At 41.5% G+C, this 144179-nt stretch overlaps 1 long non-coding RNA gene across 1 annotated transcript; it reads right to left on the bottom strand.

Moving 5' to 3' along the window:
* Positions 1-75094: 75094 nt before the first annotated feature.
* On the bottom strand, positions 75095-76634 carry LOC307223453. The gene is made up of 2 exons (XR_013842092.1): positions 76463-76634; positions 75095-75311 (listed from the first exon to the last, which is right to left on the bottom strand). It is a non-coding gene; the product is annotated as an uncharacterized lncRNA (long non-coding RNA).
* Between the last annotated feature and the right edge of the window lie 67545 nt (positions 76635-144179).

The raw sequence follows: 144179 nt of genomic DNA, 5'->3' as shown, positions 1-144179 counted from the left end.
CCATTCATTTTCAGCCAGGCCTCAATTTCCTTGAAATAATTGCTTTGGGAGTTTTTTGGGTATTGATTCCAAACAGGCATTCTTGTTGCCTGAAAAAGTGACATTGCAGTGGTATTCAATGGAAATCAATTAAATACAATAATAAATTATTATGTAGTGCGTCTTGGGACACAGAAAACTAATGCATTCCAATTGCAGGAAGAACATTCATTTGCCTGTCTGTTATGTGTGCTCTATGATTATTTCCCACATTCTTGCCCAAGTAATTACTTTGGTGATCTGTTTTGCTTTCTTCTTTTTTAAAAAATATAATTTGGACTATGGTCAAAGATGCTGCTTCTGTTGCTGCTTTTGTTATTCAAAGATGTGCATTTGCTTTCCACTGAGTATACAGAAGCTTGTCTCAAATTATCTCTGGCTATTCTTTTTGTATCTACAGTTCATACTGACTGAATGTTTTGAGCTTGCTATCATGGGCAGCTGATCACACAGCATGTAATCAGTGCGTGGCTCCTTAGCGAACATACATCATTAAATAGATTTGTAACCTCCAGGAATCAAAGTCTTTGTCTTTCCTGTGCTTATTTTTTTATATAGATGAGCTCATCATTTTGGTGATACTTTTGTACTGTTTCATGGTGTTTTACATTGTGCACCACCTTAATATTTTGTTTGAGTGGACAATATACAAATAATTTAAAAAAAAATTTTTTTAAGTGTATTGAGCTTAGCTTTATAAACCTGTTTTTTAAAAGAATGCTGACTAATTTGATTTATCATCTTGACACTTCCATGTTCCAACACAGTCCCAAATTCCAGTTTCTATCTGTAACAGAAAACATTGGAAACAATGTCAGAGAATTGTGTCGGAAACAGAAATGAGAGTGGGAATTGCCACAATTTGCATGTTTGCTGAAAGCCAGGAATGGAAATCAGGCAAGCAAATAGGAACAGTACAGTATTCACTATTGATGGTTTTATTTACTTTTTAGTCCACTAATCTTACATAACTAAATACATTATTTTCTGCATTGCTTTTGGTGTTTCCCTTTCACTGAAATGCATCTAATTTAAATACATAACTGATTACATAATGAATGATGTTAAGTCTTGGCCATAGCAAATAGTGCAATTGTTTCAGTGGAAGCCAAACTGTAGCTGAACAGAAGCAGTGCTCATTGCAAACCAACAGAGGGTCACAAACTATTGCAGTGGTCTCTGTTGGCTTTTTACAGCTCTGTAGGCATAACTGTTAGGTGGTGCTGATTGGGGTCATGGGATTCCAGTCCCAAACATTAGTCCTGTAGGAAATTTCCAGATGATTAATTTTATTTTATGAGAAATTTATACCCTAATTCTTGAAGATTAACTGCTCTTACTGATCTCCTCTTGAATGTGTAAAATTGTACTTCTGGGCTGGTAGCAGAGCAGAATTTCTCACTATGAAATACCGGTAAATACCCTAACCCAGGCAGGGAGAACCTTTGGTCTCCATATGCTGCTGAACTGCAACTCCTATCAGCCCTATCAAGCAAAGCATGGTGGGACTTGTAGTTCAGCAACATCTGAATCCCCCTGTTACAACACCTGCCATAACCAGTCTGTTTTTTCATTTATGGAGGAAGCAGGCAGAGGGCCTTCTCAGTGGTGGCGCCCACCCTGTGGAACGCCCTCCCATCACATCTCAAGGAAATAAACAACTATCTGACTTTTAGAAGACATCTGAAGACAGCCCTGTTTAGGGAAGTTTTTAATGTTTGATGTTTTATTCTGTTTTTAATCTGTTGGGAGCTGCCCAGAGTAGCTGGGGAAACCCAGACGGATGGGTGGGGTATGTATGTATGTACGTATGAATAAATATTACTATTTTCTTGAACCCTGGAGTAGCTGGGAATAAACCTAAACTTATTTAACTTGAATATGGCCACGAGGAAGGGAAATTGGACAGCTATTTATTTATTGCAGAAGAACTGTCTCATCTGTTGCGAGGGTAACATCTGCTTGAGGTCAGTACCCAGGTCTTCTTGGAAAGTGACTAAGCACAGGAATGCCCAATTGCTGTCACTAGATTGTCAAGAAGATTTTGCTCTCTGAAAGAACATACCCTGCAGAGTTTCTCGAAGCAATTAAACACTATTGCTTTGCTTCTCCTGCATGCATTTCTCTACCCTCCCCATAATCCCAGTAGTGCTCACTAATGTTGGTCGGTGTTGGAGGATTAAGCCTTTTTGATTCCATTGACTCTCCAATCTGTCTCCTGAGTGGCACTTGCATACTGATTAGGCCTGGTTTGGCTCATCCTTAGAAACAAATGTAATCAGTATTCAGATAGCCACATGCAGGCTGCAGATTTCCATGGTCTATCCTTGGGCCTAATTGAATATGTAAATTCCCATTAAAGATACAAAAAGATATGGGATTCTAAATGTTACAAAGTAAAGCTTGAATGCTAACATATCAGTTGAAAGGTAGGGGAATGTCCTACATATTAGATGAGACTTTGTCCCACACACTTTGAAGTTGGCAAGTCTCACTTTTAATCTCAAGAATCTGTATTTAAAATGCAAGCATATTCAGGCTTGATTTGTGCATTAATGATGCAGCAACATGTGAATTGGACCCAAATTAGGACCAGATCACACATTCAAATTCCTCACTTGATGCATTCAACATCCCAAAGCCCCCTTCAGATTGTGTAGGGCAATAGAATGTGTAGTGTGTTCTAACCTTGACTTATGCCAATTAATTTCAAGCAGTGGTGTAGCGTGGGTTGTCAGCACCCGGGACAAGGCAAGTAATTGGCGCCCCCTAACCCGTGGATTTGCGCCCCCTAACCCTACCCCTAACCCTAACCCCCAGATGTGGCGCCCGGTGCGGCCGGCCCCCCTGCACCCCCCACGCTACGCCACTGATTTCAAGGTTTGTTCATGCAACTGGATCTCCCTCTCCTCAGTCAGGAACGATGCTTTTCCAGAGTATCCATCATTATTGAGAGAAATATGAAGCATGGATGGACTGCATACATTCAAACTCCATGCATTCAATATTAAGATCGGAAAAGAGACTTTGAGTGCACCCCTCTCCACACAATTTGAAATCCTGCTTTTTTCAGGTTTCCCAGTGGTATTATGGAAAAGCCCTACATATGTACTGTTGTATTAGCAGAGGCCCTTTTCATTAAGGATCAGGTCTGTGCGATTCCTCTGACCCATTTGCACGCATGGCCCTGCTAGCTAGAGATGAAGGTAGCTGTAGTCCAACAGCAACTGGAGACCCAAGTTTGGGAAACCCTGGTCTGCATTGACTAGCAGTGATTCCTCAGGAATTTAGGCATGGATATTATGAAGACTGAACCAGGGGATTTTTTGTATGAAAAGCAGGTGCTCGGCCACTGAGCTATGACCCTTCCCTAAAAGGTCTACTTGTGCAAGATGACCCACTAGCAGAACAACGCTTGAATTTAGTGCTATGTTGGACATGTCCTCAGATATTTATACTGGATTGAAATTCATTCATTTTTATGTTGAATGGATGGATTCCTTTCACAACTGATTGTCACATGCCATTTCATAAGTCTGTTATTTTTTAAACTGCCATAAGAAGCATGTTTTAAAAATCAAGGGTAATCATGAGGTGACCCCTGTAAAAAACAAACAAAAAAAGAAACAGCCACAAAGTTAGTGATAGTCCTCTTGCAGTTTGGCATTATTTCCACATAAGTAGAAGACCTGAGCACAATTTACTGTAAAATAGAAAATGTGCTAGGAAGGAAGTTATTGGGTTTTTTTTTTTTAAAAAAAACCCAACAACAGGTCTTGCTACTTTCCCCAGAACATAAAAGACCTACAAATATTTCCAGAAAATAAATATCTTTTCATCTTATGTTTACAATGTGCGGCTCACTAGAAATGTGGATATGTAGGGACATAATACATGAAAAGTAGATTCATCCATCATTTACTTTTGAGATGTAGATAGGTTTTTGGTACATATTTGTGATGACATTAAAGTGAGAAAATGCATGCTTAGGGGGAAATATATTTTGGTGAGAAGGCACTAAGTTAAAACAATGGTATCACAATCTTGGACCTTCAAAGATAAAGCAATCCCAAATAATAATCATCCCAAACCTCACTTAAAACTCCCTGATACCCTCCAGACTACAAGCTTCTCTGCTATTATGTGATAAGGCAATGACATATGCGGTCAGATGTAAGAAACCTAATGCAACACAAGGAATAGCTCATCTTCACACTTTGACAATGATGCCTCATCTTGTGTCGAATAACGTAGAAAGGCTGTATACAAATTAAAAGTGAAATGACACATTTCCATTGCTTTGGTAGTCTATGATTGTGTTACCGCTGTTAAAAGCAAACCACTTCAGTAGGTGAAATCATTGACCCCCAGCAAGTGAAGTCTTTTCCTGTTTTCCATCTGGAAAATTAAATGTTTATTTAGCATTTTTATGCTAAATACACATTGCCTCAGTGTTGAAACTAGCACCTCTCAGGTGGCTGCCTTTGCCATTAAAAGAGAACAAGGGAGATGTTCGTGGTGAGTTTCGGCACCTCTTTTTCTAGAAAAATAGCACTAAATGTAGCTGATGAGAGGGAGCAAGTCAAGTCTATACAGTGCAAAGACAATTTATGCTTAATGTTTGTCCAGAATCTTCTGGTAATAGAGTTGCCATACATGTCTGGGATTTAACAGGTGAAAATATAGCTCAACAACTTTTGTGCCCTGAATTTTACTTCTAGAAATATGGCAACCCTATCAATTAATAGCTTAGAATTGGTTAGATTCCAAAGGCACTGAGTGATGATGTCGTCAGTAAATGCTTTCTGCAGCATGTGACCCACACCCACCTTGTTTCCCCTCTAGTGGCAGTGGGCTGCAATTGTGCAAGCTCTTTCCCCCTTCTTTGTCAGCACTTCCCACTTCCATGCCAGTTGCAACTGGAAACACCTGGAAAATATTAGAGAAGCAGATTCAAATGAACTGTGAACATTTATAACCAAAGTTGCGTGAGACAGAGACAAAATAAATTGCAATGCAAACAAGCCCTTTGTTTGCCCTCAGTTAGCCAGCTGAGGTTATTATTTTTTAATTTATACAGTGCGGGCTACATGCATAGTGCTTTAAAGAGTTTAATAGGAAAAGACTGGAGCCCACGATCTAAATTTTGACAGAGCAGAAAACAAAAGAAGAAATGCTATTTATCTACAGTGGAATGCAGTTCATAACAACAGCCTCTCTTTCCAGTCTTATTGCCCTAGAAGAAATCCGATATAAATCTTTTAAAGTAGCATCACATATATTGATGGGTCTGTATTTGTCCCAAAGCAAGCCTCCATATCTCACCTTTATCAAAGAATCAGACAGCAATAGCCATACTCTGGCTGTTGGGGAACTTTACTGCATCATTAACACATGTACATCATTTAGCAAGAATTAGCCGGTCAATCTATATTATCCTTAAATACCTCACTAGATATAAAACCCTTAACAGGGGCTTATTAATCTGAAGGTGATTAATTAAGGATTTCTCTTTACTCACTGAAGCTTGGAGTCAATTTTGAAGAGAATTAAGACTCCAGTTTCTAATAAGACCTGAAGCGTCTTCCCCTTCCTTCCTTCCTTTCCTTTTTTATTGAAACTCAGGGAGCAAGTCCATCGGTATTTAGCCCTTTTCACTTGGTGTATCTCCTTTGAAAACCTGCTGGTTTCTTTTTCTTTTTTTCATACAATTAGATTCTGATTTTTTACCATTAGAACTAATCTCCTGGTATTGCTAGTTACGCACACTCACCATCCCTGCTCAGTGATCATGCTGGTTGGAGTTTGAGTCCAACAACATCTGGAGAGCCACAACAGGTTCCTAAACCCTGGCCCCTCAAAAGAACAGTGACGATCCAGAGCTCCAATCCAGCTAAGTCTTACCTTAGCTGCCAAAGGGTCGTAGATGCAAAGATACAGGTTGTCACATGCCTGTTCCTGGCTGGCTGAAGAACTGAACCCACTGTGATGTAGCAGGATGCCTCTCTTTAGTCAAGCTGCTGAGTCTGCATTTGTGAGGCCTTCTTTAAATAAATAATAATATTAATAACAAATGAGTAACTGAACTTATAAGACAAGGGTAGCCAACTTGGTGTCCTCATGTTGTTTGACAGCTCCAATAATCCAATCTCTGATCAATAACCATAAACTGTACAATAAACTAGGGCAACACCTCATCTCTTCCTCCTTCTCCTTCCTTCTGAACAGGTGATTGGTGCATTTATTATTTTTAAAAGTGATACATTCAAGTTTGTAACCTATAAAGCTATCCAATTTGGAGCAATTGCAACAAATATGATATCTGATTTTGTTAAATGAAGTGCACTATGTTGTTATGGTGACCGTTAGACAGAGTTAGATGTGTTCTCTGGGTAACAGCAAGTGCTCTCTTATGCAGTTTTGTCTCTCCTTTTTTTGTATTTTGCCTGTGTAAAATGTATTAAGGCAGGTTGTTAAACAATAGACCAAATTTATTCATACATTTTAAAGAAGGCTCAATGCATACAAACTGGGATTGGGCCTAGAAGGAAGAACTGTGTGCAAATAAAGTCAGGTTTCTTATGGGGAAAGAAACACTGCTTCCTCACCGACACCTTTGAGGAGTGGAGAGTGAGGCATAGCCATGCTGAACTTTCAGTATGTTGAATATTTCTCATCAGATGGCTCCAAAGTCTTGAAGTGAATTAGAAGAACATAAGAAAAAGTCCTGCTGGATTAACCAAACTCTAAAGTAGTCACATGAGTAATGTGTAATGGGAGCTGAAAGAACCAGCGTTGAATTCATTCAGATGCAGCAGAAGCCTATGTGCGTACAGCAGTACCTCGGTTTATGAACTTAATCTGTTCCGGACGTCCGTTTTTAAACCAAGGCATGCTTCCCCTAATGAGGCCTCCCGCCACCAGTGCCCCGTTCTTAGACTGAGGTGAAGTTCGCAAACCGGGACACTACTTCCGGTTTTGCAGAGTTTGTAAACCGAATCATTCGTAAACAGGGCTGTTCTTAAACCAAGGTACAACTATATATATATATCTCTACTCAGAAGTACGTAAGTCCCATTAAGTTCTATGATACTTGCTTAGAGGTAGGTTTGCAAAGGGTTAGTCCAATAAAAATCAGTGGTGCTCAAGATGACCTCAAGTATTTCTGAAATAATGCAACCAGGAAATCTGATTTCTTTCCGTCATTTTATTTATTTATTTACCTATTCATTTATTGTGTTTAAATACCAGCATTCCTTGTAAAGGAGCTCATCAGAAGAATAATGCAATGGACCAGGCTCATACCTTTTTTATCTCTTGCCTGCTTTATCTTCTTTCTCACTTCTTGCAATATATGGGAAATATATCCTGTTCTCCTCGTCATCCCCTTCTGGGTCTGTATGGCACGATGGGATATGCAGATGGACCATGCACTGCTTCATGGTTGAGTCTTGAATGTCTAGGCCCTCTTGGTACACTGCAACAAACTTCACAACAGTATTATAATCTTCTGTCCTAGTTGACTTTTCATTTTCTATTTTTTTTTAGCTCTCTGAAGAAATGATAACAAAAAGCCTCAGAAGTCTGTGTTAATTAAAACGATTCATCTAAGGCACAGTACTGACACATACAAGGAAACTGACATCACTAAGATGCTTAGCTTTAATCCTCTTCTAAATACTTCTAACCTTTCAGATCATGTTTTCTTTTGTCCTGATCACCTTTCATCTGCATCATATTCACAACTGGCCTGCAAAAGACACGTTTTTCTCTATCTCTTTTAGACCTTTGCTTCCAGCTTTGCTCTTTATTTCTTCCTCTAATCATCTCCCACTCTCTGCAGTGACCTTTGCTCTGAATTTGCTGCTTCCTCTTATTGCCTGTTCTCAGTACCTCTTTCATGACCACTGCTATGATCTCAGTATCCTCTCATAACCTATGATTATATGCAATTCTTCCATAAAGAATGCCCCCAGTTTTGCAGTTCTTTCAATGGCCATTATGGCTCCTAGTCATATTTTTGATCCAATAGATAAATTTTAAAAAAATTAGCATTTCCTCTTCATTCTGCAATCATACTCAGATCCACCTCAGCTTGAGCACCTCTTCAGATTAATCCACTTGTGTCATCTTCTTCAAAATCTTTTTATCTATTTTCTAGAGAGGATGCTTACTAATAAATGCTCCTGTGTTCCAAAACTTTGACAGTCAAAACAATATTGTTGCTTTCTTGGTACATCTCCATGATCTATCTTATAATGAAAAACTGTTCCGCTCTTTTTCAAGCTGGTCTAAACACTGCCTCTTCTACTCTAAGCAGCATTTCCACAAAACCTTATTGTTTCCTTTTCAGTATTGCTGCCATGCTTGCTTGGGCTACATATCTCTTTACACATTGGAAAACTACTTTTTTGTGACCAGGGAACAGGCCCTTCCAGAACATGCATGACTGGAGGAATTTAGCTCAAATGCAGCCCTATTCTGCTGGAGGACAGGCCTTGAGGAGATTTCACCCCTCCCATATCCAAGAATCTCCTGATGAGTCTGGTGATTTTCCAGAGAGGAGGGGTGGTGTTCTGCTCTCTACTTATTCTGCTCCAGCACCACATCAAAGAGTCAGTCAGTGACGGAGAGAGAGAAAGACTGCGTGTTAGAGATCGTGTGTATAGATAAGTTACAGATAGGTAGCCGTGTTGGTCTGCCATAGTCAAAACAAAATAAAAGAAAAAAATTCCTTCCAGTAGCACCTTAAAGACCAACTAAGTTAGTTCTAGGTATGAGCTTTCGTGTGCATGCACACTTGGTATCTGAAGAAGTGTGCATGCACATGAAAGCTCATACCTAGAACTAACTTAGTTGGTCTTAAGGTGCTACTGGAAGGAATTTTTTTCTTTTATTTTGTTTTGTATAGATAAGGTTGCTGCTAAGAGCAGCTGCAGACACTCAGTGCAGTGCAACATTCATTTATGCTTAGACTTCATTTAGCTCTGTATATAGTTGTGTATAATAGTTGTAGATAGAATAAAGAAGATATTCTACAGAGCTGCTCTCCGAGTAGTTTATGCTCTGCTATACTCTGCTATACTCTGCTGTGCAATGACTGTCTTCTTGTGGAAGTGAATCCGGTGCTCACAACTCTAAGCTGTGAGTCCACAGCACTTTGACCTGTTCTTGTGCAGAAGGTGGTCTCTGGAAGTGCTACCCCAGCTCACCTAGCCCAGTCGGGGCTGAAGTGGATGAGTCCAGTCCGTGGCACTGGCTCAAGGCCGATGCTGACAGGCCTGTCAGCCTCATAGAGATAGCATAGAAATTAGCATGTTTACCAAATTATACATGAGCACGAGATGTGTAGCTTTATGCACTTTAGTTTAGATAATAGGGTGCCCTTGTAAGGTATTCTAGGTGGAGAAATAGAGATGGAATCAGGGGTTATCCAGAAAATGAGTTTTTACAGAGAAAGGTCAACAAAAGGCAATTGAAAACTAAGTAGACGGATTGAAATTAATTAGCATGACTACGTTAGGTCCATTAATTTCAGTGAGTAAAAGTTAGTTGAATACCACTTAGTGGGACCAGGTAAAAACTTATTTATTTGCCCAAACATTTTGAAGCTGGCTATGTTAGTCTGCTCTGCTTGTTTTTAATTGTTTTATGGCAGGGTTCATGAATCATTGGCCTGCAAGCTAGGACCAGCTTATTGGTATATGACGCAGCATAATTTTTATGCTCTATTTTGATGTGAGCTATGGTGAGAGGGTCTACTCTGAAAGGTGACATACAAATTCTGAAACAAATAAATAAATGACATAAACACATATGTATGTATAGGCAATTATGTGACAAATTTAAAGTGCAAATTTACCTGGAAGTACCGTAAGCTCCATTAAATGCAGTGAATATTCAGAGGATTGTACTGTACAGTGCAGTCTATACATGTCTCCTCAGCAGGAAAACACACTGAGTTAAAGATCACTAACTCCCAGGTAAATATAGCTAGAATTGCAGAGTTAAGATGCAATCCTAACTCCACTTACCTGGGAGTATTTATTGAATTCAGTAGGACTTCTGAGTATGTATGGTTAGGATTTCTGTTTTTTCAAGAGCTGTTTTCTCACAGATCCCCATTTTTTCCTTCCAGATTTTCCTTGCAATCAGCATGACTGTAGCTTCAAAGAGAAGAATGTTTTTAAAATAATTTTGTCACCATTTGAGGGGCTTAGCAATATAATTACTCACATTATCTGTTCAGTGGGGGATTTATCGTTTCATCTATGTTTGAGCAATTAATGTGGCTCTAGCTGCAAGGCAAGCAGCTTTTTTTAAAGAAATAAATTGAGGGGCTCATCCATCAAGGCCAGTTTCTCTTCTTGAAAGTGCTTGGTGATCTCTGTGAGCAAAGCTGCTCTGTGAAGGAAGCAGTCAGGTTTTGCTTTTCGTGTTACTATCAGCTATTCTTGCAGCACTTAACCAGCTTTGAAGAAACAACTTTTTGCTACACAGGAAGTCCCCCCGGATTCCAAATGTACCCGGACCCAGACTTAGAACACACTCCAGCAGATTTAAAGATGATAGTTTCTGCAATCACTCAAACGCCCGATTAAGCAAAGCAAATCTACCCAGACTCAGTCCCAGAATACACTCCAGCTGATTTAAAACGGAAATCTACCCACACTCAGTCACAGAACACACTCGAACTGATTTAAAACGCAAATCTACCCACACACAGCCTCAGAACACACTCCAGCTGATTCAAAACAATCGTTTCCGCAATCACTCAGACACTCCAATAAGCAAAGCAAATTAAGCAAGGCAAGCATGAAAAACACCCAAACAAAGGGTTAAGCTCAAATCAATTTTAAGGGAAGTGACGATGTAGAAGGAGATCAGAGAAAGCAAATCAACCCCAAGCACTCCTCCAAAGGAAGCTAAGGAAAGCAAGCCCCAAATTACGCAAATAGCCCTAATAGCTGAAACGTATCCCTCGCAGATGCAACGATCGTAGAGGGGGAAAACAGCAGAAAGCAGCCGAAAAGGCAGAAGAGGAAAGGTAAAAACTTCTCTGTTAAAGTTCCTCTTCTAAGCTGGATCCACGTGGTCATCGCTGCTAGGCACAGATGGGAGACTATCCTGACTCGTGGTGGGCATCGAATTAGATACAATGGCCCAGTCATCCCGCCTACCCGTTGAAAAGATTGATGCCCTTAAAGACACAATTCGAGATACCCTGAGGCTGAAGAAAATCACGCTTAGACAAATCCAATCCCTATTGGGCCATTTTAACTTCGCGTGCAGGGTAGTTTCCCCTGGTCGCCCCTTCTGCGCCCGTCTAGCCAGGCTGTCAGTTGGTCTCAGACACCCGCATCACAGGGTACGTCTTCCCAAGTCGGTTAAGGCCGATCTGGAGGTGTGGATGACATTTTTGGAGAGGTATAATGGGGTATCTCTATGGCAGGATGTTTTAAATTTGTATTCAGACTTCCAGGTACAATCAGACGCAGCAGGGTCTTTAGGCTTCGGCTTGTACTTCAGGGGTTGTTGGTGCGCACAACGTTGGCCATCGGGATGGCAGGGGCAGGCCATCACACGGGATCTCACCTTTCTTGAGTTTTTTCCCATAGTCGTGGCCGTTCACATCTGGACAGAGGAGTTCTGTAATCGCCGCGTATGCTTCAGGACCGACAACTTGGCAGTGGTGAACATACTAGCCAGGCAGTCATCTCGGTCTGAGAGGGTCTCCTCCCTTCTGCGGGCCTTCGTTCTCCGGTGCCTTGAGTACAACATAATATTCTCAGCCAAATTTATTCCTGGGGCCAGTAATGATATAGCCGACGCCTTGTCTCGCTTTCAGATGTCTCGCTTCCGGTCACTAGCTCCTGGTGCACAACCGTTGCCCGAACCCTTTCCGGAGCACCTGTGGAACGTTGGAGACGCAAAGTGATTCAGGGAGTATTAACGTCTCTCGCTCCATCAACTCTCAGGTCTTACAAGAAGGCCTGGTGCGATTTCCTGGGTTTCAGGTTTGGGATATCTGGGCTTTCACATAATGTTCCACCCACCACCGACAATGTCCTTCAGTACCTTTCCCACCTTGATGATTTGGGACGCGCTCCCAAAACCTTAAAGATACATGTAGCAGCAATCAGCTTCTTTTCTAAAGCCACCTTTTCTTCCGACCCGTGTAGTGACTTTCTTATCTGTAGAGCTATTGAAGGTTGGAGCAGGTCACAACCCCCTAGGACCGAGGGCCGCAAGCCAATTTCTTATGGGTTGCTATCTCAAATACGCTTGAAGCTTAGGTCAATTTGCTGGAGCAAGTTTGAGGCCCGCCTCTTTTCCGCGGCGTACGCCATTGCCTTTTTTGGCGCTTTGAGGGTTGGCGAGGTTGTAGTGGAAGCTAGCGCGAGGGGTTCTACGCGCGGCCTTCTTATGGAGGACGTGCAGTTGTCTGAGTCGGCTTTGATGGTCAGGATACGCCAGTCCAAAACAGATCAGGCTGGGAAAGGGGTTCTGGTTAAGCTGACAGCATCAGCGCAACAGGGCCCATGCCCGGTAAAGGACACTAGGCGGTACCTTTACCTTAGACCACCCGGCCCCGGTCCGCTCCTGTTGCACGAGGATGGGTCTCCATTGTTGAGGCACCAGTTCACCAGGGTACTCCGCAAAGCTATTGAGGAGTGTGGCCTATCTCCCCGAGAATATGCGGCGCATTCATTCAGGATCGGTGCCGCAACAACAGCTGCCCACTTGGGCCTGCCCACGGATAGGATAAAGGAAATGGGCCGGTGGAAATCCAATGCATACAAAAGCTATATACGTTAGAGTGCTCCCCCTGTTGTCCTCTTACTTACCGGTTTTCTCTCTCCTTTCACCCTCAGCTGTGTTCAGGCGACACGTGTGGTTTTGCGGCCACAGTATAGTCCATTGGGCCCGCGTTCGGGCGGCCAGCCGCGGCCTTGCGCCTAACCTTGGTTTACCACCTGGAGTTCGAGTTTCCTGGTTCTCGAGAAGAGGCATGCGCTGGGTCGAGCTTAAGCCGTTGTTGTGGGAGAAAGTAGCCGCGTTCGGCCCTCCCGATATCCTGGTCATCCAATTAGGAGAGAATGACTTGACTAGTAGGAGAAGTGTGGACTTGCTAGCGAGCATGAAAAGTGACTTGGATGCGTTCGCTACTTTATGTCCCAGAACGACAGTGTTCTGGTCTTCTATGCTGAAGAGGACTTTTTGGCGCGGAGCGCGTAGCTGTATGGCCATTGAAAAAACCAGGAAACTCGTAAATCGGGCAGTTGCCCGTTGGGTGCGCTTCATGTATGGCCGAGTCATTTATCACGACCGTATCCGTATCGGCGAGCACGCCTTATATCGGAATGACGGGGTGCATCTATCAGACCTGGGGAACGACATCTGGTTAGATAGCGTCATTTATAGCATCCGGGATTGGTTACAGCTGTGAGGGTATTGGCGGCGAGCCTTGCGGCTCGGGTGGCGGTTAGGCATTGGAATAATGTGTTGTGCTGTGTCGAAGAGCTAGGTGTGGCCATCGCCTATGCCTTCAATCTTTAGGGGTATTCCGTTAAAGGAATCTGGCGGTCGTGTATTCTGTCCGATGCCTGCTTGGCGGGAGGCCATGGCACGACCCTCGGTGACATTAGGGGTGAGCCTATAGTTGGATCGGCATCAACTGGCTCCACCTTCTGGTGAATAAACCCACTTGTTCAAATCCAATGCCTAAGCCAATACCTTTTCACTGCTGTAATCAATAAAGTTGTGGCCTTTCCTTGCCCATTAACCTTATATCACGTGTCCGTGTGTATTCTTTCCACATTGCGGGGGTCGGGTCCTCGAACCACAAAGACTCTCCTCCCTGCAAGAGAGGGGAGTGGTTGTGGGCGGGAGCCCGAGCACCGCCCCTAGCAGGGGGCATTAGCCCCCTGCCATCACCTCACCTGGCTGTCGCCCACGCCCCCCAGCAGGCATCCAACCAGGTGCCTCAGGGGGGCGTGTTCAGCAGCCTTTTGCTGTGGCGGCAGCCTTCGCCCGGCCTCATTCTTCGTCCTCTCACCACGAGTCACCCACCCTCCACTCCCTTTTAGTTAGGGCTTGGGTCACTGGCCTTGCTATGGACCTTAGGTTGGTCGCCCTGGTTGACTAGGGGGCCTGGTAGGAGTTTTTCCATTTGGCATTAGGCCTTTTTGGTTTTTTCGCCTACCTCGTAGCAATCGTCACAACTTTTTGTGGTATTGGTGGGTAGGTTAGGCATTGGAATAATGTGTTGTGCTGTGTCGAAGAGCTAGGTGTGGCCATCGCCTATGCCTTCAATCTTTAGGGGTATTCCGTTAAAGGAATCTGGCGGTCGTGTATTCTGTCCGATGCCTGCTTGGCGGGAGGCCATGGCACGACCCTCGGTGACATTAGGGGTGAGCCTATAGTTGGATCGGCATCAACTGGCTCCACCTTCTGGTGAATAAACCCACTTGTTCAAATCCAATGCCTAAGCCAATACCTTTTCACTGCTGTAATCAATAAAGTTGTGGCCTTTCCTTGCCCATTAACCTTATATCACGTGTCCGTGTGTATTCTTTCCACATTGCGGGGGTCGGGTCCTCGAACCACAATTTCCTTTTACTGTTTTCAATACCTGGGTGTGTTTGTGTGGAAATAAGACATCTCTTCTCTTGCCTAGTTGAGAAGAAAGGATCTCTGTCCTTCATACACTATAACTTCTAAAGAAGTCTGTACATTGCTTTATACAACATTTTTGACACAAGAAATTCTCTGTGGCATGATTTCTTAGCCTCCATTCTTTCTGAACATTGGAGATGTCATCTGTATGAAGCCTTCTCTATTACAATTGCATATTGTGTTTAGATATGCTATTGTAAGCTGCACATGGAAACCTCATTGATGGGTGACAATATAATTCTAACAAAGAACAATATACACCACCTTCAAACATTTTGTCCATGTGAACTAGTTCTGACCCCAATGCCATTGTCTTCTTTGGCTCCACTCTTACAGATATCCATGGAAGATCTGAAGGTGAAAGATCTGAATGGAGAGACTCCACCACATGATCAGGACCTCTACATGTTTGGGTCACGGGGCAAGGCAATAGGGGGCAGTAGGAATGGTAACAATGGGAGTGGTGATAGCGTGTGTTTCCCCTTCTACATGTTCTTTTAATGTGTGGAGTAAATAACTGAGGAAGCTTAAAGTGAAATGAGATTGATATTTTTCAATTTCATTGATATCAAAACACAGCATTTTCCTGCCAGTACTTGTTGTGTCAATTTTATTCCTTTACATCAGGGATGGGAAACCTTTGGTCCTACAGAGGCAACGATAGCCAACTTGGATGGCTTTAAGAGACCATAAGACAAATTCATGAAGGATGTTAATGGCTATCAACCCTGATGCATATGTTGGAGGCTGTATGCTTCTGAGTACTAGCGGCTGATAAGTGCAGGAGGGAAGAGTGTTGTTGTGTTCAAGTGCTGCTTGCAGGCTTTCCATAGGCACCTGGCTGGCAACTGTGAGAACAGGATGTTGGACTAGAAGGGTCGCTGGCCTGATCCCGAAGGCTCTTCTTATGTTCTTTTGTTGGACTCCAATTCCCATGAGCTTCAACCAGCAAGGCCAAAGGTCAGAGATGATGGATGTTTTGGTCCAACAAAATTTGGAAGGTCAAATATTCTCCATCTCTGCTGTGGAGGAAAATTTGGAAGTCATCAACACTTGAAAATCATTGTGTGTAGTGGGATGGCGGAAAGCATGGATTTGTGACTTTCCCCAAAATTTGATGCAATCAATTTTGAATCTACCCCTACATGGTGAAGTCAGCAATAGCTTTGTATGACTTTTGGTGTGAACTCCCTTTCAGATCTTCCTTCCTAGTTCAGGAAGATCAGGAGTGAAGGGGGCGAAGTCAGCAATTGCAAACTTGCAGCATCTACACAGATTGACTTTCAGAACTTGTGAAGAGGATTTATATTAACTAGTCAAATAGGTACAGCCAGTTCCAGTGTTCTGAGGCTAGAACAGGCCTCAGGTCTGCTGTGATTCCAGAAAATAGATTGACCTCTCACCAGCCAGTCCCTTGTTCCAAACACGCTGAAAGATGGCACAATCAAATGTGTTTTTCTGAGCTTCCTTTCGAAATTGTTTTGGCACTGTTTTTGATGGAATCAGCAGGTGTTGTTTGTGCAAATTAAACTGTTCAAAGGTTACAAACACCACTGAGAGGCAGAGATGTTACAATATTTCATTCAGACCTTTTGGCATAGAAGATTATTTCCCTGCGTCAGTCAGAAATGTCAATCAACAGGTTAATTACATGATGATAAATCTGCAACAGAGATGGGTGAAGATAATAACCCACAAGCAAACTACTGACAACATGTAAGGGAACAAGACCAATGGGTCCTTATTTATCTATATGTACCTTGTTTAAAGAGACCAAATTGCAAACATGCGCTGGATTATGGAGAAAGCTAGAGAGTTCCAGAAAGACATCTACTTCTGCTTCATTGACTATGCAAAAGCCTTTGACTGTGTCGACCACAGCAAACTATGGCAAGTTTTTAAAGAAATGGGAGTGCCTGATCACCTCATCTGTCTCCTGAGAAATCTATATGTGGGACAAGAAGCTACAGTTAGAACTGGATATGGAACAACTGATTGGTTCAAAATTGGGAAAGGAGTACGGCAAGGCTGTATATTGTCTCCCTGCTTATTTAACTTATATTCAGAATTCATCATGCGAAAGGCTGGGCTGGATGAATCCCAAGCCGGAATTAAGATTGCCGGAAGAAATATCAACAACCTCAGATATGCAGATGACACAACCTTGATGGCAGAAAGTGAGGAGGAATTAAAGAACCTTTTAATGAGGGTGAAAGAGGAGAGTGCAAAATATGGTCTGAAGCTCAACATCAAAAAAATGAAGATCATGGACACTGGGCCCTTCACCTCCTGGCAAATAGAAGGGGAAGAAATGGAGGCAGTGAGAGATTTTACTTTCTTGGGCTCCATGATCACTGCAGATGGTGACAGTCTTGGGAGAAAAGCAATGACAAACCTAGACAGCATCTTAAAAAGCAGAGACATCACCTTGCCAACAAAGGTCTGTATCGTTAAAGCCATGGTTTTCCCAGTAGTGATGTATGGAAGTGAGAGCTGGACCATAAAGAAGGCTAATCGCTGAAGAATTGATGCTTTTGAATTATGGTGCTGGAGGAGACTCTTGAGAGTCCCATGGACTGCAATAAGATCAAACACATCCATTCTTAAGGAAATTAGCCCTGAGTGCTCACTGGAAGGACAGATCGTGAAGCTGAGGCTCCAATACTTTGGCCACCTCATGAGAAGAGAAGACTCCCTGGAAAAGACCCTGATGTTGGGAAACATTGAGGGCACAAGGAGAAGGGGACGACAGAGGACGAGATGGTTGGACAGTGTTCTCGAAGCTACAAACATGAGTCTGACCAAACTGCGGGAGACAGTGGAAGACAGAAGTGCCTGGCGTGCTCTGGTCCATGGGGTCACGAAGAGTCGGACACGACTAAACAACTAAACAACAACAACACCTTGTTTAAAACAGAAACAGGACATTTTTTCAGCCTGAGGGCCAAATTCCACCATAGTCAGCCTTCTAGGTAGGTGTGACCAGTTGCAAAAGTGAGACAGAGACAGAGAGGGATTCAGGGGGTAAGTACTCTCTTTTTTTAAGCACTTTTTTTAAAGGGTAGGATATGCTACCATTTTGTTTGGATAAATGCTGCTACTATGTGTGTACACACAGAGAGAAAGCTGAACCCTTTCCCAATTTGATTTTCCTGGTGCATCTCATGAAGTTACTATTAGCTCCACTGACGAGGGGGCATACCACTTCGAAGGTTTTTTTTCTTTCTTTTAACAATCAAAGCAGTGCATAATTTTTATGAAATAAATAATAAATACATTTTTTGATCCCCTTGTTTTTATTTAAAGATTTTTGGCTTTAGCATCCTACTTCAAGTTTGTTCCTGGTCCCAACTCAAGGGGACCAGTGTTTAAAGTCCTAAACTACATATATTCCAGATACTTGAAATACTGCCTCCTTTCCTACAGGACTGCTCTAGTGTTGACTGGCTGCTGGGGGGGGGCAGCATCTTGGTAGTTTTCCCCACCCTCAGAAATTTGGAGAGTGGCAGTCCCAGAGAGGGCATTCTTTGTGACTGCTCCTAAATTGTGGAATTCCCTCCAGATGAAAGTGCATCTGATACCCTCATTATGTTGTTTCTGTGGTATGCTGGCCTTTGACACCCTAGACAAATATTGTTAGGCCTTATCTTATTTTCTTGACTGTAATTTGTTTTATATTGGTTTTAATGCTGTATTTTTAAATTTGCCCTGGAAACCTATGGTGAAGGGTGAGTAGGTAAGAAATTAATCAATCAAACAACAACAATTCCAGTCCTAACCTTCCTGAGCACTGGATCTTGCCCATAGACAGCAACAAGTGAGAGTGCTATTGCAGTGATCTGGCATACAGTCTAATTCTTGTTAACTATACAGTTATTACTTCTTCCCTTTTTTAACTTGCTACTGTCTGCTGAGCCTAACAAATCCTTTTGAATAGGCACAGAATGGTCTGATGCCTTCTGTTATTGTTCTAGCACATTTTGGTAAATTTGACAAGTGGAAGCAGTGAACTAACAAAGATGGCAACAGTCTGATAAACCCGCTTCTCTTCAGAATTCTCTTGTTTCATTTCTTCTTTCATTACCGATTCGTCTGTGTTGCTTGCTACAATTGCCTTCAATTTTCTGGCTGCTTCTTCCTCCTTTAATGTTACTTGATTCCACTTTTCTCTCTTTACTTACAAAGGTATCTGCACTATCATCAGGGAATAGTACTCTTCAGAAAGACAGAATACACACAATCCTGAGGTCAACCCTCCAGAGCAATAAAAACCTCGTGTGTTGCACCCAAAATGTTACATCATCTTCACTAAAGATACAAACACAAATAATGTTGGGAGACAACCAGGAGGAAAATCACTTAGCAACCCAGCACTCCCATGCAGTTCAGTCCTAGGATGTCTACTTAGAAAAAACCCATTGATTTTGGTGTGGCTGCCTTTCTCCCAATTACATGTGTATAGGATTGCAGGCTTGGAGAGACCCTGCAGATGATTTCAGAACCAAGGAACAAGGGCCTCAATGTTTTCCCACATAGCAAACAGCCTGAAAAAGTTACAGGTAGGTAGCTGTGTTGGTTTGCTGTAGTCGAAACAAAATAATAAAAAATCCTTCCAGTAGCAGCTTAGAGACCAACAAAGTTTGTTATTGGTATGAGCTTTCGTGTGCATGCACACTTCTTTAGATACCAGCCTGAAATGCACAGCCCATCTTGTGTGAAGACTAAGCTAAAGTGTTTGCTTTGTTGTAAGTGGCTTACCAATGACGTGTGTAACTCTCCCCCCCCATGGAATTGTTTTCTGCACAGGAAAAATGCAGGGTGTAGATCAGCACTCAGATGTTCTGCAGAGCCCTAATTTCAGGTTGGATATAGTTTACCACTCTCTCCCCACCCTCACAATGTGGATTTCTTCACTTTTGTATGCATAGCTGAAATGTAGAACAGTGACCTTATCTGAAACAGAATTACGTGTTTGAGTAATGCTTGAGGAAAGTGCCAGAGCTCACAAAAACAAAATACAAACAGTTCTGCTGATGGCTGTGTTAGGATATTTCCGTTCCACCTTAAAAAGGGGACAGGCTGTTGTGAGTCACAGCCTACGCATTTCCTGCTCACAGGAAGTTTCTGTTTGTTATTGCTTTCGTTTCTCTCTGTGTGCCTGAGACATCGTAGCGGGCAGTCATGTTTTCTCTTTGTTCTGACCAACGCTGAATAAACTTGTAAATATGCTCTCCTGAGTGCATCTTTCGCTGTGCGAAGTCTGCTGATAGAGCATGCACCAGCTCTGGAATGTGGCAAGCTATTTCTGAAGCTCGTGTCGCTAATTGACTGATACTGTATCTACGGGAGATCGATGGACGTCCGGAGGCGACGTGGAGGCAGTGATGGCCTTTGTCTCCCTGGCAGTATCCCAACAGGCTGGTGGACTAATCTGTGTGGCGGTTTCTGCCTATATCTTTCCTCGTCTTGTAAATGCCGCAGATACATGTGCTCCACAATCAACTCCACAAAGTCCTGATGAAAGGGAAATTTTGTAATTAGGGCTATTGTTCATATCGTGATAAAATGCTGGAGAAAACACATTTTAATTGCCGTTAATGCTATTCCCTCAGATCAGTTCATTCATGCATTCCATCTACCTCTACGTTTCTGCCCCTAGAAACAAAACAAACTGATACAACACTCACCATTTGTTTCTTTTAACAAGGACAGTCTTGAAAATAAAATATAAATCATGTGTCACAAGCCTTGAAAGGTAGCAGAAGTATACGCAGCTGTGGAATTAAGAATCTGAAAGGTCCGTTGTGTCTTTTTAAGAAAGAAGGAATTATTGTTGCTAAGAAGCTGGGGATGGTTTCAGTAAGAAAGTATGTGATATGGAGCTAGAGCTCAGAATGGGAAAATATAGGAATGGAAGGCAGAGATAAAACAAGTGGAATAACCTTTCTGGATCAGATCAAAGGCCTATCTAGTCTAACATTCTGTTCTCACATTGGCCAGCCAGATGGGAAGCCAGCAAGTGGTGATCGGCAAATCTCTCAGTTTCTCATCTTTCCAACCTTTTGTTTAGTTCTGCCCATATCTACCTGAACTTTGTGTCCCCATAAAAATGTATACACATTTTTGGACACACTTCTCCTAATATGTGCATTTTTGCATAATAGGATGCAATTTTGTACATGATTTTCTCTCTAAAAATTACATTGCAAAATTCAGAGATGTTTGCATATAGGTTCAGGAGGTGCAGATTAGGTAGATTTACATTAAAATGTGAACTGAACAAATTTCTTTCCCCCTCTATACCTACAAACAGAACATGAACTCAATAGCATTTTCTCACATATTATCTCAAGAAACAGGTATGGAGAAGCTTATTGCCTCTGATACTGGAGGTGATATAGCCATCATGACATAAGAGGTGCACAATGATGCATCTTCAGCATCTAACCCAGAATAGTGCAGTATTAGGCGACTAAAGCAGGAGCCAAAGAAATCCTGAAGATACAGTTGCTGTTTGAGTTGGTCCAGGCAGAGGCAGTGATGGGGATGGAGTGTGAGAAGTTTAGGTGCATCCTCTGAAAAGTAGCACCCCCCCCCACTTACTGACCTTATGTATGTAGTAAAGTAAGTTTTCTGTTATCATTCACTAGTCAGAAGCACACACACACACACACACACACACACACCTCTGCTGGGACTTGGAAATTACAACTGAATCATAAACTGGAGATTTAAAACTGTGCTGTAATCCTTCCTTGAAAGTTATCTCTGTCTGCCAAAATCAATAGGACTTCAGATAAAATAGGTTTAGAATGGGGGCATTTTTGTGAAATACATTGTTCTTTCTCTTTCAGAACTCTAACTTGAAAGACAAAACTTGCCTCTTCCACATACCCCAAAAGGAACTTTTCCCCTTCCTTTCAAGCAATTTAATTTTTGGTGATGCCATCATATTTTCTTTGACAGTATGACAAAACCTTCCCATTCACTGTACTTTCCCAGTGCTGAACTAGTAGTAAGCAATACCCCCCTAGAAATAGATACTATAATAATATAATTTAATAATAATTTATTATTTATACCCCGCCCATCTGGCTGGGCCTCCCCAGCCACTCTGGGCGGCTTACATAAAAACCAAAAATACAGTAATGTAGTTAGAATGTTCTTATGCCTACAGTCCTACACACAATTACTACAGAATAAGCCCCACTGAACACTGTGGGATGTATTTCTCAGTAAACATGCATATGATTGCACTGCACATTCTATGAAATGGCACAGGTGGTGAACTAATTTCTAGGGAAACCAAGATCCCAAACTAAATTAGTATATTAAACTTGTCTGGAAATTGCCTCTGAGAAACAGTCAGGAAGCTGATCAAGATTATTTATCTGCTTATTTCATAAAACTTATATGCCACTTGATTGTAGAAGAAAACTCAAAGCAGGTTTGCGAAAAAGCTAACAATAAAAAATATCACAATTTTTTTTTACAGCCATAATTGAAAACATACATGTAATGGTTCTAGGGGTTGCTTGTGCGTAAATTGGCGCCACGCTTGGCTGGGTTACCTGGGTGAACCCTTTCTGTCCGGACAGCCACTCATCCGTGGCTGTCTCAATCGCTGGCAGAATCCGTCGGTGGGCGTTTCTTGAACTTCTTCCAGCAAAGAAGCTCTTTGACGCCTAGTCTCCGCCTACTCTCCCTGTGCAGAAGCCTTCTGCGCAGGGAGGGTATGGGCAGCGGAGGACCCGTGCTCTCCCCGCTGGTCTCCGGCGAGGAGTCATGGAGCCCCCTCGCCGATTCCCCCATTTGCCCCCCTTCTCCACTGGTGCTACGCTGATTTCCTTCCCCAGAAGATGGGCTGCCTCTCTCCTTCCTGGGACGCTCTCCGGAATCCCTCTGGAGCCCTCCCTCCTCCTCTGGCTCCGATGGCAGTTCCCTGACAATACAGAAGGATAAATCCGTATTATGGTGCAATAGCTTAGTGTTACGTGTAGCTGATACACAACAAACAGAAGAATTGCCAGTGTGGGTGAGGCCAACAGTTTTCTAGCTCAGCATCTTGTCATCTAACATCTTGCTGCAACAGTGCAAATATTAATAATCCTCACTGAGTTGAATGAGGCTTACACCTGTATGTATAGGATTCCAGCCTGTTCTTTACTCTTAAAATGCAATTATACAAGCTGCTTTTTAAATTGCTCTCTAAAATAATGTTGAAAAGGAAGCTTTGTTTGTCCTTCCTGGGTTGTCCTAGGTTTACATTTTTGAGGTTTGCATGCAAATACAGAGGGCCATGGGCACATATATACAATCTTACCAGTAAATCTTTGTATCAGCATGGCTCACTTGCACTCCTGCCTATAGCATTGCTGACCTATACTTGCCATAGGCTGATTCTCAGTGTGCTGTTTCCACCAAATATATATCACTTTGAGTGTGCAGGATAGTTGTTCCACACACGTATAAAGCAAAGGGCTGAATTGGAATACATGGCCACAGCTTGGCATGCATTTCTTCATAAAGCAAGTCCAAAGGAAAGCAATTTGATTTTCCTCTGTGATAATGCACACAGCCCAGCAACCTGCAGCCTTTATGAACATTTAATCATTGCACATTAAATTACACAGAAAATTCTCCATGCCCACCTCGCTTGCTCAATGTATGGAGGAGATGAAGGCTTAATCAAGTTTACAATCCCCACACTTCCTTTGCTATAGTATCCTTCCATTAACAGTTTGATCAAATCACATCTAACACCCTAGTGCGATGAAAGTCTATTTTGAGTCAAGGATGCTCCAGTAAGCAACCTTCCAAGGCAAGATAGATATTCATCAGTGATGCACCATGACACACTGCCAAAATCTGAGAACATTACAAGCCAGAAACTGCCAGGAGAGCCGTATGTTAGTCTTCGAGATCGTTTTATACAAAACAGCGTGCTGCACCATCCCCATAGCCAACGAATTGGAAATATCTTTTAAAGTTTTGCAGTCCTAGAAATGAAAAGAACCCTTCTTTGGACGCACAACATTCAATGCTAAATGCCTTAGAGATTTTGCAATAAACTCTCGCAGAGATACGAAGCTGAAAAAGACATATTTTTCCTTTATTGTTAGAACAGCTGATCTATTTTTTAACATCCATGAATATGAAATGTGTACTAGAATGGCCTTTTCCTACACCCCCCACCCCACCCCAACAAAGCAAAGCGTTGAAACCCTCAGGGCATGTTGCATTTAAACCATAGGAACACTGCAGAAGTACTTATTTTCTGCCACATTAACAGGACACATTGCTTTTTCATTCTTAAATTGAATAAAAAAACCCTGCTGTTAACATGTTTTGAAAAATGTTATGGATGAGAAACTTTGTGTGGTATAATTATATTCCAGTTGAGCTAAACACTGTATTTCTTGAATAAAATGAGTTACTTGTTTCTTTTTTGCTTAACTAATTTCTGTTGCCTGCCTGGTTTTACATTTAACTTTTCATTTTTTAAAATTGTAAAATTGCAGTAGTACATTACAAGGGACAATTTTTTCTCTCTGAGCTGCTCATGTGCAAAACTCCATCTGCACAAAGCAGGACTTTGAATTCTATGACATGTTCATTGTAGTAATAATATGATTATGAAGGCCACTGGATCTAGTGAATGGAAAGATGGGACTTGACAGGGGATATCTAATTTTCAATCTGCCTGCAAGCGGGATATGATAGGCATTTCCCCCCCCCCCTTAAAATGAAACAAACAAGGTGACACGATCATGTCATCAAACAGCAAAGGAGACTATTCCATCTTCTTGCAGCAAACCTTGTGAGTCTTTTTCTTTTGTTTTAAAGAATCATTGTGTCTTTTGTTTATGCGCAGAAAGGTCCATCATGTACATCAGAACAATATGCCAACTGCTAGAGGTGACAATTTTGACCTTACAGTTTATTAGTTTTATCTTTGCTGTCCTGTTGGTAGAAAACCTATAATATCTGCTGCCTAGACATGCAGTTAGATAGACATCAAGACAACCAAGTCTTCTGTAAGCCTTGAGATTTGTTTATTTGAATCCAGACAGAAGAGCAAACCATATATTCCTATAGCAGGTCCACCAGGCACGGCTAATTAAAAACTGTCACCTGTGGTAGCAAGCATTTCCTACATTTTTCTTAAAGGAAAAATACACCACAAACCAAATTCAAACACACTTGTGATGTGCCTCACACCTTGCAGCCAAATTGCATTTTGAAAATAGGAGGGGTTTTTTTTCTGGACTGGAAAATCTTAGAACCGATTAAATAATTGGTAGATTAATTTGGTTCAACAATAGGTGGTGGGCAATTTTAATCAGCGAGGCACACATTTATATATATTTAGCCTATTCTGATGCTGCTGTGTTACTCTAACAAGAATTGGGAAAGTGTGTGTATATGTATTTTGCCTTTCTTTTTAGCAATGAGTGGTGACTTTGGATTAAATTTGTAAGTTTTCTTAAAACTCCTATCATATGTTCAATATTTCGAAAAGGCCCCCAGCTAATAATGGAAAGTGCCTTGGCCACAAGCAGAAGGGACAACATCCCAGCAGAGATTTGATATGCACTTCTTAACCCTAACTTTTGAGATTTCAGATACAGTGGTACCTCAGGTTACATACTCTTCAGGTTACAGACTCCGCTAACCCAGAAATAGTGCTTCAGGTTAAGAACTTTGCTTCAGTATGAGAACAGAAATCATGCTCCAGCGGCGCGGCGGCAGCAGGAGGCCCCATTAGCTAAAGTGGTGCTTCAGGTTAATAACAGTTTCAGGTTAAGTACAGACTTCCGGAACAAATTAAGTACTTAACCTGAGGTACCACTGTATGTATTTTTAGGATCCACCCAATTATTATTATTTGCTATTGAACCAATAAAATGCAATGATTAAGCTCAAACAGGGTTATCCCAAGACATGTCTGAAGCAAAGGACAAGATGGTACTCTTCACCTTCCACAAGTTGACTGGGCTGAGTATTAAATCTCATTTCAGCATTTGTGTCAGGGTAGAATTATCCACTGCACCTGAGGGCAGCAAACTAGCTTATGGGATGCAGGGCAGGTTCTGGTGCATGAGCAATCTTGTCCCCCTCCAGCACTTCAGTGCCACTGCACACACTGCTTCCAGCATCTGATGTCTGAGGCAGCCACCTCACTCATAAAACCACCTTGAAAAATCATTGGAACATTGCTGCATATTTTCCTTTGCTACAGCATCTATATTGCACTGGGTTAGACTATGCAGCCCTTTGAGTCCTTTAATTGTTTGAACCCTGGTGTAAATAAAACATTTTCCTTCACTGAGTGCCAACTTTCTGATGCTCAATCTGATCTTTTAGCATTTTTACCATACAAGGCAGATAACATATAACACAGAGCCACATCTTTTTCTTCTTTTTTCTTTTAAATATACATTTTTATTAGTTTTTACATATATTTTCCAAACATCTTATACAACATTTTGGCTATTTTAGCCTGAGACTTCCATCAACCACGTCTAATAATTTTCAGACCTCATCTCTTAATCTTACATTTGTTATCCTAACTATTACTTTTAATAATCCATAACTTAAAATCCATCCCCATAAATCTTTTCTGCAAATAGTTCTCCTAACAAAACTTCTTGTAGTCCTACAAGCGTAGTCAGTTGGTTACAATTGTCTTTCAGATAACTCGTATATTTTCTCCAGTCTTTCAAGAATTTCTGGTCCTGCTGGTTTCAAATTCTCCCTGTCATCTTATTCAATTCTGCGTAGTTCATCAATTTCATCTGCCATTCCTCTTTCGTCAGTAGTTATTCCTGCTTCCATTTCTGTGCCAGTAATACTCTTGCTGCAGTCGTCGCATATAAAAACAGTTTTTTAATCTTGTCTTTTAATGTCAGTGCCTACAATACCAAGAAAAATGTTTCTGGTTTTTTAATAAATGTATATGTCAACATTTTTTTCATCTCATTATAAATCATTTCCCAGAAGCCTTTCACTTTCTTACATTCCCACCACAGATGATAAAAAGTGCCTTCCTTTTCCTTACATTTCCAACATTTATTACTTATTTTATTTTATACATTTTAGCTAATTTCACTGGTATAATATACCACCTATACATCATTTTCATTACATTTTCTTTCAAAGCATTACATGCAGTAAATTTTGTTCCTTCTTTCCATAATTTCTCCAGTCTTTTAGCTGTATATTATAACCAAAGTCTTTGGCCCAATTTATCATAACCGACTTAACCTCTTCATCTTTCAAATGCCATTCCAACAGCAATTTATACATTTTTGACAATGTTTTAAATTTGTTATTTAATATTTCCATTTCGAATTTCGACTTAGTATAACCAAATCCATCTTTTCTTTCCTGGCAGGACCCCACTTTTAAGAGCTAAATGGAAGGTAAAAAAAAATTGAACTTGGCATAGCTTTTCCCTTCACTGACTTTTTGTGGTGTGGAAAGCTGCTTTTGTCAAGTTTCTCCATGTCATAGGTAAAGGTAAAGGAATCCCTGACCATTAGGTCCAGTCATGACTGACTCTGGGGCTGCGGCACTCATCTCACTTTATTGGCTGAGGGAGCTGGTGTACAGCTTCCGGGTTATGTGGCCAGCATGACTAAGCTGCTTCTGGTGAACCAGAGCAGCACACGGAAATGCTGTTTACCTTCCCGCCAGAGTGGTACCTATTTATCTACTTGCACTTTGATGTGCTTTTGAACTGCTAGGTTGGCAGGAGCTAGGGCTGAGCAATGGGAGCTCACCCCATCATGGGGATTCGAACCGCCAACCTTCTGATCGGCAAGTCCTAGGCTCTGTGGTTGAACCCACAGCGCCACTTCCATGTCATAGGAAGTGCCTGTTGCTAAGTGGCTGACCATGTGCAATATTCCAGGTTTGATCTCTGGAATTTCCACCTACAAGGATGGTAAGAGCTGGTACCCATCACCCTGGTGGGGTGCTACCTGCCAGAATGGACTCATTATGGGTACTTGATGCAATAGACATTACTTGTGACAGGACTTCATGGAGTAATTTAGGAAGGGGGGCATTTGAAGGATCGTTTCTATTCCTCTTATGAACCATATGACAACTAATAGAGCTGGTTCACTTACATGCTCCATTTTTGTGTTTGCTGTGAAATCCTACATACGATTAAAAACATGCAAGTTTTGAAACAATGCAACATTTTAAGCACCAAAAGATCATTTGCCCTCTTCTGTGTCTCTTTCTTCAGTTTCAGCACCAATGAAGCTGCTACTCGGTGCTGCCATCTAGTGAACAACAGTACTCATAAAGAACCAAAACGAAAGCAAGTTACAGGCAATACAGGCAGTTACAGGCAGTTACAGATCGTGAAGCTGAGGCTCCAATACTTTGGCCACCTCATGAGAAGAGAAGACTCCCTGGAAAAGACCCTGATGTTGGGAAAGATGGAGGGCACAAGGAGAAGGGGATGACAGAGGACGAGATGGTTGGATAGTGTCTTTGAAGCTACAAACATGAGTCTGACCAAACTGCGGGAGGCAGTGTAAGACAGGAGTGCCTGGCGTGCTCTAGTCCATGGGGTCACAAAGAGTCGGACACGACTAAACGACTAAACAACAACAACAACACAGGCAATACAGTTGCTTTGGTATTGCTCATAAGCTCAAAGGGGCTCCCTCTGCACTGCTTTGCTGTTAGCTTCTGTGACTCCAAAAAGAAGATGGAGCACAATGTCAGATGACACCAAAGGAAGGGTGGACGTCGGTGAGCAAACGGAGACAATTAATCTCTTTGCATATTGATTGAGATCGCCCAGAACACAATCTCATGCAATCTGTCAGACCTCTCTGGAGGAAGGAAAACCAAAATCCACCCCTGTATCAAGGGGAACATAGGTTTGCCCCATCCCCTGCTCAGTTTTTCATAGAATGAGCGCTCACACTTTACATTGTGGGTGCCCTTTCAGAATCGCAAATATATGCAATGGATTATTACAGCTAATGAAGAAGGCGAAGTATAAAGCATGCTCATGAGATGCTTATTGGGTCATGAAGAACTAATAGAGCACTAACTAGTAAAACTAATCTTTCTGCTTTCACCTTATTCTGGTAGGTTAAGGATGAATTTTCCAAGCTCATCAAATATCATTTGATTCTGTATAATTCCATACATTGCAGCTTTGACAACATAAAAACAAGCAAGGGTAGTAATCTTTCAGTAATTCTCCTGTTACAGATATAGCCACATTGCTTCCGGCACATATAAAATCCACTGACTGTGCATATGCATGCCTACTCAGAAGTAAGTCCCATTGCATTCAATGGGGCTTACTCTGAAATAAGTGCACACAGGATTGTGGATTGCAGATCCACAACAGTATCTATGGTTGTAATCCAAAGCACACTTAGTCCCACTGAATATGATGCAATTTACTTCTGAGAACAGTGGTGCCTCTGGTTACATACGCTTCAGGTTACATAGGCTTCAGGTTACATACGCTTCAGGTTACAGACTCCACTAACCCAGAAATATTACCTCAGGTTAAAAACTTTGCTTCAGGATGAGAACAGAAATTGTGCTCCAGCGGCGCGGCAGCAGCAAGAGGAAGAGAACAGAACAAGAGCAAGAGAACAGTTTCAGGTTAAGAACAGACCTCTGGAACGAATTAAGTACTTAACCCGAGGTACCACAGTAAACTTGTTCTGCCTATGTCTTAGTTATAGCTAGGTCATTCAACAACTGCACATATAGCACCCTGGTGCATTTAAAAAAAATAATGAGGGCCAATGACAGGCACTATGCTACTGCTGACACTGCTACCACCTCAAGAACCTGTTGAGAACTTCTCCTCTCTCCCCGGAGGAGAAAATGACCTTCCGGAAATGATCAGGCCTCAAATAGGGTGGAGAATTTTGAGAGGCTATTTGCACACAGCTCTTTCTTTCCCCCCTTTTTCCCCATAGAATGTGTTCCTCCTCTGTTAGTGCATATCTGAGAAAGTCTGTACTTGTCTGCAAATGAGAACATATGAGAACTGGTGGTGGCACAGTGTTACTACTGCCTGGGACATTTTTCATAGCTCGATGAAAAGCGAAGCTTCTGTTTGCTGTACACAGTCAAGAATGAGTGGGAAATGAAAGCGCATAAATCAGACATCATGACTATCGCCTGTGGGAAGAGCTGAAACATGTCCTTGTGCTGCCCCCTGTTTTCTCTGGAAGTGTGTGTGTGTTGCTGTGTTGCTAGGCCACTGCATTACTTGTTTGTTTGTTTGTTTGTTTGTTTGTGTGTGTGTGTGGTGCTTCGGCTGCTGCAAGCAAAGGAAGTGCAAAATATGTTGGTGCCCAAGGGAGAAAACCCAACTAAAACCCACCACAGTGGCAATATATAACAGTAAACAAAATAGCAGGAGTTTCCCTGCTGTCTTGGAGAGAGCTGGGACTGCAATACCTAACAGTAATTTAAAATAATTTTAAATTCGGCATCCCGATTCCCCACCCTCCACCCCAGCAATTCAGTCTCTATAGAGTGCTATTTTACTTGAAAAAGAGGTGCAGGAACTCACCACAAATGTCTCCCTTGTTCTCTTAGAATGGCAATGGCACCCAACTGAGAGGTGATGGAACTGAGTTCCAGTTGAAAAAAAGGCTGTGATTATACCTTCTCTGTTGCAGAAAGGACATGCTGTTTTGCTTGACTGACCACAGTTTTGTCTTTGTGAGGTATCCTAAAGGAAGTCAGGCCATTGTACCAATATTGCAGGCAGGTTTCTCAAAAACAATTTATTTATTCCAAATATAAATGGAAGCCCATCGAGTCCAGCATGCTGTTCTCAAGCAGCCAAACAGATAGTTAAAGGTCAAAGTCCTGGTTATACAGGAACGTTTTTGCCTGGTGCCTAAAGATATATAATGATGGTGCTGGGGAAAGCTATCCAAACATGGGGAGCCACTGCAGAACATGCTCGTTCTATTGTTGGAGCCCTCTGGATCTCCTGCGTAGAAGGATCACAAAGAAAGGCCTCAGATGATGACTGCAGGGTCCGGGCCAGTTCATATGAGAAGAAAGACAGTCCTTGAAGTATTCCAGTCCTGATCCATTTTCCTTGGCTTTGATTGTTTCTAGCTGACTCTGTTTTTTATAAAGAAGGCTTGTTCTGTTCATCATACTGTGGGAGATTTTTGTAGCATGATTCTATTTATACACACCTGTTGGCATCCACAGGGGTTGAAGAGCAGGCTAGCAAAGCTTTTGAAAAAGAAATAAAATCAAAATAACAAAAACCTAGAAACAAAAACAAGGAGCTAGCAGTGCAGGCATGATCATAAAAAACATAGCAACAGCAGTAGACTAAGACACATATCAGTGACCCAACACTGTGTGACATGTATAACCCAAACTTGTGTTAAGTGTCCAGCTGTTCCTTGCCTATATACCCAGGACATCATGCTAGATCATCTGCTACAGTAAATGAGAGGAGGGCTGGATTTCCAGGCATTCAGTGCTGTAGGTATTATTGAATTATTTGACCCCAAGGTGTCAAGCATTGGTGCCACTGCCTCACCTTCTGGCCATCCAGGTAGCAAAAAGACAATCACCAAGTGGTCACTCACACAGGTATACCTTGGCTGATGGTACTGAAAACTACTGAGAGCTCCAAGAAAATCAGCAGGGTTGTACACCCCCTGTTTCTCTTGGTAGAGGTCACCCCAAAGGCAGCACAATGTCCCAAAGGCATCAAGGAAGTTTCTGTCAACAAACAATGCCAGAAGCCCAGCTGAAATGGTTCTAGTAAATCAGTTTCATTCAAGAGTGAAGTTGGTCAACCACAACTCTCTCAAGCACCTTGCCCAGAAAGAGAATGACTTCCGCTGGCCTGCAATAGTTGACATCTTCTGGGATCAGACTAGGTTTCTTCTCAAGAAGCTAGATTGTGGTTTCAGAAGCTGGAATTGCTCCCTCTTTCAAGACATTTACAGCCTCCTGGACCCAGCTGGATATCTGCCCCCCGCTCATAGATTTAATAAGCCACAAAGGATAAGAGTTCAGCTATAATGCAATGCCAAGTGAATATGAACTCTAATTTCTGTCCAAGATTATTGCAATGTTTATAGAATAGCTGTTCTTGGGAGCTGAATCTCTGCCACATTATGAGCTGCAAAGAAAGGAATCAATCCCATGAAGGCTAACAATGTGTCCTCATCGGGGATTTTGCTGCCTTGGGGATAATCATTGGTGACACAGCTATGTATAATACTCTGTGCTCATACAGTTATTGCATGTAAACTTGCTGGAAAAAATGCTAGCCCTATTGCTTGCTAATTATAGCAGCAATATACTTGTGCATTCATAGCACTTCATGTTGCTTATTAAACACTATTATTTTCTGGACCTCTCTAGAGACAAATCCAATGGCCTAGACCATTCACTATGCATTTTTAATACCATCAATATCCCCTATGGCAACAAAACAGATTCTTTAAAAAAAAGCAAAGAGATTTGCCTTCCAGGCATCAAGATTTCTGGTTTAAATAAAGCTAAATTGATTTTGCAGAGACATCTGGGTTTTTTATTTTATTTATTTGTGTGTGTGTGCAAGAGCTATGCTAAGTTACTTTTAAAATTAAATGTCAAGGTAGCTTGGCACTTGAAACACAGTGTGTGCCCCATGTTTTGAGGAAAAGCTGTCAGCTCACCATCTCTCTTTCTGTCAAATTGCCATCTGCCTCAGACTGATTAGTTTAAGCTAATGGAGCACTGTTTGGCAAGGGACCGGATGACAAATGTGGTTCAATACAATGTAATTTGGGGCAGGGGAAAAAAACCACACAAGGCCACTCATTTGTCTTTGTAAGACAGGAGCTTATTCATATTAAACTATTCAAGGATTTTGGTAACTCATCCTAAAAATAGGATTCTTCATAGACATCAAGCACAGATTTAATCCAAGCTCTTGCCACATGAGGATCTCATGTGTGCCACATATTTACCACATGAAACTAAAATAGTATGATTGCCTAACGGTAGCTTTTACGATATCCAAAAATGCCATTTGGTACTAGGCAGAAAGGATACATTGAGGCTCCAGTCATCATTTTAAAAAGAAGATTAAAGGAATGGAAAAAGTACTAAACATGAGATAGCTCTTCTCTCAGTTCCAAGTGAAGTAATTCTACAATGCTGGGCTTATCTTCCTCTTGGCCCAGGAAGAAAAAGAAAGGAGGTGAAAGCAGCATCAAAAAAATATTGGTGGATCACCCTGTTCTAGGACCTTTGACCAAGCCAAACTGATTTACACTATATCTTTGGGTCTCACCAAAAGTTTGTGGCATGCACAATAATTTCTTGTTCTACTTTAAATAAAGTTAGCTCCCCCCACCCCCAAGATGCATAATGTTACTCGCATGTTGAATTTCCATATAAGACATTTTTTCATGGTGGAAAGGAAACGTGTTCTTTACATTACAATTTGTCCAGAATCCAAATCTTGATTGCATATTTAATGTGTATCCTGGTGGTGGACCTTTTAATTCTGAAACACTTCGCTGAATTGATTGTGTCAGTTTATGTGCACTTATAGAAGAAAAGGCTTGAAAACAATGCATGACCTCCAGATTGCATAAAACTAGTGCCGTATGCAAACGGTGGCCATGCTAGCTTGGGCTGATGTGTGCTGTAGTCCAACAATATCTACAGCCAACACCACATTGCTACCTGTGACCTGAGGTGTTTTTGAATCACCCCACAGCCAGCAGAATTTCCTAGATTCTGTTAAATCTGATGACACAACATTACTTCAGATCATTTTCTGGAAGTTTGGCAGATTTTCTTTCAAAAACTGGCTAGGTCTGCAAGTTTAATCAATGAACGTTTTAGTTAAAATTTATTTCCCACCATTAACCTGTAGGACTCAGACACTTATAGATAGCTTGTTATTATGGGAGCCAACATTTTTTGTCAGATCTTCCCCCCACTATGTGATATTTTATGGGGGGAAAGGGCAGAAGCCGTCAGGAAGGCAATCTTATGCATTTCACAGAAACAAACTATTGAGTGTAAACTTTAGAGAGTAAAAACAGTGAGTCTTAATCCGAGAAAGACCCACAGTGAATCCCAGCTGCATTATTTTGTTGATGTACATTATGTGTATAATTTAAAACTTGTAGGGTGAGATGCAACATAGCATGAGCAGTGTGTGCATCCACAACGGGATTCCTCCTGGAGCCTTGCTTTCCCCAAAATGTGATTTTGGGGTAGCTGAAGGGAGAAAAAAGAGAGGCAGGAGATCTTGATACCCAAATGGAATTCCATTGCCAGGCATGTGGAAATCATTTTATGTCACTTTAAAGAACATACATACAATGCCATCCTATGCATGTTTATTCAGATGTGAGTCCCATTCATTTTACTGGGACTTACTGTATGTAAGTATGAATAAAATTGCAGCCTCAAACTATGCAATATGTGTATAGTGCATATTTTTTAAAATAAACTTATATTTATTGCTTCATTCTAGTTTATGAAAGAAAGCAATCAGAATTTTTCAAATTCTAAATTATTTTATACTAAAGGAAAGCTGTCCTTTTCTTTTAGTTTTTCTGTGGAATATCTTAAAAGAAAACAGCACATTTCCTTTAAGGCATTGTGGTGTGTACATTTGTTTGAACCTGATTAAGTTGAGCAATTAACCTTTTAAATGGTTTAAAACCATTTAAAAACCAGACAGTTAATTGATTAAAAGTCTTCTTTAATTGGTCGAGAGCCCTTAGTGAAGCACAAAGAATAAGGAACAATAACAAAATATGGATTCCTAATCAAACTCAGAGGCCTTGAGATTCAAGCAAATTTTTTCTTTATTATAATAATATTTTATTCATATTAAAAATAAAGTACATACTGGTAATAGGAATAAAAAGCAAAGTAATAGTAGTAATTATAATGAGAAAGATAGTTATTTTTAACAGATCATGGGGTCTACTGATTGCTGCTCAACAACCTTTGGAAGATATTGCACACAGACCTAGTGGTGGGAGGAAAAAATCCTTAAATAAGAGACACGGGGGAATGATTAATGGACTTCAATGTCTGTACACTAATGCGCAAAGCATGGGTAATAAACAAGATGAGCTTGAGCTCTTGGTACAGCAAACTAAATATGACATAATAGGCATCACTGAAACCTGGTGGGATAAGTCCCACGACTGGAATGTAATAATGGAGGGATACAATCTATTTCAGAGAAACAGACCAGACAAGAAAGGAGGAGGAGTGGCGTTATATGTCAGGGATGTGTATACCTGTGAAGAGATCCAAGATTTAGAACCTCAAAGCCAAAGTGAGAGCATTTGGGTCAAAATTAAGGGAGAGAAGAATATCAGGGACCTCATTGTGGGAGTTTACTATAGATCCCCAAGCCAAACGGAGGACATAGATGATGCCTTCCTGGAACAGATGGCCAAGCATGCAAATGGAAGGGAGATAGTAGTAATGGGGGACTTCAATTACCCGGATATTTGCTGGATGTCAAACTCAGCCAAGAGCATAAGGTCAAACAGATTCCTCACTGGCCTTGCAGACAACTTCGTTGTCCAGAAAGTGGGAGAAGCAACAAGAGGAACAGCCATTTTAGATCTGGTCCTAACCAATGTTGATGACCTGGTTAGTGGGGTAGAAGTGGAAGGATCATTAGGCGCGAGTGATCATGCTCTTCTGAAGTTTACTATACAGCGGAAAGGAGCAGCCAAGCATACTAAGACTCAATTTCTTGACTTTAAGAAAGCCGACTTCATAAAACTTAGGAAAGTGCTGGGTGAGATCCCATGGACAGTAATACTAAAAGGAAAGGGAGTTCATGATGGCTGGGAGTTTGTTAAGAGGGAGATAGTAAAAGCACAACTTCAGGCAATACCAATGAGACGGAAACATGGAAGGTGCCTAAAGAAGCTAGGGTGGCTATCTAAAGAACTTTTAACTGAGTTAACATTAAAAAAGGATGTGTACAAAAAATGGAAAAGGGGGGAAACCACCAAAGAGGAATTCAAACAAATAGCCAGCACGTGTAGACACAAAGTCAGAAAGGATAAAGCACAGAATGAATTCAGGCTTGCTAGAGAGGTTAAAAGCAACAAAAATGGCTTTTATGGGTATGTTCGTAGCAAAAGGAAGAAGAAAGAAACAGTGGTGTCACTCAGAGGAGAAGATGGTGAAATGCAAACAGGGGACACAGAAAGGGCTGAACTCCTCAATGCCTTCTTTGCCTCAGTCTTCTCCAGTAAAGAAAACAATGCCCGACCTGAAGAATTTGGAGCAAATGATTCAGCAGAGGAAACACAGCCCAGAATAACTAAGGAGATAGTACAAAGAATACTTGGCTAGTTTAGATGTATTCAAGTCTCCAGGGCCAGATGAACTGCATCCAAGAGTATTAAAAGAACTGGCAGATGTGATCTCAGAATCACTGGCAGTCATCTTTGAGAATTCCTGGAGAACAGGCGAAGTCCCGGCAGACTGGAGGAGGGCAAATGTTGTCCCTATTTTCAAAAAGGGGAAAAGAGAGGACCCAAATAATTACCGCCCAGTCAGTCTGACATCAATACCAGGGAAGATTCTGGAGCAGATCATTAAGCAAACAGTCTGTGAGCACCTAGAAAGGAATGCTGTGATCACCAATAGTCAGTATGGATTTCTGAAAAATAAGCCATGTCAGACTAACCTGATCTCGTTTTTTGACAGAATTACAAGCCTGGTAGATGAAGGGAACGCAGTGGATGTAGCCTACCTTGATTTCAGCAAGGCATTTGACAAGGTGCCCCATGATATTCTTGTAAAGAAGCTGGTAAAATGCGGACTTGACTATGCTACCACTCAGTGGATTTGTAACTGGCTGTCTGACCGAACCCAAAGGGTGCTCATCAATGGTTCCTCTTCATCCTGGAGAAGAGTGACTAGTGGGGTGCCACAGGGTTCTGTCTTGGGCCCCGTCTTATTCAACATCTTTATCAACGACTTGGATGATGGACTCAAGGGCATCCTGATCAAATTTGCAGATGACACCAAACTGGGAGGGGTGGCTAACACCCCAGAGGACAGGATCACACTTCAAAACGACCTTGACAGATTAGAGAACTGGGACAAAACAAACAAGATGAATTGTAACAGGGGGAAATGTAAAGTATTGCACTTGGGCAAAAAAAATGAGAGGCACAAATACATGATGGGTGACACCTGGCTTGAGAGCAGTATATGTGAAAAGGATCTAGGAGTCTTGGTTGACCACAAACTTGACATGAGCCAACAGTGTGATGCGGCAGCTAAAAAAGCCAATGCAATTCTGGGCTGCATCAATAGGAGTATTGCATCTAGATCAAGGGAAGTAATAGTGCCACTGTATTCTGCTCTGGTCAGACCTCACCTGGAGTACTGTGTCCAGTTCTGGGCACCACAGTTCAAGAAGGACACTGACAAACTGGAACGTGTCCAGAGGAGGGCAACCAAAATGGTCAAAGGCCTGGAAACGATGCCTTATGAAGAACGGCTAAGGGAGCTGGGCATGTTTAGCCTGGAGAAGAGGAGGTTAAGGGATGATATGATAGCCATGTTCAAATATATAAAAGGATGTCACATAGAGGAGGGAGAAAGGTTGTTTTCTGCTGCTCCAGAGAAGCGGACACGGACCAATGGATCCAAACTACAAGAAAGAAGATTCCACCTAAACATTAGGAAGAACTTCCTGACAGTAAGAGCTGTCCAACAGTGGAATTTGCTGCCAAGGAGTGTGGTGGAGTCTCCTTCTTTGGAGGTCTTTAAGCAGAGGCTTGACAACCATATGTCAGGAGTGCTCTGATGGTGTTTCCTGCTTGGCAGGGGGTTGGACTCGATGGCCCTTGTGGTCTCTTCCAACTCTATGATTCTATATTGTGTCTAAGTCAGCTTGGCGTTCCACATGCTTGCTACCATGCTGAGATCAAGTGAACATAAGAGCCAATTTCTTAATACTACCTAGTGTATGTGCCAATGGTAGACAGATTGGACGTGTATCCTATTTTACAGAAGCTGAATGGTTGTCCTCCATTGGTAGGACTGTCTGATCCTAGTCTGGTTTAAAGAAAAGGACCAAAAAAAAGGAAGAGCAGGAGCTGTTGCCCATCTGGATAGCAGACTGAGCAGGCACACAAGTCAACTGGTCATAATCTTCCCTGCTAGGGTGAGAAGAGTTCATTGCTACTGACCTTATAGTAATGATTTCTAAATTTGCATCTGTACATATAGGGCAGTAATCAATGAAATTTGACTCAGACTTAACCTATAGAAATTAATGAACATTGACTACATTAGTTCCATTAATTTCAATGAGTGTGCTCTTAGTTGAATATCCCCCATAAATATGCATGTGAGATTTTACACAGATGTGTCCCCCTTTGTCCTGTTTTTCTTGGTGATGCGTAAGTGGCCACCTTAGTGACAGAGGTTGGACTGACCCCTTCGATTGTGGGGAGTGTCCTTCTGCAGATTCTGCCTTGCTGCTTCCCCAAATCAGGAGCAAAGGGGGAAAGACAGTCACTGGGGAATCACCAAGGACAGCTGGGCAGGGCTGAGAACCCTATCTGAGACACTAGAGAGCAGCTGCTATCAGTGTAGACAATACTGAGATAGCTGGACCAGATGTTTGACTCAATATAAGGCTGTCATTATCTTATGTTCATAGAGAAGTCAGACATCAGTTACTTGGCTTTGAGGGCAGCTCTGTGTCCAGTGGAGAAAATAGATACCAGCAATAAAGAATGGAGACTGGATAAAGGTGAAACAAAGCACACTGTTGTTTGTGGTGAGGGAATCAAACCCAGCAAATGCACGTGGGCTCATCTGCTTCAGCCAGTTGCTGCTTTTCCTTCTTCTTCAATTGAAAGGGGGAAATGATGCCACTTTGACTTCTGCTGCAAATGATCATGCAAAGTGATCTCCCCAGAGTCCCGGAAAAGTGTCACCAGTTCATTAGTCCTGGCTGTAGCGCACAGTGAGTAATATATAGATTGTGCACAAACTGAGGCTAAATCTAATAAGGGTTTAGGCAGGACTGCCTGTTCATAACCTGTAACTAGCTGGCACGCATCTTTTTTAATCTTTGCAACCTTAATCAAAAAGACGCAGGCTTTTAAGTAGGTCTTGCTTTGAGCGTGTTAGAAAATCTCAGTGCATACAAGAATTAATAGGACTGTATTAAGGCACTTTCTTTCTGAGTGGCTGTAATGAAACCAAGTGCCTACATCTTCCCTGAGAAGGCTGTTGGAACAAAATTACTGTCCTACTGTTAAATGCATTCAAAATTCTATTTCATCTTTATTGTTCTTATTCAGATAGTCAGAAAAACTTGTGCAAAATTCACGTAGGTAGCTGTGTTGGTCTGATGCAGTTGAAATAAATAAAAATAGCTAATCTTTGGGCTGGTGCAATTATGCACCTGTCATTGTAGTGTTGCCCCATTTTGTTGTGCAGATATAAAGTCAAGGATCAAATTGAAGGGGCAGCTAACCTGAGGCTTTCTTAACAAATTAAAAAAATATATTCACTGATGGCATACAGTTTCAGAAAAGAGTCCCAGGACATTCAATACAGGATCTCAAAGCAGCTGTCTTAATACAAAAGAATTTCAGGAATAGGCTTGAAAGAGAAATTGCTGAGTTGGGAAAAACTGTGGAAAGCGGATATAAAATTTACAGATTGCATATTATTAAGAGAGAATTACATGAAAATGATGTACAGATGGTATATTACACCAGCAAAGATGTTTAAGAAAGAAAATAACAGATGCTGGAGAGGTAAAGAAATGGAAGGTACATTTTATCATATGTGGTGGGAATGCAGATGTATTAAAAAAATACTGGGAAATGATATATAATGAATTGAAAAAAATGTTTAAAATGAACTTTGGTAAACATCCTGAAGCCTGTCTACTAGGTATCTCTAATCAAGAACTGTCAAAAGAAAAAATGGGCATTATTTATGTATGCTACAAAAGCGGCAAGAATCTTGATTGCACACTACTGGAAGATGGTAGAAATACCGTCAAAAGAACAATGGCAAGAAAAACTGATGAACTAAGCAGAATTGGCTAAGCTAACAGATAAATTAAGAGAGAAGGACAAAAAGGGCTTTAAAAGAGTTTGGGAACCATTTACAGTTTATTTGCAGAAACAACAAAATGGACTGGACTCACTGGCAGGGTTTGAATAAACGTCCACAACTTTATTATAGTAACAGACATTTTAGAAAATGACAAAGGAATTTACTTTGATACAAAGCAGGATACAATAAACAAAACCAAATAACTCAGTAGAGGGGGAGTTGAGGGAAATCTGAAAGAGGAGAGGGAGAACATTTGTATATATTTTAATGAATGAGATTTGCATTTATTTGTTATAAAACACAATAAATATTTATAAAATAAAAAGAAAGAAAGAAAGAAAGAGAAGTTGCTGAATTACAACTTATTACTAAACTGAAAACTATGGAGAGACCTGGTCTGAATAGAGATACAATATTGGATTCTTGTCTCATTATACATGCTAAAGCTATTTTTGGTCATCTGCATACTATCCCTTGCTTTTTCCTGTAGGACTAATTGGAGTTGTTAACAGTTGTCAACAGGTTTACCATGCCCATTGAGCCAATCACCCATCTCCTACTACTCTTCTGAGAAAAGCCCCACCCCACCCTTCCACTATATATAAGGGTCTGGTGACTTCTGTTTCAGTGTATCTGAAGAAGTGTGCACACACACGAAAGCTTATACCCAGAACAAAATTAGTTGGTCTCTAAGGTGCTACTGGACAATTTTTATTTATTTATTTTGCCTAAAACCAAAATCACATATAGTCAAAACACATTGGGTTCAATGGTGGGTAGTATTGCCAAAGTCATTTTTCCTGGACACTCACCCTCTTTCTGATCCCTTATTATTATTATTATTATTATTATTATTTAAATTGCCAAGCACAAAGGTGAAGGTACATGGGTTAAATGCATGTAATTTGCAGGCTCACTGTATTACATATCCTGAGGCATTGAAATCAAGCAGTGTTTTCTTTCCATTATATAACACAAACCTTTACAGCATGGCTATGATTTGGGAAGCTAATTTAATTTTGCAGGGCACAGCAATACATTATTTTAATGGAATCCATCCTAAATATATTATTGAAATAATTGGATGCAGTATCAATACCAATGCACCTGGTAGAGCTCCCTTGCACTTTGGTATAGATCTTTCTGCCAGAATCTATTAAGACTTAACATCTCTCTTTGATCCACTGCTTCTTCCTTCTCCCCAAAGACCAGAAACTAGGATCAAGTGAAGTTCTGTTAATAATCTCATATCACAGCTTGTGGCTCAGGGAAAGCAACTTTGAAGACTTTAACGTGATTAAGGGACAACCGTCGGGGAACCTGCATGTGATGGAAAATGGTCTCTAAGCTAACTGGTAGTCTGACCACTTATTAGGAATTTATTACAGATGAATACATTCATAAGATTACTGGTATATATGTCATATTATTTGTCATTCTCATACACACACACACACACACACACACATATTACACACACACATACACATGCATGTGTACTCATATATGCATATGTATATAAAACATTATTTTTATTGTGATCACTACTATGATTACTTGGAACTGGGTTGTTTTTGTATAGTATAGCAATGAAAATGAACATTTTTGTCATTTAAAATTATATATATATATTGGCTGTTGTTCCTATTGATTTATAGACTAACGTTTGAGCTTCTATTTCACTGATGTAATGACTTTGTGATGGATATGGTACTGAAATGTTCCTTTGCCCCATCCCCCCAGTTAATATGATGACTCTAATGTAAAATTCACCTGCACAGCATGATTCTAATGACAAGGGCAAGGCATACCCACCCTGATTATTAAGATATGTGGAAGGCTATGTAACTTATTAAGCATTCATTTACATTTCCAATTATATTGAGTAAGATTGGAGGAGGGAAGAGAGAGAGACAGAGAAAGCCGGCAACTCTGGGTAGTATGTTCCACATCCTGGAGATGAAATCATTCCAAATATTCAGCTAGTCTCTAATATTAATATAAATACAAATCGGTTAACTTCGCATTCTAGCCTTCTAGGCATTAGCGGGTTTTAGAGCACACAGTGCAAAAGAAGAGTTGTCAGCATTGATGGCAGACATGAGCAGTCATTGTTTCATTCACTCTGCAAGCATGTCTTTGCCTTTAATTCATAAATTTTGACGTGGACATATTTCTTGGTGGCTCCTGGAGGCTTTAAAAATCCTCACAATAAAATCACAATAATCACATTAAATTGTAGTATAGGAACAAAAGCAATTATGGAGCAATTCTTTAAGGAGGCTGAGGAGCCTTAGGAATCAGCGGAAGCCCTGATCTGCCAGAGCAGAGGGTGGTAAGTTGGCCGCCAAAGGTCCTTGCAGTGCAGTGGAGTTCAGTTCTGCTACCATTTACTGCTGGTGGTGGACAAAATGAGGCACTGGAAGAACATGTTAGGGGGAGGGTGTTGGGACAGGACATGGATCCTCAACACCACCAAGTTGCCGATGTGCATTATTGCTCATTTTAATATGCTCTAACAGGATACATTTGTGAGTCATTCTGTACCTGCTTCTGTAGTGATAGTATCAGCTGCTGCCACAGTTAGCTGATTTTATTCGGGGGGGGGGGGCAGAAAGCTTGACAGGTTCTGCTTAGCTGGCTGCCTGAGACAGATAACTGTTTCTCCTTACCTTCTGGGAAATGTGCAGTCTTTGTCAGTGCAATGCCTAAGGAGAATATGAGGCACTAGCCTGCGCAGTTCAGTGTACTTGGCTCTCCTCCCAGCTGATAAATCATTTCTTAGAAAATTATATTTGAAATCATGAATGGTAACAGCATAATAAATAAATACTTTAAAAAACCCAATAATATGAAATGCTCCCAAACAATTTAATCTTTCTTTCTTTCTTTCTTTCTTTCTTTCTTTCTTTCTCTTAAGAAGCCCTTAGCTAGTAAATAATATCAATGGCCTTCCCACTTTGCTTCAAATGGGGGGTTGTCATCATCACATGTGTCTGTTGGCATGCATGAATTGGTCAAAACAGAAGGGGAAATGTGGAAATTAGTGTGCAGCTGAAAACATTCAGACAAACATGCTTTCAATGTGTGCCTATGTTACATTAAGGTACAGTTAACTATGCATTGTCCTTCTTCATCCCTTCTTTTTGTCTTCCCTTAGCTCACCAAAAATCCAGTTGCAGGCTTGTGCTTAGAACCATACAAAGGAGCTGCATATAACCCTGTTAAAGGAACCTGTTTTCTGCCAGTACCTATGTGAAGTCTGAACCATGTATTCAAGATGTGACAGACAATGCAAGGTGCATGCAAATAATTCTTAGTTAATGCATGCTTTATATGAATATGTTACATGGACTCCCATGTTGGTCAATTAACGTAATTGTTTCCTCAAACCCAATTCACTATTTGTCCTTAGGTTCCGCCATGTCTGTTAGAAGGGGCTTTAATCATATGGACAAATGGCAGAAAATATTTTTGCCATGATTGAAAGCTCTGACAAAGGCAAGACAGAAATTGTATATGGAAGGAATATACGGTATGTGAATCTCTACCATGTTTGCAGAATATTGCATAACACTGAAGAGAATGAATGACTGCTCTGGAGCACCATCTGCACATTGGGTTCTCTTGGTTTCTCATTTTTCCAAACCTAAATTCAGTTCTCTGTATTTCATCAGCAAATATTTACTTAAGATACACATGGTTGTATGCAATTTTGTCCAATAAACACATTTCTGCAGAGCCTTTCCCCAATGTAATGCATTTATTAATGTTATTATCATGAAGAGATGCGATTTTATGGAAACTCTACGTTTTTTTTTTTTGTTTACATTATTTGGCTAGAGAACTTCATTGCAACATTTGGTGCAGAGGATTTTGGTTCATGCATTGTTCCTGAAAATGCAGATTAGGTACATTCACATTACGTGTGAACTAAACTGAATTTCTCTCCCCAACCATAGATTGCCAGAGCTACTGGACTAGGAGTTCATTGTGAGCTGTGGCAGTATTTTTGAAAAATGTACTACTGTACTAACAAGTGCAACATTTTAAATTCTCACTCGTCAAAATGTACTGTTAAGTACTCCACACTTCCCCAAGCAATGAGACACCCAAGGATAGCATGCTAAGTCAGGAGAAGCACGAAAGAATGGACCTTCCTTTGGGTGAGAACAACAGAGCCAGCCAGAGACTTGTGATGTGTTTGTTAAATGTTTTATTTACAAGGACAAAAGTAGAACCTATTGAAAGTGAGCATAGCCTAAAAACAGCCAAAGGGCTGCTCCTGCATTAGAATCCCAAACAATGATACTATGGTCTCTCTTACAGCTTCCCAGACTGTTCCCATTTGGCCTAGCTACAGCTAAAGGCTCTCAACTCTGCCTGTCCCCTGTCTCTGGAATACAGCAGATAAATAAATTTGAATTAACACTGGAAGATGTTAATCAGAAACAATAACAAAGTCAGGGGTTCATCTTCAAGGTTCTTTTTGATGTAATTTTCAGTGTTATTGAAAAACCAATAACGTTAATTGTAAATCCACATCTTCCCCCATTGATTCCCAATATACACATAGGAGCATTTTTCATTGTTGAGATATTAATGGATTTCTACAAGGCTACAGTTTTAAAATGAAAGTCTTGGAGAAACATGATGGGCAATGTGTGTTTAACCATCATGTTTCTCCAAGACTCTCATTTTAAAACTGTGCCTAGATGTTTGTTATGGTAATTCAGTACGGAGCATAGGAGCATAAGAAGAGCCTACTGGATCAGGCCATTGGCTCATCTGGTCCAGCATCCTGTTCTCAGAGTAGCTGACCAGGTGCCTGTGGGAAATGCACCAGCAGAATTTGCACACAAAGTCAGAAATGTTGCAAACTTTCCTCAGAGGGGAGTTGCTCCATCTCCTTGATCATTTTAATTTTAGCCCGTTTCTGAACTTTCCCCAACTCTACAATATCCTTTTGAAGTGACTAGAACTGTACACAGGTAGATGTATAAATATTAAACACAGTCTTCCAGTAGTTCTGGAAGTTGGGCAATAGGGGCAGTTCCTTTTGGTGTATCGACCTCCCCACTGCACCAAGGATTCCCGGCCCGAGCTGCTTCAGGTTGTGGCGGATGTGCTCCTGGAGACACCTAGTTTGGTTGTCCTGGGGGATTTTAACATCCATGCCCACACGAACTTACAAGGGGCTGCTTGGGACTTCATGGAAAGTATGGCCTCCATGGGGCTGTCCCTGAATAATTTTGACCCAACTCATAGCCGTGGATGTGCCTTAGACCTGGTGTTTACCTCTACGGATGTAGGTGATCCGACATTAAGTAAAAGCAAAACAAAAGAAGTGCCATGGTCAGATCACTTCCTGGTGCAACTGTACTTCTCCGCGACCCATCCCTTCTGCAGGGAGGTAGGACCAATTCAGACAGTCCGCCCCCGCCACTTAATGGATCCAATTGGCTTCCAGAGAGTGGTAGGGGATGTTTTATTCCATGTTGATGGCCTTTCAGCTGATTCCCTGGTGGCCAGCTGAAATGCGGCGTTAACCTGGGCTATTGACTGTCTGGCTTCGAAGCGGCCTTTCCAATTGCATGGAGCCCGGACAGCCCCGTGGTTTTTCCTGGAGCTGAGAGCAATGAAACAATTGTTGAAATAGCTAGAGCGCAGGTGGTGGAAAACTCATTCTGAATCAGACCGGACACGGGCTAGAGCTCAACTTTGAGCCTACCAAGTGGCAATGGCAACGGCGAAGAGGACCTTCTTCACCACCTCTATTGCATCTGCAGAAAACAGCAGCAGGAGACTCTTTCAGGTAGTTCACAATCTATTGAAACCACCTTCATCACCAGGGCCTGGTAGGGACCCCAGGATCTCCTGCAATGCTTTTGCAAAGTTTTTTGCAGATAAAGTCGCTCAAATTCAGAAGGAGATAGACTCTACCATGGGAGCAGGGCTGGGGTGGGAGAGTGCTAGAGTCCTGTCTAGTCATGTTACATGAGATCAGTTCCAATCTGTTACCTCCGAGGATGTGGACAGGCTGCTTGGACGAGTGTAACCGACCACCTTGATCCTTGCCCATCCTGGCTAATAAAAGCAAGCTGGGAAGGGCTGGACGATGGGCTCTGCGGGGTGGTGAATGCTTCCCTCTGTGAGGGAGCCTTCCTAGACTCGCTGAAAGAGGCGATCATTAAACTGCTTCTTAAAAAAACATCTTTAGACACAGCCAATATGGCCAACTATTGCCTAGTCTCAAACCTACCATTCTTGGGCAAGGTGATCGAGCGGGTGGTTGCTGAACAACTCCAAGCACGCCTGGAGGATGCGGACCATTTGGAACCATTCTAGTCAGGATTCAGGCCTCACCATGGGACTAAAACTGCCTTGGTCATGCTGGTCAATGATCTCCGGCAGGCTAGGGACAAAGGTGAGAGCTGTTTCCTAGTTCTGCTGGATTTCTCAGCGGCCTTTGACACCATTGACCATAACATCCTTCTGGACCATCTAGAGGGGCTGGGAGCTGGGGGCACTGTTATACAGTGGTTCTGCTCCTTTCTCCTGGGCCGTGTCCAGAGAGTGGTGTTCAGACCCCTGGGCTCTTACTTGTGGGGTGCCTCAGGCTTCCATCCTCTTCCCCATGCTTTTCAACATTTACATGCAGCCACTGGGAGAGATCATCAGGAGGTTTGGGCTGCGTGTTCATCAGTATGCAGATGACACCCAGCTCTACCTCTCTTTTAATTCAGAACCAGTGAAAGTGGTGAATGTTCTGTGTGAGTGCCTGGAGGCGGCTGGAGGATGGATGGCAGCTAATGGATAAACGGGCGGGTGTGGGGGACTCCCTGGTGCTGAATGGGGTAACTGTGCCCCTGAAGGACCAGGTGCACAGCCTGGGAGTCATTTTGGACTCACAGCTGTCCATGGAGGTGCAGGTAAATTCTGTGTCCAGGGCGGCTGTCTACCAGCTCCATCTGGTATGCAGGCTGATCCCCTACCTGCCTGCAGACTGTCTCACCAGAGTGGTGCATGCTCTAGTTATCTCCCGCTTGGACTACTGCAATGCACTCTATGTGGGGCTACCTTTGAAGGTGACCTGGGAACAGCAATTAATCCAGAATGCGGCAGCTAGACTGGTGACTGGGAGTGGCCGCCGGGACCACATAACACTGATCCTGAGAGATCTGCATTGGCTCCCAGTATGTTTCCAAGCACAATTCAAAGTGTTGGTGCTGACCTCTAAAGCCTTAAGGTCTGCCCGGACACTGAGATCCAGCACTGAGGGCCTTCTGACGGTTCCCTCATTGCGAGAAGTGAGGTTACAGGGAACTAGACAGAGGGCCTTCTCGCTAGTGGAGCCTGCCCTGTGAAACGCCCTCCTATCAGATGTCAAGGAAATAAGACACCTGAAGGCAGCCCTGTTTAGGGAAGTTTTTAATATTTAATGCTGTATTGTTTTTAACATTTGATTGGGAGCCGCCCAGAATGGCTGGGTAAACTTAGCCAGATGGGCGGGCTATAAATAATAAATTATTATTGTTGTTGTTGTTGTTGTTGTTCCTCAAAATTGCAATGCACTTTTGTACTAGGATCTGTATAAGTCGAACATTCCCCAATATGAGATTAAGCTGAATGGGTCTATTGGACACATTGGATTGACTGGATTATGTTTGTTTGTTTTTTAAAAAAATGATATTTATTAGAAGTTTCAAAAATTACAAAAAAGGCACAAAAGAGAACCACAAAAAATTAACAAAACATACATAACTGTACATCAAAAAAAGAAAAAAAAGAAAAAACACATAAAAACCAATACACCAATAACAATAATAAACACACACACACACACATCCAATATTCCATGTCTCCCTCCTTCATTTACTTGTTTCATCGACCTCCTCACACCTTCCTTTTTGTATTCTAGTTTAGTTATTTGTTTCAGCAAATTCTTTCCATCTTTCTCAATTTTTTTGAGTAATTTGTCTTAACATTCTAACCTATTAGTTAACTCAGCAAATCCTTTCCATCTTTCACTATATTCTGTCATTCAATTTACCTTAATTTATTTTAACCTTATCTTTCTATAAAATACCTTAAAGCTTAAAACTTAATATTTATTTGTACATAATTCCTTATATCATTTCTACTGAAGCCAAATATTTGCAGTCCAACATTTTCCTAATGCTCGTTAATTTTACACTAATTCCCAATATAAGTAAGAAAAAATTCTTCCAATCTTCCTTCCGCGTCTCTTCTTCCTGGTCTCGGGTTATGTCAGTCCTTACTGTCCGTTCCATCTAGTCCATCAACCTGGTAATCTTATGTCCGAGGCTCTTAAGTTTTTTCCATGTCCCTTCTGCAGATCTTCTTCTTGTTTGTACTTGCACTTTACCTTATCTTTTGTTGATCTCTTTCTTAATTCCTTTCCTTTCTCATTGAGGGGTAGGTCTCGGGGATGTTCCAACTCAAAAATATCTCCGTCTGTCCTCAGCAGGTTGGCCCATTCCCCACAGTCCCATTCCCCACAATCAACAGTGTAATCCAGAAAATATTTAAAGGCATGTTTCAAAGTCCCTCCAAACTTAAGGGCCCCCACAACTCCAGACCCCCCCCTGGCCCACTCCAGATTCAACCTTCAACAACAACGGCTTATGCTCCTGTAGGGCCTCGGGCTTCTCCATTTGTATTTCTTGAGGTTCAACAGCAGCCTCCTCCATTATCTTCTGCGTTTGCACTTGCTCTGTCAAAGCAGGTTCCTGAGTTGGCTCCTGGATGGTTTCTGCATAAGTATTCACTGTTTGTCCAAAATTTTTGATTGCAACAGTCATCAAGTCCATCTTCTCATGCATCTGCTCCAACAAAGCGCTTGTCTTGCAAAAGGCAAGCACCAAAACTTCTTCCAAACACATTTTTGTTCAAGGTCACAGTCTGATCCCACGATCCTTATCACCGCAGCTGTAGAGTCCCCAGATCGACTCCAGCAACAATTTAACAAGCTCCCTCTAGAGGAGACAATTTCTATTTGTATCCATCTTTTGAAAGCAGATCCAACAAAAAAAAAGTTACTTTCATTTTTCAGATTTCTTGTTTCTTTTAAATGCAAAAGGCAACATTGGAGACAATTAGTTTCTCTTCTTTAACTATCTGTCAAAGGATGCTCCTTTCACAGTCAATGAACTTCACCAAAAATCTCTGTCTCTGACACCCCGTTCCCAGGTTTGAGATGGTGGAAATTTATCTTTCTTTACTCTCTCTCCTGCAGGCTTAAACAGTCAAAATTCCCCCTCTTTACTCCTGCTCCAAGAGGGGTTTAGATGGTTAAAACAGGAGGAATTTTAAACCTTTATGTACAACTTTCCAGACTTTAGCTTGCACAATTTTTGCTTCAGGCTATTTACAAAAGCGGAAGGCGGACTTCCTGTTTAGAACCTTCCCGCTTGAGTGCCAAATTAAAATGTTTCTTAGCCCAATTTTCCGTTCTACTCATGGGTACTTGTTTAGAGTCCAATTGTCCACAGGAAAAAGTCAGCGCTCTCCGGCAACGGCTGTGCGGCTTCACTCCACAAAAATAGCAGTCGATTCAAAACACCATGCCGCTCACCCCATGTCGCTTTGGATCCCCGAAAGAGGGGTTTCCTTGCGTGTAGGGGGGGCGCTCCTGGTGTCAGCCAAATCCCACGTTCCCAGACTTCCTCTGCCTGGGATTTTTAAAGGGTCTCCGCCTTCGACATGGCGGCAAGACCCGATTTTTGAGGAGCGGGTTCCTCTAGATCAGAGGAATTCCGCCATTGCCGATGGCGCTAACCCGGAAGTCCGGATTGACTGGATTATGGCAAAGACCACATTTGCTTGTAGCATTGCAGGCTACAGGGGAGAAGGCCGCTGGCAAAGTGGCACAGCTTTACTGGTGCCACCCCCCCCCTTTGTTTTGACAGCTCAGGGGAGGCTTGGGAGTCATGGGCAGGCAGTGTGCTTGGGGGAAGGGGGGAGCTGTGGCACTCTGTCTTCATTTTGACAGCTCGGGGGAGGCTTGGGAGTCGTGGACGGGCAGCGTGCCGAATGTCACCCCCGGCCGATGGGGGGGGGTGACAAAATTTTTTTCACACCGGGTACCACCTGACCTTGCTATGGCTCTGATTGCAGGTGAACTGGGGGGCTGACTTCCCTCCCTAGTGTTGTTACACATCAGTGCTGCTTACCAAGATGAGAAGGAGCCGCAAGGCAGCGGGAGTTCAGCTTGGTGTGGGCACAGAAGTATCAGAGCCAATACGACATTCCCATCACTGCAGCCACACCATGTTTAGCACCCTATGACTTGCCCCTTCCCCTCTCCTTCTCAGTAAGTGACAGCAAAGTGCAGCATTTGTAAGGCAGGGCAGCAATCTAGCCCTACGTATGCCACGCCAATAGCTGCTATTGCTGTTAGTTTACTATATAGTCAACATTTTTTTTTGCATTGATAGCATTTGCTGTAACAATTGTGCATCAGTGAACACTTGTATTCAGAAGGGAAGGCAGTAGAAAGAACTATTGGTGAAAAAACATCCAAACAGAGAGTGATCCGTATGGAAATAAAGCAATACAAATTAGCATATTTAATAAATTGTAACTGTTTTCAATTGTGGCATCATTTGCTCATGTAATACTGCAATGTTTTGGGGATTTTTCTAATATTAACCATTTTAAGTTAGAAAAATATGGAAAATCAATCTTTCTAAATGTTCTAAAGTTTCCTGGGAATCTTTATTTAATTTCTTTCTTGCTTCAGAGCAAACTGTACTGACTGACTGATATAAACCAATTTCTGCCTTCGGTTCCAGGAAAATGAGATATGTTTTGATGCTGTTAAACTGCATGATTGTCTGTCTGTCTGCCTCACATTGCCCACAAACTTGGTTGTCAATTTAGAAGCGATTTAGAAACCACTTAGCAAAAAGGCTCCTACCTCCTTTGAAAAGCAACAACACAGTGACTTAGTTAGATTAGTAGTTGCACTAAAATATGACCAAGGAAAGACAATACTATTCCTGCAATATTTGTAAGATTCTTAACAGAAAATATACACAGTTTAGTTTTTCGGCAGTGGGACACTGGTGGCACTGTGGTCTAAACCACAGAGCCTAGGACTCGCTAATCAGAAGGTCGGTGGTTCGAATCCCCGCGATGGGGTGAGCTCCTGTTGCTCGGTCCCTGCTTCTGCCAACCTAGCAGTTCGCAAGCATGTCAAAGTGTAAGTAGATATATAGGAACCGCTTCGGCAGGAAGGTAAATGGTGTTTCCATGCTCTGCTCTGGTTCGCCAGAAGCGGCTTAGTCATGTTGGCCACATCTCGGCCAGTAAAGCAAGATGAGTGCTGCAACCCCAGAGTCATTCGTGACTGGACCTAATGGTCAGGGGTCCCTTTACCTTTTACCTAGTTTTCGGCAATCTGAACTTTCTACTTTGCTTTAATAAAAACATGAGCAGAGCTATCCTGTAATTCCATTGCACCTAGATTGCAGATATGCTGCTCCTGTACCATTAGAACAACCTTTGTATTCCATTACATGCTTTGTCTTGGAGGAGAAAACACACAAACAGAAAAAAACCCCAACGATGGTGTAAAAAAGGCAAGACCCATCCATAGTAGCCATGGAAACGCTATTAACCAATCAGGGACTGTGCTGCCATGGCCAATATTTTACCCAATGAACCCACTATAAAAGATTAAGGAAAGGAAAAAAAAAATGCTTGCTTAGTCTTAAGTGCAGAAAACAAGCAATTAATAACTTCAATAACTGTACAGTACTGTAAAATTTGGTACTAGTATAGCAGATGCTTTGCAAGCATTATTAGTCTCAGACTCCAGGGTATATTTTCTGCCACCTCCAGTTTAAGGGGATTGCGATGCTTAAGGAATCTGCTTCCACTGGATTCTGCTCCAGATTTTGCAGTTCAATATTTCCTGCATGGTTTTTGGAACCCATTCTGGAGTTGCATTCTCTTAGGATATTTTCAGAGTTTTTCATGGGTGAACTGCACTGGTAAAATGCTGGGGCGGGGGGAGGCTAATGTGCAAATAGACCAGTGGTGAATTTTTCACATTTTTAAAGGTTTTTATTTTATTTTTTAAAAAGCTTTTTTAAGAGCGGGAATGGTGCCTGCACAAAATTTGTCCTGCTCTGACACTATGAAATTCAGATATCTGACTGGAATGCAGCTGAAGAAGAATCAGCCACATATTGGAGTCCCATAATAATTTTTCTCTGCATTTGCTGGCACTCTCATCAAAGGACTTGGAAATCTGCTGCTAATCAGAATATTGATTACTGGGAAGCGGGACACTGGTATAAGATAACTACTTAGGGAACACTATGTACATACATACATACATACATACATACATACATACATGTGTGTGTGTGTTCAAGATTGTCACAAGGAAAAAGAACTGCAGTGAGAAGCAACTGCATGCCTACAAAAGGCTAGTACTCTGTGTAATTTAATCGTTCCCTCTCCTGATCCATATAGCCCATTAAAGTGCTTTTTCACATAACTAAAATTTAATCCGATAACTGCAGTCCATTTAATCCATGGACTGCAGTTTTGATCTTACCTATGCAATTACAAAGTGACCTTTTGATAGGGATGAGAATATGACTTGGTTGTTCAGCGTAACTGCTTTTGAGAAGACAGATGGCACTAGCAACAGGAATCTTCATTGTTTTTGAATCCTCAAAGCTTGTGATTCATATACACTAAACAGGGGAATATCTGTTCTTTCAACAGTTCAGAGAGATGATGGGTCTGATGGGTCCACAAACAGCTAGATTCAAATTTTCTATCACCATTAATCTCTTGCAAAAGAAAATAGATTAATACCAGATTTCAGGCCTAGGAAAGCTTACGGGGGAAAATATAGATAAGTGCTTCTGTGAGTTTGGGAATTGAATGGAGTCCAAAAGTGTTAGCGAGGTTGGTAGGATGTCTGTTGTGGCCAGGTGATTTTCTTGCCCACATTGAAGAGGCTAACATAATGACTTACTCTCAAAAATGTTATCTTTCTGTGTTAAGAATTGAATGGTTTTTGAAGTAATAAATCACTAAGAGTCAGCAAAGTATAATAAACACTTATGGCTCCAAATGAAAATCAGGATATGTATTAGCAATGGCTTAAAAATACACAATTCAATATGCAAAAATACACAATTCTGATGTACCTAATTTGGAAAATGAATTTGTCCAGATCATACATTTAACTATATTATGAACAGAGTGCTGTTTCCTTCAGAAATTCTTCTATGGTTCAGAATGTTAAATGTTAAGCATTCAGCAGACAAGTGTCCTAAAGCAGCTGGTTTGGAGAAGGACGTGTCAATGTCTTTTTTTTTTATATAAAAAAAATGTTAGTTCCGTTCTCTCAAAGAAACTGCAATTGATTCCTCTGTGACCAGACCACCCACACTCTTGTTTGGTGAGTATCTTCCAGATTTGTGAATTTTTTCTCATTTCTTTAACGCATCTGTGTGCTATTTGTCCTTCAAGAACACAAGAGGCCTGCTGTATCAGGTCCATCTAGTCCATCTAGTCCAGCATCTTGTTCTTACAGCAGCCAACCAGATGCCCTTGGAAAGCCTTCAAGCAGAATCCAAGCAAAGAACATTCCCTCCCTGCCCCAGCTGTTCTGCAGTGGCATAAAGCAGCATACTGCCTCTGTTTGTGGAGGCAAAGTATAGCCATCATGGGTAGTGGCCACTGATTGCTTCTACCTCCATGAATTTGCCTAATTCTCTTTTAAAGTTGATGGCCATTGCTGCCTCCTGTGGGAGCCATTCCATAGTTGAACTATGTACTGTGTGAATATGTGCTTCCTTTTGCTGGTCCTAATACTTTCTTGATGGCAGAAAGTGAGGAGGAATTAAAGAACCTTTTAATGAGGGTGAAAGAGGAGAGCGCAAAATATGGTCTGAAGCTCAACATTAAAAAAACTAAGATCATGGCCACTGGTCCCATCACCTCCTGGCAAATAGAAGGGGAAGAAATGGAGGCAGTGAGAGATTTTACTTTCTTGGGCTCCATGATCACTGCAGATGGCGACAGCAGTCACAAAATTAAAAGACACCTGCTTCTTGGGAGAAAAGGAATGATAAACCTAGACAGCATCTTAAAAAGAAGACATCACCTTGCCAACAAAGGTCCGTATTGTTAAAGCTATGGTTTTCCCAGTGTGATGTATGGAAGAGAGAATTGGACCATAAAGAAGGCTGATCACCGAAGAATTGATGCTTTTGAATTATGGTGCTGGAGGAGACTCTTGTGAGAGTCAGTGTGGTGTAGTAGTTAAGAGCGATAGTCTCATAATCTGGGGAACCGGGTTCGCCTCTCCGCTCCTCCACATGCAGCTGCTGGGTGACCTTGGGCTGAAGTCTCTCAGCCCCACTCACCTCACAGAGTGTTTGTTGTGGGGGAGGAAGGGAAAGGAGAATGTTAGCTACTTTGAGACTCCTTAAAGGGAGTGAAAGGCGGGATACCAAATCCAAACTACTACTACTACTCTTCTTCTTCTTCTTCTTCTTCTTCTTCTTCTTCTTCTTCTTCGTCACCTGGACTGCATGAAGATCAAACCTATCCATTATTAAGGAAATCAGCCCTGAGTGCTCACTGGAGGGACAGATCCTGAAGCTGAGGCTCCAATATTTTGGCTACCTCATAAGAAGAGAAAACTCCCTGGAAAAACCCTGATGTTGGGAAAGATGGAGGGCACAAGGAGAAGGGGTCGACAGAAGACAAGATGGTTGGACAGTGTTCTTGAAGCTACAAACATGAGTTTGACCAAACTGTGGGAGGCAGTGGAAGACAGGAGTGCCTGGCGTGCTCTGGTCCATGGGGTCACGAAGAGTCGGACACGACTAAGCGACAACAACAATACTTTCTTCCCTTTTGTCTGTCCTGGGTGGAAGCAGGGCAGGTGAAACCCAAATGCAATTCCCAGGGGAATGCACAGTATGCACGCATGCAGCATGATCAGGACATGCACACCAACATTAAAAGCAGGAAGAGTAAACTCTTGAAAGCAATGAGCTTCTTCCAAGCACTTGCCAAAAAAAGCTCGTAAATTTTGAGCCTATTTCAAATAGAGCTGTGAAGGGTTTGTCCATCACTCCTTCCAGTTATGTATCTCCTGCATTCTCAAAATCATTCTCTTTTTATCTGACTATAAATAACTTGTTTGGTTTCCCTTCCTAATCTTTGAAGTCATCTAGTGTGCATTTAGCTAAATGATGTTTTTCTCTCTCTCTTGTATCCTCTGAGAGCCCAGGACTTTATAAAGAATTAAAAATGCCTGAAGCATTATCAGAATTTTCTTATATTGTGAATGGAATGGAAATACCCTTTTCCTGTTGTTTGAGAAATGTCCTTCCATTTAACTGGGCTGAAGGGAGAAACCCCACAGCTTTGAAGGCAATGAGGACACCCTCTCATGGCTGTTGCAAAGGGCTTTTCCTGGCTGACCTCTGGACCACGCTTCCAACCCACTCTCCTGGCCCATCAGCTCTTTGGATCACACGCCAAGGACATTGTGTCCATCTCAGTGCTGCAACTATAATGGTTACTTCCTGCCTTTATGCAAATTCAGCAAAGGTAGGAGAATGGAGAAAGACATGAACTGGAAAGGGGCTATAGATCAGTGGTGGAGCACAAAGTTTTCATAGAGACAGGCTCAGATCCAATCCCTGGCACATCTCAGTAGGGCTGGGAAATACCCTGATCACAACATGGGAGTGTCACTGCCAGTCAATGTAGACTGTCAAAAGTGGGGAAATATTAAACATGCAGTTGGGTGGTGAGGAAGATGGAGATGATGCAGGAAAAGGGTCCCACCTGCATTTTCTCCTGAACTCCAAACCCTCCAAATGTCCCTATTTTCCAGGAACAGTCCTGGATTTACAGAAGCTGCCCTGGTTTCTGATTTGATCCACTTTTCCTTAGGATGTCCCCATTTTTATCAGATGAAATGTTGGAGGGTATGGAGTTATCCATCTCAAGGCAGCCCTGTATAGAGAAGTTCTTTAATGTTTAATTATGTTTTTATATATGTTGGGGGCCACCCTTAGTGGCCAGGGCAGCCCAGTCAGATGGGCGGGGTATTATTATTATGGAATAGGATGACCCTATTTTCCTCAGAGAAATGTTGGAGGGTATACAACCCCTCACTGGCCAACCACATGTTCAAGCAGAGTTTTAAGCCCTAATTAAACATGTGGCTTGGGCAGTGGGCATAGAAGGGGAGAAGGAGCCAATGCAGGCCAGACTCTCTGGCTGCAATATCTCCTTCTGGCCCCCCACTCACTGAATCCGGCCCCTAACTGAATTGGGGTGGCTTGCACAGCCTTACTGAACAGATTTATTTTGTGCAGTGAAATGGTATTCAAATGTATGAAAGGGAATGTGAAAAATGCTCACCTCCTCCTTTGTACCGTCTCATATAAACACAAGCGCAAAGGGTCACCCCATGAAATAGAGTAGCAGTTAATTTATTACCAGTATAAAGGAAATATTTCTTCACGTAGCACAAAAAAGCCAACCTGTGTAATTTACTGCAGAAGGAGGTCACTGCAGTAATTCTCTGGCAAGGTTTTAAAATAGGCTGAATAATTTTATGACCATTAATAAATGCTTTGGGCTATGCGGGCTGAAACATGGTTACGGATTAGCCGGCCTCTTGTTTCTGAATTTAAATTCTTGGTGATAGGAAGAAGGACTTGCTTGAGCCATGCAACACCCAGCTTTCATATAATTAGATTTTAATTCTCCTTGTACTTGCTTAATAGACACCTTTTGCCTTAGAGCAAGGGCAGGGAACCTGTGGCTTTACAGCTGTTGTGGCAGAACTACTCCCATCGCCCCTGGCCACTGGCCAAGCTGGCTGGGTCTGATTCTGCTGAAAGGTCACATGATCCCCATCCCTGCCTTAGAGTATTGCAGGGCAAGATGGATAAACAGCAAAATCCATAATGGCAATATTTGCATAATGTAAGAAAAACATGGATTTGTTTAACAAAGAGACTGCACTCTTTATTTGTAAGGAATTCAGTTAGTATATTTCATTTCATTTCATTTCACTTATAATTTGTATACTGCCTTTCTATATTACACAAAGAAGGTTACAAACTGAAGAAACAACAAAACAGACAACAAAGATCACACATCTAATAACAATCTGGTCCAATACAAAAAAAGTCATAATAAAAACATAACTTTAAAATAAACAACTTGTATCAAATAAAGCAATATTCACGAATCCATTAGAATATAATAGTAAACAGTAAAATTATGTATCAGCAAATAATAATGAAACAGTTTACACTTGATAATTACAATAAAGAATTAGTAAACTATAATCAATGAATATAATGGCAAGTCGCAAGGCAAAAAATATCTCTTGTGGTTTGTTGCAGTTGTCTCAAGGGTATCTGGCTGCTTTTATGGGGTGGGGAGGAAATTTTTACAAGAGCCCTGTTGTGTCATGCCAATGGGCCATTTAGTCCAGCATTGTGTTCTCACTGTGATTAACCAGATGCTTATGGGAAGTCCACTTGCAGGCCCTGGGTGAAGCAGAACACATCCCACTTGGGATTTGGAGGCATAGCACCTGTGCCAATGTAGATAGAACTTAGTCACTGTGTCTAGAAGGCCCTGATAGTCTTATCTTCCATGCACACATTGCAAGAGTGGCCTATGTGAGTGGCCTTTTCCCAAAGCATGGGAAGGGGGCACAAGTTGAACCTGAGTTAGGCCGATTGGTTTCCTTTCCTTTGCCACAACTTGGGCAGTGGGACAGTGATCAAGGAGAAACCATTCATGTAGGTAAGACACCTTACAATGTAACATATCGGCTAGAGGATAGTGGGAGGTCAGAACTGTTCTAGTAACTGTCATGGTCTTATGGTGAGGTGGGGTACTGCCTGGGCAGCAGTGCCTGGACAGCTGGTATTTGGGCTGGCAACCTGCTTGTCATGATGGGGCAGATCACGCCCTGGAGGTCATTGGCTGGACAACTATTTCTGATTCTGCTCATCACTGGTTTTAGTACATGTTTAAAATGTTACTTTATGGAATAGAGCAACAGCCTATTTAATTCCTCTCATGCATCCACCTCTTTATTGCCATCCACAAGTACAGATGGCCTAGATTGTTATGACTAACTTGGCTTTCCTTCGCTGACTACTGAAAATGCAGCACTTTTTTCTGGCCTATTTGACCTGCATAACTATTAGGTGCTGAATTTGCATGTGATATTACTGTGGGGGAAATTCCCCATATTTTGATTTTGTGCAGATGCAAATCTAGAGGCCCTGTGTGCTAATTAATGCATATCAGACAGAGCCGTAAAGATGATGTTGACTATTAATTATTATGTCCTATATTCATCATCAGACTTCAAAAGGTTTAAGTGACTTACATCAACTGTAGTGATAAAACATACCAACTGTCAAGTACAATGATTTTTTGATTTCCTCAGTGGGAAATTATCTGTGACATGGATGCTGTTAACACTGATCTCAAGCTGGACGTAGACCATCTTAAGGAGAAACTTGTGGGGGCTGGTGAGTGTACAAAAAATCTTAAACCAAGCTTCCATTGCATTTTGGTGATGAAGGTTTCCCATTTTATGGAATGACCGCTCTCCACTTAAAACGGGGGGGGGGGGCGCCTTTTGCGTGGACGCGTGCAGCCCTGGATCTGGAGTGGCCCCATCAGCATAGGCTTTGCCTTCCCTCAGGTGGGATACCTGGAGGTCCCCGCCTACCCCAGTGAGTTGTCCAATCCCACCTGGGGGAAGCGTTGCCAGGGAAACCAGGCCAGGTAAGGGGAGGGATTACCTGCCCACACAATAGAGGGTGGATCTTAATTGTTAATCCTCACTTGGCTCCAGAGCTTCTCCCACCCTACCCACCCTCAGTTAATGTCTTCTTTTGCAGGTTAACTTTTCTTCATAGGTTTTTCAGGTTAACCTGTCTTCACAGGTATGCGGGCGCTGCTACGATAAGGTCGCTGTTAAAGGGCCGGAAAGGAATTTCCCTGCATTGGCAGGTTTCGCCTTTCCCGTAGCAAAACGTCACAACTTTGGCGGTATCAGGCCTTGGGCGGAATCCTTTAGTCCATCTTCCTCTTTGCGGCGGCGATACCAGGGTTCCCCGTTAAAGGGGTTTTTGAAGGGAGGCTTTGGCCGTACGCCGAAAGGTCGTCATTGCTCTCCCCTGCGGCGGCGTAATGGGGGCGGCTATCTCTGCTTGAACATATGTTCTCCAGAGCCGGCCCATCCCCCCCCCCACACTGGATAACCCTGATGCTCCCTAGGTCCCCGGCTGGGGACTAGGGAGGGAGAACGCCCAATGCCTGAGCCAAGGTCTACCCACATTTGAAATTTAATAAAGTTGTGGCCAATTTAATCCCATAGCACGTTGTCTAGAGTCGTTATTCCACATGACGGGGGGGACCACTCGGGATCTGGGGACTCCGCCTGTCCACGCAATAAACAATGGCATATTCACAGTATTCTGGGCAGCTTAATTAACCGAGTGGACCAGTGTGACTGATGAAAAAGGAAAGGAGTCCCAGCCTTTTCAGAAACACAATTGTTTTGGGTTCTGCTATGCATCACACCACTTTCAAAAGCATTGTAGGTTGGGGTGTAGAACATAACCTTTTCTACTGAGCACCCAATTTGTGGAAACGCAAGAGATTTTGTTGGCACCATCTTTTAAAGCTTTACGTTAGTTGCAAAGCCCCTTCATGAGCTTTTAGCCTGTGTTAAACTTTTGTTTCCCTTTCTTTTATGTCTATGGATGTGATTGCATGCCACCATAAGGACATTGTATAAAGAAAAGTGGGCTTTATCTATCTGTCTATCTAAAAATACATAGCTAGATAATAACTCATGACTTATATGGACCATTCTGAGCTGTGAATCAGAATGAGTCAACTGGGAACTGTATTATATTTGATAAGGCATATGATCATAGTACTTTGCCCTCCCCATGGCTGGTTGACGTACAATTATAAACTTGCCATCAAGCCTTTCTTAAAAGCTGAGGCTCCAAGCCATTTTCTTCCTCCCTACTTTTTGCTTAGGTAATCTAGAAGTAGTCCTGTTTCCCCAGAGCAAATGGCATGGTTCAGCTTTTCATAAGATTTAAGCAGTGCCAGCCTAACTCTGTTCCCATTAAAATGGCTTAGGAGGCTTCCAAGGCGATGAAGTTTAATTCGCTCAGTTAGATCGAAGCAAAATGAAGGTCTGGTTGCCTGTCTTTTGAAAATGTCAAATATCAAAGGGACTGGAGAGCATGCTAAGAAAGCAAGAACCTATGCTGGAGGATTAGGCTCACACCTTAAGTACAGTGCATCCAGACAGCTGGGACAGGAAATTAATGAGGTTTAAGGGGGATTATTTAAACTAGAAGTTAAGGGAAAGCTGACTGATGATGAAAAGCCCTCGGGTCATGAGCTATTGATATTGCCTACATAAATGATTAGGTAAAGATGATCACCCTCTTAAAATATCATCTGAGCAGATGGACAAGTGTACTTCGCAATATGTATACAGGGCTGTCTTTGCACAAAACAAATGGTTTTTCATAATTGGGAAGTACGCTTGGAAAAATTGAATTGACTTCCCAGTTCTCAGAATGTAAATATTAGAATGCATTTTAATCTGGCCTAAAAGGCTTTTTCACAGTTTTTTTGTCCTGGACATTTTCATTTTTAACTCTGTTAAAATAGATTCAAGTGGGAGGGGGAGATGTAGAATATTCAAGATAAAAGTGGGGATACAGAAGTCCCTTTCAGATATATGTACAACAAAGAATACAAGGAGTATAGGGAACTGGGAGCTCCTGACTTCTGCACATTCACTGAAATAAAATTGCATGTTACTTGTATACAGCTAAATGTGCTTACATGTATGCAGCTGAATGTATAGGATCCGGATGCATAATTGTGACCCTGTTTTTGTATAATTAAATATAAGCAGGTATACATATTTGAAGATGTAAAACCCAAGTTAAATATTCTGTTTACATCTACCCAGTATTTGATCATATTTACCTGAAGATATTGAACAGCAAAATATGAGATAAATGGAAATGTGATGGTTAACACACAAACAGTGTGAGGCAAGAGCATGCTGTGCATATGCCATGTGTAGGTTTAAAAAATATACATATTTGAACACTTCAAAAGGCTGAAACACTGTCAGGAGACAGAGTCAGGGGCACAACACCCATCAGTGAAGTTAACTCTTTATTAAAAGAAACTCAGGCCTAGTAATTACAGCAACTTTCCCCAGTAGGTCTTGCCCCAATGATACGGTTGTGAGGATTGAAGGTCCCTGCCTTCCAACAGCTCTCTAAGACTCCTCCCCTGGTTCCTACCCAGAAACTTGAGGCTCTTTCATCTTGTTTCTCTTTGCCTCACCCTCTTAATTTCTTTGCATGTTCTGAGAGACCAATGGGGAGTGAAGCTGGTCTACAGCAGGATGGAGATAAGCTGGCTTCTTCAGCAACCTGCCTCCACTCTGCGTCTTGATCCCTCTCTGCTTCTGCCTCCGATTCTGGACTGCTCTCTGTCACAGCCTCTTTCTGCTCACTAAACCCTGTTACTTCTTCAGCGTTTGACTCCTCCTCCTCCTAGTCTGCTCCTTTGCCTCCCTCTGACCACTTACCATTGTCTCACCACGAATCCCCTGGCTCCAAGCCTTCTTCCCCTGGCAGTGCCCTTGCAGGCTCCCTAACTTGTACCTCCACCGCTCTATGACATACACTGAATTTGTGCTTGGATTCGTTCAGCTCATGTGAAACCACACACACACACACACACACAGTATCTCAGCTTTCTTCCATGATGGGAACTTACGGCATTGAACATACGATTTCAGGAAAGTTTTTCAGCCAGGATTGCCTTCATCGCATGCCTTTTAGATCAGCCTTCTCCAGCCTTCAATCCCCAGACCCACCCAGATTTTCAGTTCTTCATTTTACAAAATTTACATACTACTTGATTAGAAAACACTTTGCACAAAATATTAAAATTATCAATAAAAACAGTTGAAAACAGGTAATCAAAAATGTTTACAAAACAATTAGAATCAGCAGTAAACTAAAAAGAGATCAAAACAGCAACATTTATGTGGCTTAAACAGGCACTAAAAAGAAGGCAAGTTCTTGATGTCATCAGGCAGGGAGATCCAAAGTGTAGGTGCTGCCACACTAAAATAATTATTTCTTACAAGAATACAGTACTATTGTGTGGCACCTGTAACATTCTCAGTTCTACAAATCGAAATTCAATGATCTGGCAAATAAACTGGTTCCAAACTGAAAAGGGCTTTATATACCAATAGAACTTGGTCTGGCAACAAATCAGCAAATGGTGTAGGTGTCTGAGCATCTACGCTGCAGCATTCTGCACTAACTGCAGTTTGTGGATCAAGCACAAGGGAAGCTCCACATAGAGTGCTTTGCAGTAATTCAGTCTTGAAGTCACCAATATCTGGTTCAAGAAAGGTCATAGCAGACGCACCAGTTGCAGCTGGGGAAAGATGTTTCTAGTGTACCTGGGCCTCCAGTGACAGAGCTGGGTCCAGAAGCATCCCAGTTGGTGTGCACTCCAGGAGAATGGAACTCCACCCAGGAAAGGCAATTGACCAATTTCTTTGATATGGGAACTGCTTTCCCACAGTGCCTCCATCTTGCCAGGACTCAAACTCAGCTTCCTTTCCCCTCGTCCACCCCACCACTGCGTCCAGGCACTGGCTCATGGCCTGCATGGTCTCTCCTATGGAGAAACACAACAGAACAGAAACAGAATATAATCAGTGTCCCCAGTTTCCATTCCATGAAGCTGGTACAGCAGGATACCACTGTCAATTGTATTTAAAGCTACGTAGATGTTTGACTGCAACTTCCATCATCCCCAGACAGCATAGCCAAGGGTCACGGGAGGAAACCTAGGGAAGAAGAAAGGTTGCTTTAGACCCTAAAGCCTACCTTAATAGAGTCCCTTGGGAAATGGAAAGATGGTGCATAAATATTCTTCTTTTAGTTACTATGAACACTGAAGGTGTTGGTTACTTCCATAGCTAGAGTGAAAATGGTCTTTAAGTTATATTATTACTTGGACTTTTGTCCCAGTGTATCCTTTCAACTGCATATAGCAGTTTCCCCAAATGCAAATACTTCAGTCCCCAAGAGGACTGCAGTCTAAATAATTGAAGGATTTGGGGGATAAAAGGGTCCACATGAATTAACAATGACATTTTAAAAGACATAAAAAATTAGAAGTGAATAACCATCTGCTTATTGATGTCTTTTGTTGAACTAAATGAGGTAAGCAATGCACGGCAAGCTATGAAGTCTAGTACCTCAAAAGCTCTCAGGAATTGTATTTCATTAAAAACAACAATACTATACTTTAAGATTTGCAGTCTTTGAATAATTATAACCTTCTTTTTCTTTCACAACCTGAAAGAAGTTAAGTTTTGTCTTCAAACTGTAGGAGAGGAAAATTCCAGGCCAGGGAACTCTTGCCATCAGCTCCTGAAGAGACCACTAATATTTTCTGTTACAACTTTTGTAAAAAAAATAGTAATAAGAATAATTGTACTTTAAATGTAAATGACTTTGGATGCCTAAACATGAAGACAATAAGTACATCCAGGGTGCAGACCATGTGGCCCTCCAGATGTTGTTGGATTACAGCTTCCATCATCACTGACTGGTAGCCATGTTGGTTCAGTCTAACGGGAGTTGGAGCCACACCAAATCTGGAAGGCCACAAGCTCCCCCTTCTGGGTATAAATAAATACATTTGCAACTGGAGCCCCACTAAAGTCAACAAAATAAAGTCCAGAGTAAGCATTTTGAAAAGCAAAAGCCTGTGATATTCTATTGTCCCAGCATGCTTCTGTGATCATCAATGGGTGAAGTATCAAACTTATAAAAATGTGAATAAAAGCACATCCAGTTACAAAGCCTGTATATGAGCCTCTAACAGAGACCATCACTGTCAAATCTTCTGCCTACACAGATGATCATGTCGTCAAAGTGGACGGTGTGACCATCTGTTCAGAGGATACACAAATGCAGAACCTCATGCTTCTGTATACAAGGATTTTTGGATTTGCTTTAATTTTAAAGTCACCATTCAGGGACCTAGCTTCAATGACAGTCTTTCTCTTTAATATTTAATTATATTTTAGTATATGCCTAACAAATCCTCGCCCATTGTACACAAAGCAGCTAAATATGTGAAGAAAACAATCTGAAAAACATTTTCCTGAAATCACAGTACTGGTAAAAATTCTCACCCTGTTTTTGAGCGGCATCATTTCTCTTCCTAAGCACTAACAAAATGGAATAAATTGCTCCTGTCTGCATTTAGGGCCAGAATTTTACCCTGTGAGTGAATAAGCTATGTACATATTAGTAGTTTGAAAATTACCAAGGTCATTTTCTTCCTGCTGCATTTCAAGTTGCATTGTCATGGGTCAGGAGTCAGCTTTGCCCGCTGAACAACAGCCTGAAGAGAGAGAAGGCAGAGTGACTGCAGCTGATCAGCCTTCAAGGACTCAGAGGAGAAGGTGCTGATGAAAACCACCCTCAGTCTCTGCTTCTCATTTTGTATTGTATTCTGTTGTGCACTGTGGTTTGCTGTGTTTTATTGATTGGAGTTTAGAAATTCCTTATTGTAACTGTTACGATTGGTTTTTTGTTTAATTTTGAAATGCTGATATTTAATATTATTCTATCTTATTTTAATGAATATTGAATATTGAATATTATTTTATTTGCATATTGTATATTGTATTATGCATATTGTCTTATTTATAGGATGTCAGCCACTCTAAGCCTGGCTTTGGCCAGGGAGGGGAGGGTACAAATAAATTATATTATTATTATTATTATTATTATTATTATTATTATTATTATTAACCTTCTTAAGTAGAGCTTCCAGCAGCATTCAGATGCTGGTGATAATGCTTGTAGTTCCTGGCCCTACCTCGCTGCCTCCTGCTCATCTTGACTCTTGACTCTTGGTTTCCCTGAGCCCTAGACCATGGGTAGGCAAACTAAGGCCCGGGAGCCGGATCTGGCCCAATCGCCTTCTCAATCCGGCCAGCGGACGGTCCGGGAATCAGTGTGTTTTTACATGAGTAGGGTGTTTTCTTTTATTTAAAATGCATCTCTGGGTTATTTGTGGGGCATAGGAATTCGTTCATTCCCCCCCCCCAAAAAAAAATAGTCTGATCCCCCGCAAGGTCTGAGGGACAGTGGACCAGCCCCTGCTGAAAAAGTTTGCTGACCCCTGCCCTAGTCCATCTAACCATGTGGATTGCTGTTTGCCCAACCCTAGAACGGAACCTGACTTTGAATACGGAATCTGCCTCCAGGCAAGTACACCTTAGAGACTCTTCTGTTTGGCTGGCCTCCCACTCCACTGAGCAATGCTCATTGTTGCTCAGCACTAGACTATTGACATGCATGTTGCTGTACCCACCAGAAAAGTGGTGGGATTGTCTTCACTTTGCCTATTTGGTTTCCCCACACCTGCAACCCCCAACTCATGAAGCTGTCCTCTTCACTTGCATAATGCCTTTCTCAAATGTATACATCTCAGTTTAACTTAAACATGAATGTGGCTTGTGTTATCAAATTGGATGGAAGCCAGTTGTGAGGGAGAACACACCAAACATTTCTCAAGCAGCTGCAGGATGGATGTGGATTGTGGCTAACATCATGTGTACATGGCTTCAACCATCAGCAGTAGGAGCTCATGGAGCTAGAGTGAGTGGTAATGTGTACACAGCTATAGATTTTTAAAAGCTTATGGTTTGTACTAAGTCTTGGAAAAGTTAATAACTGTAGGAGGGAAATCTGCCTTTGAGGCAACATGGATGGGAAAAAGAAGCCCATCTTGTTTGTGTTATTGCCTGTAGTTAAGTCAAGTGGGTTTTATATAGAAAAAAAATCAGTTTCATTACTAAATAGCAGTGTCTGTCCTTACTAAAAGTTTGAGGACACCTCTCACTCTCTGCCACAGCATGTTTCTTCAGAGAGACAACTCTTACTGCATTTGAAATAGGTTTTCGTAAACAAGCTTGGGCACTGTTCAACTTATTAAAATATTAGGCTTCATTTAGCTTCTTAATGTTCCGTGGCCCTAATATTCCTGAAATACAAAACATCCAGCAGAATTACAGCCCTTCTGGTGATGACACTGAGTTGCCCTCAGTACAATGAAATGTTTACTTCTGATGCATTGACATCTGTCAGAGCAAGTAGCTTTGTGGGCCCACTGTTCAAGCTTTTTTGGGAACCATTGTGTGTGCAAAGAGGAGGGCTAATAAACATTTTGTTCTTCAACGTCTGCAAGGCAGAATTTGGTCGAGAACTGAGGAGGACAGAGTTTTTAAAAGTACTGAGATCAAATTTGGGGTTTGGGGTTTGACCTAATAGTAACAGTTTGTAATTTTAAATTATATTAAGGCTACTGAATGTTTCATAACATTGAGTGTCTCTGCATACCTCTGCAGTAAATATCCATACTGAGCAATTTTCACAGATGAATAAACCGGGTCTCAGAGAGGTAATTTGAAAACAAATTAGAACAGCAAGCAGGAACAACACCCAGGAGTCCCTGACATCTGGCCTGCTGTGCTGATCAATGAATGTACTCGACCTCTCTGTAAACCATTTTACTTTTTGTGCAAAATAATTGTCCAAACACTTGCAGGTGAGGTTGACGTGAAAATCCATATTGACTTTACTCTACCCCTTTGTTATTGCTAATTGTTCGTAACAATTGGTATGTAATAAGCAGAGGTGCTGCAAAACTACCCCAAGAGATCTGAAGAGTATTTTATGTTCCATAGACACCTGTTCTCAGATTCAGAAATATTCTATACCATCCATAATATTTTATGGGATACAGAGAGCCATAGCTGTCAACTTTTCTTGCGAGGAATCCTATTCGGAATAAGGGAATTTCCCTTTAAAAACGGGAAACGTTGACAGCTATGCAGAGAGCTAGTGGAGAACAAGCTCTGTGTAGATCAACCTGTGTCCTTCCTCAAGTAGTTCACAGCTTGGCTGAAATTTTACTAGGGTCACTTCGAGCCAACCTGTTTATTCATCCTGTCGGTCAAGTCCATGGAATATGAAAATGTTGACACCTCCAACATTTATCCTATTTTATTAAATATATGCATCTCACCTTAACTGGTGCCTTCTACCACCTGTGTATAAAGTAATTTTTCCTTAAATTGGTTTATATGGAAATTTTTTTTTTTGTGTGTAAATATTTATTACTGGCTCTTCAAGTACTGGGAAGGCTGGGTTACACCTGGTGCATGGAAGTGAGTGGAAAGGAGAGATGTTTTGAAAGCAGTCTGTCTAGGGCGGTCATCTGATCGTGATGTGGCCTAGGTCCCACCTTAGGAACCAGTTGGCTGTGTTCGTTGGTCTCCAGAGAGCAGACCAGAGAGAGCTCTTCCTTCAGATCCACTCCTGAGCCATACATAGAGATCTTAGCCTGGCTTTGAAGTCATCATGAATGATTTCCTTCTCACCTGCTCTTGTCTTCTGGCGAGCATCACCTTGCTGTGGACAGAAGTTAGCTGCCGGTTCATGGGGCTACAAATGAATTTTTACTGACAACAACGGTTGGCTTAAGTGTTGTGGGGTTTTGTTTACCTAGTGGGATTTTGCCTTCCTCATGGAAATTTTCTTTGTGATGTCTTTAATTACATCTCGTGATAATATTGCCTCAACTTTTTGACTCGTCCTGGAGGCATTGGGTAGGATCTGTAGTTGGATTTAGCAGGGATGGGCTCCTTGCTCCTTACTACCCAATTAGACAAAGATGCTAGGAAGTGCATATTCCTGTACTTTAAAAAACTTTTTGTCATTTTTGATGGTATTTCCACCCCCGCACCTTTGTAACACTGATTCCAAGCCATCTCTTTCCCATTTACCATTCATAAAGGGGAAAAATAATAAGCCATAATTTCTACAGGCTAAAAACCAGTATGCCTTCAGCAGTATATCCGAGTTTTAAACTTCTTGTGAAAGCATTGCTGTTTCTAATCTAGTTTCCTTCTGATGTTCCAGGCAGAATACTCTTCATGCCACATGTTGGGGGAAAGGAGATTAACGCCACTTTATGTGAAAAGTCTATAATGTGATTACTTAGGAAAGCAGGCAGTTGTGATAAGGCAATAATTCCTTGTGAAACTGCAGTCAATGAGCACAGTATATCAAATCTAAGACCATTAGAAAAACAGTAGCTGCTTAAATTTTTATTTAATGTATCAACCATGTTTGCACAATTAACTCACATATACATATGGTGCGTATACATAACTTGCAGTACAATTTGGTATTGCACATATAAGATTGCTTCAATATAATATGAAATAACCCTTCTGGTGCATGGCAATCTCTTATTTGACTACTGATGATGACTATTAAGAAATTCAGTAAACAATGCCCTGTTACTTTCTATCCACGCTTGCTGATATCTCAATAGATTTTTTTAAAAAAACCATGAGATGCCACCTTCAAGATAATTTCCAGCAATATGATGCAATCACATGTTACAGTTCCATAAGGCTTCATGCATAATAATAATAATAATAATAATAATAATAATAATAATAATTTTTATTTATACCCCACCCTCCCCAGCCAAGGCCGGGCTCAGGGCGGCTAACAAGCAATAATAAAAACAAGTTGAATGAATACAACATTAAAATATTAAAATGCAGTCTCATCACAGGAGGAGAAAGGAAAAAGGACTTATTGTTAAACAGTGCAAGAAGCATTCAGAGACAAATGAAGACCTTGCAAAGAATCTTCTGCTATTTCCAAAAATTCATCATTTTAAAGAATCTGCTGTAAGAATCATTCCTACTCCTTGTTTCCCACCATTATGTGATCACCATTACAGACCTTTGCTGAAAACCTTTAATCTGCACAGCAGTGTCAGTGCAATGCCAACTTCAAAAAGTAAGTGTGTCATCCTTCCTACCCTTGGGGTTGGCCCAAGGTATTGTACTGACTGAAATGAAGGACAAGATGGAACCCGCAATCCATATAGAAGAGGCCTTGCTGGTGCTGCTGCCACTAGGTGCTGCCCTGCCAGTGCTGCCCCATGACAGGTCCTTCTTGGTAGTGGCTCCCCACTTATGGAATGCCCTCCCTTGTGAGATCTTCTTCCCTCCTCCCTTAACATTGTGAAATTTATTAACATTCCTGTTCATCCAGGCATTTGAAAGCTGAAACATATTGTTCCAGACAACCTTGAAATTACAGTGGTACCTCGGGTTACATACGCTTCAGGTTACATGCTCTTCAGGTTACAGACTCCGCTAACCCAGAAAGAGTGCTTCAGGTTAAGAACTTTGCTTCAGGATAAGAACAGAAATTGGGCTCTGGTGGCGCGGCGGCAGTAGGAGGCCCCATTAGCTAAAGTGGTGCTTCAGGTTAAGAACAGACCTCTGGAACGAATTAAGTACTTAACCCGAGGTACCACTGTAATTAGGTGTGAATATATCTTATTGTTTTTAAAGGTTTTTGACATTTTAAAATTGTTTTTGCTGTTTGGTTGGTGGGATAGCAATGTAATAAATGATAATGATATATAGAAGCTGTCAATATTCACAGTATTTCTCCAATATCAATGACATCTGGTAATACACAGATGCTTATGTGCCACAAGAGTGAACAGTGGCAGCAGCAGAAAAGAAAAAGCGTACAGTCAAACCTTGGTTGTCAAACGTAATCCGTTCCGGAAACCTGTTTGGCTTCCGAAATGTTTGACAACTGAGGCGCGGATTCTGATTGGTTGCAGGAGCTTCCTGCACTCAAGCGGAAGCCGCGCTGGACGTTCAGCTTCTGAAGACCGGAGCATTTACTTCTGGGTTTTCGGAATTCAGGATCCAAAACAGAGGCATTCGGAATCTGAGGTTTGACTGTAGTGGGAAACCTTTTCTGGCCTGAGGGCGACATTAATTATTGGCCACATGCCAGCACTAGGTATAGCCAACCCACTCTCACATGCACACACACACATGCATACATTCACACACACACACACACACACACACACACACACACACACAGCACTCTCTCTTCATGCAGATCAGCTGAGTGGGTTATTGTTCTGTTCCTGCTCACCAAATGATGAATATGATTGATTTGCACGCCCTTTAGTGCACTGGGCTGGGTGGAGAGGTCTAAACCTCTTTGTCCTTCGCCGTTATTTGTCTACTTTGATACCTTCTTTGTTTTTGCTTCTGGTGTGAGAACAGATGAGGTCTTGTAAGCCTGATCAGACGCCCAAACTAAGTTAGCCACTCCTGCATTGCATTTCCATTTCATATCCCCTATGCATGATATCCCCCCTACTTAATATCAAAATCCACTCTGTTTCTGATCTGTACAACTGGCAAAATAATAACTGAACTCACAAACTAAATGAGGTTTATTTATCCTGCTTTATCCTTTCGTTGAAAGTAAATCATAACAATGTTGCAATATATAAACCACAGGCATATAAAAAGATGAACCCATATGTGATACTTCTGTTGCCTTGAATTCCATATTTTATTGTAAGTAATAGTCAGAACAACACTTTCTGTGAAGAAATGGCCCGTTGGCTGTGGTAGATTATGCTGCCTTGAGAGTTCTACTCTGGAAATGTTCTCATAACAAAATAGCTCAAGACTCCTATCCAAAAAAAGAACAAAAATCCAGTTTCCCTTCCCACTTCTGTTGTTTTATTGAGGAAAGAGGAAATTAAAAGTTCTGTTACACTACTATTGGAAATATGGTACTGGCCAAAGACTTGAAATGTGAAAATACAGTATGCTATGTGAAGGGCAATGTAAATGTCTTGATTATAAGACCTTAACATTACAAATAAGTACCTGAAGAACGTGTAATATTTATTTCCAACCATCAAATCTGAATTACTAAAGTCTCTTACGTCTTTCAAACTACTTGCTACTTTTCATGCTCAAAGCAGTCAAAGTAACCAAGCTTAGTTATTTAAGGCTTTTCTGGGTGACGTATTTATTAAGCATTTATTTTGAATTGCATACCCTCCAACATTTCTCTGATGAAAATAGGGATGTCCCATTCCATAACGATGATTTTACTATTTATACCCCATACATCTTACTTGGCTGCCCCAGCCACTCTGGGCAGCTTCCAAGATATATAAAAGCATAATAAAACATTAAACATTTTTTTTTACAAAACCTTCCCTATACAGGATTGCCTTCAGACAGCTTGGGGGTCAGATAACCCACCAACATTTTACCAATGAAGATAGGGACATCCTAAGGAAAAGTGGGACATTCCCAGATCAAATCAGAAACTGGGACGGCTTCTCTAAATCAGGGATGACCCTGGAAAATAGACACTTGGAAGTCCTGGAATTGTTTGCAAAAAATAGTATGAAAGTTATACAATGTTCCTGTGCATTGATGTTTGGGTTTTCATGTCTGTGCGGTGGTTATCTAATGTCATCATTATCCCACACTTTCCAGTGCTTTTTCCTGTCATTTTTCTTATCACAAAATCTCCACCTTGACCTGCTGCAAAAGATGTGGGTTTCCTGCACAAAAGCACCAAATCTACTTCAGTTTCTCAACCTAAATTTGCTGGTATACAGTTGAATCATACCTGCACAATAGTGACAGTCTGGGAAGTTACCTGATTGGTCGACAGTACCAGCAAAAGCTGGAGTTAATGACTATGACAATTTCTGAGCTCCCTTAGGATTCATAGTTCATGGGATTCCTTTCAGCTCTGGTTCCAGATACTTGGCTACCTCAGGCAAAGGACAAGATGGTGGCCCCTCCATTCTACATACAGAATCCAACTGGACTGACACTTGAATCTCTTCTCAAAACTGCTGATGCGTCAGCATCCTCCACTGTCTCTGAGGGCAGTAGGACAAGGTCATGGGCAAAAGAATTATGCATTGCAGGGGGTTGGACTAGATGACCCTCATAGTCCCTTCCAACTCTACTATTCTATTTCATAGCTCTGTCCTTCAACACATCTCTGCCAATCCCTGCCCCCCAGTATCTGCCTTTGCCAAATGATAGGGCCAGGCCTATTCTACTGCACATTTCTGCATTTTCCACCTTGTCCATCCTTTCTGACACCAGCATATTTGGACAGACAGTAGACTGGGACTGCACAATGCATGAAGTTCATTTCTAGTTCTTGAAGGTTCACTACTTGAAAGAATCCCACTGGGTGCACCTCCATGCAGCAGCTAAGAAAAGTACTCCAGCAAAAAAGAATGTTGAACCTGTGGAAACATTTACAAAAGAAAATTCTCTTATGTCCAAAAGGGAAATAGTAATAAATGGCCCAGTTGCTGTAAGAACAAAGACTGAATGCAGGATCAGAGAGCAGCTGGAAATGAGAAGATCTGAGAGCAGCAAAAAGCATGGAAGAAAATACAATGAAGTTTAATGAAGAAGGTGGAGGGATGGAAACCACATATGAATCTCTGAGTGGCTGAAGTATAAAAATAAGTAATAATCTTATAGAATGGATTTGGGCCAGTGTGGTGGAAAATGGCCTGTCAGCAAGGGCAAGGAACTTTTTGCAGCACTTAAGTTCATTGTGTATATAGTGAAATTAATGAAAAGTAGTGAGTTGAACATATACATACCGTATTACAAGAGTGAGAGCACTTTTGGACTTGCAGGCATTGGCTCAGAGCAAGCAGACTATATATCTTTCTTGGCCAGGGCTGAGATAAATATGTTGATAAATGGATATTCAAGCAATTTCCCAGTCTGCTGGATTTGACTGAGAATGTTGCAAAAACAGTTTCAAATCCTGTGACATTCACTTTCATGTAGCAACACTAATGTGCTTCCTCACCAAATTCACTAGAAAAATGAAGCTATTATGTTCAAGATAAAATTCTGTGAAGAAAGTCTCATGGCAAGGTGTGGTATTCTATTATTTTTTAAAGACGTTATTCTTGCCAAACTTTCACATTAGCTCAAGATCTTAATATGTGTATGTGGATGTTTCAATTATATTGCCCTAACGCCTCATCCAGACCCGATTTAGGTAAGTAAATACAAATCAGTTAGCAACAACAATACTATAAACACATATTTCTAATTGAAGAGTATGATAGTTTAAATATTGTCGTAAGAAGACACATGTTGAAAAACTTCACTGCCCAATGTTTGGTAAAGACACACCAGGTTTTATTTCTCCCCCTGCTCTGTTTCGTTGCTGCTCCATGATTTGTGATCAAGGAGACAAGAAACATGTAGCTTCCCCTGCCTTGATATTTTAGATGATCCGCATATGATTCTCACGCCTTTTCAGAAGGCATGCATGGCCCTTTAGTTTTTAAACAGTTGTATCATGACGTGCAAATATTCCATCCCTGTCCTTTTCATTAAGCTAAGTATTTTTTTTATCCCCCATCAAAGCATGTCCATTGTGGTTTCCATATGTCACAGAACCTACGGCTGTCAAGGAAGGATGCATACAAATAACCCATCTGTCAGGTCTCTGGGGCTTTTGCTGTTATCCACCGCTTCCTTCCGAGTGTAAGGGCACCCCTATAACAAGGTGCATCTTGCTCAATATGCACTGTGCAGATCAATGGCTTGAAAGTTAGAGCTACCAGCTGTCAACACAATTTGTGACAAAAAAAAGAATGCTGAAACAGGCGACTGGGGATTGCCTGGCCATTTGGGAATTGATTTCCTGAGGGTTTATCCGGGCAGAGCTTTTTATTTGCAGAAAAGTTTGTTTGAAGGAAAGTGCTGTTTGCCTGCTGTTCTTGGCATGTGTTTGTACATCTGAATTTGAAATACACACTACACTGGTGGTTTAAATATATATGAAGAAGCTGCCTTATCCTGAATAAGACCGTTGTTCAGTCTAGTTTAGTCATGTCTGATTTGGCCAGCTACAGTTCCCAAGGTCTAAAGCAGATGCCTTTTCTTGCTGACATCCTTAGAGATGCCAGGAACTGGACCAAGAACCTTTTTCAGGTAAAGCACTGAGCTAGGGCCTCATTCCCTTGTAATTTAAAATTGCAGTTGCTGTTGAAAATGCAGCATTAACTGAAATACAGTGTTTCTGAGTGCATGAGCATCACATTAGTTTCAGCAGACTGCATTGACCTTAGGCTTTTTTTGTGTCCTTATCAACACATTAGAATAATATATCATCATACTGAGCACAGTATCAGAACCTTCTGTTCTGTCTAGGCCAGCATTCTGGCTGGATGACTCTTGGGAGGTAACAATCCTATCCCTGCACCCTGCTGTTGTCTGCCCCCAGTTATACCTGATAGGAGCAACAGATAATATGCTTTATCCATCTTCTCCCTTCATATATTTGTTTCCCACTCTCTTTTTCATGGTCAACATACACAACACTCTCAACAGTTGTTCAAAGGATGTGGTTTCCAAACTCACATAATCTTGGTTGCTCTCCTCCGGGCATGCTGCAGTTGGTGTATATGCTTCTTAAAAATGGCACCCAGAACTGGACATAGCATTCCAGATGCTGTCTGGCCAGAGAAGAACAGAATGGAACTATTACTTCTGATGATGTGGGCACTCTGCTCCTGTTAATGCAATCTACATTGCATTGAATGACTGGCTCATGTCCAGCTTTAAGGTAAAGGTACCCCTGACCATTAGGTCCAGTCGTGGCCGACTCTGGGGTTGCGGTGCTCATCTCGCTTTATTGGCCGAGGGAGCCAGTGTACAGTTTCCAGGTCATGTGGCCAGCATGACTAAGCCGCTTCTGGCGAACCAGAGCAGTGCATGGAAACGCCGTTTACCTTCCTGCCAGAGCGGTACCTATTTATCTACTTGCACTCTGACGTGCTTTCGAACTGCTAGGTTGGCAGGAGTAGGGATCGAGCAACGGAAGCTCACCCCATCACGGGGATTCGAACCGCCAACCTTCTGATCGGCAAGTCCTAGGCTCTGTGGTATAACCCACAGCGCCAACCACGTCCCTCTCCAGCTTAAGATCATCTAAAACACCTAGATCCTTTTCACCATGCATTGCTGCCAATCCAGGTCTCCATCTTCCTATATATATGCCTAAAAGCAGGAATTTAGATTTATCTTTGCTGAATTTCATCTTGTTTGCTTTGGCCCTGTGTTCCAACCCATCACAATCAATTTGAATCTTGGTTCTGTTTGTACCAATTATTATTATTTATTTACTTATGAGTAGGGATGGGCTTGCACTTCTCCCTCCTTGCTCATTGTTGTGTCTCCGGCAATGTGGTTGGCAGCATTAGTCGTGTCTCATTCTCCACCTTCCCCTTCCTTCTGTTTCGCTCTGAGGAACAGCCAGAGTCCTTCAGAGCAAGGCATTCTGGGGAAGGTGGGTGCAGCTAGAAGTTACCTATTAAATTTTGCAAAAAGTTACTAAAGCAGTTTCACATTTTAAAGTATTTATATAAGGCAATATCTAGCCATTGCTGTGAGCTTGCAACATTTCCCAGAATGCCTTACTTTGAAGGACCCGCCATCAGAGAAAGGCAAATGGGTGACCAAAGCACAGAAAGAGCTGCTACTGTGTTAGCAATTAGCAATAATTATCTTTAGGTGCCTGATTCTAGACTAGTCAAACGGGGTGTGAACACTATCATAAATAAATATTTTGTTGCAATTGACATTTCCAAGGTTAGGTAGCAGATAGTGCTACTCCTTTTCATCATATAATAAAATTATATCAAGTACATAAGTCATCTTACAATGCACAAATCCTTGGCTCTCTTCTGCTTTTAGAGATTGAGAATTCAGATCAGATTGCTGTGGAGCAGATGCTTTTTGTTACTTATTTCTTCTGCCAGAGCTACAAATAATCCTTCCAATGCCACATTGGGAGATAATTGGAAAAAGTGTAAATCTGAAAAGCAGGCGCTGAATAAAAAATAATTTGTGCCTTCACCTGTCTAGCCAAATTTGACTGGTATTGATTATGTTCAGCAGACGTGAGAAGTAGGGTGTTATTTTTCTAATGCTCTTTTGGCTTTTTCTTTTCCACCTCATTTCTTGTCGACCGAATGTGCACTGTGCCAACTATAATTCCATTACAGCACTGATCTGCTGTCATTAGTAGAGAGTTGGAAAGCAACAGATAGAGTGTCTTCTGGTAGTTAAGGCAGGCATATATCCCAGCAGGAGCTGTGCTCTTTTCTTTGTAACATTTTCACTGTATCGCTTCATACTTAGCATTCTATTTCTCTCATTAGAATTATCATTTCTGAAAAGGAGAATATCTGCACCAACCATTTAGAAGGCTACAGTTGAATATATTCCAAAGGGTGGCACATCAGCTTTGGTTCATGAAGGAAAGACTTAGGTGGTACTGCTTCCAGAGGTGAAAGTTCAACCAAATGCACAAATGTCCTTAAGTGTCCCAAGCAAACCTTGATAGCAAAATAACTGTTTGGGAACACAGAAGCTGATTTCTCACATTAGACTGCAGATAATTCTCAGTTCCCACCCCCCCATTTTAAACCTAATGAACCTGGATTCTTGCATAAATACATTCTTAAGCCATTGAATATAACAACAAAGTTGTGTACAGCACATCGTAATCACCACTTGAAGATACACATCATTGCCCAGGTTTTCATAGGGCTTTGTAGTAACTCTGGTTGCATCTCTTCCTGTAATGTTTAGGTCACTGACTGATGTCTTTTCTCCATCTCTACCAGTGGAGTAGGTGGTGCTGGGAAATATGTGGCACAATGACATCACAATGTGGATTAGAGTGCCCAGAATTAACACAGAATTAACACAGGACCAACTTTTTCCATGCTGAATGCAACATATATCCCCATTCCCCGAATCTTTACTGGCTAAGGAATGCTTGCCAGCTCATATAATTTGTATTAAGACTTGCTTACAGAGGTCTATAAGATTTTATTTGGATTGTTTACAGTTGTGACAATGGTATTCTATTTACCATTTTTGCAAGACATCCATCCTATGGAGGAGGATATGAAACTATTATTAAAGTTAACCAAAACACACAGACAATCCAATAGCCTATTTCAAACAAGAATAAAAGATATGGAGTGTAAAGATCTAATAAAAATTCAGACACACTCGTCCACCAGTGGTGATTTGTGTCAACATGTAGAGCTCACCCACCCTCCTGGAATTGAAATTAAGTAGCCAAATGACTGCTGCAGTGTGTCTGGGGGCTCCCTCTGTGTAGGTATATAACATGAGTGAGGCCTTTTGGAAGGGAATGATAAATCTAAGTAGCCCCTTCTCCAGCAGCAGGCCATGTGGTGGGGGCAGTAGCGTTTACTGGACTTAGTGATGGGTGAGTCACTGCTGCTTACAAGGAAATAGAGAAGGAGCAAGGCAGCAGGAAGGTTGGTACAGTGCAAACACAGTAGCAGGAGTGCTGAATTTGCTTTGGCGGTGCAGTTGCACTGCAAGACTCTCCCTGCAACCTTCTCTCCTTCCTGATAAACAGCAGTGACTGAGCTGCTGGAAAGTTAGATGAATACTGCCATCTCTTCTTGCCAGCTACTACTACTACTACTACTACTACTACTACTACTTCTCTTTATCTCCAAACAGCAGGTCATCAGGAAGTTGAAAGTTGATTGTTCCGGCTATCTGGCGAGGGAAGCGAAGAGAATGTCTTGTGTGGCAGCTTGTCCAAGAAAGTATATTTGGTTTGGCCTAGTAATTGATAGAATGTTGGTGGTTAATTTGCTGCAGTCCATGTTTTGCACTGATGTGCTAAGATTAGAGGGGGGAATTAAATGATGAGAAGTTTGCCAAAAAGAAAAGATGAAAAAATGTTCATGACATTGAAGAAAAGGAGAAAACCTGGTGAAATAAAAATGATTTTAAATCAGCCTCAGTTAGGCAGAATTGCATTTGACAGTATTCCCTTTTGAAATGAAACTTTTCATATTAACTCCTGCATTTCACTCAAGGAGAGCATGTTTTGCATATGAATGGCTTTGTGTGATGAGCTGTCTGCAATTATTTAAATTTGATTCCTCTAGGTTAATAGTAATAGTCTGTTTTGACAACTTGGAAAAAAGCAGAGTTTTTTTTTAAAAAAATCAAAGGCAGTAAAATACATGGGAAATTGTACAAATACACATTAAACAAATATACAGTTGGCCTCCAATTACCCAATCTTTCTAAAATCTTTAATAAGATGAAATGTAACTCTGAAATTATTAATAACTGAGAAGAAAGTCTACAAGCCAACAGCTTTTAACCCCTAATATGATTTATAGAAGGGTGCATCATAAGGTAATCAAGGCAGTTTAGAAATCCATCGGTACTTTTTGTTTGGGCATATATGACTGTAATGTGGGAGAAAACCTAAACACTCTCCACACATTGCATGCTGAAGATGGGGATGGCAACTGGTGGCATGATCACCAAACACATCATTTGGGGTGGGACTGGCCTGTACAGCCCTACAACCTCCTCATATCTGAACCCCAACAAGTATAATGTGTGCTACAGCTGGGATTCACTTAGTCATACTGGAAGTGGCTAAATAGTAACATGAATATTTCATTCAGGGAAGGGGAAATCTGTGGCCCCCCAGATGATATTGGACTACAGCTTTCATCATAACTGATCATGGGTCACCTTGGCTGGGGCTAATAATCACCACCACCGCCACAATTTATTTATTTATATGTCACCTTTCCATAGTTAAAACCATGCTCAAGGCAGCTTACAAAATGTAAAAGATTGGCATGATCACAAAAACAAAAGTAGGTCATAAACAATAAATACACAGCACTCTTAAAAGTACACAACCAAATGGAAACATTTTCCACAATCACAAATGGAAATCAATAACAGCAATTACCCTGCTCCCAAATAACCTCCCCTAAACAATGGCTCAGCCCAAGAGTCTAATGAAGTCCTACAACATTTGGAGAGCCATAGGTTCGTCCTCCCTGATGTAGTTGTTGAGTGAAGAAAAAGAAATGAGGATTTAGCCCATGCTACTCCAAGCTATGCTAATTCTAACAAGGTCAATCTAAACAAATTAGAATTTGTAAATCATTTCGTCAAGTATCTCATTAGACTTTTCTGTTCAAAATTAATTAGAAGTCAGCTCAAATACGAGCCATGTCAAATGTACTGACAGCTGAAAGATGGGAAATGAGAAAATAAAGTGCAATTAGGTATGGTGTTCAGGATGCTCACCTGACCTCACAGATGCCTAAACACATTCACCTGTCCAAGAACAGTATAGTGTTCAATGCCTGAAGCATTCAGATGTGTCTACCATTTAACACAAGACCTAGTACTAAATAGAATACTTGTTTAAACCCATCCAGCTTTTCCTGTTTCCCCTCACCCTCAAATAAAGTTATTGATAAACAAAAACACATTACGTGTGGAGGTGTTTGATGCTGCCTTAGGCTAACAGGGCATGTTATGCAGAGTTCTATATGAACCTCCCCACCAACATTTTTAAATCTCAAAAGCAGTTGCCGGAGACTGAAATCAGAAGCAGAGGAAGGATGGAAAATCCCTTGCCAGCAATTTTTCCTTTCAAAAATCATCTTCAAGCTGCTTTCCTTGCCACAGGACAAAAAGGTACAGGTCCCACATTGCTCCCTCTAATGGGAGAAAAAGCAGTGGAGAGAAAAATTGGGGGGAGGGAGTGGCTCGTATGACAGTTATGAAGGATACGGACAAGAGACAACAAACACTTATATAATGGGGTTTGGGCTGGATTGGAAAGAACAGGAAAGAATTGAGAGGAAAACAAACAGGTAGAAAGGCTAGGTTAAGGTCAAATATAGGATACAAGCTGAATTAAAATGACACCATTAAACTCTTTGTAATGTTTAGAGAACTAACTAAAGGCTGAGAAAAAAAGGTAGTGGTAGAATCAACATTCCTCCTCTCAGGCACTGTGGTTGGAAAGTGTTGGGTGAGGTTGTAGCCCAGGATTGGAAGATAAACCTCTTCCTTCTCTCCCTCCCTCATCCTGGCATTTTCTTTATATGATATTATTCACATCCCCCCACCCAACCAATCATTTTGGGGACGTACTGTCTTAGACTGAGGTTCCTCACCCTATACTTCCAAATATCTTTGAATTTCTCAGTCCCCGCTCCCTGCTTCTGCTCAGATCTCCTTGGGCAGGGCATTCAACTCCCATACACCCACCTTGCCTTGGGAATTGGAATTTGGATGAAAAGGTCACATAGACTTGGTGGATAACTCTACTGGAGGAAGCGGCTGGAGAAGAAGGGGGCAGAGGCTGGAGAGAGAACTATGAGGGGAGGGGAGACTTATTTGTATAAGCTATGTTTTAATGTAATATTTTAATATGTTTACTGTATTTTAAAATATTAAGTTTGTTGTGTTTCAGTTTTCTGGACACTGCTTGGATATATATTTTCATATATTGAGTGGTATAGAAATGGTGTTAATAAACTCTGAAGTTAATAACACTGTCAGAAGATAGGGGGAAATGTCCCAATAGAAGCATAAAAGGAACTGGATATAGAAACAGTTGTACCCATCTGTTGTCTTCACCCTGATCTTGCATGACTTGTGTGCAACTGTTATTAGGGACATGTATACCTAGATCTGTGTGTGAGGTGTATTTATATTCCTGGAGGTGTATTTATATTTCTGGAGGTATTCACAGGCATCAGTCATACAGTATATCTCCATGTAAAGCCAATGTGAGCAGAGATTAGAACCATCCACTCTCCATTTTAAACATGCTTTGTTGCAATTACAAAGCAGTGGTTAGCTTCAACTATACAGTACTTATTTTCAACAAGCCCAGATCAATCAATGGTTCATGATTTTTCCTTCTTGATGAAATCACAATTTAAATTAACCAGACTTCCTATCTTGGATGTAGGAAGACAAATTCATGCAAGATAAGGCCAACACTATGTTTTTTAAAGGTTGTTGTTTAATCTTTATTTGTATGGGTTTTTATTCTATACATTGTTTTGAGACTCTTCTGGTGTAGAGTGACCCATAAATGTAATACACAATAAAATAATAATATCAATGGCTACTAGCTGTGATGGCTTTAGAGGTAGCACACCTCTGAAAACTAGTTGTTGGGAAACATCAGCGGACAGTGGCGTAGCGTGGGTGAGCCTTGTGGATTGGTGGGTTTTCAGCGCTAGGTTTTCTCCTTGCCTTCATTCCTCTCCCATTCCCACCTATGCCTATGTAATTTTAAGGGCTAAATGTTGAGGTTTCAAGGACAGAGCCAATGGGACAATTACCAAAATAAGTATCTTCAGGGCAGCTGCTCATCATACAAGAGAAAAGATTCTCACCGGGGGCAGAAGGGGTACAGTAGCTGTTGTTGTTGTTTTATATAAAGAGCTGCAGGTGTGCTAAGTTCGCTTAAAAAAACTAAATAAAGCTCCATTTATTCCAAAGAGGACCGAGTGGGAAAAATGGGGTGTGTCCTCCCCCCTGCTTTTATCACCACACTACCCCAGATGGTACATTGGCTGAGAGAAAGACACAGTGACTGGCCAAGGTAACACAATGAACCTCATGGTTGCTGAGCAGGACTCGAACCCAGCTCTCCCTGGTGGAAGTTGACCACTCAACTTCCATGGAGTCTCAAAAAGTGATCCTACGATCTCTGCTTTCTCATCTGTTCAGTAGCAACTTCAACTTTTTAGCCTGAATAAATTTGAGGCCTCACTAGATGCAGGGTCTCCTAACTCATTTGTGAAGCACCAAGCAAGCGGCAAGCTAAGAGCCGGGCATATTTAAACCTGTTGATTTTGAACGGGATGAAATTCATCTCATTTTCTCTTGGATTGTACCCATTGTACAGATATTTACACAAAGACCATACTTTTGGAACCACTGTGTATTCAGACAGGTATGAAGGTTAGCATTTGTTACGGACTTTTCTGTCTTGTTTTCTCTTCAAGTGCTTGACGCTCAATGAAGCTAATGTGGGGGTGATGTTCTAGCAGTGGCGTAGCGTGGGTTGTCAGCACCCGGGGCAAGGCAAGTAATTTGCGCCCCCTAACCTGTGGATTTGCGCCCCCTAACCCTAAACCCCAGATGTTGTGCCCGGTGCAGCCGGCCCCCCTGCACCCCCCACGCTACGCCACTGTCAGCAGAAGAGTGTTATTGGCCTCATATCTTGCTTGCAGGCTTCCCATGAGGTTTCTGGTTGATCACTGTGGTTGATCACGGTGGGTTTTCCTTAGGTTTTTATGAAAACAGCGATACAAACTAAAGCAGCAAAGGGGTTCTTCCATTCTCATCTTTGTGACCATGAGACAGGGAGCATGTGAGCCCAGTTGTCCAAACTAGGCCACAGATTCACATGCAAAATGTTGCTGGGAGGGTTGCATTATATTTCAGAGGTTGTGTGGATTGCTTTCTTAACAATATATCTGAAAACTAGAGGAAACTTTCAATGGCTACGTGAAATGATGAAAAGCTAGAGAAGAATTTTATAACAGAAAGCTTCTCTTCTACCTCTTGCTTTTATGTCGACCTCAGTCAACTCTTAAACAGAAGGAGGCAAATTTGGGAAGAAGGAATGTTTCTTATGTTGCAACTAGGATGCCTTTGAACAATTAATGCTCACGTTGTGTAATGCCCTCAAAAGTCATTCCAAGGATTATGACAAATTCTTGGCAATCCAAGGCACTGTAGAGACTCAACTCGCATATCTAATTCAAATAATCTAATTTAAGGCTTTGAGATTTACAAATTGCTGGAAAGAAGAGCTAACATCTTAGAATTACAAGCCGGCTCACTGTCTCCACTCAATTTTGCATTTGGAAATCTTTCATAAAATGTCTTTTCCCCCAACTAAGTCTGATTAATATGGAAAGGCTAAAAAAGAAAACATCCAGCCTACCAAAAATGCACCATTCTATCAATGTAGAAAATGCAGAACTAATGTAAAAGTGATGATTTAAAAAAATAATAATAATAGGAGGAATACAAAATGTAGAGCAAAGAGAGAGAATCAGTGGCCTTCTAGATGTTGCTGGACTTCATCCCCCATTATCATTGACCATGCTGCCTGGGGTTGCTGGGAGTTGGAGTCCAACTGCATCTGGAGAGTTGTGAGGCTTGAGCTAGCCTGGATCCATGCATATAGCTAGATACCATTTCAGAGCTTCTCTCTCATGGACCTTGGGAGCTGGAGCCAGGTGAGCAGGAACAACAACATCATGAGGACTTTGAACAACATCAGTACCATTTAATTGCATGAAACCTCTTTATGTAGAATAATGTGGCTCTCAGGCATAATGACTATGTTCTGCTTTCCATGGCTGGAAGCAGTAATGTTTCTGAAGACCAGTTGTTGGAAACTGTAGGAGGGGGAGAATGCGCTTGTGGTCAGGTTCTTGTAGGTTTCCCACAGACATCTGGTCAGCCACGGTGAAAACAGAATGCTGAACTAGATGGGTTGTAGGCTTGATCCAGCAGGCTCTTCTTATCTTTTTAAGTGGCCTGAGAAGACCGGGTGATAATGACTTTCTGAGGCCATGTGGTAAACAGAGACTAGAAGCAAAGTCTCACATGGTTGTTCAGACCTTCTCTTATCTTCACCTCACCGCTTTTGAAGTCACTTAGGAAACAGTGACAAGAACTTCACACATAACTTCATATTTTGTTCTTCTGGTTCTGATATACTGATATTTGCTGGATGCCTACAGATGTTCTGTAGGCCCCTGCCATTACAAAGGCATGAAATATATATATATTAAAAACAATAATGCTGTTATTCAGCAATCAGAGCATTCACTGCTGAGAAACATTTCAAACAGGGGATAGCATGGAACTCTAATTATAATTGAGCAATGCTGAACACGCAGAATTAAAACGACCATGTAGCCAATACAGAAAAATGCTTGGATGCATCACTGGAGAGATAAATGCCTGCAGATGTACCTCGAGTTGGCCTCGTAATTGCTGAAGACAAAATGCTCTTCTGCTTGTAAGCACCTTGGCAAATGGCATCTTCCGCTTCCACACTAATTGGAGTGAGAGGCTCATCTAGGTAGAGAACAACAGCATGATAATGGCCCAGTTCCTAATGCCTGTTATCTCCATCCTCCTATTCTTGGCCTTGTGGTTATTAGCACAACAGATGGCTAAGATTTTTGACACCTGTCCCAGCTGCTTTGCTTTTGCTATCGCTTGCAGAAACAAAAGCCATTTGTCAGAGAAACTAAGTGACAAAAGCCAAGTTAGGTGAAATTGCATTTTCTGAGAAAAAATAAATGAATTGTTAATAACTGAAAGCAAATAGGCAATATGAGATCTTGTTTTCTTTTGTCTAGGAAAGGTGCTTTTCTTCCCTAGATAAATGTAGAGGTAAAATGCAAAACTATTTCACTGAGTGGGGGAAATCGCATCCTGCTGTTAGTAACATATACTACCTGATATTATCATGAGTGTGTTGCAGTGTCTTATAATTATTATAATTATATATTTATTTTTATTATGTAGATCATATTGCCTATCAGTTCATGTAAGGGAGTGACTGAAAAGGAAATATCATTATAAAAAGGAAGAATTAAATACTTGCAATAGGGTTTGGCACCTCTGGCCCTCCAAATATTGTTGGACTACAACTCCCATCATTCCTGACAACTGATTATGTGGGCTAGGACTGATGGGAGTTGAAGTCCAACAACAGCTGGAGGGAGGCAGGTTCCCTATGTCAGTCTTATACCTTTTAGTGTAACTTCAACTGTTTGCTACAATTCACAAGAACAAAGCTCTCTTAAATCTATTACTTTTGAAAATACACAGAAGGAAGTGATTTTTCATTCAGCTGCCCTTCCGTTTTCCTTTGAGGGTATCCTTGTCATCATTATTCTGATTATTTATTTTACTGAGACTTTAGTAGTTGCTGGCTGTGCAATCTTTCTACTCTGTTTGCTTCAGTGCCTGGAGTGAATTTAGCAGCCAGACTAATCAATTATTGTACATCATTTCTTCCATTTCCCCTTCATATCTTTGATTTTCCCTCTGGTTTCTTAAAATGGTCAAGAATTTAGTTGCCCCAAGTTTTACTTTGAAAGTGTGCCATCTGCATTTCCTCTTCTGAAGGAGAGTGTCATATCTCCAATGTATTCTTACAACTTACTTCTTGCAGTGGGTGCCTCTGAACATGCACAGAATCTCTCTCTCTCTCTCTCTCTCACACACACACACACACACACAGAGAGAGAGAGAGAGAGAGAGAGAGAGAGAGGAGACAGAGACAGAGACTACATCCAGCATCCCAGCTTCTGGAACCAGAAATGGTCAAAAAGTACAACTTTCAAGTATGCCTCTGCTTAGGTCTTCTCATCACTAAAATGATACAACAAGGTTGCAGTTCTATAAACAATTACTTAGGAGTAGACTAGGATTAATGGATGCGGGTGGTGCTGTGGTCTAAACCACAGAGCCTACGGCTTGCCAATCAGAAGGTCAGTGGTTCGAATCCCCGCAACAGGGTGAGCTCCCATTGCTCAGTCCCTGCTCCTGCCAACCTAGCAGTTCGAAAGCACATCAAAGTGCAAGTAGAAAAACAGGTACGGTTCCGGCGGGAAGGTAAACACCGTTTCTGTGCGCTGCTCTGGTTCGCCAGAAGCGGCTTAGTCATGCTGGCCACATGACCCGGAAGCTGTATGCTGGCTCCCTCGGCCAGTAAAGCGAGATGAGCACCGCAAGCCCAGAGTCATCTGCAACTGGACCTAACGGTCAGGGGTCCCTTTACATTTACCTTTAGACTAGGATTACTATCTGGTTGTGAAGAAGGCTAGGCTGGTTTGGGGGGTGTCTGTCCCTCTTGCCCAATTTGCTCAAGAAGAAACAGAAAAATCTTCTGCTTCTGTATGGTATCCGAGCCCCATTCATTTATTCTTAAATGCATGTTATGTTTGTGCTCATTTATGTGCTAATTATACCTACGTACTAGGATTGGGCAAGTGGGAATTGGTTGGGGGCATGAACAGTTGCAGCGTGCATGCATGAGATTTTATTGGTTCAGTAACCACTGTCTACACTGCCTGGTTGGAGTCTGGTTAGTCACATGCTTGAACTTGCTAGAGTCAGCAGTACCACAGCATTAGGCCAGTAGCGAGAAGGGGAAGAGGCTGCTGGAAGTTGAGGTGAGGTGGGTGCACCACCAACCCTGAGATGATACCACAGTCTTAGCCCAATTGCCAAATCTTCCAGCCCCCTCCCTACCCTGCACAGACTGGAAAGATGAGTAAGTAAGTGGCAGTAATGAAGAATAGTGCTGCAGCTAGCAACTTCAAATGCAGCAGGGAACAGTCGTGTCAGCTTCCTCTCTGGGTCTAGAATTATGTTTTGTCCTGTGTACATAGATGGAATGAAGAAAAGCAATTGCATGTTTCCCAAATGCTTAGTTTTCTCAGGTGGGCACCACTGCTATTATAAGAGAACAAGGGAGACATTCCTGTTGAGTTCTGGCACTTCTTTTTCTAGAAAAGTAGAACTGGGGGACCCTTATGCAGCCCAAATGTCACCATCTGTGCACAAGAGGGAAGGATCTACAAGCTTGGGCAAACCTCAGAGTTCAAAAAATGCCTTCAGAAATGCAGCTGCCTTCCTGATGCTACTGCAGTCTGGGTCTGGTCAGCTGGGTCTGGAGACCACCTGAGAACTGGAGGTATTAAGTAGAGGTTGCACGGCCACCTGTCAGGGATGCTGCAGTTTGGGAGTGAACAAACTCTGTGGCCCTCCAAACCTCTGTGTCTAAGGATTTTCGCCAGGCTATCCCCTCACCAGCCCTGCTCCATATCCTTGAATGGCTGAGTTGCACAAAGTTGAGAGAGACAGTCATTACTCCACTCATTTGGACCTCTGGCCCCACCTACATTTGCAACTGACCACTGGTACGTTGCTGCCAGAAGATTGCCCATGGGGGATGCAGAAGGTAAGCCACTCCAGCTGTTGTGGTATTCTGCTTTGTAGATTTTGCACTGAGCAAGGGACTGGTCTAAATGATTTCCAAGGTCCCTTCTAACTCTGTGTTCCTGTGCACAATGACTTGTACTCTTGTCTGCAATAGATATAAAAGGAGGCTATATAAATGTTACAAAGTATTCCAACACGTCCAGAATGAAATATCCCAAATCCCTATCCTCTTGTACAATATTTGGCCTGTATGAACCAACAGAAGAACTGCAACGGAAGGTAATGCAACTCTTTTGCTAGGTCAGTGTATTTTTAATTTGAGAAACCACTTTTTGCTGCCTTTGCATGTGTTGCTATTGCTACAAGTCTTGCCAGGAAACTAATGCTTCCAGAATCTCAGACTGAGCCAAAAGTCATTAAATTAGTGAGCTATAAAAACATGCCAACCCAAGTCAAAGGCTTGGTGATCAGGCTATGTTCCTTGGGACTTGAAGTCCTAACTCCCATTAGTCTTAATGGAAATTGAACACAAACCACGCTTGAGAAGAGACCATATCTTTTTTTGTGGGGAGCCAGGGTAGGAATGAATAATTATGTCCTCTGGAAACTGAAAGCCCTTAGTCAAACAGACTACACGGATAATTTTGGCTGACAGGATCAAACGAATCCCTTGCTGCTGAGCTGATGACATTTTGTAATATTACACCACTTAGGAGGCATCTCTCTTGCTGATTAGGAAGAAAAGTAATTTGAGAAATATACACAGAAAGGAGTTAGTAAAGTTACACTAGGGAGGAAAACTAGTCCATTTATTTGAATTGTGAGAAAAATAAGGGGAAACTGAGTTTATCTATTACATATGGGAAGCCAAACCTTCATGGATTAAACTGGTAATTTTTCAAAATTAAACTAGTGTGTTAAACTAGTGTGTTGTGTGAACTAAAGGCTACAATCCTTCACAAAGCGACTTAAGAGTAAGAAGGCCCACAGTAAACTGAATAATATTCATGGGATCAGATAACACAGTTCTAGCTGGATTCTGTGACAGATAACCCCATGTCTTGAAGAGCGGAACATAAATTGGAATCCAAAATGTTTTCTCTTATGGGGGCAGAATTCAATATGAATTTCACACACACTTAAACACCAATTCCTTCTGTTGCATTTTCCATGCAACTGATAGGCTTCAAATGTTCAGATGCAAATATTTCTAGCATAGAAACGGATGTTTTATGGGGGCAGAGATGTTTCTGAAAGACCTGTATAAGCTTCCCTCTTTCATTATGTTTGACTACAGTTAATTGTTCAAACTGACTGATATTTCAGTGCTATTATTATTATTATTATTATTATTATTATTTATTAAATTGTCCTTCTTTTAGTGACATTTGTCACACCAACAAGGCTTGGCTAAGGGCTATGTGATAGCTCCACTGAGACAAGCAAAGCTTATCCATGAACCCTTTTCACATTACATTTATGGCTAATGGCTTTGTCAAGGTTGTGGTGCATCCATTTGAATGCCTTACTTGCCTAACAAATTAATCACAGAATACAAACTGGTTCAATGTGGTGGCTTTGTTTCTGAGTTTCTTTCTCATCACAGTATCATGGCAATTTACAAACCTTCACATGGGCGAATTTTTGTTTCTGGATAATATTTATTCTACATGCCATGGCTTCTTGTTGGGTGGGTGGAGCAGCAGCTTGTTATCTGAAATGGATCTTTCTACATTCCCTCCTCTTTGTTCTCCCACCTTCCCCAATGACTTGTTAGCTCCTGTCAGGCTGCCTGCCATCAGCTGTACTCCCCTCCCATTGATCTTCTGTTCTCCCAAATAACAAAGGGTTATGAGCTGTAACAACGAATTCATTGGAAATTAAATGTTAATAATGTCCATTAGCATTAATATACTGCATATGATGCTTCCTTATACATTCGCTCCCTCTGTAGCTTAGAATGGCTCTCATCCAGCCCTATTTGCAAGCAGTATTGTAATCAGCACCATGTTCGTTACAATTTAATTGCAGGTGGGCTCAGCAGGAGACCACTTTGATCTTCAGTGGTGTGAATCACAGGTATTTGTCTGTTTGTGTTTGCTCAGCAACATCAGTTTGAACTACACAATCTGCACATTTTCAGAAATAGGAGGGGGGAAAGAAAATAATGATTAAAAATAATGATATTGCTCAAGTTCATAATTACCTGGTTTGCAATACAAATTCATCTAGCTCATAATGCTCGGCCCTATTATGAACTGAGTGGCATTTAGTCTAAAAGTTCTTCTTGGTCTGGCAATGAACTCGTTAAAGCTCATAACCTGTAAACTGATCATTAATGCAGATAAGATAAAGGTGTTACTGGTGAGTAGATTAGGGAATTGGGGTTCTGCCTGTTTTGGGTAGGGTTATAACCCCCCTTGAAAACTCAGGGATGCATTTGAGTGAACACTTGGATTTACTCTTAGATCTAGATGTCCAGATTTTGGTAGAGGCTGAAAGTGCTTCTCCTCAGCTGAGGCTGGTGTGCCACTTACACACATTCCCAAAGCTGTCAAATTTAGCCAGTTTTGACCAGAGCTGCATCATGGGGGCAGAAACAAACTTTCTAACCAGTTGTTTCTCTACTCAAAAAATCACTCCATCCTTTGTATTTCTTTGGCATCCCTATTGCCCTCTGCTTATAAATGACTGTATTGAGTCGTGTATAAAATACCATAAAGAAGGCTGATTACTGAAGAATTGATGCTTTTGAATTATGGTGCTGGAGGAGACTCTTGAGAGTCCCATGGACTGCAAGAAGATCAAACGTATCCATTCTTAAGGAAATCAGCCCTGAGTGCTCACTGGAAGGACAGATCGTGAAGCTGAGGCTCCAATACTTTGGCCACCTCATGAGAAGAGAAGACTCCCTGGAAAAGACCCTGATGTTGGGAAAGATGGAGGGCACAAGGAGAAGGGGATGACAGAGGACGAGATGGTTGGACAGTGTTCTTGAAGCTACAAGCATGAGTTTGACCAAACTGCGGAAGGCAGTGGAAGACAGGAGGGCCTGGCGTGCTCTGGTCCATGGGGTCACGAAGAGTCAGACACGACTAAACAAAATCAACAACATAAAATATATGATGTTAAGGTGTTTTTTTTAAAAAAATACTTTCCCCTGCTGGGCTCCAGATGATGGGCAAAGGATCTTCCCATGCCCCTCTCCATCAATTGTATCTGCATTCATAGCTACTGATTCCTAACCAACCTGTCAAAAGTATGATTACCTAGGAGCCCTTTTTCATCTGCACAATAGAATATTCCAGTCCTTTGTATGTTCAACTTTTCTATTATCTATATGCCCTTCTAATTTAATCCCCAAGAAGTTGTGCCTATATTTAAAAGTAACAGTGATAATCATGCATATCAAACAGTAGGGCTGGTGAATTATTCATTGTGTATAAAATACCCAAGGTATTCTGCTTAATTCTATTTGTGATTTGTTAATGAACAGTCCCTGTTATCTGTAATTATACACTACAAATGACTTGCTATATAATTTGTACAAACAAATGTTAGCCTGTGGGTGCTTGGCAAACGATTCATTTTGGCAGCAATCCTCAACATGATTACATGTGGGTAAGTATCATTGATTTTTATGGAATTACTTGTACCGAACCATGCTCAGGATCACTGCCTTAATGTCCTGTTGGGGGTTGCTTACAATCAAAGGGCCTGCAAATTTTGGCTGATCTTTCTAGCCAGCCTTTATTTGTGACTGCCACTAACTTTTTCCTCCCTCACCCCACCCTGCTGGTAATTTGCACTGAATTTCGGAGGTGCTCAGAATGCACAGGGTAAAAAGAGAGTTGAGATCTTGTCTGAATTCTAAGCTCAGAGGAAAGGTGGGGTTAATTTCTGATTGTGCATGCCTCTGAAGTACAATCAGATGGTCAAGCATACCTACCCTAGAGAAGAAAGATGACTACCTTGGCAGTAGCAAGCACTTTTTGGCTTCTTGCCCACACAGTTACCTGAGTAACAGGAGAAAAAGTATTCATTCCAAAAAGAGCCAATTTGGAAGACAGTTTATTAAGAGGAGCAGCAGTTGTGAGAATGAGCACTCACACTTTAAAATGTGGGTGCCCTTTGAGGGATTGCGTGTGGTGCTACAGTTCCCAGGGAACTTACTAGTAGAGAGGGGGCTAATTTACCTCTCAGTGTTATTATTTGGAGGTTCAGGCCCAGCCTCAGTTTCTTGCTGGGAGGTGGGGCCAGCCCCATTTATAAATAGGGGGTGGAGTCGACGATAGCCAAGCAGTCGGCTCTGGAGATTCACCCTCCCTCCCCTCCCTTTGTTTAATGTTTTCTTATTTGCAGGTTAACTTTTCCTTCCTGTTTAGTGGGCGCTACTACAGTCTTTGACTGGTTGCTGTTGAAGGACCAGGAAGAAATTTTCTTGCATTGGCAGGTTTTGTCTTCCCTGTAGTAATCCATCACAACTTTGGTGGTTATGGCCTTGGGTGGAATCCTTTAGTCTTTTCTTCCCTATATTGGGGGGGGGGGGCTTAGTTGCCTGCTACACTTAATGTCTCGCAGAGCACCTCCATATCCCATTTTCCCTGATGTGCCCCAGTTCCCCTGGCTGGGAGGATGGGTGGGATACATGCCCAAGGCCTAAGTCAAGGTCTTTCTACAATCGGAAGTTTAATAAAGTTGTGGCCTAATTTTTAATTCCATAACATTGTCAGAGTCCTTATTCCTTTCTTATGATTCCTTGGGGCTTGGGCTGTCGCCACCTGGTCACACAATCACACATGTCCTGTGTTAGTAATGCCAATATGCATACACACAGACCTTGTGATGCAAGCTACACTTGGTAAAAACATCCTCTATTGCGTGTTCAGACCCAGAGACCTCCCCCCTAAATAAACACAAACTTGACTCAAATTTTAGTTTTGGTTTTGGCAGAATTTAGGCCACAACTTTATTGATTACAGAAGGTGAATGGTTGTATAGGCTCTGGTACGACTAGCTCCCTGCACCCTTGCAGGCAGCGCTGACCCAGGACACAAGCATAGGTCAGCCAAGGGTGAACACCTGGGTAGGCGGAAAGTTGGGAACAGTCTATGTTCACCACCCAGATGCCCTCCTGGACTCAGGCACGGGCACAACCCCCTCTCTGGAGTTGACTAAACTAGTTGAGTCCCTGGATTCCTTTAACGGAATACCCTTCACATAGGGATGGCGAGACCATTCTCCCATCCCTACCACCTGAACCAGTGCCTATCCACAACCTTACAAGTTGTGACGATTTGCTACACAGCAGGCAAAACCCAAATGGCAACAGACAGTCAGCCAGGTGGGGAAGTTTCTGCCGTGCCCCTGTCTCAATGACAGATGACACACGATGGCATAGCAAGGTCAATCGCAAAATGCCCTGAAAGTAGGGAGGTGTGTGTGTGTGTTCCGAATTCACAAGCCGAAAGAGGAAGCTCTGGGTCATGTGCATGGGTATATATAGGTCCCTCGATCCTCGATAGGGAGAAATGTAAAGTATATAGGGAGAAATGTAAAGTATTGCACTTGGGCAAAAAAAATGAGAGGCACAAATACAAGATGGGTGACACCTGGCTTGAGAGCAGTACATGTGAAAAGGATCTAGGAGTCTTGGTTGACCACAAACTTGACATGAGCCAACAGTGTGACGCGGCAGCTAAAAAAGCCAATGCAATTCTGGGCTGCATCAATAGGAGTATTGCATCTAGATCAAGGGAAGTAATAGTGCCACTGTATTCTGCTCTGGTCAGACCTCACCTGGAGTACTGTGTCCAGTTCTGGGCACCACAGTTCAAGAAGGACACTGACAAACTGGAACGTGTCCAGAAGAGGGCAACCAAAATGGTCAAAGGCCTGGAAACGATGCCTTATGAAGAACGGCTAAGGGAGCTGGGCATGTTTAGCCTGGAGAAGAGGAGGTTAAGGGGTGATATGATAGCCATGTTCAAATATATAAAAGGATGTCACATAGAGGAGGGAGAAAGGTTGTTTTCTGCTGCTCCAGAGAAGCAGACATGGAGCAATGGTTCCAAACTACAAGAAAGAAGATTCCACCTAAACATTAGGAAGAACTTCCTGACAGTAAGAGCTGTTCGACAGTGGAATTTGCTGCCAAGGAGTGTGGTGGAGTCTCCTTCTTTGGAGGTCTTTAAGCAGAGGCTTGACAACCATATGTCAGGAGTGATTTCCTGCTTGGCAGGGGGTTGGACTCGATGGCCCTTGTGGTCTCTTCCAGCTCTATGATTCTATGATTCTATGATCCGTTTGGACTGCGCCCCACTGGCCAGATTGAAACCAACATCAAGGGACCTACCAATTGGGTGTTGTGGCTGTCCAATCTTACCCACCCACAACACAGGAGGTCGGTCTCCAGGTCTTACTGCAGCATGCGCCCTCTTTGAGGGATGACACAATCTACACCACTATTAAAGGTTCCAGAGTCCCACCCTCTTCTTCATCTTGCTGTCCTATCCACTAGCAGTCTGGAAGGAGTTTGTCCCCACTGAGCTGTGGCAATTCCCTGCAGTGAGGAGCAGTTTGAGACTTCCGGTGCTCCTTTCCTGCTCCTGCTGTGACTGGTATTTCTCATGAGATTTGGAGCCAAGGCTTGTATGGTCATGTAAGGCCCTACAGTAATTACTACTACTACTACTACTACTACTACTACTTGTTGTTGCACTTATTGCCCACCCTTCTCCAGCAGGTCTCAGGGCAGGTTAGAACAATTTAAAATTCCATATTAAAACAGTTAAAACATGTGCCCTTAAATCTGTTCTGGTCCCTGCCTGCCCCCCAACCCTCTAGAACAGATTTGGCAAGCGTGCAAATCCCAGACCTGTGCCTAGAAAGTGGTGCACCAAAGGAAGTGTGGATGAGACCTTAGCTGGCTGCTTGAAGGATCTAGATAGGATGTTTGTGTGTAGAAACCAGACTGCAGTACAAAGTTATCATTTCAATTCATTTCTTCACCCTCTTTGCCAGTTGCCCTGCCCACGATTGGAATGTGGCCCTCGGAAGGCTGCAACCAGGAGAATGGATACATGGGGGGGAGATTCCTATCCCTTATTGTACATAAACGAGAAAATTCTGAAGTTTATGGAATTGTGCAGCTTGGTAAACACTGAGGTATCTAAGTAAACAAAATAGGCTGTATATAAATGGGTAAAAGCAAGTGAAATGGAAGTGGATGGTGTCAATTTGTAATCAGTTGTTAAATATGAAATAGCCACTTTTGCTTTATTTTTGGATTGAATGATCATTTGTTTTTAAAAATGAGTGATCATAAATAAACCCATTATGTGTTGCTTGGATTTGTTTAGAGGGAAAGCACGAAAAGCCTTTTGTGAATAAAGTGGTAGTTTGGCATATATTCTGTGGAATGTTAAACATGCTATTTCTGTGTTTGGGAAAACAAGCAAACCTTTTCCATTCAGTAGCATATATTTATTTATAGAATTTATGTTCCACCTTTCATTGTGAGTGACTTGCAACAACCGTGAAGAGAGTCAAATGCAATAACAAACAGCGGTAAAAGCACTACAAGCACAACAACGGGAAAACAACAGCTTAAAAGGATCTCAGAATTGAGGGCACTTCCAGTTGACCTGTTCATTGAGCATTCATTCCGATTTGTTTGCAGGGAAATTAATTGACATTGCATCAGGCAAATGTATTCCCACATTTTCCAGTATATCTCCCTATCATTTTCCTTATTGCAAAAATAAAAATAAAAATCTGCCCTTTGGGGAGAAGTGGGTTTGTTGCCCCAAATCTTTCAAATCAGCTTAAATTGTGTAACCTGGATTTGCCAGTGCGTGACTGAAACAACAGTAGTCTGGAAGTGCCAAAAATTAATCTGGAAATCATGGTGGGCATATTCACTAGTGGCTTGCCTGGTGGGGTTGTGTTTTTGGAAGACAATCTTACTCGGCTCCGAGTGATGGCCAAAGAAGAGAAGAAGGAAGAAGCCTGGTGGGCTGGAGACATTATGCCAGTTTCCTGTCAAGTGAGTTGCTTTCTTGGACACAGAGGGAGAGGGACTAGGTGGCAGGGAGAATGCACCAGCAGGACCGCAACAGTGCTTCTCTGTGCCACCCTTTCTTGGTAAGCAATAGCAATTCACTTGCTTGGCAGCTAACACAGCATCTCTACCCCACCTGACAAGCCACTTTGGTTATAGCTTTAAGATAATGTACAATTCAATACATGCCTACTTCAATAAGGCTTACTCCTAGGTGAAGCTGTGCTTAATGAGGCATGATCCTAGATAGGTGGCCATTGGATTACCGCCTAATACTATAACCCAAGCACACTTACCAAGGAGAAAGCACCAAAGTGGCACTTACTTCTGAGTAAACATTCCATGGCATCTATAAGGATGCAATCCTGAGTGCACTTACTTAAGAGTAAGAGCACTGAGCTGAATGTGTCTGGCTTCTGAATAAATATACATATTTTTAGGCTATCAGACAAAAATGATACCATTGAAAGGAAAAGAAAAGAAAACTCAATGAATCATAATTTGCTGTGGCATTTTTCTTCCAAGGACCATCTTTATCCAGTTTTTGTGGGAAAATATTTCTTTCCTTCATACCCAGAGACTATCATAACATATTCTATTCTCTCTAGGTGTTAGTCATCTGCATCTTCATATTATCATCAAGAATATGCTAAGCAGCTGTGGAAATGTATTAGTCATTCATTCATTTCCCAAAACAGCAAGAAAGTGTTAGAGATGTGTGTGTGTGTGTGTGCGTGTGTGTAGGCATTGATGTCAAACTGCCAGTAGTTTTCCAGTTTCAACAAAATTGGGTTAAATATTCTGAAACTGTCTAGTGCATCAAAAACACAACTACCTATTACACTGACTACTTTCCATCTGTATATTTCTGTTGCCCTATTTTTGCTCTTATCACAGTAGGGAACCAGCTCCACATATTGCAGCAGCAAACCATAAAGCTTAAAGCATAGCATCACTTGAGAGGAGGCTTTTGCTATCAATATTTGATTGTAACATCCTTTTCTAAAAAGCAAAACAAAAACTTAACAACCCAAAGCCTCTTTCAAAACATTCATTTAATGTGAGGAGGGGAGGAACTGGATTGTGCTAGCTATTCATTCCAAATGTCATTGAACTTTTGTTTCCTTCAGCCCCTGCCAGCATGGCCAATGGAGGAGGAGGAGGAGGAGGAGGTGAATTGTAGTCAAACACCTGGTGGACTCTGTGTTGGATGGCCCGGCCCTATCCAATGTTAGCAGCTGATGCACTTCTCCTTGTGGAGAATGAGCCCCCCCTTTAGTTCTAGCAGAATGGGCAGGCTGATACAGGGAGAGGTGGTCCTTGAGGTGCAGTATTTGGGTCCCAAGTTGTTTAATTTGCACTTACTTGCCAGTCATTCAACAGATAATGTGAAAGACAAGTGTTCGGCATGCTTTTGGTTGTAGGAAGTTGTTGCTTTTAAGCAGATTTACATGCAAATGAGGAAGCTTAAATTTTGAGAGTAATTGGTATGGGAGGCAGGTGAGAAATGACCATGTTAATTTATACACCTATTAGTTCATTTATACTTCATAATACACCTATTAGGTCTCAATTCACCTTTTTTAAGCCGGAATTTTCCGGAACTCAGTTTCATCACCTCTCAGGTGGGTGCCATTGCCATTCTAAGAGAACAAAGGAGGTGTTCATGATGAGTTCCACCACCTCTTTTTTCTAGAAAAATAGCAATGTGTCTTTCCCTCCAGGCCAGGCTCTGTTGTTTTAACACCTACAAGGGAGGCAAAAGCTCAACAGAAATTCAACTTGCAGGCTTCCTCCCTCATTATAGAGATAGGATGATGGCTGGGGTTAATGTTCCCTGGTATGTTTAGTTGTTGGATATCTTCCTGCTATGAACAAAACCCTTCTGTTTAATTCTCCTTGTATTATAGGCTGTTTTTGTTCTTTTTACCCAGTAAATTATTATAAGTTTCTTTTGTCACAATCATAGAATTATACATTTGGAAGTGACCCATGGGCCATCTCGTCTAAGCCCCTGCCGTGTAGGAGTCTTAACTAAAGTATCCATGACAGATGGATATCCAAACTCTGCTTAAAAGCCTCCAATGAAGGAGAGTCCATCACTTTCTGAGGGAGTCTATTCCATTGCGAAACAGCTCTTACTGACAGAAAGTTCTTCTTGATGTTTAGTTGGAATCTCCTTTCTTGTAACTTTAAGCCATTGGTTTAGGTCCTGTTCTCCAGAGCAAGAGAAAACAAACTTGCTTCATCTTCCATGTGACAGCCCTTTAGATATTTGAAGACGGTTGCCATGTCTCTTCTCAGTCTCCTCTTTTCTAGCTTAAACACATCCAACTCCCTCAAACATTCCTCATAAGGTTGTGGCCACCATCTGCATTATTCAATGTGACTCTTGATAACACTCTCCATTCCTATATAGTTTCCTTACTCAGAAACTACAACTAACCCAGAATGCGGCTGCTAGACTGGTGACTGGGATGGCTCTGGGACCATATAACATGTCCTCAGAGATCTACATTGACTCCTACTACGTTTCTGAGCACATTCAGCCCAGACTGAGGCGGTGCTGCTGCTGCTGCTGCTGCTGCTGCTGCTGCTTCTTCTTCTTCTTCTTCTTCTTCTTCTTCTTCTTCTTCTTCTTCTTCTTCTTCTTCTTCTGGTTTGTGCAGTGTCTTCTGCATGTTTACATGGAATGGGCAGCCTAATCCTATGCATTTTTTCAGTGATCAATGGGACTCTCAGTTAAATCTACATCCCTAATTATTGTGTGTTAGATTGCAGCCTCAGGTTCATATCCAAAGAACATTTATGCCAATTGGCTCTTCGCATAAAGTTTGCCAAAAATTAATATTTTGCCTCTTTCACTTCTGGAGATGTTTAATAAAGATAAAAAATATGCTTTTTGAAGGAAGGCAAATCACTACATTTTATTGGGAAATTAATTTCGTTCAAGAAATGTACAGCAGCCGCATTGGCACAGAGCACAGTCTAACAGGATGCAGTAAAAGGAATTTAGCTTAAAAGTCTCAATTTAAAGATGAATTAATTGATTAATCATACCAATTTTCTGCTTCACGTGTTCAGAAACTTCCTAAGGTCCAACGAACATACTGTACTGTATGAGCATGGTGGACAACAATCAGAGGAATCTTCCGAAAATATATTTGGGATCTTATTTCATTATGATCAGAAATCTCCTTGCAAAAGTTCTGCCCTTACTTACGTATCACACATTCAGGTGCTGCAATGGAATTCTGGCCAGGCCTCTGCCCATCCTCAACTTCCACTGTTTTGAAATGGGTTATTAGGTCCCTCACTTTGGCAATGAGATAAATAATAGCTGCTGGGTTTATTGTATTTGAAGGTCATTTTTTGTACTACCTTCAGCAAGATGTATTCATAAGATGACCAACATCTGTTGGGTAGAAACCATAAATTCTTTATGGGAAAATAATTGAAGCATTAGACAGAGGAACACAAATATGAAATACACTGCCATTAATTCCCCTTTTCCATTTTCAAAGTTCACAGTCTGCCGGGAGATATTTGTTAGAATGATTTATGTATTTAATTTAATCCAGATAGGCAATAGAAGAGGTTCCCAAATGTTAAGCATAGTGTACATATTAGAATCCCACAAATTAGCTTTGATCTTGCACGCCTTTCTGTATGATGAGGGGTGATCAAATGTCCCTTTAGGCGGTACATACTGTATGCTGTCTTGAAACATGCATCAGAGCCATTCTCAAAGTTTTCCACAAGTTTCAAGACCAGCTTGCTGGAAGGTTTCAGAAGTGCCATTGTGTGCACAGAACAGTTTGCATTTGGGTCCTTTTCTATGCAGATTCCGATGCAAATGATAATTTGGTGCAGGAAACAGTTGCAATTAACTGCAAAAAACTGGTTCCTGTTAGCCTCAGAATGTAGCATTGGCTTCACACAAAGGTTGCACATACCCTGAATTACCCTGAACTGGGGTGACATATGGAAAGCTCTCATGTTTTTGAGTTGGATCACACCATTTTGAGTTGGATCACACCATTGGTGGGACAGGGACTCTCTGCACTTCCCAATGGCTCTGTGGCTTCAGCTCTCCAACATCTGCATAGCCCTCTCAAAAAACCACAACCAAGCGGGAGAATAGTCTTTCATTTCGAGAGGTCCAGCTTTAACCATAGTGAATTACTTTCCTAGAGACCAGGGACATCCTGATTTTCAGCTCAGTGGCTTTGCTACTGCACTATGCAAGAACATTCCTCTCCTCCTAGCCTGTGCTATTTTGCAACTTTTCCAGTTATACTACATTTCTCTGCATGCTAATTTGGAAGTAATTTATTCACTTTGCTCAATATAATTAATCTGTAGTTGCTATTTTGCAGAAGGAGATATGCATTTTGGTAACTGCTTATTCAATCTCCGAGATGGTAACCAACATTTTTTTGCTTTTGCTTTGCTTAGATTACAGTAAATGTTGACAACAAAATCCAGCAAAGAATTAAGTCCTTTAAGTCAATTGAGATATTCTGAGCCCATACAAATTGCTCTCATCTTGAGGTAGCTTGGTTATATGTTTGCTTCTGTATATTTATTTCTGCCAAGTTATGAGGACCTTTGCACATGATAGGAGTTGTAGTCCAACAGCATCTAGACAGCAGCAGTCCTGCTGTACACCTTCTGTACTGATCTACAGCCTATCTAGGTAGGTTGCAGGAAGAAAGAACAGTTCACTCAGTTTCTGGTCCATGTCATTTTTGAATGTTTATTTTAATAAACCTGTGAATTTTGTCTTAAATACTCATATACTAGTCATATGCAACTATTATTTTATGATGAAATATATATTTACACACAGGTCCATCTAGCAGAATGCTCATTATGTGCAATCAGTTTTCTGCACTCAAAGAATTATACCCAAACCTCAGATTTTACCCAAACAGCAGATTCAGATAGCCGAACAGACAGAGTTTGCCCACTTTCTTACTTGTTTGTGTTTTGTTGGTCAGCGGCAGCCATTTTGGGAAGGAGAGCAGGAGGGAGATCTGAGAAATTGGGGAGCAGGAGAAAATCAGTTTTTCCTTTGTTTGGTTTTTGCTGATTGGCTGCAGCAGTTTCAGGCAGAAAGCATGGAGGGAGGAACTATGGCATAAAATTTTCACAAAGGAAATAATGGAAACCATCAGATTATTATGGGAACGCTTGCCTAAATAATGATTTCCTGGGAACGCATTGTGTTCAGAAAGCAGGGCCTGCATGTATTGGATGGGGTTTTTTTATGTTTATCCTACCCTTCTTCCAGAAGGAGCCCAGGATGGACAGACACAGCAATGCTAACATTTCCTCCACCGTCCATTCCCTATAATCCTGCCCAAGTAGTTGTCCCTTCTTTTATTCCTATACACCATTTTAAATCATTGGTTAGCTAAGATGCTGAATCTTTTTGCTTGCAGAGCAAGAAAAGCTTACTATCTCAGTGCATACTATATCAACAAGCTGTGGGGTCCCCCAGTGCTTGGCTGACATAAACCTCCCCTTTGGCAGTCACAAGTACGCATGAACCTTATGTTCCCCATTTCCCTGTGGCATATAAGCAACAATTGGTGTGTGGCCAGGTAGAAAGAGACTGGCGGCTCCAATACACTTGCTGCCATTAGAGAATGCTGGCCAACATCTGTCCCTGTGGTCCCTGACATACAACATTTTCCTCTTAAAAACAGACATAAATGTAACCATTGTATAATCTGTGGGCAGTTATGAACTGCAATAGCAAGCGTTTATGCTTCGGGGAATTAAAAAAACGCTGTAACTTGTAATAAAAAGTAGCCTCCAACTTAAAAAAAGATTGCTGCTGCTATATAGACATACAATGCCGACCATGTGCTAGGTGCACATAAGAAGTCCCAGTGCTTTTTTTACCTTAAAAAAATGTTTAGGGGTACTGTCATTTTCCTACTGATATTGAAATACTGACCCTAAATGAGGCCAAACTTAGATTCACAAAATGTTTAGGGGTGTGATACTCCCGCATCCCCCCAGAAAAAAGCACTGAGTAGCCCTCTTAGCTGCCTCCCCACAAATTATTATAATCAGAGAATCATTGAGTTGGAAAGTACCATGAAAGTCATCTGGTCCAACCCTCTGCAATACAGGATTCTTTCCCCCCAGCATGGGACTTAAACCCACAACCCTGAGACTGAGCTATCCCAGATATTTATTTATTCCCTGCCTTTTCCCCCAACAGGGCCTCAGACTGCTTACAGATAAAATAGGAACAGCTAAAAGCATTGGAGTGGGAGGACAATAATTAAGAAACAAACATTAATAGAATCAAAACTATATAAAAATATCAGTGCTCTATTTAAAACATACAGATAATTGCAATAAAAATAGCACAGTATGGCCCTTTTATTAAAAGCAGTCAGTTCCCCAAAGCCTGTTGAAATAAGGTGGCCTTCACCTGCCGGCAGAAGGTCAACAAGAATCCCAGTCTAATTTCTCTGGGGAGGGAAGTTCCAAAATCTGGGAACAGCCACTGAGGAGACCCTCTCCCACGTGCCTGTGAGGGTGACAGGACTGAGAGAAGGGCCTCCCCTGAAGATCTCTGAACTTGAGCAGGTTTTATGAGGGAATACAGACTTTCAGATAGCCTGGACATACGTCGTATAGGACTTTATAGGTCATAACCAGCATTTTGAATTGTGCCTGGAAACAGCCAGTTGAGTTGTTATAACAAGGGGACTGTATGCTCCCTATAACCAGCCCCAGTCAACAATCTGGCTGCAGTTCTTTGAGTCTGTTGAAGTTTCTGAGCATTGCCAATGTTGACATGTCCTCTTCAGAAGTGCAGCTTGGGTGAGGACATCCAAGAGGTGGAAGGACGAGAAGGATGGAATGACAGAGCAACAAACCATCCTCAGTCAGATAGAACTGAGAACCTTCCTCAGCAGACAAAAGTCACATCCATCATACTTTTCAAACAATCTTATACCCCTTCAACAGTTATGGCTTTAGTCAAAGAATATGGGAACTGGAGTTTGTTAAAGGTGCTGATATTTGATAGCAGACCCAATTCCTAGCAGGCTTTAGCAGTGGAGTTTTTTTTCTCGGGGTGCTCTAGGGTACGCAGTGCCGACACATTTTTTTTTCTAGAAGAAATGTACTGTGCTTTAGAAATGCCATTTGATCAAAGCAAGGTTATGAAGGAAGTTGTGATGTGTGGACCACCCTCAGCAGTTTTTGTAGCACAAATTCACATCCCTGACACTGCCAGGGAAGAAAACTGAACACCATTCTGAAACCGCTTTCCATATCTTCAAGCAAATATCAGTAGTGTTGGCAAAAGAAGAAACTTTACTCAGTGCTGTTGACCTTCATATAGCAACGGGGACTTGTGCCACTAACAAAATGAAGGAGCAATTTGACAGAAATGCTTGCCTGGAAAGGATATTCAAAGAAATCCAGTTGATTTGGTAGTATAGATTGCACAGTCCACCCCCTCCCATCCACCCCACCATTACCTTTTTCAAAAAAGAGAAGCTGTTGATGGAAGACACATAATCATGGAATCGAAAACTTACTTTTCTTCACAGATCAAAAACAGCTGACACCTAATCTGAGCAAGGAGGGTGGAAGTACCATAATTTGGTATTGCTGTGTTGACACCTGTCCTCCAATTTCTCAAAAGATTTCTTCCCCTACAAAAGCAGCCTCAATTTTTCTCCCTCATTCCCATGGTGGTTTTGAATTTCTTCGTCGTTTTGGCGGTTGCAGCGTTGAGCCTATTTTGTCATAATGAGGGGTCTGTGGGAGGTATAGTTGTTGTTTCCCCTTCCCTTTTAAACATTTCTGCAGCTCTTGCATCTTCTTGCCCTTTCTCATTTGAAAAGGGCCATAAGTCAGAGCATTTGCTTTGAATGCTGAAAGTTTCAGGTGCAATCCCTGAGATCTCTAGTTAGGACTGGGGGGGGAATAATCTTGTCTGAAAACCCGAAGAGCCATTGCCAACCTGTGCAAACACTTCTGAGCTAGAATGATGCAAATTGATTTGCATTGTGCCATTGCAAAGAAGAGGACTCCTTCCCCCTTCCCTGCCATTCCAGGCTTAGAACCAAGTTTCCTTGTTAAATTTGGAAATGGTGATTCATGCTACAGAGGAGAAAACAATCCTGTGGAATTAAGTGACACTTAACTTAGTGAAAGGGTGGGGGCACCTTAGTATCTTTCAGTTGATGTGTCAGTAAGCCTCCATTTTAATGGAATTTGAATTGGAAGAAGAAAATATTGGCTAGCATGGTAACAATACTCCCCCCCCCTATTTTTCTGGAATTCTGTGGCAGCCTTCAGTTATTGAAAAATGTGCATTTTTCTTTCTTTCTTTCTTTTTGCATGTGGGAGTCTGTTTCTGCTTCCTCGTAATCCAGCTTTTATTTATTGATCTCCCAGGCATGTGTAGGCTTCAGCAGCAAGACTAATGCATACAGGAGGCAACTTGGCTATTATGAGATTTGGCTGATACAGAGTTGTGATTATAGTGCTTTGATATGTAGTTATTTGCCCCGGGCCTTGCCAGCAGGGAAAACTACTGAATGAACTCCCTTCCCACTGTTTTGTTTCCTACCTTAGCTGGCTCCCACTTGAGAACACTGTCTGAAATGTAAATAAGTGATGACATGTGTAAGGACTCTCAGCATTTCTGTTACAGGTCAACGACATGGTGCATTTGTTTTTACACCAAGCCTTTTCACTCAGAGCCTTCACTTTGCCCTTTCCGGAAAACATTTCCCTTGTCCCCACACCAGTGAGTTGTCACTGCTGATCAGCTGTAAGGGATAATTGGCTTAAAGGGCTCGGCCTACTATCAGGCAGGGCAAGGCAGCAAAATGTTAGTTATTTGCAACACAATCCTATACATGTCTATGGAGGAGTAAGTCCTGTTGAATTTTAGAGACTTACTTCTAGGATTGCAGCAATGTACTGCTATTGAATTTTTACTGGAGGAAGAGGGAAAGGTACTTGTACAGTTTTCTGCCTCAGGTGCCAAAATAACTTGGCCTAGTATTACACACATTCACTTGGGATGGCGGGGATGCTCTTTGTTATTCTGCCTCAGGCAGCAAAACATATTGGACTGGCCCTCTTGGCTTAAGATGACATGCAAAACCACAAAGAAAACATTAGTATAAATGCAGTTTGTTAAATCTCCAGCTGTACATTAATGACCTCATCTTCCCAGGAATAAAAGTGCAATGGTTTCATTGAGTGTCCCCTCACCCCCCCCCACTAACTCTAAATTTGTTCTTGGAACGTGTGTTCAGTGATGTACAGCTCTAATCTACTTTCTGTTTAGTGATGCAAAACCTGGAAGTTCATTAACCTTCACTAAAGATACCAAAATAAGATGTTATTCCAGCAAAGGTAAGCCATCAAGGCCAGGTTAATGGCTTGGAAGAGTGACATATAGCAGCACTGACATTACCTCAAGAAAAATGAACTATTGGCCTTTGGTACTAGACAACTTTCTTTGGTGTGTTGTTTATGTGCAGGGGAGAAAAATGACATTACGGTGCGTTTGAGTTGATATAGAAATAGATCCCAAGCAAAGAAGAAGGTTTAAAACAGACAAGTCGTTCAACATATTAAGGGTGCTGAACTATAAGCAGCCTCAACTCCACCCTTTCAGCCTCTTACACATGGCATTTTCAAAGTATAGTTTTAATGACTGCCAGTTGCCTCCAATGTGTGAATGAGACAAACGTATTTGGAAATGTATTGTTATGTGCACCCCACTCTCTGAGCAGTGAGAGACTTAAAGGTTGGCAGCGTTAAGGAAATCATTTGTTAGGTGAGTGTTCATATGATTTGATGATTTTCGTTGATGCGGAAATATCTAATCTATTCCCGACCATGGAATTTTAACCCCAAAATGATGGGGGAACCTTGTTAAAGACAAACAAGGAAGGAAAAAAATGCTATCTTATCTAATCACTTGCCTGCTCTTCCACCATGGTTCCTGGATGTTTGGATAGCTCAATTTGTCATGTGTATTCAAGTTTTGGGTACTAATTCCTTCTGTATGGAGAGCAGGATCTGCATGTGCATGGTTTTATTTACACATATCTACACCCTGAGCATAGGATGGAACGGTTCATAGCATTTACAGTCCACCTGATCTTGCTTCCCCATTAGGTTTCCTGGTCCCCAAAGCCATTATGTTGGATTCAGCACACAGAGCAAGTTAACCCTCTGTGTTTTCCCAGCTCCAGCCAAGGGAAAACAAAAGCTAGCCCCTGATGTATTGTCCCCCTGCTTCTACAATGACATGGTATCCAGACAGGTAGAGTAAGGGAAGGCCCATGAGTCTGCTCACAGGAACAATCCAAAAAGAATGACCAGGTCACAATCCAAAGTCGAAACAAGGGGCACCATCCAAACACAGGAACCCACACATCCAGAAGCTGATGAGGAAAACTTTGTTCTAGCACGGTCAGGACATGGTGATTTTTAACCATGAGCCTTCAGAGCCCCAACCGGAGTACAACTGCAAGCCATCTAGATTGCCCAAGGAGTTTAGTCTACTTGTGAGGAGCCCCTTCCTCCTAAGGAGCTCTTGTTCTTTAGGGAAGCTGACTTGAAGCACCCGTGCTTCTCCAGACTCCTCTTACAGTGTTCCAGATTGGGAGTTTGTATTGCTCAGTCAGCTAATTTGGGGTGGGGATGTGGAAACCATCTTGTTTGCAATTTAAACCCGTTATGTATATAATGGCAGCCTTGCTATGTGTAATTTGGATAAAGAAAATTTGCTAATATGGAAAATGATTTTAACAACTCTAGCATGTGCAAATAATCATCCAGCAATTTAACAACCTGTTCCCACATGAATAGGTGTAAATGAGTGAGAAGGCTCCCCCCCCCTTCAGATGTTTGGCAGTCATTTTAGGCAGAATGAACTGTGAGACATGAGAATAAATGACTTCGTTTTTCAAGTGATACTGGCTAATTAGAACATATTGTGGCACAGGAGTGGGTTTAATCACTGAAGCAAAAATTCCCAAACCATTCACACAATGTAACTTTTTGGAAGCACATCCTGCAGTTTAACTTTGGAGAAGCATTTGTCTCATCTTTTTCACAGTCCATGTTTACATATTTAGTTAAGGAGAGAGGCAAGGCAAATCACTGAAAAGAACAATATGATATATGTAGGTAGGGGAAATACAGCCATACCCGTCACTATAACTTAAATTCAGTAATACAGAGGCATTGATCACAGTGTCTTTTTTCCATTTCAGCCAATCCTGTGAGTGAACAATACAGAGACAAAATGGCTTCTTCCTTCCAAATTCATTATATGCCTTATCCAATTTATCACAATATTTGATTTTTCAGAACAAACAACTTTTGATTCCCTTTAGATAGAACTAAGTCTTCAGGTTTAATCATTTTATATGAATAAGATTTGGCTTTTAAAATTTGTTCTTCAATAAGAAGCTTTATTATCTGTTTTTACACTTCAGTGGAAATCTCCACAAGAAAATTGATTGCTTAATTGGTTTTACAGATCACAATTGTTCAGAGGAAAGGCTAACATTATTAAAGTTTGTTCACTGAGGTTTTCTCCCTTTTTCTATTGCTCTCAGTTCTGTTTGAATATTTGACTGATAGGAAATCAGACATTCATTTTCTATCCTTTTAGTTTCACCAAAGTAATGCACAGATTGGGAGGGGGAGAGTCACAATGGCAATTTGATGAAGTAGATTTGAGAGTGTATGTCAAATCTTTTTTTCCCTTCTAAATGTTTGATGTGCTGTCTATAATTATACTTGACGTCAGTTGGCACAATCTTTGTGCCTATCTAATATAATTCCTTATTATGTTGCGAAAATGAAGGCTTTGAAGTGATATCACAGAAGTCACAGTGAGCCACTGATTTTGACATTTATGACAAAAAAGGGAGCTTGCAGTGCTTCTGGGCTATGAAAGCTAGCTTGATTCTTTTCTCATTACACAAAATGCACCCCTTAATTTGTATAATCTCTCATTGCTTCAGGGCAAATTTCCTCATTCAGTGAAAGCATGTGCTACAGTTTTTCAGAGAATGTATCACTTCACATGTTTGCTCCTGACTAAATGTTGCCTGTCCAGGGAAAGCTCAGATTAGAGGAAGAAGGGCTGTAGCCTAATATTATTGACATGGTAATTCTTTATGTGCAGTGTGCTCTTTTAAAATTGTATTCTGTGTATCCTGAAGTGGTACAGTCCAGACGTGTTGTACGTAGTATTGGAGTCTTTCCAGTTGTCAGTTTTGATGCCTTAAAATTTACTTTGGGTAGAAGCACATAAGAAGGGATTCTAGGAATGGCTTCATAGTACCCAGGTCTGTTTCCCAAGCCCATCATCGGATGGGTGGTAGAGTCAACATCTGCCAGATCCCTGTGGGGAATTTGCCTGTGCAGCCAATGTATGCAGAAACCAGTCTTTGGCTCTGACACCCATCAGCTGATGGACAGTAAAGCCAAATTCTCAGGTGCTTTAAAGCACCACATAGGACTCTTTGCAAACTCTGCATGGATCTTTGAAGTCTGAGCTTCTGGACTTCAAAGTGCACAATTACCTGGCATCACTGCAAGGCTAGGATTTGATAAAGATCTTAGTCATGGAGCCAAAAATATTTCCTACCCTGACTTGCATGCAGCACAAAATGAATCTGAAAACTCCCCTGTTTTCCTCTTGTGTCTGTGTAGTTTTCTTAGATTGCACATCTATGCATAGGGCTCTATTGTGTACAATACCTAGTAATTTTAGAGGCAGTTTCTATGTTTTCAGCCATTTAAAAATGTTCCCAAATGCTACAATGCATAATTATCTGGCAACAGCTCCAACATCAGGCTGTAGCAGAGGAGGGAAAGAGAAAGGAGGCAAGGTCACTCCATCGGTGTAGCTGAGAGACAAGAAATGAATGGCTCATCCCTTTTTAATAACTGTCCATTAGAGGAACTTGTAATGAAGAACTTGTTATCTGAGTTTGCTTATTTATTTCTTCCTTCTTTCCTCCCAGTGCATTTTCCTTTTGGGTCTTGGATTTCTAGACTACAAGCCTGAGGGCAGAAAGTGCCTTGTTTGAAAAGATTTGTACACCACTGTGAGAGCCTCTTTCAGCCAAAGACAGTCATTTAAAATAATAATAATAATAATAATAATAATAATAATAATAATAATAATAATTTGATGATGACACTGCAAAGAAAAGCCAGGTATGGTTAGCCTAGAGCAGGGATGGGGAATCTCAGGCAAGTGGAGGTTGAATGTCACCCTCCTGGACTCTATATGGAAGTCTTTCCAGGCCAAACCCCTCATTGGCCCTGCTCTGCACTCCCAATATTTTTGCCTGGCTGGAATTTGTCCTCAAACTCTGATAATACATCTTGTCTGCATAGAGAACATAGAGGAGCCTGACAGCGTGTAGAAACTATGCTATAAAGGTAACAGAAATATCTATATCTGAGGCTCTGTCCATGTTTGCCATAGGCCCTGCTTATCACTGGCATATGACCCTCAAAAGGTAGCCCATAAAGAAACGGGACCCTCGAGCCAAAAAAGGGACCTCTGATCCTGGCCTAGAGGGTAAGCAGGGTTCCTAACCATAGGCAACATATATATGAGTGGTTCTGAACTCTTTCAGATATTCAAGTATAAGTATGTGAACAGGCAGGGCCAGCCCACCCATGACACAGGTTGAGACAGCTGCCTCTAGCAGCAAAATCCCCACAAGATGGTGCCCCTGTTTGCACCCTAGAGAAGCAGCACTGGTTTCTCCCAAGATCTTGTGAGCTCTCTCGCAGTATGCAAGAACTTGCTGCAACCTGATGCTGAGGATTTATGCGAACCACCATGCAAACCCAGGTAAGGGACATTTAGTAGGGCAATGAGGCATTTTCCTGTTTCACCTTAGGTGACTGTTGGCCTAGTTAGGCACAAACCCAGGCCCTCTATATATTCATTCAGACAAACATCTGAACAGTGCCCAGGTGGTTATAGATAGTGCTGTGAATGGCCAGTTGGAGTCACTCACAATCAGTTCATTGGGACATATATGCCTCAGTCCTTATGATGATGGGCAGGGCTGTTGGTGTCAGTGGGGAATATCCTTTTTATTTTTTACTGTTTTTCCTTTCACCGGAGATCTTAGACCCATTCTGAGCCCTGTTGCTGACTTCTTCCTGCAATCTTCCATTGATTTACTTCTGACAGTGATAGGAACAAGAGTGGGTGTTGCCAGGAAAGCCATCTGTCTTTGTTTAGTCTTAATTAACATTCTGAAGTATTGAATAGTAGTTTTCTTGATTTAGGGAGGCTCATTAGGACAGTGCCTGGGAACTGCTGCTTTAAATAGTGCCTTCTATCCTCTGGTAGAATTGCATGAGAACTGAAAGTTACCATTGCTCTGAAATATTACTGAAAATGTACAGAAGAGAAGGAAAATTCTGCTTACATGAAATGCTACTTTAACTAATGATGCCTATATATATATATATATATATATATATAAATAATAACAGCTCCTTAGAATTGGTGTTAAATTATACTAGCTGGTAAGGGGGGGTTTATATAGTTCACTAGAATTCTATCTCTAGCATTCAGTTGTGTCAGTTTGTGAATTAAGCTGCAGTGGTGGTTTTTTTTTTTTTTTAAATGATATTTATTAAACTTTCCAATAAGAACATACAAATACAAAACAACTACAATGAAAACAAACACAAACAAAAGAAAACAACAAGTATAATTTTAAAACTTATTTTCACAACCTAATTTCCCCGACTTCCTCATACCTCACCGTCTTGTATTCTAGTTTCATTATCCCATCAGCAACTCCATTCTTACTCTAATGTCTCTGAAAACCACAATGTTTTTAAATCCATGTCAATCTAACATTCTTTAATCTTATAGTATTTGTTAAGATAGTCCTTGAATTTCTTCCAATCTTCTTCCACTGTCTCTTTCTCCTGGTCTCGGATTCTGCCCGTCATCTCTGCAAGTCCCATGTAATCTGCCATCTTCATCTGCCATTCTTCCAGAGTGGGTAGATCTGATGTCTTCCAATACTTTGCAATAAGGATCCTTGCTGCTGTTGTTGCATATAAAAACAAAGTTCTATCCTTCCTTAACACCACATGGCTGACCATACCCAGGAGAAAGGCCTCTGGTTTCTTCAGGAAAGTGTATTTAAACATCTTTTTCATTTCATTATATATCATTTCCCAGAAAGCCTTTATCCTTGGGCACGTCCACCAAAGGTAAAAGAATGAACCTTCATTTTCCTTACACTTCCAACATTTGTTATCTGGCAAGTGGTAAATTTTTGCAAGCTTGACTGGGGTCATGTACCACCTATAGATCATTTTCATAATATTTTCTCTCAGGGCATTACACGCCGTAAATTTCATTCCGGTGGTCCACAACCTTTCCCAGTCAGCAAACATAATGTTATGACCAATATCTTGCGCCCACTTGATCATGGCTGATTTAACTGTTTCATCCTGCGTATTCCATTTCAGCAGCAAGTTATACATTTTTGATAGATTCATAGTATTGGGTTCTAACAATTCTGTTTCCAATTTAGATTTCTCCACCTGGAAGCCAATTTTCTTATCCATCTTATAGACCTCCATTATTTGGTAATAGTGAAGCCAATCTCTCACTTTATCCTTTAATTTCTCAAAATAAGCTGCAGTGGTGGTTAACCTTAAAAATTTTGTCATTAAAAAATATTTTTTTCTGCCAGAAGTTTTGCAGAAGGCCTTCCTTCCTGAGCAATTTCTGAGACTTCATTCAGCACTATCACCAAGAAATAGGCTGCTTTGCAGAATTTTCTTGGAATTTTCTCCATTTTTTCATAGAGACTGCCATTTCTCCCCAGAATAATGCTAGACCTGCAGAGGATGAAAAATGGTGACCAGGCTGATAACACACAGTTAACACACATTGAAGGTAGAAGCAGCAGCAGCAAAACCCTTGTGTGGGAAGTGGGGAGGGACAAAGAAGTGTATGGGGGGATATCCAGTTCTGTGTTACAGAACTGTTACAGAGTTTAGTTGTTCTTTTTTGCTGTCCATAGCAGCCATTGTGTGCCAGCATCCATGATACTTCTATCAAGATAAGAGTACTAGCACCTCAGTTTCTTTTTTCTTTTTTTAAAAAATAATATTTATTAAGAGTTTAAAGATTACAAAAATAAAGAAAAAGAATTAAACAAATCAATATAATAAAATACAAAAACAAAAACAAAAACACTACATAAAACATTGAATTAACAAAACAAAACAAAAACAATTAAAAACACTTCCAATATTTTCAATCTTAACTTTCATGCACTTGTTTCATTGACTTCCTCACGCCTCCCTTTTTGTATTCCACTTCAATTAACTGTTTCAGCAATTCCTTTCCATCTTCATCTATTTTCTGTCCTGTAATTAATCTTAACATATTCTAACCTTGTTTTCCCCCTTTAATACATTAACAATCTATCTGTACCTAGTTCCTTACAACATTTCTGCCAAAGCCATATAACTTCATTCCACCATTTTTCTATAGCTCATTAATTTTACAATATTTCTGTAATTAATCTTTAATTTTTTTCCATTCTTCCACCGACTCTTCTCCCTGGTCTCGGATTCTGCCAGTCATTTCTGCCAATTCCATATAGTCCATCAACTTCATCTGCCATTCTTCCCGGGTGGGTAAATCTTGTGTCTTCCAATACTTCGCGATGAGTATTCTTGCTGCTGTTGTTGCATACATAAAGAAAGTTCTGTCCTTCTTTGGCACCAATTGGCCGACCATGCCCAGAAAAAAGGCCTCTGGTTTCTTCAGAAAGGTATATTTAAATACCTTTTTCATTTCATTGTAAATCATCTCCCAGAATGTCTTAATCCTTGGGCATGTCCACCAAAGGTGAAAGAATGTACCTTCAGTCTCATTACATTTCCAGCATTTATTTTCGGGCAAATGGTAAATTTTTGCAAGCTTGACTGGTGTCATGTACCACCTGTAAATCATTTTCATTAAATTCTCTCTTAGGGCATTACATGCCGTAACTTTCATACCTGTGGTCCATAACTGTTCCCAGTCAGCCATCATAATGTTATGTCCAACATCTTGTGCACATTTAATCATAGCAGATTTCACCATTTCATCCTGAGTGTTCCATTTCAACAGCAAATTATACATTCTTGATAAATTCTTAGTTTTGGGATCTAACAATTCTGTTTCCAATTTTGATTTTTCCACCTGGAAGCCAGCTTTTTTATCCAAATTATATGCCTCCATTATTTGGTAATAATGAAGCCAATCTCACACTTTGTTTTTTAATTTTTCAAAACTCTGCAATTTTACCCTGTCTCCATCTTGTTCCAATATTTCCCAATATTTCGGCCATTTGGCCTCCATATTGAGTTTTTTTTGTGCCTTCGCTTCCATTGGTGACAACCATCTTGGGCTTTTATTTTCTAACAAATCCTTATATCTTATCCAAACATTAAACAATGCTTTCCTAACAATATGGTTTTTGAATGCTTTATGTGCTTTTACCTTATCATACCACAAATATGCATGCCAACCAAATACATTGTTAAAACCTTCTAAATCCAGCACATCCGTGTTTTCAAGAAGCAGCCATTCTTTCTGCCAGCAAAAAGCAGCTGATTCATAATAAAGTTTAAGGTCTGGCAGGGCAAATCCACCTCTTTCTTTAGCATCAGTTAAAATCTTAATTTTTATTCTAGGCTTCTTGCCCTGCCAGACAAATCTGGAAATGTCTCTCTGCCACTTCTTGAAACAATCCGTCTTGTCTATGATTTGCAATGTTTGAAACAAGAACAACATCCTTGGCAATACATGTGACAGTGCTAATTGCTTTATGGCCCCAATTAGCCCCAGTTTATTGCGGTCCGGCACACTTCTTAGCCAAGCTGCGCCAACCTTCTCTCCGGTTTCGCCTTGCAGAGTAAAAACACAGCGGAACAAAACTGTTGCTGCTTGCTTAGATCCAAACACACTAAGCACTCATGAGTCCAAATTAACAGTTCTTTATTGCAGCAAAATATTTACAGCTCAGCATTTCTCAGATTCTCAGATTCTCCTGGACTGCTAGCATTCATGGCGTCCTTCTCTCTCAGAGACAAAGAGAGAACAGAAAGTAGAGCTCCTCCCTCCTTCCAAACCTTGGAAACCTGACGTCAGAATGGGAGGCACTACTCAGAACAACTTAACCCTGTAAGTTCTGAATCCCAACACCCCCTCTTGCCTTGCATTCTGACAAGACCTGTGGATGTACCTTTGCAGACCTCTGTGAGATCAATCCCTTCCCCAATGCCTTGCGCCCTCTCCTGGCGTTTCTGTCAGGCATCTGTGGAACATCCTCACAACTCTTAGATTCGCACTGTGCGAAACTTACCCACGCACCTGTGGCCTGATACCTCTCAGGTGGAATACCCTTCGTTGTGCGACTGGACCGCCTGGGCACAAACTCAGGCACTTCCTCTGACTCACTGAGGTCAGCAGGTGTGTCCTCTGCATCCCGGGATTCCCCCTCTGACTTAACGCGTCTTCGAATCCTTTGCATTACCCTCACAGGAGAACTAGGCTCACTCTTGGGCTCTCTTTTTACAACTTGTGGAGATGCCCCATCCTGTTCCTGACTTTGGTCAGTGAGCTGATCGTCATCAGCAGACTCAGCCCCTGGCTCTCCTTCCTCCTCATCAGAACCTTCCTGCTCTGAATCAGAAAGACATTCTGAAAGAATATCATGCCTGGCAGGAGTCTTTGACCTTTCATCCTGCTTATAGAACTCAGCGTGTTTACTGATCAGCAGCTTACTCTGATCACCTGACGGGTATGCAAACCTCCATGCATGAGCCGCTGGCTCATACCCACAGAAGATCATTTTCTGGAACTTGGGTTCACCTGGCCCTCGCAAAGCTTCAGGCACTGGCACCGAGGCCGTTGACCCAAACGCACGGAGGAAGTGAACCTGAGGTTTCCTCCCGTGAAGCATAAAAAACGGGGTGTCTCCTACCACTGAATTGTAGGACCGATTCCAGGTGAAGCTCACATATTTAATTGACTCCATCCAAAACCTTGGAGATAACCCAGAATCTGACAGCATCACCTGTGCAGCCTTAACCAGAGCCTCACTTCTGAGCTCTGCCACCCCCCTCTGTTGAGGAGAAGTAACTGTGTGACTTATCCCTTTCTTGTGAAAGAACTTCTGCAAAGCAGACCCAGTAAACCGTGTACCTCTGTCACAAGCAATTGCCTGCACTTTCGTGGAGAACCTTAGTTCCACCTCCTCAATCCAACTTCTAATCAGCTGTGCTGCATCTTCCTTGGATTTGAGACCATGTGTCCAAGTGTTCTGCGAAAAATCATCCTGCAGCGTCAGCAGAAACCTGGCCCCTCCCAGACTTGGTTCCTTCATGGGACCCAACAGATCTATGTGCACAAGATCAAAAGGTTTTGTGGTTACCCTCTCCACCCTGGGGTAACTGCACCCTCTTACCTTTGCCTGTCTGCAAGCCTGGCAATCTAGGACTCTTGCACATTCCTCAATTCTACAGCCTTTGCTAACCTCAGGTAGCACCTGTAGTTCTTCAAGAGAAGAATGAGCTGTCTTCTTATGCCACGCACAAGCACATGAAACATGAGTGGGAACTGTAGCACGCAGGGCTTGTGCTTTCTCAACCTTCCCCTCACCCTCCAGAGACGTTTTAAGAATGAAGAGATCATTCTGCCCCTTTGCAACTCTGACCAGTTGCTTCCCTCCTTTGGAGATTGTACAAAAATCATGTTCAAAGCAAACCTTAAACCCCTTTTTCAACAAATAAGGCACAGATAAAATACAGTGTTGCATTCCTGGCACAATGCAAACTTCCATCTGCTCCTGCAAAACAGAAAAAAAGGCATTTGCAACGTTAGTCACATTTTTCTTTTCCCCATTTGCAAACTGAACAGTTTTTCCAGCCGGAGTTGCCGTGCAATTCCACATCTCGGCTGCAGGGGTCTCTGGAATCAGATTTCGGTTAGCTCCTGAGTCGATGACAAAGCGTAAATCATTGTCTCTCTCAGAGCTGTCCTCAAACAATGCCATACTGGCAGCCAGCTGATAAGCTTCCTCTTCGCGTTTAGCACGTCCGCTCTGCTCAGCTCCACGTCTGGCTGCCTTGCCAGACTGGTTGCCATGGAAACCTGGTTGGTTCCCGTGGGAAGTGACCTTGGCAACATCCTGCCTTGCCTCTCTGCTCCGGTGGGGGCAGTTACGACGCAAATGTTCAGTCGAATTACAGATGTAACAACGACGAACGGAAAAAGCCTGGACCGTGTATTCCGCTGGCTTGGCTCCGCCCTTACACCCAGAGCCCCCGGTGCCAGCTTTGCCCTCTCTGTGGCGGCGTTCCTCTTCATCTGATAAGCGTCCTGTGACGTAATTCAAAGTCAGCGTTTGGGGATCCATCGATTCCAGAGTTAGACACAGATTATCATAACTCTTGTCCAGAGAGCTGAGCAAAATGTACACTTTCAGCTCCTCTGAAAAGTTGACTTGTAACAGTCTCAGCTGGTTAAACACAGCCAGCATATCAGTTACATGCTTCCTGATGCTATCCCCAGGACGTAACTTCATCTCAAACAAGCGTCTGGTGGTGTGTATCTTTGCCCCAGCCGTGGTTCTGTGGTGCACCCTTTCCAACGCTTGATAGGCCTCACATGCATTCTCCAGTCCCTCTACCAAAGGCAGCTGTGAGCCTTCCACACTAAGCACAATAGCTCCCAGGGCTTTGTGATTTTTTCTCTGTGAAGCACGGGCATCTGCAATTTCTGCAGCTGAAGCTCCTGCCGCTGGTGTGGGTAGTGGAGGTCCCTGAACAGCCTCCCACAGCCCCTTCGCTACCAGCCATGCCTTCAGCCTTCTGCTCCATTCTTCCCAATTTTTGCCGTCCAATTTTTCAAATGGGACTACGAATGACTCGTGGCTGTCTGCCATTTTCTTCCCAGGGGCCCCAAGCTGTACTCACGTATCACCAGCTCTCCGGCACCTGTCCTCTCAGCTGCTCTCAGCTCTCAGCTCTCAGCAACTCTTGCCTCTTAGCAGCAGGCAAAACACAGAACGCAGACCTCCGCTTCGGTAGCGTCTTCCCAGCTGATCAAGCTGACTTCAAAGCACACCGGCAGACTTTCAGCAACAGTTTTTACAAGCGGTAATTAGTCCCCATAACCTGTGACAGTGCTAATTGCTTTATGGCCCCAATTAGCCCCAGTTTATTGCGGTCCGGCACACTTCTTAGCCAAGCTGCGCCAACCTTCTTCTCTCCGGTTTCGCCTTGCAGAGTAAAAACACAGCGGAACAAAACTGTTGCTGCTTGCTTAGATCCAAACACACTAAGCACTCATGAGTCCAAATTAACAGTTCTTTATTGCAGCAAAATATTTACAGCTCAGCATTTCTCAGATTCTCAGATTCTCCTGGACTGCTAGCATTCATGGCGTCCTTCTCTCTCAGAGACAAAGAGAGAACAGAAAGTAGAGCTCCTCCCTCCTTCCAAACCTTGGAAACCTGACGTCAGAATGGGAGGCACTACTCAGAACAACTTAACCCTGTAAGTTCTGAATCCCAACAATACATTCATTTTTATCACAGCAATTCTGCCTAACAATGATAGCTTCAAATTTGACCATATTTCTAAGTCCTTTTTCACTTCAATCCAACATTTTTCATAATTATCATTAAACAGATTCACATTCTTGGCAGTCATATTAACCCCTAAATATTTCACTTTCTTGACCAGTGTTAATCCTGTCTCTTCCTGGAACTTCTCTCTCTCGTTCAGAGTTAAATTTTTCTCTAAAACCTTAGTTTTCATTTTGTTTAACTTAAAACCTGCTACCTGTCCAAATTCTTGAATCAGTTCAAGTACCCTTTTAGTACTAGATTCTGGCTCCTGTAAAGTCAATACTAGGTCATCAGCAAATGCCCTCAATTTATACTGTTTAGTATACCTTTAACTAATTGGTCCTTTCTAATCATATTTAGCAAAACCTCCAGGACCGATATAAAAAGCAGTGGAGAGATTGGGCAACCTTGTCATGTTCCTTTCTCAATCTTAAACTCTTCTGTAGCTACATTGTTCACAATTAATTTTGCTTTTTATTCTGAATAAATTGCACCTATACCATTTTCAAAACCTTGACCTACCCCCATCCCCTGTAAATTCTTATTATTATCGAAAGCTTTCTCCGCATCCACAAATATCAAAACTGCCTTAGTATTAATATTCACTTGTAATTTTTCTAAAATGTTAATTATATTCCTCATATTGTCAGACAGATGTCTGCCCGGGAGAAAGCCTGCTTGGTCTTTATAAATTTCTTCTATTAGCACCTTTTTTAATCTTTTAGCCAAAATATCTGCAAAAATTTTGTAATCCACGTTAAGCAGTGATATGGGGCAGTAATTCTTAAGCTGTGTCTTTTCTGTCTCTGTTTTCGGTATAAGTGTAATATAGGCTTCCTTCCACGACTCTGGTGCCCTTTTCCCTTCCAATATTTCATTACAGACTTGCTTCAATGGTTGTATTAGCCATTCTTTCAAAGATCTATAATATCTTGAAGTCAAACCATCTGATCCTGGAGATTTACCCAATTGCATATTCTGTATGGCCCCTTCCACTTCCTGATCCATTATTTTATAGTTCAACATTAGCTTATTTTCCTGAGAGATTTTCTGTAGACCATTTGTTTTCAAAAATCGATCAATGTCCATTTCTTTCTGCTTCTCTTGCCTATAAAGTTGTTTAAAATACCTCTGGAAGCACTTCCTGATCTCCACTGGATTCTGTATATTTTTTCCTTCCACTTCCAAATTTGTAATAGTATTAAGTTTTTGTCTTTTTTTCATTTGCCAGGCCAACACTTTCCCACACTTATTTGCCGATTCAAATGTCTTTTGTCTCATCTGTTTAATCTTCCATTCTATCTCTTGATTCATCAATTTCATATATTGTACTTGATATAACTTTATCTCTCTCAGGATCTCCTGTGATTTTGGTTTTGTTCTCAGTTTCTTCTCTCCTTCCTTTATTTTCTCCAGGATTTTATCCTTTTTCTCATTTTGTGTCCTCTTCTTAATTGCATTCTGTTGTATCAAAAATCCTCTCATAACCGCTTTGCTTGCATACCATATTACTCTTTTTTCCACTGTAGTATTCATATTTATCTCAAAATAATCTCTCAAAGTTTTTTGGGCCTTCTTGGTTACTTCTTCATTCCTAAACAAAGTATCATTCATCCTCCATCTAAAGGAACCAATTGGCGTCAATTTCATCTCCATCTTCACAGGATTATGGTCAGAACAAGTTTTGGGGCATATCTCCACCTTGCTAGTCTTCGGAACCAGACCTCTAGTTATCCAAATTTGGTCAATTCTTGTCCATGTCATTTTAGCTTCAGAGAAAAAAGTTCCCTCTCTTCCCAAAGGATTCTTCATTCTCGAAATGTCAACTAAATCCATATTTTCAGTCATGTCAAAAAAAGTTTTTGGTAGTCTACCATCTTTGGTGACTACCTGTCTCTGTGCCTTATCCATATTTGTAGACACCACTCCATTCATGTCTCCCAACAAGATCATATTGTAATCCATATAGTCCAATAGAGTCTCATGTAACTTCTTAAAAAAATTCTGATTTTCCTTCATTTGGTGCATAGATACCTACTATCAAAAATTTCTCTCCTTGTGATTGAATTTCTATTGCAACAAATCTTCCTTGTTCATCTTTAAACATAAATTTCGGTGATAGGCTCTCCTTTGCATAAAGTACTACTCCTCTTTTTTTAACTTTATCCAATGAAATAAATTCATGGCCCAATCTTTTTATTGCTCACATGTGTTTCTTGTAGACAGATCAAGTCCAAATGTTCTTTTTTCAATAAATGGAAGACTCTCCGCCTTTTTTCCGGGGAGTTCAGTGCATTAACATTCCAACTCAGTACTTGCAACGCCATGGTGTAATTACTCTGCTTTTCCTCCAACTGCACCCAATGCTTGCTCTTCTTTTGTTGGTGTTGTTGGTGTCACATTCACTGGGGGATCCAATCCAAAGGAATATGTTGAAATATCCAATATTCCCTTATTTGATGATCTTCTGTCCAATGCTCTTTGCTCTAGTCCTCTGTCTGATGGTCTTCTATCCAGTACTTCTGGCTCTTTCCCAAGTCCCTTCTGGAGTTATTCTTCGTATTTATCCAAAAACTTTACTTTGTCTTCTATTGATCTTATTTTTATTTTCCTTCCTTTGTAACTGAAAGATAGACCTTGGGGGAATTCCCACCTGAAGATGATTTTATTCCTTCTCAACAGGTCGACCAAATCTCTGTAATTAAACCTAAGATCCAAAAGATATTTCTGAACGTCTTTAAAAATTTCCACTCTTGACTATTGTATTTCCAAAGTCTTCAGATAGTGCCAGCCCAAAATCACTCTCTTCTTTAGTTCGGAGGGTAATCAAACAGCCTCTTATTCTACTCTTTTCTTTCTTCCCCCCTCTTCTGAGTCTGAAGGCACTCACAATTCTGAATTCCTCTTGCTCCAAGTCCAATTCCCAAAAATCAGCAAATTCCTGCGTGAGAAATTCTATCAAACTGTCCTTCTCCAGTTCAGGTACAGCTCTAATCCTCAAATTTGTCTGTTTTTCTTTAAGCTCAATCATAGAAAGCATCAGCTTATGGTCATCAAGTTGCCTCTGTAGATTTGGGACTCTCTCTGCCTCCAGTTGTGTTATTTTATCTTCTACAACAGCAACTTTTTCCCTAGCTTCCTCTGTGGTCTGTCGAATCAAAGTAGATTCCTGTATCAATTTCTGGATAGTTTCTGTATTAGTATTCACCTTTTGTCCCAAGTTATTTATACTTTCTGTATTTAAGTTAATTTTAATAGTTGCAGCATCCACTTTCGCATTTGTCGCATCCACTTTCGCATTTGTCGCATCTGCTTTCTTATTAAGCTGTTCCAAAGCCTCATTAATCTTGCCCAATGCAGCTGCTAATGCCTCTTCTGTTGACATTCCTCTTGGTTTAGAATGTACTGATGCAGCCGCTGAGGGAGCAGGGGGACCTGATGTTGAGGCTCTCCTAGGTTGCTGCCAAGACTTCCCAGACCTTGTTGTTTTTTCTGGGATTGACTGGTCTATCTTTCCCTTTCCACCTGCCATAACACTTAAAGAATTCAAGGTTAGTCCCACAGTAACACAGTTTTTATCTTTACAGCTGGGAATTACCTAATCCAGCTCCTGTGACAGTTTCAAAAACTTCCTCTAGAGGGAAACAGTTGCAATTTGTAACAGTCCGTAATGTCCCCTTTTAAAATGCAGTTCAAGCAATAAAGTTAGTTACAGTTTTCAGTTACTTTTTTTTAAAGTCAGACGGAGACAGTCAAAACAAAGTATCTCTCTTATTTGGCAAGCTGTCAAAAAACATTCTATTTGCAGTGCGTAAACATTTCAAAGCACATCAATCTTAATGGCAGCCCCAGACCAGGTTCGGAGCAGTAGTATTCTAACTTCCTTCACTCTCTCCTGCAGGCATGTACGATCCACACTTCCCCCCACTTCTCCTGCTTCCAAGGGGGGGTTAGATGTTTTTTACTGATGGAAATTTAGTCTTTTAAGATAGGCTTTCCAAGACTTTAGCTTACAGCCTCTTTGCTTCAGTCTATTTACAAAAGGGGAAGGCGGACTTCCTGTTTTGAACCTCCCCTGTTCGATGCCAAATTAAGATGTTTTAAAAATCCAATTCTCCACTCTACTCATGGGTAGTTGCTTTAAAATCAAATTGTCCACAGGAAAAAGTCAGCGTTCTCCGGCAACAGCTGTGCGGCTTCGCTCCATGAAGGAAGCAGTCGGTTCGAAGCACCGCACCACTCACCCTACGTCGCTCCGGATCCCCAAAACTGGGTTTCCCCGTGAGTGGGGGGGCGCAAATGGTGCCAGCCGAATCCCACGTTCACAGGCTTCACCCGCCTGTGATTTATAGTGGGTCTCTGCCTTCGCCGTGGCAGCCAGACCCAAATTTTCACAAAGCAAATTCCTCTCAGAGGAATTCCGCCATTGCCGATGGCGCTAACCCGGAAGTCTACTAGCACCTCAGTTTCTACCCCTCCCAAAAAAGTACTGAGGATGATAGATAGAAAAGCAGTACCATTACACTATTTTCAAATAGGAGATTTTATGAATAGTTAGTGAAGGAATCAGAAAGGTGGTTGACAATTAGATCTGAGAGACTAATGTAAGATAAAGTAATCAGGCCTTAATAGGTCAAATTAGATCAAAGAAAAACTAAAGAAGCCCTTAATACATCAAATTAGAAAACATAATCAAGAAACTGGAAGACTAGGCTACACACAAAAATGAGATAAAATTATAGGTGAAATGCTACCAGAGGAAACATGGGAATATATCTGGAACAATATAAATAGATGTACAGTATCCACATCATAAGTAGCGAATTAAATTAAGTAGCGAATTAAATTAAATTCTAGGCACAGTGGCACATGACACAATCAAGTTTTATTTGAGATCTACAGAAATTGTAATGATCATAGCTGAAAGTGCAGAGAGAAAGAGCAGATTTTATACACTGCTGGTGGACATGCTCAGAGGCAAATGGGGTTTGGCAAGAAATTTCATTTAAGATAGGTAAGATGTTACAATATATAGTCCCTTTAGATCACAAAAGAAAGGTTAGCACATCTATTTACTAACCTTTCTTCTAAATCCCCAGTTCACTCAAGCAATTCAGCTGCAGAGCTATTTGTATGAACTTGCAAACACTTCAGCTAAGGGACGGTGGCCAGAAGCTTTAACCTTTAAAATTAAAAAGAAAAAGAAAGTCCAGAAAGCAGAAATGAAACCATCCTGGGAATCTAGGTTGCAAAGATGGAGCCCAGTGATTATTCTGTTGTAAAAAACTAAATAGAACAAAGCAGGGATGATTTACTCTGAAGAGGTTAATTCCATGTGTAGGGCAATAAATGAGAATTTATTAATTTTATTACTGAGTATAGTTTTAATCACTCCTCGGGATCCTGTTCAGTGAAGCAACAAATTTAATGAAAACTTGATCACACCTTTAAAAAACAATGTTCCCCATTCACTAAAACAAAGGATGACAGCAGCCTAAATGTGCATGGGTTTTCATGTGAGTAAACCAATGGTTCTGAAGCAAGAAAACTAATAAGCACATACTTCCCTGACTCGATGTTAAAGGTCCATTCTTGCTGTGCAGTGCCACAATGTTACACTATAAGAAACTACTGTTACGGTTGTGTTACACAATAACTTACACAAGTTAAACAACATTTCTATCTCATGTTTGCAGAGGTTATTTGGGAAGGGAGCTGGGTGTGTAGACACCCCCCAAAGCTCATCAATTAAAGCAAGATCCTAAACAGTCAGAAGAAAGATATATTGAACTTACCAGGACTTACTTCTGAGTAAATGGGCACAGAAGTGCACTGTGGGAGCCTTGTCTAAGGAAAGGCGCATTGTTATGTTTGCCAGTCCTGAAGCTCATTCTTCATATAGTGAGTCATGACATTAAATCAGTAATGGAGAATTGAAGCAACTAGGAGAGAGAAAAGAGGCAGATGTGGGCAAGTAGATGGAAAAGAAATGCAGCCCCTATTTCTCCACATGACAATTCACATTCCATAGTACAGCAGACAAAAAGAGATGCTGGCATAAAAAAAAATACCAGCTGCTGTTCTCCAAGTGCTCTGACAAGGAAATGAACTAATTACCACCAATTTTCTTGCCAGGAAAAGCTGGTGGCTGTTACCTGCAGCTCTGCGGGGTGTATTGAGAATTGTAACCATGGCAGTAATGCCATCTTTTCCTCCCTAGCAACATACATCACATCAATTGCCTTCGGAAAGTACTAGGATGGGGGGACCCAGACAGCAAGCTTCCTTCATGGGTAGTTCATCTGCACCAACTGGGAGAGGGAGGAAGTGCTCTGACAGCATCACATCAATCTTTGAGCTTTCACTCCTTACCATTTCTTCTGTCTCCTAAACTGCCTCCTCATTGTCCAATCGACGCACAAATATATCTTTCCCCTGAACAAGCAGTCAAGCAGGCTAATGGGCAGAAGAAAAGGAGGTGAGAGGAAGCTGGAGAGACTCAGAACCAAACTCGGCTACCATTTCCTAACATTTCGCTGATTCTAAGACGCTTTAAGTATTTTCACCAACTAGGAATGGAGGTCCAACATCAGCACCAGGCATTGAGGGGCAAATGATAGGCCCTGAAAATACCCACTTGGGCTGATGTCATAGCTAATCTTTTTAAAAGCATAGTTGTTGTTTGATTTGGTACTCTAAAGAGAAGTCTGGTGGAGTAACTGCAGCTACTAACATTTTTATTACCTTGGAATATCCCGGGGGCCAAATTTGGCAGGGGGAAATGTTTACAGTGGCAGAAATAGGCAGCAGCACTCAGCAGAGAACCACTGGGGAAAACTGGGGTTTGGGGGAACACCCCTGTCCAACTCTGGCCCCTGTTTTGTTTTGGAAATTGTTATGTGCCATATCAGACTATGAACTGTGCTGAATGTTTGTGGAGTTCATTTTTTCTGCAATGAAAGGTGAGCTCTTGGAGGTAGGATGCAAAGTTTTCTCTGGAAGAACAGTATTCTGCTAGATTTAAAAAATTACCTCATGTAATCAGAATCCCTCACTCATGCTGGCAAATAACAAGAATGGCAGGGATTGAACTAGATGAACCATGGGGTCTCTTCAAACCCTACATTTCTATTATTCTATATATAGGCTATAGTGAATTTCATATCCTAGTTTTGAATGGAGGGAAGATCAGATTATTGCATTCCATATGTGTTCAAACTCAATTCATCCTGTCCCATTCACTCGGGTTTTTTTAATACACAAAAAAGCATGAAAACATTGTTTTTAAGTGTTACGAATTTTGTATACACCCCCCCCCCAAGAAATATGCTTTTCATGTGCATTTTGTGCTGATTCCCCCCTAAAATACACCCTTGTGCACATAACAATTTGGAAAAGTATTCTGTTTAACTGTGAACCACATCCTGATCCATCTATAAGTCTGGGAATTTCAATTGTTTTGAACAATTTTCACCCCCATTTCCAGGTCAAGATTACAATAGAAATCTTTTATGCTAACCCATGCAAGAATATTTCATTCTTGCTTTCACGATTCAAATACAGGCGACTCAAAAGAAACAAACCTACAAAAAGGAAAAGGGAAAAAACTTAACATATTTTGTGACTAATAACAACATATTCATGCAGAGTTCATTGGATCCTCCATAGCTTTTAAAAATTCAGCAGGTGTCTGAACTGTGTGGGAGATCTCAGCATGTTATACAGCAATGGCACAACTTCAGCTAGACCCTGTTGTTCTATGAATGCAGATCACACACTGAAAATGCAACTACAAGAATGAGCTTTGGCTTTCAAGATATTCAAGCATAACAGGCAGGCAACCCTGTATCATCACAGTCTCTAAGCTTTAAAAATGTGTTATTGAATGACTGAAGTTGCTATATAGGAATTATCAATTATTTCCTATATTAGCAACTTAGGGTTGATTTACAGATAGGTAGCCGTGTTGGTCTGCCATAGTCAAAACAAAATAAAAAAATTCCTTCCAGTAGCACCTTAAAGACCAACTAAGTTAGTTCTTGGTATGAGCTTTCGTGTGCATGCACACTTCTTCAGATACACAGTGTATCTGAAGAAGTGTGCATGCACACGAAAGCTCATACCAAGAACTAACTTAGTTGGTCTTTAAGGTGCTACTGGAAGGAATTTTTTTATTTTGTTTTGATTAGGGTTGATTTATCTGCAGTATGGTCACAGTACCTTTAAGAGGGTTATTCATGCCAACCAAAAAGTCATAGAGGGTGCTGGCCTACCCATAGGAAAGCATGAGTCAGTGCCCCCACTGCCAGGCATAGGGAATGTGGTGTTCCCTGTTGGATTGCAACCTGCCTTTCTGATTGGGGCACTGGTCTCTTCCTTCTGCCACTATCACACAGCCATATCTCCCCTGATGTGCAAAAATCCACAAGGCCATGTGGAAGAAGCTCCTTCCAGATTGCTGGCTATCTATGACCATTTTTCTAAAGTTTTTTCCTTTTTTGGCAGGGGGAGAAGGTAGTCAGAGAGTGTGATGCATGTCAGTGTGTGACTATAGCGTGATATGTGTGGAGTTTGTATTCAAGTAAATACATCCAAATGATAGAATTACGATACGTGCAAATGTCAGGTTCACAAAAAATATTGTCAAATAGGAAAATACGTAAGAGCCTTCATAGCAATCTTTGCTAAGCAACAGCAAGGATTCAGATAACCAGGTTTTCACATTCACAGGAAGATCCTAGTAAGTGAGAAGCTCCAAGCCTTTGACTTGCGAGCCTCATTGTATGCTGGACTTGTTCAGCTGACCTAGTTTTTCTATTGCAGAAAAAGTTGTCTCACAGTAGAAAAAAAGGCCACCCTGTTAATAGGACCACACTATAAATCCCTAGGAAATACCCATCCCATCCCATTTTCTGTGATTAGAAGGGTATAGGAAATGTTCTGAAAACAGGAATCCTCCCCTACCTTAGCAGAAATTGGGCAACAGCTCAGCTGACACAAGCCCCACCAAACTGTGAGCCACTTACCAAAATAGGCTGGATGAGACCTCAGTGTCTGAAGACTATAAGCAAGAAAGAGCAGTGGTTTGGGCTACACTTTACAGACTGTTCCTATCCCTACCATTTAGAAGTTCAAAATATCAGCAAACAGATAATTGGCAGCTAATCTCTCTCCCGTTCCCACGGCATCAAGTAATGTGATAACCTTCAATTATGGGATATTAATCAGGAAACTACTTTTACGTTTCCTGCAGAGTGGCTAAAAGCATTTTTAGATACCTTTTGGGTTTAGCAGTAATTCTTATTCTACTTTTAGAGAAACTGATTGAAGCTACAGTACCATTAAGAGCCTTATTTCACAGACAAGTGATTGCCCTATGCAATTAAGCACCTGCAATACAGAGTCTGTGGAGAGTCACTTCATTGCCAAATGTCTATTTCACTTGAGCAAACAACATGGTAAAAAATGAAAACCAGGAAACTTCCTGCCTCCAAAAGCTGCTTCCAGTGCTGTGAAGTCCTTCCCCTCTCTCAACAATCATTCATTATAAAACAACATATTTTGTGTTTGTGGCTTATTGCCTCTTAGAATGAAGTGTTATTGACAGCCATCTAATAAATGTGCTGCAAGTTTCCTTTTCTCTCTTTTGATACCAATTACTGTTAATGCTAGAAAGTGGTGTATAATATGAAGCATAAAATGGATTATTTCTGATTCAAGTGCTCCCTAAAAATGTGTGAAGGATGGCAAATTCACTTTAAGGTACACTTACCTAAACTCCCTTGAACACAGCGGAACTTAAAGGGACCCCTGACTGTTAGGTCCAGTCGCGAACAACTCTGGGGTTGCGGCGCTCATCTCACTTTACTGGCCAAGGGAGCTGGCGTTTGTCCGCAGGCAGTTTTTCTGGGTCATGTGGCCAGCATGACTAAGCTGCTTCTGCAGAACCAGAGCAGCGTACGGGAAATGCCATTTACCTTCCCGCTGGAGCGGTACCTATTTATCTACTTGCACTTTGATGTGCTTTCAAACTGCTAGGTTGGCAGGAGCAGGGACTAAGCAATGGGAGCTCATCCCATCGCAGGGATTCGAACCGCCGACCTTCTGATCGGCAAGCCCTAGGCTCAGTGGTTTAGACCACAGCACCACCCGCGTGGTCTTATGTATCTGTAAATATGCATAGGCTTGTGGTGTGCAAACCCCAGGAACCATCTCCTTTGTTCTGTTTCCTTGGGCCAAATGCATTGCAGCTCTGGATTTGTGGTCCTCAAACTTTCTGCACCCAATGAATTCTTTGCCCATCACTGTGTGCTGTGAAAAGCACATGGGTCTGATGTGGATTCAGAGATATGTTCTAGATTACTGTGATGTGTTCTATGTGGGACTGCCTTTGAGGACAGTTTGACAATTACACTAGTGCAGAATTCAGATTATTGACTGAGACCAGAAAGTCTGAGCATATTGAACTGATTCTGGCCCAACTGATCTGGCTACTGATCTGGGCTCAATTCAGAATGCTGGTTTTAACCTTTAAAGACTTCAATACTCCAAGGACCACATCTCCCCGTATGATTTAGCCCAGACCCTGCAGTCTTCAGAAGCTTTTCTCTGTGTGTCCCCCCTGAAGGAGTTGTGGAGGGGGGCCATACAAGAACTGACCTTTTCAATTGTGGCCTTACCCCAACTGCTGAATTCTCTTCCCAAGGAGTTATGCCTAGTACATTCTCAGAGAGTCATTTTAGTGCCAAAATAAGATATTTCTGTTTGCCCAAGACTTTAGTTAATGTTGCTTCATATGATGGTGCTCATCTTTTAGCAAAGACAAGTTCCTTATTAAAATGTTGCTTGATGATCATTTTATACAATATATTTTGTGTTCTTCCTGGTTTTAAATTGCTTGTATATGTTGTATTTTATTTTTGTCAAGGCACTGTGGGACTTTTTATTGCAAAAATAGTGACTGATAAATGAAAACAATAAAGTTCTCAGGCCTAGATCACACGAGCTTTTCTGGGTTTTGCCCCAGCTTGAAAACAGGGGTTCACACAAGGAAGGACATTAACATCTAGGTTTTTTTGTGGGCAAGGAGATTGTTTTTAATGGAGGAGGGTTCAACATGGTGGTCACTAGCCAACAATCCTATCCACCCACCCAAGCCAACTGTTTGGGTGACTTAGTTCTCAATTTGCATTTGATACTGCAGAAATCTGAGAGAGAGAGAGAGAGAGAGAGAGAGAGAGAGAGAGAATTGGACGGTTCACCTGGGAACATGTTCAATGCTTTCCTGTGCAAAGGAAGATTAATTGTAAACAAGCTGCCATTGAGAATGCATGTTTGCCATAGCTGATCTCCTTGAGCTCCCAGGTAAGCTTCTGATGGACCCCAAAGTTCCCCAGAACACAATTTGAACACAAAGTCCCAGGTACACAGCTTTGAGAGAGGTGGCCAGTCACACTCTTTCCAGTTTGTCAACATCTGATGAACTACTCTTCCGTGAAGAGTATTGCTCTGGTCTGCATATGTGTCATCTCAGCTTGACCTCACAATGTCTGGGGTGTGGGAGAGTGGAATCCTATCCACAGACACACACAGAAAGACACACATACTGAACACACCACTTACCTGCACTATTTTAGTGGGAGATCTTTGCTGTGTCAGCCAGAAGTAATTTATAAATATTTCTCCCTAGATCCAAATAAGAATACTTTTGAATGACATATTTAACACGTTGGGTATTAAATTAGGCAGGCTTAAAATTAGTTTATTAACACAAGGGACTACTTTCTTAATTATTATGATCTTTCTGATTTATTCAGAATAATCCTGTTAAACACATATCCTGCGATTTGCTTCATTATCTTTTCATATAAATCATCTTTGGTGGCATATCATTTAATTAGGTTTGTTGTGCAGGTACTGACGGCTAAGCTTGTGTATTCATCACATGCAGTTTCAGTTGACTAATGTAATAAATCTTATTCATACCATTGTCACCATCTATTACAAAAATTAATAAGGCATTCTCCCATTAAGCCCAACTTGCAGAAAGTTATGTATGTGTCATTCCCCCCCCCCTTTCTTTCACAATCTTATAATATCATTTATTGACAAACTATTTGTCTATTCCACCATCCTGGTCATAAACAAAGATTTACTTGTCAAGCATATGCCATAAATGCTACCTGCCAAAAAGTTATACTGCTTTATTCCTTGATCGTAAATCCAGTTTGGCTTTGCTAATGTTGCATTTATTGGCTGTTAGAGGCTTTGCAACTCAATCCAAAGAACAAAAGTATGCACTTGATCTGTACCCAAACCGTGAGTCACAAGAAACTGCCTTTGCCAACCTGGTACCCTCAATATGTTTTGGACTTCAGTGTCCAGCAGCCCAAGCAATATGACTGCACCGCCTAAACTGATGGGGGGATTTAGTTCAAAACCTTTGAAGGGCTCCAGCTTGGAAATGACTGGTCACAAGTGCCAGTCCAACCCAGGTGAAGGTTCTTGTGTCAGTTTTTAAAGCTCCAAATATCTGAAAGACTGCCACGTTCCCTATTTCCTGGGTGTTAACTTCAACAGAAGGGGCAATCTTGGTAGTTCCATCTCCCTCAGAGGTTCAGGGGTGGCAGTGGCCTGGGAGAGGGTATTCTCTTCAGCTGCTCTAAGTTGTGAAATTCCTTTCCCACGGAGGTGTGCCTGCCTTCTTCACTATACAGCTCTCAGTGAATGCTGAAAACATTTCTCTTTGTCCTGTTCTTCAGGACCCACTCTCTTCCTGAGACTGTAATTTGTGTGGCATGGTCCCAAACCCTCCCCTGTTGCTGGAATAAAGATACTTGACACCAGAATTTAGGTTAATGGGCTAGAAAAGGCCACAAGTTTATTGGTTACAGAATGTGAGTGGTATTGGCTTAGGCATTGGAACCATAATGACTATATCTGACTCCTGCCTTCCTGCAGGGAATCTACTAAGGGCTAACCACCCATAAGGGGAGCCCTATTGATGAACATCAACTAGGAATTTCCCCAGGGTCACCGCTAGGGGTAGTGCTATGGCCCTAGCCCCCGTCTGGGCTTCGGCCACACCCCCTGGATTCCTTTAATGGAATACCCTTGAAATAGGAGTGGTAGGTGATGGCCACTACCTCCCCTCCCCTCCAAGTGAGTGGGAGCAAGAAAAGAGGGCGACTCTCTGGCTGTGGCATGTTTAAATGAGGCAAGTCACGCCCCCTTGGCCGACCGGATTGGTCAACCAAGGAGTGACGCAGCTGGGAACTCCCTGTGATGCGGGGGCTAGCTACGCCCCACATGCACAGAATGGGTGTTGTGATCTGCCCGCAACCCCCAATTTCCCTGGGAAGGGAAACTGCTTTGTTGAAACAGTTTTTAATACTGATTTTTCTTGTTGAATCTTGTCCAGGAATCTCAGACTTATATGGTGAAGGACAGGGGATAAATTGAAATAACAGCAACATACCAAATGCATACAACACAACTGAATTGATGCAATGGGGAACATATGATTAAGTGACAGCAAGATTGAAATGGAATAGAATCAACTGCTCTGTTCACCTCTAACCTTCGTTCCCATCCTTGAACCAGGTGAAATGGCACTGTGTGCAGGCTTCCATCCAGAAGCCGACTTCAATGGCCACATAGCTCTTGTCCTTTGAGAGTGTATCACCTGCTAACAATGTGACTGATCAAATTAGACCAATGGTATCCTAATGCATTAATATGGAATACAGGCTTTATGAAACTTAAATGCTTGGTCTTTCATCCACCCACCCCACAGTTTTAGGGTTTTTTAAATGTGGCTTTACTTGTTTGGTCCTTTGTCCCAAGGACAGCACCAGGAGAGATAGTGATTGTCACATCCTGCAATTGACATGCCAGGGCACGGCTAGTGTCCAAGCAGTGACTTTTTTTCAAACGTTTTTGAAAAAGCGAGATGTCAAGTGCTGCAAGCAGAGAGACTGCACAATGCTCACTCATGGCGTAGAAGTGACTGTTGTCTGTATACTTAATGCAGGGATTTTCAAGGGCAAAGACACTGTGTTCTTAGGTTGTATTTTCACCCTGTGCATTTTTATGGTGGGTAGAGGGAAGATAAATAACTGTTATGTCTCTGTAAAAAAGAAGAGAAAAAAGGTGCTTTATAGCTGGAAATAAAATGACTAATCTCAGTGTCCTTTTGGTTCTGTTCTTTATCTAGCTTTTAATCCACTGTTTTTCCTCCCTTGAGGGAGCTTCTTTTTCTGGCTGCCCAAGTCACAATTTTAATGTAGGCAATCTCGTCTCCTCTGGACACAAACAAGAATGCTTGCTGAGCTTCAAGGCTATTCGTCCCTTTTTTCCTTTATGATTTTGTGCCCTGTGAAGTCCAGTGGCCAGTGATTATCAGTTCTGTACAGACAAAAAGGGGCGGAAAGGTACAAGGAGACGCCACACTTTTATGGCATCCCTCTTATCACAACGGCAGCTTACGGGAGCCCACGCGTGAAACTAATTCCACCAAAGGTTGACAGAAGGAGAAATAGGATCTTCCGTCTTCTAGGAAAAGACCCGTATAGTCAATAGCAGGATAGGAACCTCGCCTGGGAACAGGAGAACAGATTGGAAATGAATGAGTGATAGGTCATTTGTATGCTTAGCTGCACAGAATTAACATCATTTATTTGCATGTTACAGCAGCGTAGATGCCAAAGTACAGGGAGTGTTTGGACACTGAAAGAAGAGCTTCTTCCTAACATGCTCCACTGCCTGTGTGCACTGGACTTTAATCTCTGCTGACATGTTCCAGGGCCAGGATCAGTTAAAGATTGGCATGGCCAGGCACCTGTCAAGACTTAGAGCTTAGCAGAAGCCTTCCCACCACCAACCACCCACCAACACTGAGTCAGTCACCTGGCAGCAGGGAAATAAATGTAGCACAAGATGGTTGTGCTCCACAGCCTCTTTCATATACTGCTCGTAACAAGGAATGCAAGATTGTTCCCAGAGGCCCCTTTTGCTTCTCAGAGGCCTCTAGAACAGGCATAGGCATACTTCAACCTCCAGATGTTTTGGGACTACAACTCCCATCATCCATGGCCACTGGTCCTGTTAGCTAGGGATGATGGGAGTTGTAGTCCCAAAACATCTGGAGGGCGAGTTTGCCTATGCCTGCTCTAGGAGATGTCACACCCCACAGGAGAAGAGAGATGTGTGGAGACTGGAAAGAATGAATCCTCATGGAGTTGCTGCTTTATTGCCTCCAGCTCCCCCTCCTAGTGGAAAATGGGACCTACAGTGCCTTTAGGAAAAGCTTCCATATCCCAATGATATTGAAGGGATATATGGAAGGAGTGGAGCAGTTGCTCACTGTTGTTCTTTAAAGCTCCATCAGTGCAGTGTCAACACTGGGATCTTTGGGAGGTCCTGTTTTCCAATAAGAGAGGTGTCTGGCACTGGTGCAGTAGCGATTCTCTTTAGCTCTGTTTTTCTTCAGGGGCCACTGGGTGTGGGAAGAAAGAGAGCAGAGATGGGTCAATAGCCATACCCAAGGGTCTGCAGTCAGTTCTGACCCAGTCCTCTACCTATATCTGCCACTGTTAGCAGCCTACTCCAATGGTGGTGTTGATAGTTTCACCTTGTTTAACAAGCAGCTGTAAAAACAGTGGCAGCATATAAGCATGGCTGCTGCCATGATGGTGGTTTTAACCGTTAAGGCCTCAGCAGTTTGGAACTAAGTTATTTACTCCCTCATGAACCTGCCTATTTATTAAGATCATCATTAGATTCCCAACTCTGGATGCTTCCACCTTCTGAGATTTGTTGTTGTTGTTTAGTCGTGTCCGACTCTTCGTGACCGCATGGACTAGAGAACGCCAGGCACTCCTGTCTTCCACTGCCTCCCGCAGTTTGGTCAAACTCATGTTAGTAGCTTCGAGAACACTGTCCAACCATCTCATCCTCTGTCATCCCCTTCTCCTTGTGCCCTCCATCTTTCCCAACATCAGGGTCTTTTCCAGGGAGTCTTCTCTTCTCATGCGGTGGCCAAAGTATTGGAGCCTCAGCTTCACGATCTGTCCTTCCAGTGAGCACTCAGGGTTGATTTCCTTCAGAATGGATAGGTTTGATCTTCTTGCAGTCCATGGGACTCTCAAGAGTCTCCTCCAGCACCATAATTCAAAAGCATCCATTCTTCGGTGATCGGCCATCTTTATGGTCCAGCTCTCACTTCCATACATCACTACTGGGGTGAGTGGATATCAGGAAAGGACCCTTTGGTGTTGTCACGTCAGTGATGCATTTCCTTTTCTTTATCTGTTTGTCTGGTGCCAATTGTTTCAGAGGGAGTTAAAATGCTATTGTTTTCCTGAGGTATCAAACCAGCATCTAGGAATTTTGCAGCTTTTAAAAAAACAAGGTATAATCTACTTTTGCTTACAATGTGTGTTCAACCAGTAACAAAAGTAGTTACCACATTTTTTTTTAAAGCAGTATTTTCTATACTTCCCTTCATCCAAGGTTCAGGGTGGTTTAGAATATTTTATTGAAAAGCAGGATTTAAAAATGTTTTCAATTAATGAATGACCTTTAGCTTTTCAGCTTCACAGGAACCTGAATCCATAGTAAAAGCCCCCAAATGGTATCAAGTAGAGAGTGACAATGAGGCCAGAAAGGGACAATCTGCAGCCTAATGTTGCCCAGAATAACATCCAGCAAACTGAAAATCTGGGGGAAATGCAATTTTATGATCAAATACAAGTAACTGTTCTTATAATGGAGTTTATGTTAACCTTTCATTTGCCAGTGCTTGCTTGCATCTTTTTATATTCACATTGCCGTATAGAAAGCTAGTTCCACACACACACATACACCGGTTGAAAATATAATGTAAAATACCCTGAGGTTAAATTTCCTCTGACTGAAGTCAGTGAGAAAAATGTCAGTCTTCTCAGTGAAACCCTACAGGCTACATGTTAATTAATTCTCCAACGCACAATGCCAAACCCTGTGGGAAGATAATTAAAAACTACTTAAAATGGCTTTATTTTATGAGGCAAAAAAATAATAATTAAAAAATGACCGTGGAACTCCAAACTAACAAATTGTAGACTGCCACTCGTGGGATACAATCCACCAGAACTGTTTTCTTGGACATGTTTCATTCCCAATTAGTTGCATGATGGTACAGTTTTGCTGCTGCAAAATTTGCATTAATTGCCTTATGGCTTACACCGGTTTTGTGGGAGGAAAAGAATTTCTGTGGAAATTATGGACAGGGAGGATGGAAGCTAAGACACGGGAGAAGGGGAATTTGTTAGTTTGGAGTTAGTTTTGGAGCATCATGTTGCTTTTTTTTAAACATCAACCCATGATAAAAGGTTGAGTTCATATGCTTGGATGAATTGGGCTGACAATCAGTATTTCCAAGCAATCCCTGCTGAGTCTCAAGCCTGCTAGCGGCCCTTTGCTTGGATGTCCAAGCATATGAACTCAACCTTTTATCATTTATCATCATGTTGTTCATTTCAGTTCCTGTGCGAGTTCTCCATTTCTAGGCTGAGCTCTTGTTTCCAAGAGGGTGTTTCATACATTATGCTGCCCAAGGGTTTTCACACATGTGCAGATGCATGTATGAATAGCTGTACATGGGTTGATGTTTTTAAAAAAGCAACATGGTGCTCCAAAGTGTAGAGTAGAAAATGTTCTAACGTACATGAATGTACCTGCCTTTGATTATATGCAGCTGTATGGTCATGAGATGGTGTGGGCATGTTTGAGAGATTTGTGTCACTCCTTATAACTGATGAATTTAGTGGCACAGTCTCTAGAAAGCATGAATTATTGTAATGCTCCCAACCATTGTTTCTTCCAAACTTCTTGAGTTGTATGTACTGCTAATATACCCAAGGTTACTCAGCCTTCTGACAGAACAATGCCTTTATGAGTTGTGCTTTTTTAAAAAAAAAATGCACAAAAACTCACTTCTAAAAACAATTTTAATATGAGGTTAATGAAATGAGTTGTAAAGGATAAGAGGTGATTTAGTATTTTAGAAATCCAAGCACATTTATAATGTATGCAAAAACACAACTGGTGCAAGTTAACTAAATCACTAGCTATGAAAAATCAGCATCTGAGGAGATGATAGCATATTTGTCTAAATTACAAAATACTTTGAAATAAAGGGTAGACTCCCACTTTTAGGTCTTTTTTTAAAGTGGGAATTAAGCATACACTTCATTCTTCATGTGCTTCTTTATTTGCAAATACAGAAGCACCTGCATATTTCTATATTTAAAGGTATCTAGAAAGGTCACAAATATCTACATTATTACCTTGTCTCATTGATATCAAGAGCTTTAGCACTTATTTAATAGATGCATTTGTGACACAAATTTACCCTCAATGAGTCAAATTCCAGTTGTCATAATTGATCCTGTTATATCTGAAAGCCCTAATCAAGGCACAGTTAGGGTTTATTCACACTTCCTCTTGTCCTGCTGCTTTTCCCTGTGGGAAACTGTTCTTTAGTGCTCAATCAGAGCAAATGGCAACCAGGTTTTCTGTGGATTGCCATTCCAATTTAGTGCTAAAGAGCGGGTTTCCCTCGGGAAAGGAGCAAGGCAATGGGGAAACCACTCAGAGCATTGTCTAGAAAGCATGGGTCAAGTGGACAACCACTTGGATCCATGCTCTCTGGGAATGGGACAAGTGGAAGTATGGGCAAGTCCTTGGTCAAAACTAAGACTACACTCCTATGCTCATATCCTTGTGACATTTCCCATTGAACATAATGGGACATACTCTTGAATAGACAGTCACAGTATTGTGCTTCATGTCCCACAGAAGCCATTGGAGGACATCAGCCACACATGTAACTTCTCATTGCTTTTGGTGGGACTTAGGCTGTAACCCTATGCAAATTCACTTAAGAACAAGTCACAGTGCACCCAGATGGACTTGCATTGGAGTAGCATGCATAAGAGTGCACTATTAGTCATGCAAAATGTCACTGAATTGGGCATGAAGAAAGCAGACAGATACACCACTTGCATGCAGAGATATCACCCCAAAGTGGGAAGAAGTACAATGGTACCTCGGGTTACATACGCTTCAGGTTACAGACTCTGCTAACCCAGAAATATTACCTCGGGTTAAGAATTTTGCTTCAAGATGAGAACAGAAATCGTGCTCCAGCAGCGACGTGGCAGTGGGAGGCCCCATTAGCTAAAGTGGTGCTTCAGGTTAAGAACAGTTTCAGGTTAAGAATGGACCTCCGGAATGAATTAAGTATGTAACCAGAGGTACCACTGTATGGTTAAAGTTCCCTGAAATCAATGGTATTCTGCCATAGCAAGCATATAGACAACTGCTTTCATGCAGATAATTACATTTAGAAACTGAGAATAGCTTCAGTCCTCTGCAGGGAACAAAATGGTTGTTTTAGAAGCCAAGTCATGCCATGGATATTACTAAGGCACAGGGTTTTATCTGGATAAGGGAATGCTGGCTCAGGCCATGCTGGCTACAAGTCATTGGCCTAAATTCGCTTACCCAATTTGAAGGATTCCAGGGGGGAAGCTTGGGTTTCTCAGAGAATTCTCAAATAATCAGAAAGTCCAAGCTTAGGGAATCTTCACTGTTGTCAGCCGTCTCAATCTGCCAGCTTCTCTCTCCCTCACTTTCTCCAGATCACTATATGGCATGCAGGATGGGAGCACCTGACCATTGGGAGGGATGTAATCTATATCACCGTCAGCACTACTGAAAAGACAATAATGACTGCCAAAAAGCCCTGATGAGGACATGCTCTGAACTGAGTTCCCCTGCCGCCCCAGGAAATCTCCCCACCATTTTCTGCTGGAAGTGTGCAGTTGTGCACTTTCATACTTCACACGTAATTGTGGTATATGTGTAAATATTGCAGCTGTAAATACTGTGAGTGGAATTGACTGCATCTTCCCCAGCCAACAGGATGCTGCTGGAAAGGAGCCTGACAACTGAGTGAAAAAGAGCGACATGTTCAACCCTGAACATCTGGTTAATGTGGTCTTCAAACAAACTTACAGCAGGCACAAAGGATTGCACCACGGGAATGTGGCTCTCAAATAGATGTGCCTGAATGTAAAAGCAGTCTGAGCTACGTCACAATGTAAGAAGTCTGCCTAGTCCAGCATCCTGTTTCACTTGGCGGTCAGCCAGAAGCTTCTGGGAAATCCCACAATCAGGATATGATCACCATTGTTCTTTCCTAGCGTTGTTCCCCAGTGACTAACATTTAGCCATGCAGCTTCTGATCCTGCAGGTAATAGACCATCATTTAAGGACAGTAGCCATTGAGTAACCTTCTATTAATTTGTTCAATCCGTATAGTTAAAGCTATGGTTTTCCCAGTAGTGATGTATGGAAGTGAAAGCTGGACCATAAAGAAGGCTGATCACCAAAGAATTGATGTTTTTGAATTATGGTGCTGGAGGAGACTCTTGAGAGTCCCATGGACTGTAAGAAGATCAGACCTATCCATTCTTAAGGAAATCAGCCCTGAGTGATCACTGGAAGGACAGATCGTGAAGCTGAGGCTCCAATACTTTGGCCACCTCATGAGAAGAGAAGACTCCCTGGAAAAGACCCTGATGTTGGGAAAGATGGAGGGCACAAGGAGAAGGGGACGACAGAGGATGAGATGGCTGGACAGTGTTCTTGAAGCTACCAACATGAGTTTGACCAAACTGCGGGAGACAGTGGAAGACAGGAGTGCCTGGCATGCTCTGGACCATGGGGTCATGAAGAGTCGGACACGACTAAATGACTAAACAACAACAACAATTTGAAAACCACCTGAATCAGGAAGATGAGTCTGGCGGTGGGCAGTAGCGGAGGGCCACACAGAGGAATGATGGAGAGCTCATTCATCATAGCATTGCATTTTCATTTTATTTGGGGGAGGGTTAGCAGGAACTCAAGAAACAAAATAAACTTGCAACAGGAACAATGATGAAAGCAGGTGTGCAGGATTCAAAACAAAACAAAACTTGATTTGGATCAATGTCAGCAAATATCTGGAGAGATGAAAAATTCCGTACACATTTTAGTAACTAATGAGAATTTTAGTATTTAACAATATATAATTATTAAAGGGCTACATTTCATGCAAGGACATAATCTGAAAAATCTCCTGGGAGTGTTTGGTGCAAGACATTTACTTCCACACAAACTTTGTGCATGTATATATATATATATATTTTTGGGGGGGGGGGTATATTTGAATTCTGCCCAAGGAATTCATTATACTGTATTGATTTATCGATACAAGAGACAGAACTAATTTGCATGCGTAAATTAGCAGTAAGAACATTTCTCTTCACTGTGTTATATGGCTGGCAGACTGTTTACTTAAAATCCGTCTTCAGAGCTTTGAGTTTTGTATTCAAAGCCAAAGATGTCATCTCAGCTTTAGTTACTTGGTGTACATATTTATGTGTGTGAAACTATACAATGAGTCCTAAGGGTTTCCAGGCTGGATGTTTCTAGTTTTTAGAATATTCAAGTTTCCCCCTTTGGAAGTTCTAGAAGATTTGATGTGACACTTAACATTTTCATAAGCAAAAAAGGCAGACGTTTCATCTCTTATTTTATTTTCCCAGAATCATCTCATACGCATAATGGTTTTAATACTTTATCTTAGTGGGAGGTGAGCAATAAAATTTCTTCAAAAGGAGATAATATATCTGTTTTATGGCTACTCTTTTAATAAAGAATTGGACATTTGGACACTTTCTCAATTCAGAATAAATGGAGTGTATCCAAGGAATAGAGTCTAAATGAAACTTAATAACCTTGTATTGCATCCCTTTGTCAAATGCAGAGTTTGAGATATTTCAACAAATTTAGTTACCATAAATACATGCCCAGATAACTGTAGAGAATTCATTTAATACCATTGCCATCAGCAACTGCGGGAGCATTTAGACATAGAGATACAGTAACTACTATACTAACACTTTGATTATGATTGCCTTCAGATGCGTCACACACACCCAAAAGTACTGATTTGAGAAAATTAAAGCATTGTATGGAAATAGGGATGCGGGCGGGTGGGGGGGATAGATTTAGTTCTCATTTAAAGGAGAATCTACCTAATTTGTACTTTCTGAGATAACATCAGAACATAGCCATCCTATGAAAGTTTTCAGTACTCCAAATTTTGTGATACAGTTCTCTAGCCAAGCAATATATATATACTGGGGTAAGGTAAGATGTGGGACATGGGTGGCGCCATGGTCTAAACCACTGAGCCTTGGGCTTGCTGATCGGAAGGGCGGTGGTTCGAATCCCCACGACGGGGTCAGCTCCCGTTGCTCAGTCCCTGCATCTGCCAATCTAGCACGTCAAACTGCAAGTAGATATATAGGTACTGCTCCGGTGGGAAGGTAAACAGCGTTTCCACGTGCTGCTCTTGTATTCCCAGAAGTGGCTTAGTCAGGCTGGCCACGTGACCCGGAGAAACCGTCTGCCGACAAATGTCGGCTCCCTCGGCCAGTAAAGTGAGATGAGTGCCACAACCCCAGAGTCGGTCACAACTGGACTTAACTGTCAGGGGTCCTTTACCTTTACCTTTAAGGTAAGGTGTTCACAGAAATCCACATTTCAGTGGATTCAGTGAGACATGCATTATATTCGGGGAAATTTCACACTACTTTAACTAAAAATGAACAGGAGATGAATGGAGGAGTTGTGGGTTTCTATCAGATGTTTCTGCCAGAAACATCCAGAATTTTACATTTGATTGTATTGTCTGTAGTTTCAATTGGTTCTAAGTGAACACTTATTGATATTACTTTGTGTTATTTTATTGGGATATGGAGGTCCCTTTGTCACACTCTTGTTTTGTGATGATGACTAGATACAAATAAACTACCTGAATCTGGGAACTGACATTGCCAGGGGCCACCTCTGTGGTCTTAAAGAGAGTGCAGTGCAGGCTGCATTGAAAAGTAAAGATAGTACCTTCTATTTTAAACTGATTGCAACAGACTTCCGGTCGGCGCCAGCGCTTAATGGCGGCTCTCTCCCTGATCTCCGGAGAGAGGGCTGCTTCATGAGTTCGGGTCTGACCGCTACAGCGAAGCGGGGACCCCTAAAATCACAGGCGTGGAAGCCTGTGAACAAGGAGACTCGGTGGGCACCATTTGCGCCCCCCCTTACTGCAAAAGAGCCTTTTTAAAGGCTCCGGAGGAGCATTGGGGGATCGTGCGGTGCTGAGAGTCGCTACCCAGCCCGTGAAGTGAAGCCGCGTCGCCATAAGCGGAGAGCGCCGATTCCTTCCTGAAATCTGGACTGAAATTGAAATACCCGTAAGTAGGATTGGGAAACCTTCTGGGATTATAAAAAACGTTTGAAATTTGGCTGAAAACAGGGATGGTAAATAAAGGAAGTCTGCCTCCCCCGGTTTGCATGGCTTTTAAAGCAACGGAACTGGAAAGCTGCAATTGAAGGAAAAGTAACTTTGAATTTTTGAATTATTTAACTTTGGCATTGAACTCTAACTACCCCTCCAGCAAGCAGGAGCAGGGGGGGAAGAAAAGGAAACTTGGCTTAACCTGCGTGAGAGGAAATTTAAGTGATTAATTCCTGCTGTCTCTGACTCTGGGAACAGACTGCCTGGGTGAAGCGCTTTGACAAAACCTGCTGCAAAGCGGAGAGCTCAAATAGATACAATTTTTGGGACTTTACAGATATATTACTGTTGCAATTGGAAGACTGAAAGTTTCTAAAAAAAAAAAAACCTCTCTCCAAGAGGGTTTTTGGTTTCTTTGTTTCTTCTGCTTATTGGACACAATGTATTGCTCCCTCTAGAGGGCTGAAAGGTTACAGTTGTAACATAGACTGTCAAATAAAAACAAGTCACTGGATTTTGCTACTTAAGAGCTGTTCCTATGGGAAACGACCTTGGGACATGAGTGGTTCCGCAGAAGACATAACAACAAGATCTAAGGCTAAAGCTGCACAAAAGAAAAGAGGCTCAATATCAGGCTTACTGCCAACAGGCACAGCTGGACAGGAGAAAGGAATAAACGTATTCATGGATTCAGTGACTCAAGCATTACTCAAAATAAATGAATCTTTAGAAAATTTGACTAAGCAGAGCACGGAGAATACCAAACAACTGACAGAACTTACAACAAAATTGGACTTAAATACCAAAAGCATTACATCTAATACAGAAACCATAAACAAATTGGTTCAAGAAAACGCCACAATTCGAAAAATTGCAGAAGAAGCTAAAATTACTGCAGAAACCACACAGGAAAGTCTAATACCAGTCTGTAAGAAGTTGGACCAGCATGAGGCGGCCTTGTCTTTGTGGGAGATGCAGAGGAAAGAGAAGAATTTGAGACTTAGGTTGGTCCCTGAAAGTGAAGGGGACAACCTAGTGGACTTTCTCACAAAAGAATTATCAGAATTTTGGCAGGTAAATTCAGAGGAAGAAGATTTTAAGATAACAACCGCCTTCAGATTGGGCAGAAGGCAAGGCAGGAAGATCCCAAGGGATTGTCTGATAACTCTGAGATCTAAAGAGGAAAGAGATAAAATAAAATTTAAATTTACATTACCAGAGAACCCTTCAGATTGGAAATGCTTCTGTTCAAATTTATAAGGACATCCCAAAATACATTCTGGAGGTAAGAACTTATTTTAAGAATCTGGTTGACCTGCTGAAGAAGAATAACATACCTTTTAGGTGGGAATTTCCACAAGGTTTGTCTTTTAACTTCAAAGGAAAGAAAGTCAAAATAAGAACAGTGCAAGATAAAGAACAATTCCTAGACAGAAACGAGGAGGACCTTGTGAAAGGAGTGCTAGACTCGACCTCTGACACAGACCTTGGAAACTTAACATTTGGACTGAAGTCACCAACGGAAGAAGAACAGCTGCAGGGAGCAGCTGGAGGTAACTAACTAATAATGTCTCTGCAATTTTTAACTTGGAACTGTAATGGACTCAACCTTCCCAGAAAAAGGCGTGAGGTCTTTCATATCTTGAAAAGAGAACAATTGGATTTGATATGTCTACAAGAAACCCACGTAACAAGGGCACACAGAAGACTACTTATAAATAAAAGATTAGGACAGGAATTTATTTCATCAGACAAAGTTAAGAAAAGAGGAGTGGTGATTTATGCAAAGGAAAAATTGGCCCCAAAATTGATCTTTAAAGATGAATATGGAAGAATTTTGGCAATTGAGATACAAATCCAAGGAGAAAAACTCCTGATAGTGGGCATCTATGCACCAAATGAAGGGAAGGCAGAATTTTACAAGAAATTGCATGAGACATTAACGGATTATTTGGATTATAAGGTGATCTTATTAGGAGATATGAATGGCGTGGTCTCTACAAATATGGATAAAGCACAAAGACAGGTGGTCTCTAAGGATGGGAGACTACCTAAGACCTTTTTTGAAATGACTGAAAACATAGACCTGATTGATATCTGGAGAACAAGAAACCCTCTTGAGAGAGAGAGAACATTCTTTTCAGAGGCACAAATGACATGGACAAGAATAGATCAAATATGGATTACTAGTGGAATGGCTCCAAGGATTAAAAAGGTGGAAATCTGCCCAAAGACATGCTCCGACCATAACGCAGTGAAGATGGAAATGAAACTAACAACAGCTAGATCCTTCAGATGGAGAATGAATGACACCCTATTCAGAGAGGTGGAGATTTACAAAAAGGCCCAAAAAAACCTTGAAGGACTACTTTGAGATAAATCTGAGGACAGAGGTTGAGAAAAGAGTGATTTGGGACGCAAGCAAGGCCGTGATGCGAGGTTTTCTGATACAACAGAACTCTTTAAAGAGAAAGAAACAAAATGAAAGGAAGGATAAGATTCTGGAAAAAATAAAAGAAGGAGAAAAGAAACTGAGGTCTAAACCAAAGTCTCATGAAATTCTGAGAGAAATTAAGTTCTATCAAATGCAATATATGGAATTGATGAACCAGGAGATAGAATGGAAAATCAAGCAAATGAGACAGAGGACATTTGAATCAGCGGACAAATGTGGGAAACTTCTAGCATGGCAATTGAAGAAGAGACAGAAATTAAATACAGTCACAAGTTTGGAGGTGGATGGAAAGAACATCTTTAAACCAAATGAGATTAGCAACTGCTTTCAGAGTTATTTCAGGAGATTATATGCACAAGGGCCGGAAAACGAAGGAGGCATAGAAGATTTTCTTAAGAAATATGGATTACAAAAAATTTCGCAACAAAGCATGTTGATTTTAAATGAGAAAATAACAGATCAAGAAGTGGAGGGTGCCATTCAAAACATGCAACTAGGGAAATCTCCAGAACCAGATGGACTAACCTCCAGATATTATAAAGCATTGAAAGAATGGTTAATACAGCCGCTTAAGGAGGTTTGTAATGAAATATTAGAGGGGGAAAAGGCACCTGAATCGTGGAAAGAAGCTTTCATCACACTTATACCAAAGACTGAAACGGAAAAAAACCAGATCAAGAACTACCGCCCTATATCATTACTTAATGTGGATTACAAAATATTTGCTGACATTTTAGCAAAAAGACTGAAGAGGGTGTTAATGGAGGAGATTCATAAGGACCAGGCAGGCTTTCTCCCAGGAAGATACTTATCAGATAATGTAAGGAACATAATTGACATTATGGAACTGCTAACTGTAAATATTAATACGAAGGCAGTCCTAATCTTTGTGGACGCGGAGAAAGCCTTTGATAATATCTCTTGGAAGTTCATAAAGAAGAATCTCCATGGGATGGGGGTAGGTCAAAGGTTTGAAAATGGTATAAGTGCAATATATTCTGAACAAAAGGCTAAGCTAATTGTAAATAACGTGGTTACTGATGAACTTTCCATAGAAAAAGGGACACGGCAGGGGTGCCCGATATCCCCATTACTTTTTATATCAGTCCTGGAGGTTTTGTTGAACATGAATGTTATTTTTGTTTCAGACATTACAAATTGTGGATAAACTAGATTGTTTCAAGAAGTGGCAGAAAGATATATCTAAATTTATCTGGCAGGGCAAAAAGCCCAGAATAAAATTTAAGATACTTACTGATGCAAAAGAAAGAGGGGGGTTTGCCCTGCCGCATTTGAGACTGTACTATGAATCGGCAGCTTTCTGCTGGTTGAAAGAGTGGCTACTTCTTGAGAATGCAGATATTCTGGACTTGGAAGGATTTGATAATAGGTTTGGCTGGCATGCATATTTATGGTATGACAAGGTTAAAGTTCACAAGGGTTTTAAAAACCATATTGTTAGGAAAGCATTATATAATGTTTGGATTCGATACAAGGATTTGTTGGAAAATAAAACTCCTAGGTGGTTATCACCTATGGAGGCTAAGGAGGTGAAGAAACTTAACATGGAATCCAAATGGCCAAAATATTCTGAAATTTTAGAACAAGAAAGCGGTGAGTTTAAACTACAGAGTTTTGAGAAATTAAAGCCCAAGGTACGAGATTGGCTCCATTACAACCAAATAATGAAAACCTTTAAACAAGACAGGAAAATTGGCTTC

The sequence above is a fragment of the Podarcis cretensis genome, assembly GCF_951804945.1.
Source record: "Podarcis cretensis genome assembly, chromosome: 9".
Taxonomy (NCBI): Eukaryota; Metazoa; Chordata; class Lepidosauria; order Squamata; family Lacertidae; genus Podarcis; species Podarcis cretensis.
This window is presented reverse-complemented; position numbering and strand designations above follow the sequence as displayed.